The following is a 142902-nucleotide window of genomic DNA, read 5'->3' on the forward strand; positions in this document are numbered from 1 at the left end:
AACAAACACCATAGAATATCTCCAAATAATTTTACTTTCATCATATATATTTCTTAGAATTTTTCTCCAATTGTTCCTGTTTAAGAAACACTGTATTTATGCTCTACAGACAGAGAAATAATAGAAATTGTCTTACCCGAAGTTTATCTGTGTCTCAAAAATTCCAAAAATTTATGAGGAAGCCTCTGGAAGTTGAATCATCTCCATAGCCCACCGGAGCCACCGCCGGCACCACCGCGCACAGTGGCCGGCCGCCGGCGACATTTGCCGGATCTGATTATACCACCATGTTCCTCTCCTCTTCCTCAGTCCATAGGTGGTCTCGGATCGTCGATCCAACAGTCGGATCATCGTAGATCTGACGAAAAAGCTTGAAAAACTCGAAACTTTTCTCCTCCATATCTCACTCATCCGACGTCCATTTGCTACAAAATTGAAATCAAAAGAAAGCTCTCGGAACAAGCTTTCCAACGCCACCTGAATCGCCTCGATCGGACGTCGGATGAAGCCGGAATCGAGCCGGAAAGCCGCTGCCACTGTGCGCGCATTTTCTCTCTCTTCTCCCTCTCTTGCCGCCGTTTCTGGTGGTTCTGGCCGTCGCCGGAGGGTCGCTGGCCGGGTGGGGAGCCGCTTGGGAAGTCGTCGGCCGGTCACCGGAGAAAGAAAGAAGAAGAAGAGAGGGGAGGAGAGGAGAGAAGAGAAAATTGGGGGGAGGGTGGTTCCTCCTCCCGTTTTTGAATTTTTTTTTTTTTATTAAAAAGGCTGGCTGTGACAGTGGAAACCCACTGTCACACGCCAAAATCCCATCATTTTTTTTTTCCTGGATGTTACATTCTTCCCCCCTTAAGAAAAATTCGTCCTCGAATTTTCGAATAAACAAAGAAATAAGGAAAAGAAGATTATTAGAACAAGTGCAATCATTACTCCTCCAACTATGCAGAGATTGGTAAAACATTTATTCTTCAAACTCTTCGTATATTATATATGACATTCTACCGCTCTCTGATTCTACTATAGTGTCCTATTTGTCATCATCTCTTTCTAGAGGGCTTTTATCTTGTAACTATTCATTGACCATTTTTTCTGACATTTCAAGTATTCGCCATACCTCACTGTTCTTGACTTGATGTCTCATAACTTCAATCAACTTTGGTGCTTACCTCACTTTTATTGCGCCTAACATGTCTCTTGGTGACTTCAGTCATCATTCCTTTGTTTTAATAATCTCTGTTTCCCCAATGACTTAACTTATGTTCCTTATTCCATGGTATCCTATGAGTAGCTTTCCTGTAGCACCTAAACCAGGCATCTTGTTCGAGATCTTCACTCTTCTTATGACCTCAGTGGTCAATACCTATAAATCTTCTCACTCCTATGATACTTCAAATTTTTAATCTCTTTTGTGTCATTACTAAGGTACTTAGACCAACCTCTATCCATCTTATGTAACTAGTCAGGTAGAGTCTCCTCCAAGGGCCAAGTGTATCATTTATCAACATTGGAAAGTAAACTGGGTCTCTCCTTCTAGGTAACAAAAGTGTTTATATTCCCTGACAACTCAATCCATGCGACTTTATCAATTCTCACTCCTTCTCTGGAATGGAAATATCTAGACTTCTTCCTTTAGCTTCTTAGTATGTGGCCTACTTCTGACACATTAGCACTCAGATCGAGGCTCTACTACTCCTTTAATCTATCATCTCATAATAACTTGTTTTAAACATCTCTTAGTGTGTTCCTAGCATACCTATTCCTCCTTATCCTCATCATTATAACTAGCTCTATCGAGCTTTCTTCCTATCCTTTGGATCTTATCCACTTCCTTTTCCTATTTCTGCTATTGTTGATATCTTTTCGACCTGCTGCACTTATTCCTTAATCTTAATCCTATTTCACCCTTACACCTTTTTCCTTCAAGGATGTCCATCCCATCATCAACTTTAACTTTCATCTTATTTCTGAGTCTTATCTTGATTACTAGTTCTATTACTCCGGGAATTCTAACCTTACGATTTACTCCTACCAGCACATTCTTCACCTTATGTAACACTTGTAGTTAACCATAGAAAATTTTTCTTGTATCCCCTTTTTCCAACTTAACTATCAGAACATTATCATTCCCTACCCGCCTTAGTAGGAAATTGCTTATCCTGGATGGATATGAGCCCCAGAAACTATAAGTTCCATCTGAACTAACACGGCTGTGGAAAATGTGTGCCATGCCTTAATTCTAAACAAAATACTTCACATGTTCATTCTCCTTAATGTAATCACATATACTGCCCATAGCTTTCCAAACTTTAGTCTCCACTTTTCCCATTAGCAACAATTCTATTCACTGTAACTCATTAGCAATTAGCACTTCCTCCAGCTCATAATTTAAAATAGTCACAAGCCTTAGTAGCTAACTCAATTTGACTCCTGTTATTACTCTGATCGTCCTTTCATACTTAACACTAGGTATGCACTTACTGTCATTCTCATATCAGGAAATTGTGTATGAATTGGTGCCTACCAAACTCTCAAATAACTAGGTCTCCTTGATTCGATCTGTTCCTTAGATAACCCTCTAGAACCAAAAGCACAAGCTAAACTTGAAAAGAAAGAAAAATATCCTCTTATATTTAATTACGCCCGATTGTCCATATAACAACGTTTAACCTATGTTTCTTGGTCTTTCTCTCCAAATTTCATCATCTCCTAGCACAATTGTGCTATACCCATAATGCATCATCTGCATGAACCCTTTACCGTACCATTGTTCTTCCTGATATAATATTTTATAATTTATTAACTTTACTTATACTCGACCTATGATTCATATCTATCATCGTTTATATTGTGCCCTTAACTTTTGTTGATTCCTGAAAGATTTCTCTTACTAATAGATTCTTCCAACACTAATTCCACCCTTATCTATGGTCATTAATTTGATGCTTGAACTTTCTAGTGATTTATAACCACCCAGACTTGTCACTTCTCGTTCTACCACTACTGTTGTTCTGTCGTTATTGCTTCACTGCAAAGTGATTCTGTTGATCACACTAAAGACGTTTGCCTGACATTCATAACGAACCTCTAACTACCTTCTCACTATCTCAAAAGTCTAACCTAAAGCCTATGTGTCATTATCTATAATTCTTTCCACTCATCATACCTATTCGATCCCTTAGATTAACTTTTATTCAACTTACTACTTACTAACTTTTTTTTCTCTGCCTAATTAGATAGTCCGCAATATCATCGCACACCTTCTACTTTTTGCTCATTATTATTGTATTTCTCGCCTAATCTTCTTGATACTGTTAACAAGTTAAAAGAATCTTGCCCCATTACTATCCACTTCACTTTAGAAATAGGGAATAAATAAAGTATGATCCAATCATGTAACTCCAAGCTCTATATTTTAGCCCCTGTCACAATCTCAACTACATCATGCTATGAGTATCACATTCCTAGATTCCATACCTCCATCACTATTCTCACTAATATGGTCCCATTTCGGGTTCTCCATCCTTGTCATTTACCTTGCCAAGAATAACACTTAGCCTACCCTATATCTTAACTTTGTTCCTTTTATTATGCGCCCTTCAGGTTGTCCTTTCATTTATTTCCTTTGTCTTACCCAAAATAGAACTTAACTATTCTATCCCTGGTTCCATTCTTCTTCCTAACATGACAGCTGTACCTGCTAACTATATCTTTCAGAGTCTCTACCACGTTATCACATATCTGTGCTATTCAGATTTTGTCCATTGACCACCCTAGCTAGTACTTCTACTGGCATTTAGATTATATTGCATTTGGCACCAATTGTCTAAGCCTTCATTCTGCACTTTCTCTATCCATTGGCCTTCTACAATTTATCTTCGCTAATTTATTACTCGTAACACTATTATAATTAGATTATACTATTGTTTTGAACAATATGAAGTTAGAAAGGAACTCAGGAAATTGCAGTCATATCTTTATCGTATGATTTCTATTCTTATCTTTTAGCTTACATAATACCCTTACTACCTCGAGAACTGATTCTGCAGTAATTTTATTTATTATTATTATTATTATTATTATTATTTTCCATGTTTACTCAATTAGCCAAAACTTAAGATTTCGGGCACCCAAACCCGTCATCCAATTCAAAGGATTTACATTCATCGTGATCTGATTATATATGATTCCTATAATGAAACTTGTATCCTCTGTAGGATACCCGAGCCAACTACTCTCTACCACACCCTACAGTCCCATCTGGGGCACTATTTTGTTGGTCACCATTATTAGTAATAACTTTCGATCCCTTCTGAAAAGATAGGACTATACCCTAACTTGCTGCAACAAAGGTACTACATTTACCACCTTGCCCAAAACCATGTCAAATTAATGTCTCTTTTATCATATCATAGCTCTGTAAATCATCAATTCATAATTTCGACCTTCTCTAGGTAGTAGGGTTGTACTTTATTCCTTACTGATACACACAAGGTATACTATTCTCACTAAACTCTAAGCAAAACGTCTGTCGTACTACAAAAACGATCCAAAATTCCATACTGAAGACTAGATGATCTCACTCTATAAGTGTCACCTTTACTTTGCAACTAGTCCGAAACCTCTGGTCTGATGGCAACTCTTAATGCAACTCTAGCTCATGCTAGGGTAACTGAGTCACTGACTCTAGTTATCACCCAACTGTGACCTTTCAATATTCTAACTCTAGACCCCTAACCAGGAGTTCCCAACTCCTCTGCAGATATAAAACTCTGTTCTGGCATAACTGTACCAAAACAGAAGCCATCCGCAAACACCCTCATTATGGAGCACCACGGGGATGCACGCAGCTCTACACAATAATCTCATGTCGGTACTGTAATCTGCAGCTTACAGAGCAGACATCGAGAACATTGTATAGTTACTACGATACGTCCTGACAGACTAGGTCTCCTAATTTCTTATCTCTCCTGAATCTTCTATTATCACAAATTTATTTTGACTGGGCCATCTACTGATGACTGCCAGCAGTGGTATCCTCATCCTTATCTAGGGCAACTGTACTTTTAAGACTCACTTTTATGTACTCGTGCCTTACACGAAATGGGCACACCATTTAAACCCATATTGACAAAAATATAGCATTTCTTGGAGTACATATCCTCATGATAGACCTCACATGTCTACTAACTCTATTTCACATTTCTGTGTACTCCACGAAAATCAAGACACTAATTGAGGCACTTTTATATTTCCCGAGGTATAATGCAGAATCTAGAAACAAAGAATTACAGAAAAAGACGAAACAGAATCCTATACTCCGCATGTAACATCCTAACAAGACTCCTTTTACACTTCCAAGTATATTCTTTCCCATGAATCTAGAGCCTAAGCTCTGATACCAACTTTGTCACGACCCAACCTATGGGTCGGACCGGCACTAGGACCTGGGCCAGCTTAAAGCCCCCGAGGCCCGTAGTAAGCCTAACTATTCCTCAAATCCATAACCAGGCCCACAATTTAGGCCCAATATGCATATAAAATAATTTAAATTAAACTGTTATAATTATATTTTGAGCCAACTTAACCCAGAAATTTTCAGAAACTAAAATCAGGGGAGCCCAGCTCAACCCTGTTACCTCATTTACAAACTGTTTAAATACCATACAAATCTTCATTTATAAATTTCAAAAATTTAAATTAACACAATTTCTAACAAGGTCCACACTATTACTAACACATGCGGAGTTCTAGATTTTTAAATTTAGAAAAGATAGTAAAACAATTAAATAATCGACGTTAAACCTGCGAGGAAGAAAACAGGTTGCTCTGTAAAATAACTCCTCCTGTGGCCTGGAAAAATATTGAACAGGAGTGAGCGTTCGACTCAGAGAGTAAAATATCAATTTTAACCATAATCTCTATAACTATCTAAAACTAATGCATCCTGTGGAGTGAAATGCAACATCAGTAATAATTTCATATCAAAACATTAAAAAGATAATTTGGAGCACTCACACACCCAATAATATCAATCATAATATATATGGGAGCTGATCCCCTATACAGCTCTATTAAATCCAACCTGTGCCAGCGAAGAACTCAAGCCGGACTTTCGCTTAATATACCAAATCGGGGTCCCAGCGAAGAACTCAAGTCGTGACTACCCCGAAGGACCGGGTCCCAGCGAAGATCTCAAGCCGTGTCTACCCGTCCTATCCATAGTCCACACCACATCACACGCACGCCAACGCACGCACAATGCTCCAAATTACCACAACAACATACATGGCACTTTAACAGTTGTGAATGCACCATAAAACGTGCTTAGAGTTTAACTACATAAATATATACATATAAGTGATGCATGGGCATGCTTGAACATATAATAATAGTGAAATTACAATTAAAATTAATATTTTACTCACAGTACACCGATGACGATTGTGGCTGCTGGATGCAGAAAAATAGCTGACCTCGATCAATTAATAATTAAATTATAAATTTATTAGTACTAAGTTAAGATAAAACTCTAAAGAGGCAATAGACAGCCTAATTCATGCCGGAAATCCGGCAGAGTTTCCCCTATACCTGGGACCTACCCAACCAGTAAAAAGGCTCAAATAACACTTCTAAATTCTCAATTTCCACAATCACATCTCATCAATATCACATGGCCCCTCCTGGGCCCTCCAAATCAGACAATACTCAAAATCATAAAAATTATATTTTAGTCCCTATAATTGACATTTTTCAAAAATCCACTCAAACAAGCTCTAAAAATTCTAAAATTTTGCTCCGCGGTCCTTAATAATATTATAAGGCTATTGCAAAATGAATTGAAATTTTCTAATCACCCATGAATATTTTATTCAAGAATTTTACTCGATTCCATAAGTTTCCAACATCTAATATATTCTTAATTCAACCCAATTAAATATTCACATATTTAAACCTCCATCCTCAAGCTTCAACCAATTATATAAAATTTAATTATCTTAATTTCAAATAATCTTATATGCCCATATGCTAAAAATCTAACTAAAATCCATCTATATTTTTCAAAAATATTCTACAATCACTCAAAAATTCAACAAACACCATAGAATATCTCCAAATAATTTTACTTTCATCATATATATTTCTTAGAATTTTTCTCTAATTTTTCCTGTTTAAGAAACACTGTATTTATACTCCACAGACAGAGAAATAATAGAAATTGTCTTACCCGAAGTTTATCTGTGTCTAAAAAATTCCAAAAATTTATGAGGAAGCCTCTGGAAGTTGAATCATCTCCATAGCCCACCGGAGCCATCGCCGGAACCACCGCGCACGGTGGCTGGCCGCCGGTCATTGGTGACATTTGCCGGATCTGATCATACCACCATGTTCCTCTCCTCTTCCTCAGTCCATAGGTTGTCTCGGATCGTCGATCCAACGGTCGGATCGTCATAGATCTGACGAAAAAGCTTGAAAAACCCGAAATTTCTCTCCTCCATATCTCACTTATCTGACCTCCATTTGCTGCAAAATTGGTATCAAAAGAAAGCTCTCGGAACAAGCTTTCCAATGCCACCTGAATCTCCTCGATCGGACGTCAGATGAAGCCGGAATCACGCCGGAAAGCCGCTGCCCACTGTGCGCGCGTTTTCTCTCTCTTCTCCCTCTCTTGCCGCCGTTTCTGGTGGTTCTGGCCGTCGCCGGAGGGTCGCCAGCCGGGTGGGGAGCCGCTTGGGAAGTCGCCGGCGGATCACCGGAGAAAGAAAGAAGAAGAAGAGATGGGAGGAGAGGAGAGAAGAGAAAATTGAGGGGGGGGGGTTCCTCCTCCCGTTTTTTATTTTTATTAAAAAGGCTGGCTGTGACAGTGGAAACCCACTGTCACATGCCAAAATCCCATCATTCTTTTTTTTTTTTTTTCTGGATGTTACAATTAAATTAAAATTTTATTAATGTATTTTGTGACTTATAATTGCAGCTAACAACTTACAACTGAAAGTTTTTATTTTTTATTGCTGTGAAGTAATATTATTTATTTATTTATAAATGTCTATACTTTTTTTTTTTTAGATTTATAGATGGTAAGTGTAAAATTATTTAGATGTCTTCTATTATATCTCTCATCACTTATAATTTCCTTTTTTTTTATAGGATTAATTTTATTCCACCCTTAAGAAAATATTTAAACTAGGCCTAATTACTGTTATCAAACTCTAATCATATAATTATCCCAATAAAACATACACTATAATCTAGACAAAATCAGTTGAGGAATTAAAGTGTACTCGATCAACCCTAATCCTTCCGGGAATTTAATCTTCTCCTTAATTTATGTCATGTTTCCAGGTAACCAAACAAAAACCTTAACTATATTGGCATAAATGGAAAAGAGAAAGGAGAGAACAATGAGCATTCAACACCTATTCCAAATTTCTAGTTTTTCACATATGTTATTTATGATCATGGATATTTCTATAGAGGAGACGTTCATGACTTAAACTATATATAATTAATTAAGTCAACTCAACCATAGGCCACTTCCATGCGGATTAATATTCAAGTTATCAAATTTCGTTCCACTTGCAGGTCTCCTAGGGCTAATTATTAGATGTACCGAAAACACTAAAAAATAATATTTTTTTCTCTCACAAAAAAGTAGACCCTTCTTATAATAGAGAGACCGAATCTTACATAATTGTGAAAGATAATATATATACACCGGATATACCTAATAATTTCCCGTCTCTGAGACCCTAACAAAGAACCACCTAGTTTCATTGGTGGATGCATTGACAAGAAGAGAGGCCAATTGATTTTTTTTTTTAAATTTTGTTCTAGATATATTTCTCTTAAATTTAGACACTTCATGTAACATCTATAATTTTTAAATTAATTATTTTATGGGTAGCTATTAATATTTTATATTATTTAAATTTTGAGAAATTATTTGAAATTATTTGAATTTTTGAAATCAGGTTCGATTTTTTAAAAATATAAAACTTTAATGATTTTTAAAAATTTATTTAAAGACCACGTAGTAAAACTAAAAATATATTTAGACCCTACGAATTTTTCTGAGTTTTATAGAATTTTTTTGAAAATTTTTTGGTCTCGTTTTTTATCCCAAGGCAGCATAAAAAATTGAATTTTTAGTATTTTGAATCGAACCAAACCGAATCAGACCGATCGAATCGAACCTGTCCCTTCTTTTTTTTTTCTTCTCCATTCCTCTCTCCCTGACGCCATTTTCTTCCTCTCGTTTCTTTCTCCTCCCTCTACCTCCGCACTGGACAGTCAAGAGGCTTAGAACCAGAATTAAGTATCTAGAAAAGCCATAAACAAAAATTAATAGCAATTACATGAAGGTTAAATGTAAATCAAGAAAATAAGACATAATAGATTAAATGAGCCAGGGCCACAGCAATGGGTGACCAAAACGGAAAGTGACTGCGAGGTCAGTCGCTGTTCTATTGTCGAGTGGGACATTGTGACACCTCAGGCCTAAGCATTATTGCGAAGCTAAGAGTATTATGAAAATCATAGAAAAGAACCAAGAACCAGTTTAAAAAATTGAATCAGAGTTCCGGAAGCAATTAAATTTTACTGGAAAAAAAAAACGGATCAGACAGGTAAGGGGCAATTTGGTCAATTTACCCTTAGAAGTAACTTTTGGCCTAAATGTCGAATAAAATGTAGGAAATTAAAATATTGAAAATTTAATTCAAAGTTAAGAGGTGAGGGAAAGAAAAAGAAAAAGAAAAAAAGAAAAATGACATCATGCATGATACAAGCATGATGCCATAAATATTAATATTTAAAATTAAAAATTTTAGGGATAAATTCTACCAATTAAAAGAGAAAAGAAAAAGAAAAAAAAAAGTGGTCTTCACTTCATCTTCTTGCCATCCCAACCTCGTCTCTCTCCTCTCTCTCCCAAAACTCCATTAAAGCTCATTTTGAGCTTGAGCAACCCCCTAAATTAGCCATAAAACTCTTAGTTCCTCTTAATTAATACTTGTAATTGGACCTTGGTAAGAAGCTTGGAACAAGAAAGAAAGGGAGAAATTGAAAGAAATAGAAGATTATAAATTCAAGAAAAAGGTTAGTCATAATTCTTCAAATCTCTCTTTATATTTATGCTTAGGTACTTCAACTAAGTTAAAATTTGTGCAAAAGAAAATAAAAATGACATGTTATGGGAAGGGAAGAAATTTCGGCCAGCTTGAGGTTCATGGGATTTGATTGAATTTAATTGAATTAAAGATGTAAGCAAGTTTGATTTAATGTGTAGATAATGTTTATATACTTTGATTTCATGATTTGAAGCTATTGGAAATTAGGGTTCGTGACATTAGGGAAATTGAGGAAAAATTTAGGGAAAATGGTAAATTGATGCAATTTGACCTAATTGAGGCTTGAAATGGTCAATTGGCACAAAATGGAGTGTGTTTTAATGGTTAGAAGTGAAATGGGATGGTGAATGTGTAAGGGTCAATGCTGGCAGCTTGACCCTTGCCCATTCAAATGAGTATAACTGAAAATTGGTTGCTCCAATTGGTGTAAGGCCAATTGGAGATGAAAACTAAGACCCAAAGCTACAATTTTTATGCAGAAACCCAACCCTAAAACTGAACATAAATTGGTGAAAAGTTAGGTTAAATCCGAATTTAGGTACACTGCCCTGTATAAAACTGATCATATGAACAGTACTTATTTAAATGGTCATAACTTTGTGTAAAAAGATCCAAATGACTTGAATTTTATACCGATGAAAAGCTTAGACATAGCACTACAACTTTCATGAAGAACACAAACTCAAATTCTGATCATAACCCATTCGAAAAGTGAGCTGCAATCAAGGCACCAAAGCCGCTGAACCAAATTCTACCCAGAATTTCTGGGTTTGGAACCAATCCAGCCAGCCACCTTAGAGTTAACATAACTTAAGCTAAAAAACTCTAAATGGAGTGATTCAAAAAGGAAATTAAAGCTAAGACATCAACGAACAACTTTGATGAATGAAAGTTGATCAAATTTCCACTGTAGACAGGCCAATAGAACAGTACAAATAAGTGACCCGAAACTGAAATTTTGGGATTTAACCCTAATAAACTTTAAATTGAATTTGGCAATCAATGCCAATAAAAATATGACTCAAAATGTAGTGTGTGGGTGTAATTAAAATTAGTATATCTATTTAGTATAAAAAAGTCAATATTTTGACTTAAATAGTGAATGAATAGTAACCCCAATATGCCAAACATAAAGAACTCCATTTTAAGCAAATTTAAAAGTATGATCAAGTGTGTATGAATTCAATTATTGGATTACTTATGAGGTATGGTATTGAAACACTGTAAATTGTATGTTTCGGTAGAAGAGAATACCAGAAAGGATAAGAAAAAGTGAGTCAAGGCCTAGAGGCGACTCATACGAGATTTGGACACAATAAATTTTGATTGATTGTCTTCTACTTGAAAACCTATTTAGATGTGCATTGTGAACAATTTGTATTAAGTATGGTTTTGAGAAGTATTGTGTTGCCTACTTGTAAATTGAAATTCGAAATGAAAATTTGCTTAGTGTTTGGATGAAATGTTTGAATAACTTGATTTTGAATTGGTTTTGGATTCACACTTAGCATGACAGTATTATTATATTCCTCCTCCATTTATGGGGTTGAGATAGACTATTTTTCTCCCTCTCTAGCATGCCAGTTGAGGTTGAGATCGGATGAGTACTCATATAGCTAGCTAGCTAGCCATTTCCCTCATTGATTTTGATTAGTGGGGTTGATATTGCTTTGTCATGGTGTCCAACATGGCTTTGATCGAAAATTTTGTGTCATGACGTAAGTTGTGTATGGATTGGCAATACTGTAATTTATAAATTATTTTAACAAAATGGTATTATAAAAGTTGACTTCAATCTCATGAATTATGATTGTGAAATGGTTTAAATATGTACTTATTGATGTATGTTTTGATATTCAACATCTTTAAATTTTTATTGTGCACCACTAAGTAAAAGTTACTCAATGATAGATTTTATTTGCTATCGCAGATAGGGGAAAGGATAAAGCAGCAGAGTGAGTTGCTTTGGTGTCAGGAAGACATTTTGAGGATTTTTTTTTTCCGGGTATATTGTTTATACCCTTGTAATCTATTTTGATGTAAATATTTTGTTCATATGTATCTATTGTGTTAGTCAGGCAGTTGTATAGTAAATATTATAATGACGCTATTATTGGTTTTCTTTCCTTGTATTTAAGACTTTTGTATGTAAATCAGTTTAAAAAAAAAATAAAATTGATGTTATTTTAAAATGTGTTAAATTGAGAATGCTTGGATATTGAAAATGTATTGAGTTAGTGATGATTGAAATGAATTTGTGTTGAATTGAGACTTGGTGAAGTTGTGGTTGAGAAAAATACTTTGGAAGTGTTTTATTTGCAGGATTTGAGGAATTGTTTTCTTAAAATACAGCTAGCACTCTGCTAAAATTTTTATAAAATTTACAGAAAAAAAAATCGAATTAAACAAAATTTTCACTTATGACATAAACCCCACTTAAAGGCTTTTAATAATGTTTTAACATTAATTTTCAAATTGAATTTGTTTAAAATCTCTTGTAGTGTATTTAATAGATTATCGGTCGGCGAAGTTCGATAATTCATTAAGTATACTATGGGGATCATGTTATGCCTTACAGAGGGGTAAGGTGTGACACATAGGCTCCACCAAGATGTACCATAATGTGAAAGATAGCTACTGGTGAAATGGCAAAAAGAGAGACATAGCAGACTTTGTGTCTAAGTGCTTGACTTGTCAGAAAGTGAAGTTTGAACACCAAAGGCCGTCAGGGAAGCCGCAAGAGCTCTATCCGTTCGAGAAATAATGAGATTGCATGGAGTTTGCTTCCATAATATCTCGAGAGGGCCCCAGTTCACTTCTAGGTTTTGGAGAAAGCTGTAAGAGGCACTTGGCACGCAGTTAAACTTTAGTACTGCCTTCCACCCTCAGACAGATGGGCAGTTCAAAAGGATAATTCAAACACTAGAAGACATGATTCGTATGTGTGTTCTAGATTTTGGAGGTCAATGGGATGATGAGCTACCCTTGGTGGAGTTTGTCTATAATAACAGTTATCATTCCAGTATCGGGATGACACCCTATGAAGCGCTATATGGTAGAAAGTGTAGGTCTCCTCTGTGTTTGACGGAAATGGGAGAAGCAAAGGTGCATGATATAGACTTAGTGCAGTACACTTCAGATATGGTTCCTTTAATCAAGGAACGATTGAAAATAGCTTTCAGTAGGCAAAAGAGTTATGCAGATCCCAGACGGAGGGATGTAGAGTTTGCAATAGGCGATTACGTATTCCTGAAGGTTTCTCCGATGAAGGGAGTTATGAGATTTGGAAAGAAGGGCAAGTTGGCACCTCGGTATATTGGACCTTATGAGGTTACTGATAGAGTTGGAGCAGTTGCCTATCGATTGGAGTTACCACCCAACCTTTCTCATGTTCATCCTATATTTCACATCTTCATACTCAGGAAATACATACCAGATCCCTCTCATGTGCTACAACTGAATACAATAGAGCTGAAAGAAGACTTGACGTTTGAGGAGCAGCCAGTAGCCATAGTGGACTACCAAGTGAGGCAACTATGGTCGAAACAGATCCCTATTGTTAAAGTGTTGTGGAGGAGCCAATCAGTAGAAGAATGCACCTGGGAGTTAGAACGAGACATGCGTAGCAAGTACCCGTATTTGTTCAATATATAATTATGTTCTTTTATTCTGTCCTGTGTAAAAATTCGAGGACAAATTTTCTGTAAGGGGGGAAGAATGTAATACTCATAATTTTTAAATTAATTATTTTATGGGTAGCTATTAATATTTATATTATTTAAATTTTGAAAAATTGTTTTAAATTTTTTGAATTTTTGAAATTAGGTTCGATTTCTCGAAAATATAAAACTTTGATGATTTTTAAAAATTTATTTAAGGACCACGTGACAAAACTAAAAATATATTTAGACTTTATGAATTTTTCTGAGTTTTATAAAATTTTTTTGAGAATTTTTGGGCCTCGTTTTTGGTCCCAAGGCAGAGTAAAAAATTTAATTTCTGGTATTCTAAATCGAACCAGATGAATCGAACCGATCGAATCGAATCGGTCCCTTCTTTTTTTTTTTTCGTTCTCCTTTCTTCTCTCCCCGACTCCATTTTCTTCCTCCCGTTTCTCTCTCCTCCCTCTCCCTTCGCACTAGCCATCCCTCCCCCACCCCTCCCCATGCCGTCGCCGACCTCCCCTGCCCTTCCCCTACCTCCGGCAGGCCTCCAGGCCACTGAAAAATCACGCCAAACTCCTCTCCGCACACGCGCATTTCATTTCATCTTCCCGGTCAAAATTCGGCCGATCCGGCCATCAATCAGACCGGGTCTTATCCCAAAACACATTTATATCTTGAGAGCTTTCCATAGACACCAAGAATATAAAAATTCATCGAGCGGGTTGTCCAATTTTTGCTTGGAAAGTTTTAGCCCATTTTGACTTTTGGGCTAGATTTCTTGAAAACCGTAAACCCCACAAAAAATCCGAGAGTATCGGAGTCTCCACTCTTCGAGAGTTTCGCGGCAATACCCATTTTAAATTTTTTCGATACTATTTTTTGGCGGTGTTAGTAGTATGCCCTAGAGCATATCATTTAGTATGTATCTTGTACATAGTTTATTAATAAAAGACATTTTTACTTTTTCGTTTACATAATATATTTATGTGTAATAGAAAAGGTCCATTAATATTTTGTTAGAAATTCTATTCTTAAGTTGTTAAGAATATGAGTGATAGCATTTCTAGCACAAAGTATCATAAATAGGTTCACAATCGAGGATACTTCACAATAAGGACATGACTTATCCAGAAAGATTGTAATCATGTTTGTTCCCAAGTTATTCATATGAGATGTAAATAAAATGGAATGGTGAGTCTCATACTATATAACAAACATGATAGGCACTTATACATGATAAGTAGGCTGAACCAGTGACACTTATGACAAGCACATGGAGTTTACTCTTGTCAATGCATTGTCATAAATCATATTAGTGCATATAATCTTTAGACCTGAGATAACACAATTATCTTGTATATAGATGGTTTGAGTTTGATACTGCTTTCATACTTATACTGTGTATGGGTATATTTGGCATGTGTTGACTCCTACTAATTATATATGGAGATAGGTGTTGATCAAGATGGAATCTGTTCCTCTAAGTAAATAGAGATAAAATCTTATATTCATTTAATTGTTCTTGATGTTTCAAGTTCATGGCCAAGACAGATAGATTTAATCAGAAAAGAGTTTCTGATAAGAAAATCTTTTTAATCAATAACTGGAATTAAAAGATAATATAATATTAAGCAAATAGGGTTTGACATAAACCATGACTCCAGCTCGAATTGGGATTTTGTAACAACGAGATTCTAGTGCATGGTAACATATGATTATATGTTTATTTAAGATAAACCTTATTACTAATTGGGTGATCATGGCATGCTATGCTAGGTGTTAATCATGGCCTATGAGGTGCATAAAATGATTTAGAGAAATCATTTATGATAAGAAAGAATTCTTATAATATTAAGAGTTGATATCATGTCTCATTGCCAATTAGTGATAAGCCTAGTAAGTCACATATATACACAAGTAATCACCAAATTAAATATGATTTAATTAATTAATTAAAGAGTTTAATTGATTAATTAAATAAATTTAGTTTGCAATTAAATTGTAAAGTCCCTAGCATGACATGAAACCAAATCTAGATTATTGGATGTACAGTATAAATTAAATTTATATTTAAAGTGTTAAATATTAATTTAATTAATGAGAAATTAATTAATAGAGATTAATTAATTAATTTATATTTGATATAAATTGATTAGAAAAAGAGAAATAATAATTTTGGATTGAGAACTCAAAATTATGAGTGTTTTGGTTATTTCACAGGTGACATACTATATAAAAGTTAGATCTAGTTGGATTGTGGAAGCGGCGAATCAGAAGAGACGGTCCACTGGAAGAGCGACGGAAATGGATGGAAATGAAGTCATGGGAATTGAAGAGCAAGTACCAGGCTTTGGACACGGATTCAAATCGTTTAATGGATTTGATCGGAAGTCTTAAGAGGATGTCTTTGATGATATGACGACCAAGAGGAGAAGGAGGATCGGAATTGTTAGCCATGGATTCCGACGATAGTCGCTTACTCTTCATAGAGAGAATCACAGCGAGCTCTGAGAAATATAAGAGAAGGGATTTAATTTATACTTTTATTTCTTAGGGAAGGAGAGGTTTGTTAGGGTTCTGACTTCTGGGTACAAAATTACAAATTATTTCTGTTAATCACTGGAAAATTAAGGTTAAGGCCCAAATCATTCGGTGGCTTCTTTGGATTTTTTGGATAATTGTAAAATTTGTTAAAAAAGGGTTAATTAGGGCAAAATTTAAATTAAACTCTATTAAAAAATTATTGCAATTTAAACTCAGTTTTTTTAGTTATAATTTTTGTATTAAGGAAAACACGTGATTAATAGAGGGTCTGTTTATTATTATTATTGAAATTACTGTCGAGACAATTACCTTTAAATTATATTAGTCAAAAAGTATTAAAAAATAATTTAAAATTAAATTTGATAAGTTTTAGTTATAAGAATATTAAAATAATAAAATAATTTTTCTCAAACTGCTCCTTTTAATAATATGTAAAATGATGTTTTTATTCAAAAAAATAATTTAAACTCTTTATATTCATAAAACCAATTTGAGCTCTTTAAACGCAATGCTAAACAGGCACGAAGTTTTTACAATTGCAAGGCAACTAATCATTTAAGTGTGAATTACTAGTTATTATATTTTAATAATATAAATTAATATATATTTTTATAATTATATTATAAAATTATGTTAATAATTAAATTTTTAATTAATTATAATTTTATTTCAATTGATAATAATTTTTTTATTGTTTGAATTATAAATTTCAAAATTTTTAAAAGATATTGTAAAAAAGAAATTTAGATAATCTTTTTAATATGAGATAAGTTTTCGATAGTTGAAATTTAAAAAAATTTAAAAATTTATATTTAAATAAGATAAGATTTTTGATAGTTGAAATTTTAAAAACTTAAAAACTTGATGTTTAAATGAGATAAGATTTTGATAGTTGAAATTTAAAAAACTTAAAAACTTGATGTTTAATATAATAAGTTAATTTTTTATATAAAAAAATATAAAAATAAAAATAATAAAAAGATTGTTCTACATGTTAATTTTTTTAAGCAGTTTTAAGTCCTGTTTGGCATTTAGTTTCAGAGTCTGAAATTGTTTCTGAATAAAAGTACCATTTTAAATACTATTGATAAAAGCAGTTTGAAAAAAATTATTTTATTATTTTAGTGTTCTTATGACTAAAATTGATCAAATTTAATTTTTAATTATTTTTTAACACTCTCTAACTAGTATATTTAAAAAAAGTGATTCTTTCAACAATAGTTTCAACAGCAATGCTAAACAGGCCTTAGTAGTTTATATGACACACTCTTATAAACCAATTTTAAAGTTTCAAATTTAACATATATAAATATTTTTATATCATTTTTATGCTTTTAAGAGATGAGTTAATTAATTAACTTGAGAAAACAATTTCACCAAATTTTGTTATACTACCAATTTATCTTTAGAGTAAATCAAGTTTAATCTTATCTTCTTCTTTTTTTCTTAAAAAAAGTTTAACCTTGTCTTTATCTTTAAAAAAAATATAATCTTATCCTGGATATTATCTAATTTAATTCAATAACTTTTTTTACATAAAATTTTCAATTTTTAATATTGGATTCATAGGCTATTTATAGTATATTTTTTATTTAATTTTCGAGTACTTTAGAGAAATTTTTACATGCTAGTGTGTTTTGCATTAAGATATTTTCATTATATTTTTTTATTATTTCAGCAATAACATAATGATTTTTGTACATTGGAATGATAATGTAAGCACGATGGGAAAAGAAAGATGACAACAACCGGTGATTTTTCTTTTTTATTTTTTTCTAATGAAAATTTGTTGCCTTATCCATTACATTGAAAGCTCTTAAGAAATTTTGTTGCCACTTGCAAAAATGAAAATGATGTGTGTTTTTATATGTAAAGAGACCATAATTGAACTGCTGAGAATGCTTTCAGATTAGTTAATGAGATTGAGAAGTAAGTGAATTGGAGTTGAAGGGCTCTAATGTAGGAGCATGAATCATACATATTCTGCGAAATAAACTACAGCACATGTCCCAATGGTTGAGCTTGATTAGCTCAAGCTCATGCTCCACCTTGGTGGGAATTACTCTAGGAAGGAAAGTTGCTGAATCCTTCAATTGAATGTTTGATTTATACAGAAAGTAAAGAATTATTTTCAGAGGTTTCAACTAAACAGTGCATCAGATCTAGTATTAGTATTGCATGTTAAAAACTCCAATGCATTAGCTGAACTTGTGCTGTTCGCTTTGAAATTTTAAATTAGGATTCCACCACTGGTGAATTCCATGAGCTTGTTTAAAACTTGGAGATTCACTAAGATTAACAGTCAGATATGCTGAAGGAATTAGATGCGATGGTTCTGAATCCCTCCCTGGTGCACCTAAAAGCTTACTCCCAGCAGCCAATAGTCTCTCAAATTTTCCAGTTCTTTTGCACAAAATACCCAATATACTTTGAGCAAATAGGATCAGCTGGATTTACAAACAAGTAAGGAAGCCAGGTAGATAATGCAACAAATGGATCTTCTAGCTGAGACCGCTGGCGGTTACCCTTTAGAGCAACAGCAAGTCCTGCTTTTACCATGCTGCTTGTGAAGTGGATTCCATGCTTCAGCTTTTGATTCTTGATTCTTTCTATTGGGAAGAGAGGAGTGGTGGATTGAACAAGTAACTTTCAATAGGAATACCCATCGTGGCCATTTTCTTTCCTCCGAGTAACGCAATAGCCGACCCCGAAGAATGTCCAGCTAACCAAACATTTGTTGCTCCAGCTAAAGCAACGATATTCTGGAGAGCTTGCTCTGCAAGCTGGAAGCGGGAGCTTCGATGAAGTTCGTTGCATAGGCAAAGGAGATCCAGTTCAAAATCCCGTAAAATAGACCCTCGCTTTTTGATCGTGCCCCGAAAGGCAACAACAAATCTTGGGGCATTTTGGGCAGAATGAAAAGCGAAGTACTTGAATTCATATACGGCACCAAAGATGGAGCCATCAACATCTATAAGAAGATGATTCAATTGAAAATGGAAGAATTCCCACCAAGGCGGAGCAAGAGATTGAGGGCCTTGGGGATTCTGTTAGACGGTCATGTTCTAGAATGTATACTCCCTTGGCCAAGCTTGCAGCAATGGATGTTCGATGATGAAAATTATTCCTGAAAATTATTATGGTAGAGACATTAACAAACCAAATATACCAGTTCTAAGAGGTAAAAAATTAGCAGAGTAACTTGTGGAATTATCTTCTATGAAGGATGGTTGGAAACAGTACAAATGCCCATGAAAAAGGTCAAGCCAAAAATATCCTAATTTCTAAGAATCTCTTACAAAAAATGAGTCTTACCAGTCGACAGAAGCGAGATGCACAGGCCCCGAAAGACTGAAAATTTCTCTCTCGGAGGTAATTGGCTCCTCTTTTCCTATAATCCTTCTTCCATATATCCCCAAATCTGATACAGGGCAGAAGAAAGTCATATGATCAACATAAAAATAACAAATCCTGCGGGAAATTATTACATTACAGAGTGTCTCTTTTATCTTGCCCAAAACATTTTGTCCAAGCCAATATGGAAATTGATAGTCACAGCTCTAATCAACAGTGAAATTGTCCATTTTTGGGTTATGAACCAACTTTCCATAGGCTTATTATCTGTATGTGCTGCAGTTCATATCATAGAACGTGTATGAAATTACAGTTCAAAAAGAGCTAAAAACAAGGTCATGAAATTAATAAAAACAAAAGGCAAGCAATTGAACTGGCATAAAACTGGAGGCAGAAAAAGAACCCAATTGACAGCTAAAATTGGCAACATTCAACACATATGAACAGAAACAACAATAATGAAGAAAGAACTGAATCAAGACGTCCCTATACACAAAGAGAAAGTAAATTGTCGGCATCCAAACAGAAAGGGAGGATGCTTATCACTAGAGAGGCCCTTCCTCAATCTAGAAAGAGAGAGAGAGGTTTCGTGAATAGCACTAACAGTACGTTTACAAATGCAAGTTGTCCTAACACTTTCTTTTTCATTTTAATGTTCGACTTTCTTTCTTTTTTGTTTCTTTAACCAACTTTAACGTAAAAGTCAAATAATAAAATGTTTGAAATTTTTTCATTAATTATTTCTCATGGTTCTATCCAATCCAAATATATATATATATATATATATATATATATATATATAACTAATTTTATATTATAATAAATAAAATTTATACTACTCACATTTTCTTTGAAAAGTCTATTGCATAATTCTTTAAATATTATTTGTACAATTATGAATATGAAGAAAAAAAATTAAATTGATAAAACTTGTAAAATGAAATTACATGAAAATTTCCAAGTCCAATAATCAAACAAAGAAAAAAAAATAAATTATCCTATTTTGTAAAAAAGAAAAAAAAAAGAAAAGAAATTAAGATGGAATCTAGAGTCTCCATTCACATTTCTTCACACTTTTCCACAAAGCAATTCTTTATTCATACACAAAGAACTTTGAACAAGATGCATGCATCAATTAATTGAACGAGAATTCCTCAAATTCTCCTGAAACATCAGGACTCCACCATTGTTGAATTCCATGAGCTTCTCTGAAATCAGAATACCACTGCTGAACTGGACAAGGTTTTCTAGAACTCGAAGCTCCTCCATTAGAAAACCTGTTAACAAATAGCTTCGCTGAAGGAATTAGATGCAGTGGTTCCGATTCTTTCCGTGATGCAACTTTGATCAAACCTTTTAGGGAATTCATTGTTGCAGTCCTCTCAATTTTTTGTAATCCTATCTTCTCCATCATGATTCGAGATCTGAAATATTCAATGTATCCTGAACAAATATGATCCTTTTTGTTCACAAACAAAAGGGGTTTCCAATTAGATAACCTAGCAAATTGATCTTGTCGATCTTTGTGACCCTTTACAAGGACAGAAAGTCCTGCGGCAGCCACGCTGTGTACTACATGGAATGTATTCTTGAGTACATCATTCGTAAATCTTCCTTCAGAGAGAGATAAGAATGGTGGATTGAAGAGGAAAGTTTTGATATGGCGATCTCTTTTGGCCATGCTTTTCCCTACAAGCAATGCAAGAGCTGAACCTAGAGAATGGCCTGCTAACCACACATTTCCAACTCCAACTTCACCAACCGCAGAAACGACAGCATCTACTGCCAGCTGAAACCTTGGCGTAGTATGAAGTTCATAACAAAAGGTCTTGAGGTTCATCTTGAGATCCTGAAACATGATTCTTGATTTGAGTATTGTCCCTCGGAATGCTATAACAATTTTTGGGGCATTTCGTGTTGACCTGTGAGAGGACTTGAGTTCATAAATGCACCCAGAGACAGATTTATCAGTGTCCTCCAGCTTACGTCTTAGCTGAAAATGAAAAGAATCCCACCATTGACTGTCATGGGCCTCCTGCCTATTTTGCAGGCGATCATGCTCTAGATTGTACACTCCTTGAACCAAGCACGCTGAGATCATTCTTTGGTAATTTTTATCATCCCTGAACAAGTATCACAAGTTCGAAACAGATGAAGTAGATTTTCATAGAAAACAGACTAAGAGAAAGCTTTATGTTGATCGACCAAATGGCCTACATATACAAATACAAAAGTTGGGAATAATGTTCATACCAGGCAGCGGCAGAACAAGGTTGGGAAGGCCCTGAATCGTTGAAAATTTCTCTATTAAAAGACATTATCAATTGCACTACTCTTCTCTTTTCAGCAGAAGTCTTCAATGGAAATCTGCTGGGTAGGAAAAATGTTAAGAACTCTAATGGCATAATTATCCCAACAAAACATATAATATAATCTAGAGAAAATCAAATTAAGGCGCCTAATTAGTCCCTAATCCTTCAGGGGATTTTTTTCCCCTTAGTTTCTTTCATGTTTCTTGCCAACCAAACAAAAACTGTAAATATATTGACATTAAAAGAAAAAGGAGAAATGAGAGAAATGAAATCAAACCTTACTTACCTCTTAGAATTTTAAATCCGCAATGAATTGAATATCCAATGATCTCCGCGCGCGCGCACACACATATATATATATATAATATTAATTACTGTTCATTTTTGTTTAGATTTAATCATTATAAATTTAAGATGTAGAACTATCTATTTAATAAGTAAACCTATCATATATTTTAAATTTTGAATTCATAATCATATACATAGAAAAAGAAAGGATGACTTAGACTAATATAATTAACTAAGTCAATTCAACCATACACTTCCAGCTGATTATCAATTTCGTTCCACTTGCAGGCGAAGAACCATTTAATTAGTTGAGTTAATGACTGATGACTTGGCATATGATACCTACCTTGTGACTTTTTTTTTTTAATTTAAATTTAAGATTTTATGTTTCTGAAAATAATTTTACTGTTATTTCTGAAAATTTTTTAAATGTATTATAGGTCTTATCAATTATGATTTTGACATGTAAAATCTAAATAATTTCATATTTATCAATCATAAATGTATTATCTACTCGTAACATTACTCATAATTTATCATATAAAAATAATAAAATTATTAGATTTCTATTATTTTTCGTGATACTATGAATGACAACATAGCGATACCATTCCAAATTCCCTCCAATTATATATATATATATATATATATATATATATATATATATATATATATATATATATATATATATATTAATGCAATCTTTTTTTTTTTTTCAAAGCAATTAGGAAGACTCTGAGAATTTTGTCTCAAGTCAATGCGTGCCATTTTTGGGTATTGTCCCTCGGAATGCTATAACAATTTTTGGGGCATTTCGTGTTGACCTGTGAGAGGACTTGAGTTCATAAATGCACCCAAAGACAGATTTAGCAGTGTCCTCTAGCTTAACTGTTAGATGAAAATGAAAAGAATCCCACCATCGACTGGTATGGGCCTCCTGCCTATTTTGCAGGTGATCGTGTTCTAGATGGAATACTCCTTGAACCAAGCACGCTGAGATCATTCTTTGGTAATTTTTATCATCCCTAATATCACGATCCAACTTATGGGCCGGACCGGCACTAGGACCTGGGCCAGCATAAAGCCCCCGAGGCCCGTAGTAAGCCTAACTATTCATTAATTCAACTCTAAGGCCCATTTGGGCCCAATTTCAAGAATTCAATCGGACGGAGTCCGGCCATAAAGTGGACCTTTCAACGGGGAGTTTTTGACTCACCCGACCTGTAAACAAAATATATCATCACTTGGGGAGCTCAGCTCACCCTCCACATACTCAAATCAACATAAAGATAAATGGGAGCTCAGCTCCCTCATCCAGTCCATCAAACATGCATATAATAATTTTACAGGTCCACATAACAATTATATTACAGACCCGAATCATTTAAATATTTCTAACACATGCGGAAAATCTAGGAGTAAATAAAATTACACAAATATTGAATAACAACCTGCGAAGAAGAAAAGCAGGTTAACCACAATAAAATCCTCCTGTAGCCTGAAAAAAATATTGAACAGGAGTGAGCGTTCGACTCAGAGAGTAAAATATCAATTTTAACCATAATCTCTATAACTATCTAAAACTAATGCACCCTGTAGAGTGAAATGCAACATCAACAACATTTTCACATCATAACATCAAAAAGGTAATTTGGAGCACTCACACACCCTGTAATATCAATCATAATATATGGGAGCTGATCCCCTATACAGCTCTCTTAAATCCAACCTGGTGCCAGCGAAGAACTCAAGCCGGACTTTCGCTTAATAAACCAAATCGGGGGTCCCAGCGAAGAACTCAAGCCGTGACTACCCCCCGAAGGATCGGGTCCCAGCGAAGAACTCAAGCCGTGACTACCCGTCCTATCCATAGTCCACACCACATCACACGCACGCCAACGCACGCACACTGCTCCAAATTACCACAACAACATCCATGGCACGTTAACAGTTATGAATGCAACATAAATCGTGCCTAGAGTTTAACTACATAAATATATGCATATAAGTGATGCATGGGCATGCTTGAACATATAATAATATCGAAATTACAATTAAAATTAATATTTTACTCACAGACTTGATAACGGTCACTTTGGCGGCTGGGCGGAAGAAGAAGGTTGTCCCGGCTCACCTGACAATTACATCACAATTATTTAACACAATTGACTTAATGCAAATCATGAAAAGACCAAATACGTCCTAAGTCGTACCGAAAATCCGGCAGAGTCTCCCCTATACCTAGGACCTACCCAACCTGCAAAAGGGCTCAAAACACACTTCTATATTCGCAACTCATACATCCACAATTCAATCATATCACACAGCCCCTCCTGGGCCCATCAAATCAGTCATCCATCACAATATGTAAAATTTCAATTTAGTCCTTATAATTGATTATTTTTGCAAAAACTGCCCAAATAAGCTCTAAAAATTCTAAAACTTTGCCCCGCAGTCCTTAGCAATATTACTAGGCTATTGCAAAAAGAATCGTAATTTTCTGAGCTACCACGAATATTTTATGGATTTTTAATCCTATTTAAGCACTAGAAAATTAAGAAAAAGCAAGGTTCGGGTTTACCTTTGCCGATTCCGACCTCGGGAACGCGCTCGGGACGTCTGACAATGGGGGGGTAGCCAAAACCTCGGTCCAATTCGGAGACTTTTCAGGTAACGTGTCTGTCTGGCCCGAAATTTGCAAACTCGGTCAACTGTCGAATTTCCTCGAATTGAGGATACCTACACGAAGCCCACAATACGGGGGTTAGTATAAAATTTTTACGAAATTTTCTAAGCTCATTTAATGCTCGGAAAGACAATGCGAAGTTTCGTGGGACCCACCGAAAAACAATGTCGAAAAATTTTGAAATTATATCCCCGCAAAGCTCTCGACGAGTGGAGCGCTCTGGTACTCTCGGTTTTCTCGTGGAGTTTACGGTTTGTGAGAAATCTAGCCCGAAAGTCAAAATGGGCTAAAACTTCCCGGGTAAAAATTGGACAAACCGCTCTATGGATTTCGGTGTTCTTGGTGTCTATGGAAAGCTCTCGACGAGTAGATGATTTTAGATAAAAGACCCGGTCCAATTGGTAGCCGGATCGGCCGGATTTCGATCGAAAAGTCGAGGAGTCGTGCGCGCGCTGCTCGTCGCTTCTGGAGCCGTTTTCCGTTCGGCGACAATGGCCGTGGGGAGGAGGCGAGGCGCAGCCGGCGAGTGGGGCGAGGGAGGTGGCAGTGCGGCAAGGGGAGGAGGGAGGAAAGAGAAAAGAGAGAGAGAAGGGGAGGAGGTCGGACGCGCGCGGGGAAGGGAAGAAGAAAAAGAAAATGCCGGTCCGATTCGACTTGTCCGATCCGGTCCGGTTCGATTCAGTCGGTTCGATTTAAGATACAAAATTTTGAATTTTTACTCTGCCTCGGGACCGGAAACGAGGTCCAAAAATTCCGAAAAAATTCCAGAAAACTCAGAAAAATTCGTAGACTCCAAATATATTTTTACTTTTGCCACGTGGTCTTTAAATTAATTTTTAAAAATCATCAAAGTTTATATTTTCGGAAAATCAAACTCGATTTTTAAAATCCAAAAAATCTCAAAAAATTCCTAAAATTTAAATAAAATTAAAATACCAAAAATGCTCATAAAATAATAAAATTTAAAATTTTGGGGTGTTACATTCTTCCCCCCTTACAGAAAATTCGTCCTCGAATTTTACACAAGGCAGAATAAAGCACATGATTATACATTGAACAGATAAGGGTACTTGCTACGCATGTCCTGTTCTGACTCCCAGGTGCACTCTTCCACTGACTGGCTCCTCCACAAGACCTTAACCATAGAGATCTGTTTTGATCTTAGCTGTCTCACTTGGTAGTCCACTATGGCTACAGGTTGCTCCTCAAATGTCAAATTCTCCTTTAGCTCTATTACATCTGGCTGTAGTACATGAGAAGGATCTGGAATGTATTTCCTGAGCATGGAGATGTGAAATACGGGATGAACGTGAGAAAGGTTGGGTGGTAGCTCCAACCGGTAGGCAACTGCTCCAACTCTATCAGTAACCTCAAAAGGTCCAATATACCGAGGTGCCAACTTGCCCTTCTTTCCAAATCTCATGACTCCCTTCATCGGAGAAACCTTCAGGAATACATAGTCGCCTACTGCAAACTCCACATCCCTCCGTCTGGGGTCTGCATAACTCTTCTGCCTACTGAAAGCTGTTTTCAATCGTTCCCTGATTAAAGGAACTACCTCTGAAGTGTACTGCACTAGGTCTACATCATGCACCTTCGCTTCTCCCATTTCCGTCCAACACAGAGGAGACCTACACTTTCTTCCATATAGTGCCTCATAGGGTGCCATCCCTATGCTGGAATGGTAACTGTTGTTGTAGGCAAACTCCACCAAAGCTAGCTGATCATCCCATTGACCTCCAAAATCCAAAACATTCATGCGAAGCATGTCTTCCAGTGTTTGGATTGTCCTTTCTAATTGTCCGTCTGTCTGAGGGTGGAAGGTCGTACTGAAGTTCAACTGTGTGCCAAGTGCCTCCTGCAACTTCCTCCAAAACTGAGAAGTGAACTGGGGCCCTCTGTCAGATATTACGGAAGCCGGAACTCCATGCAATCTGACTATTTCTCTAATGTAGAGCCGAGCATACTGTGCCACAGAGTATGTAGTCTTCACAGGCAAGAAGTGAGCTGATTTGGTTAGACGGTCTACAATTACCCATATCGAGTCATATCCTCGCGTGGTACGAGGCAACCCAGTCACAAAATCCATAGTGATCATTTTCCACTTTCATTCTGGGATTGGGAGCTCTTGCAGCTTCCCTGACAGTCTCTGGTGTTCAAACTTCACCTTCTGACAAGTCAAGCACTTGGACACAAAATCTGCTATGTCTCTCTTCATGCCATTCCACCAGTAGCTATCTTTCACATCATAGTACATCTTGGTGGAGCCTGGGTGGACATTATACAGTGTGTAGTGTGCCTCTCGCATGATTTCATTCCTGAGGTTGTCCACATCGGGCACACATATCCTAGAACCTTGCACTAGGGTGCCATCATTGGCAAATCCAAACTCACCACCTTCACCTTGCTGTACTCTTTCTATGATTTTCATCAATTGTTGGTCTCTGTGCTGAGAAACTCTAACTCTGCCTCGCAAGTCTGGCCTCACTGAAAAGTGAGCCAATAATAACCCCTCATCTGAAAGATCTAGGATTAAACCTTTATCCATCAACTCATGTACTTCCTGAATCAACGGTCTCTTCTCTGCTGAAATGTGCGCCAAACTGCCAGAAGACTTCCTGCTCAAAGCATCTGCCACTACATTGGCCTTCCCAGGGTGGTACTGGATGGTGCAATCATAGTCTTTCAGAGGCTCCATCCATCTCCTCTGTCTCAAGTTTAAATCCCTCTGTTGGAAGATGTACTTCAAACTCTTGTGGTCGATGTATATCTCGCACACTTCACCATACAAGTAGTGTCTCCAGATTTTTAGTGCAAAGACTACAGCCGCCATTTCCAAATCATGGGTGGGGTAGTTCTGCATAAGCCACTACTTTTCCATTCTGCATCAAAACACACCCTAGGCCAACTCTGGAGGCGTCACAGTACACGGTGTATCCTTCACCACTCATAGGTAGTGTCAACACAGGGGTGGTGGTTAGACACTCCTTAAGCTTCTGGAAACTCCTATCACAGTCATCTGTCCAAATGAATGGAACATTCTTCCGAGTTAACTTAGTTAGGGGAGCCGCTATCCTGGAAAAATCTTGCACAAATTGCCTATAGTAGCCAGCCAGACCCAGAAAACTTCGTACCTCAGTGACTGTTGTAGGCCTAAGCCAATCAGTTACAGCTTCAATTTTCTTAGGATCCACTTGAATGCCATCACTAGAAACCACGTGTCCCAAGAATGAGATGCTTTCTAGCCAAAATTCACATTTTGAAAATTTGGCATATAGCTGGTGCTCCCTCAAAGTCTGCAACACCATTCTCAAGTGCCACACGTGTTCTTCCTCTGTCCGAGAGTATACCAAAATGTCATCTATGAATACGATGACAAAACGGTCCAAAAATGGCTTGAACACCCTGTTCATCAAGTCCATGAAGGCTGCTGGTGCATTAGTGAGTCCAAAAGACATCACCAAGAACTCATAATGACCATATCTTGTCCTGAATGCCGTTTTGGACACGTCCTCATTCCTGATTCTCAACTGATGGTAGCCTGATCGCAGGTCTATCTTGGAAAAGAATCTAGCCCCTTGGAGCTGATCAAACAGATCGTCGATCCGAGGAAGTGGATACGTGTTCTTCACAGTCACCTTGTTCAGCTGTCTATAGTCAATGCACAACCTCAATGACCCATCCTTCTTTCTCACAAATAGAACAGGAGCACCCCAGGGTGAAGTGCTCGGACCTATGAAACCTTTGTCCAATAGCTCCTGTAGTTGCTCCTTTAACTCTTTCAATTCTGCTGGGGCCATCCTGTAAGGTGGCATTGATATGGGGTTTGTACCCGGAACAACATCAATGCAGAACTCTATTCCCCTTTATGGTGGCAACCCTGGAAGCTCTTCAGGGAAGACATCCATGAATTCTCTGACAACAGGAACATTTTCTATGTTGACACCTTCTACAGATGTATCTCTCACCAATACCAAATACCCTTGGCATCCACGGCTCAACATTTTTCTAGCACTAATTGCTGACACCAAGTTATATGGAGCCACGCTTCTGTCACCATCAAAGCTAAACTCTTCCACACCAGGTATGTAGAAATACACCTTTTTGTTCCTGCAGTCTAAAGTGGCATAATGAGTTGCCAACCAATCCATCCCCAAAATTACATCAAAATCCATTACTGGTAAAGGAACCAAGTCTGCTGGGAGGATCTTTCCATCCACTACTACTGGGCTACCCGGAAAAACCATATCTACATCTATGTTGTCACTAAGTGAGATAGCTACCGACAAAGGACATTCTAAGGTTGTAGGGTTTCTACCCAACCTCATGGCAAACACAGGGGAGACAAATGAGTGCGTAGCACCTGGATTTATTAAAACACGAGCCTCATAGGAACAGACCAGAAGAATACCTGCCACAACTGCATTTGAAGCTTGAGCATCCTGGTGGGTCAGAGTGAAAACCCGAGCTTGACCCCTACCCTGAGTGGCAGAACCCTGATACTGACTTCTGCCTCCTGATCTGCCTCCAAATCTACGTCCCCCTTGTCCTCGGCCCTGTTGGCCACTAAACTGACTGCCTGCCATGCTGGAAGCACCCGGATACAACTGGCGAGGAACATTCGCAACAGAACCCTGTGACCCCATCTGTGGCTCGCTGAACACGGGGCATTCCCTAGCAAAGTGACCTGGTTGGCCACACCTGAAGCATACTCCTGAACCCATCAAACAAGGTCCTGAATGTCCTCTTCCACACTGTGCACAAGGTGCTAAGGAAGATCCTGAACTGGACCAATCGCTGTACTGAATCGTGACAAGCTCTTTGGATCCGTATCCAGGTTTTAACCCTCGAGGTTTGTGTCTAAAACCACTCTTCTTGTTCCTACTTTTTCCTCTGTAATTACTCTGGCCACCACTGTCTGGAGTACCCATTTGGAGAACACCGGTAGAACTCTCTGCTCTGTTTTTCTTTGCTCTTCCGCTGTCATCCACAGCATAGCTAATCTCAATCTGTCTGGCTCGATCAACCACCACATCAAAAGACTGATCAGACATCATGGCCAGGTTCGCATACCTCCTGTCAAGCCCCTTTAGAAATCTCTTCACCTTCATAGTTTCTGTAGCTACTGCTGTAGGGACATATCTGCTCAATTCTAGAAATTCTGTAGCATATTCATCTACAGACCTGCCATTCTGTCTTAAGGCCTCAAAGGCCCACTGCTTTTGATCCCTGAAGCTTTCTGGCACAAACCGATTGATGAACAGTTCCACAAACTGAGTCCACGACAAACCCTCCATCCGAGGTAATATGTAGTCATTCATCCACTGTCTAGGCATAGGCCCCATTACATGCTGCATACACTCTATAAGTCTTCTATCGTTGAATCGCACTGCTCTGCTCCTGCAGGAATCCAAAAACCAATATGCATCATCTGACACATCATAAGTACCAGGCACCAACTTCTTAAAATTGATTATCTGTTTGTAAGGTCCCCCTCTTGGTGCGATGGACTGCTGCTGCTGTGGAGGGTGGACCATATACTGCGCTATCATATCGATGGTCCTCTGCAAACCAGCTAGAGTAGCTGCCATGGGGTCCATGGGACCCTGTGCCATGAAAGACTGATCCTGAACTATTGGCAGCTGCTCTTCTACTTGAGCAGCTCTAGGCCTCCTACCCCGCCTCCTCGGGGCAGGCGCCTCATTCTGTGCTGACACCTCGTCAGGCACATCTGGTTCTGGTGCAGTGGCAGCTCTCCTGCTTCTACGCATTTTTCTGAAATTCAGCAGCATTAGCCCACAAAATTCAAAATTACTCATTACACAACTCTATTGACTCATATTTATACATAATTATATGAAGCAGAAACTAGAAGCAAAGATGACAATGCAAGACGAATGTGGACCCTATTTTTCCTCATGTGACTCCTAGTAAACTCTTCCCAATATTTTAAACAAACATTCCCTAAGAATCTGGAGCCTAAGCTCTGATACCACATTTGTCACGACCCAACCTATGGGTCGAACCGGCACTAGGACCTGGGCCAGCATAAAGCCCCCGAGGCCCGTAGTAAGCCTAACTATTCATTAATTCAACTCTAAGGCCCATTTGGGCCCAATTTCAAGAATTCAACCGGACAGAGTCCGACCATAAAGTGGACCTTTCAACGGGGAGTTTTTGACTCACCCGACCTATAAACAAAATATATCATCACTTGGGGAGCTCAGCTCACCCTCCACATACTCAAATCAACATAAAGATAAATGGGAGCTCAGCTCCCTCATCCAGTCCATCAAACATGCATATAATAATTTTACAGGTCCACATAACAATTATATTACAGACCCGAATCATTTAAATATTTCTAACACATGCGAAAAATCTAGGAGTAAATAAAATTACATAAATATTGAATAACAACCTGCGAAGAAGAAAAGCAGGTTAACCACAATAAAATCCTCCTGTAGCCTGAAAAAAATATTGAACAGGAGTGAGCGTTCGACTCAGAGAGTAAAATATCAATTTTAACCATAATCTCTATAACTATCTAAAACTAATGCACCATGTAGAGTGAAATGCAACATCAACAACATTTTCATATCATAACATCAAAAAGGTAATTTGGAGCACTCATACACCCTGTAATATCAATCATAATATATGGAAGCTGATCCCCTATACAGCTCTCTTAAATCCAACCTGGTGCCAGCGAAGAACTCAAGCCGGACTTTTGCTTAATAAACCAAATCGGGGGTCCTAGCGAAGAACTCAAGCCGTGACTACCCCCCGAAGGATCGGGTCCCAGCGAAGAACTCAAGCCGTGACTACCCGTCCTATCCATAGTCCACACCACATCACACGCACGCCAACGCACGCACACTGCTCCAAATTACCACAACAACATCCATGGCACGTTAACACTTATGAATGCAACATAAATCATGCCTAGAGTTTAACTACATAAATATATGCATATAAGTGATGTATGGGCATGCTTGAACATATAATAATATCGAAATTATAATTAAAATTAATATTTTACTCACAGACTTGACAACGGTCACTGTGGCGGCTGGGCGGAGGAAGAAGGCTGTCCCGGCTCACCTGACAATTACATTACAATTATTTAACACAATTGACTCAAGGCAAATCATGAAAAGACCAAATACGTCCTAAGTCGTGCCGAAAATCCGGCAGAGTCTCCCCTATACCTAGGACCTACCCAACCTGCAAAAGGGCTCAAAACACACTTCTATATTTGCAACTCATATATCCACAATTCAATCATATCACACAGCCCCTCCTGGGCCCATCAAATCAGTCATCCATCACAATATGTAAAATTTCAATTTAGTCCTTATAATTGATCATTTTTGCAAAAACTACCCAAATAAGCTCTAAAAATTCTAAAACTTTGCCCCGCGGTCCTTAGCAATATTACTAGGCTATTGCAAAAAGAATCGTAATTTTCTGAGCTACCACGAATATTTTATGAATTTTTAATCCTATTTAAGCACTAGAAAATTACGAAAAAGCAAGGTTCGGGTTTACCTTTGCCGATTCCGACCTCAGGAATGCGCTCGGGACGTCTGACAATGGGGGGGGTAGCCAAAACCTCGGTCTAATTCGAAGACTTTTCCGGTAACGGGTTTGTCTGGCCCGAAATTTGCAGACCCAGTCAACTGTCGAATTTCCGCGAATTGAGAATACTTACACGAAGCCCACAACACGGGAGTTAGTATAAAATTTTTACGAAATTTTCTAAGCTCATTTAATGCTCGGAAAGACACTGCGAAGTTCCGTGGGACCCACCGAAAAATAGTGTCGAAAAATTTTGAAATTTATATCCTCGTGAAGCTCTCGACGAGTGAAGCGCTCTGGTACTCTCGGTTTTCTCGTGGGGTTTACGGTTTGTGAGAAATCTAGCCCGAAAGTCAAAATGGGCTAAAACTTCCCGGGCAAAAATTGGACAAACCGCTCTATGGATTTCGGTGTTCTTGGTGTCTATGGAAAACTCTCGACGAGTAGATGATTTTAGACACAAGACCCAGTCCAATTGGTGACCGGATCGGCCGGATTTCGGCCGGATCGGAAGTCGGAAGTCCAGCGCCTTGCTCGTCGCTCGAGCTGTTTCCGGCGTTTGGGCGCGGCCGTGGGGAGGCGGCGCGCCGGCGAGGTGGGGAGGCATGGGAGGTGGCGGCGCGGCAAGGGGAGGAGGGAGGAGAGAGAAAAGAGAGAGAGAAGGGGAGGAGGTCGGACGCGCGCGGGGAAGGGAAGAAGAAAAAGAAAAGGCCGGTCCGATTCGATCGGTCCGATTCGGTCCGGTTCGATTCGGCCGGTTCGATTCAGGATACAAAATTTTAAATTTTTACTCTGCCTCGAGACCGGAAATTTCGAAAAAATTTCAGAAAACTCAGAAAAATTCGTAAACTCCAAATATATTTTTAGTTTTGCCACGTGGTCTTTAAATTAATTTTTAAAAATCATCAAAGTTTATATTTTCAAAAAATCGAACCCGATTTTTAAAATCCGAAAAATCTCAAAAAATTCCTAAAATTTAAATAAAATTAAAATACCAAAAATGCTCATAAAATAATAAAATTTAAAATTTTGGAGTGTTACACCTAACAAGTATCATAAGTTCAAAACAGAGGAAGTTGCTTTTCATAGAAATCAGAAAACAGAAAGCTTTACGTTGATCAACCAAATGGCCCACATATACAAATACAAAAACATCAATGATTCAATTGTGTTATTTAGGAAATTAGGATATAACTAAAAATCCCTGTAAGATTTAGAAAACCTTATCTTAATTTGAGTGTGAATATTCTTCAATTAAATATAAAATTATTTGTTATGTAAAGTTAATATTTTAATGTTATTTCTATTTGAAATATTGAAATCAAAATTGAAGAGACTACCATTATAAATAAAAATATAATGAGAGAAATTATGTGATTAAAAGAAAATACATAGAGTTAAAAAAATAGTTATTTTATCCGTACATTACGTAAGCCATTTATTATTTTATTTTAATAACATAATGTAATATATATTTTACTATATTTTATATTTTCATAATTATATTATAAAATTTAATTAGTTATAATTTTATTTCAAATTTAATAAATGAATAAGTTAATTAGTAGATTTTTTTTATTAATCTTTAAATTATTTGAAATACACCAATAAAAAGATAAATAGAATAGAAAGAAAATATATATGACACTTAGTGATTTTGAAAATATCATTATTAAAATTATTATATTTTAAATAAATAAGTACTGATTTATATAAGTAAATTAGTGATCAATTTTAATAATAAATTATTTAGTTGCTAAATTTTTTAAGAAATCAGGTAGGAATTTTTGAAGAAAAAATTTTGTAACTGATTTCAATTAGTTACAAATAAAAAAAATAAAAAATTAGGTGAGAAATTTCCCAATTGAGTCCTTATTGGTTGCAAAATTAATTATTAGCAATAACAACCGATTTCACTTTGTTATAAAAATCATTTATTATTAGCAATTGATTCGCAAATTGATTATAAATAAAAAAAAAATTATGAAAAAATTTTTAGGAGAAAATTTAATAATGGATTGTGAATCGATTACTAAATTTTAGAGCTATTTAATTTTAGAGTCAATTAAAATAACTCTTTAATTTAGCAATCGATTCCTTAAATTGATCGCTAATCATATATTTAAATATTAATTTAGTAATTAATTTAATAATCAATTATAAATCTGTTATTTACAGCATTTGATTTTTTAATCATAATTAATTATTTTATTATAAAAAAATAAAATCATAAACTAATTACAAAATCAATATTAATCGTTTGTAAAAATTAATTGTTTTTTTAATGATTCCTAAGGCACTTCTAATGAGTGTTGCACACTTTGAGACAAATTATCTATTTTATCAATTCATCAATTTTAAAATCAAATTAACTCAAGTTTTAAAGTTTAAATTTAATTACACTTTAATATCAAGATGAAGGGGAAATTGAACTGTCACTAATACCATTTCCTCCAAAGGTTTATTAATTTTGAAATTATTGGAATATCTTGGAGTTTAATAATAAATTTAGAATAATTTTCATACCAGGCAGTGGCAGAACAAAGTTGGGATTGGGAAGGCCCTGAATCGGTGAAAATTTCTCTCTTAAAAGACATTTATGAATTGCACTACTCTTCTCCTCGCCAGAAGTCTTCAATTGCTGTTGAGTAGGAAAAAATGAAACAACAAGAAATTAAGCACACCTTTATTCAAACATTTTCAATTGCACTGCCCTTCTCCTCACCAGGTTTCTTGCCAACCAAACAAAAACCTTAATTATATTGACATAAAAGAAAAAGGAGAAAATGAGAGAAATGAAATCAAACCTTATGCATCTTTTGGAATTTCAAATCCACAAACAATTAATTGTTTAATATTTATGGTTCTTCCTGTGAATCCTCTCTCTCTCCATGTATAATATTAATCCATGTGTATTGAGAGAGAGGAAGGAGACGTTCATGACTTAACATAATTAATCAACCATAGACTTCCAACTTTCAAGTTATTAATTTCATTCCACTGGCTATCTAACTAGAAGCATCTAATTGATAAGTTAATGAAGATATTATTAAATAAATCTAGTGCACATATATTCTCTTTTTTAGTGACATTAGTTTCACCTTAGGTTAATAAATAACTAGTTATTTTATCTGCGTATTGTGTGATTTATTTATTTTTTATTTAATATATAATTTAATATTTATTTTTTAAAATTTTATATTTCAAAATCATGCTATAAAATTTTGTTATTAGTTAATTATATTAAATATAATTAAAATATTTATTAAAATTTTAAATAATTATATTCCTACTAAAATTAAATTAAATTTTTATTTCTAAAATATTATCAATTATTTTCCTCAAAATATTCCTTCATAAAAATATAACAATATAATATTTTAAAGTAAAATTGCGTTTAAAAAAGACCATGTAGTTTTTCCATTATAATTATAATAATAAATGTGCTAAAAATAAAATCTTAAATATTATGGTAATATTCAAGAAATAATAATAATAATAATTTCTTAATTTATGATTTGTATTTTATTTTTCTCTCTTTTTTTTTTAAGTCTTAAGTTTGCTCTTTTAATTTTGAATTTTTAATACTTATCAGTAATTAATTGCAAATCTTCATCATTTAATTTTTTCATAAAATATTTTATATTTTTTTAAAACAACATTTTTTTTTTATATATATCACTGAAAAGCTATATGGTTAATGATATATATTTTTATTCTAATTTTTTGATTTTCAAACTTCATGTAATTTTATAAGAATATTTATTTTTTAAAGTATAGTCTATAATTTTAAATTTTAAAAAATGATTTATATTATATTTTAAATTAGTTCATGTATACCCATCAAAGAATAAAAAAAAGTAAAAATAACTTAAATTACCACATAATTTCAATCAAAATTACCACAAGACAATAGTTATCAATTATAATAAACTATGTCAATTATAAAACATGACATATGATAAATTTTTAAGTGTATTAATAAGTCAAATAACTTAATTTTATAATATCATTTTTGTACTTTAACTTTATTTTACATGTATATTTATTATTTAGTATATGGTACCTTGTGACTTCTTATTTTTTATTTCCGCTTCAAATTTAAATTCACCATCTTATATATTTTAAAAATAATGTTAATACTATTAAATTAAAATTTTATTAATGTATTTTGTGACTTATGGTTGCAGCTAACAACTTGCAACTGAAATTTTTTATTTTTTATTGCTGTGAAGTAATATTATTTATTTATTTATTTATAAATGTCTATACTTTTTTTTTTTTTAGATTTATATATAGATGGTAAGTGTAAAATTATTTAGATGTCTTATATTATATATCTCATCGCTTATAATTTTCCTTTTTTTATAGGATTACTTTTATTCCACCCTTAAGAAAATATTTAAACTAGGCCTAATTACTGTTATCAAACTCTAATCATATAATTATCCCAATAAAACATAAACTATAATCTAGACAAAATCAGTTGAGGAATTCAAGTGCACTCGATCAACCCTAATCCTTCCGGGAATTTAATCTTCTTCTTAATTTATGTCATGTTTCCAGGTAACCAAACAAAAACCTTAATTATATTGGCATAAATGAAAAAGAGAAAGGAGAGAACAATGAGTATTCAACACCTATTCCAAATTTTTATTTTTTCATATATGTTATTTATGATCATGGATATTTTCTTATTAACTTTCACATATTAAATTTTTTTTAAAATAATTATAAGATTTTAAGTTTAAAATTTTATTAGAATCAGCTGCATCATATACATACATATATAGAGAGATCAAAAGAGTGAGGATTTGAATGTAGTTTTGTCATATAAGTAATTTAAAAATTGAATTAAATTAAGTCAATTCATCCATCCACTAAAATATTTTAATTATTAAAAAGGATCTTTAAATATTAGAAAGAATAATTTAAATACGTATTATTCTAAATTTTATATGAAAATAAATATTTTGTTAAATTTAATCATAATTTGTGTAAATGTGCGACTTATCTTTAACAAAAAAAAATTCCCTCCAATTATGTTTTCATTATTTTTTTTTAAATAAAAAAACTACGAATTTTCTTAGAACTGAGGAGACGTTCACATAGGTTAAGATATTTCTTAGAACGAAGGAGACATTTCTTCCTGTCTCTGTAGAGGAGACGTTTATGACTTAGACTATATATAATTAACTAAGTCAACTCAAACCATAGGCCACTTCCACACGGAGTAATATTCAAGTTATCAATTTTCGTTCGACTTGCAGCTATCTGACAAAGAACCATCTAGTTTCATTGGCGGATGCATTCACAACAAGAGAGGCCAATTGATTTTTTTTTTTTTTTTTAATTTTGTTCTAGATATATTTCTCTTAAATTTAGACACTTGAATTCCCTTTTATTGTGGAATAACATATTTTTATAATGAAAAATTAATTAATCTTAATTTTATTAAAAAAATTTAATATTTATATTTATTTAAATTAATTCTTAATAAATATAAATATTTTTTAATAAAATTAAAATTAAATGTATATCATATCTTTTTTATTTTTCATCTCATACACCAATTTAATTTAATAGAAGAAATGAATGGATTCCAACTCAATCACTTTCTAATTAATATAGCTAATTAAATAATAAATAAAAAAATTAATGAAAAGTCAATTTTTACTCCATTTAAACTTATTTAACCAACTACTAATAAATCTTTTTTAACTATATACTCAAATTAGCATTAACAAATTTAATTTAATTTGCCTTGTGGTTTTTTTAATTTAATTTTGATTGAAATTTAAATTTAAAATTTTATATATTTTAAATTAATTTTAATATCATTAAATTAAATTTTATTCATATACTTTGCGACTTGCAGCTAACAATTTTTAATTGACACTTTTGTTATGGTTAAAATAATATAATATAATATATTTATTTATTTATAAATGTCTACATTTTTTTACGTAAATTTATAAATGATCACTATGAAATTATTTAGATGTCTCTGTATTATATATATTTTGATATCAATGACATGTAATATTTAAATAATTTCTTTTTTTTTTTTAATAGAGGATTGGAGATTGAATTTGGATCTATAAACGAATAATTTTTATCCTTTTCCTATTGAGGTGAAGAAATAGAGGATGAGAGATGAGAGTAGCTAAACGAGTTACATCTTTGAACAGTTCAGCAATTGAAATGGGGCTAGCGAAGGTGTAAATTCACCGGCTACATTCAAGAATTTGCATGTGGAAAGTGGAAACTATAAAGTCAACAAAAGCATACATTTGTGGACGCTTAGTTTGAAAATATTATCCAAATGGATTTTTCTTGTTAGATTCACAATTGATTTCACATGTTTTTTGAGTCAATATCGGATTGGTTCTATATAAGAATTTCATAAGCTATTGCTTCACAAGTTCACGTATTTGTTTCTCTATTTCAGCAGCAGTTGCCCATTTTCTACCGTGAATCCTTCCATATCTTTCATCCCAAAACCTCAAAAACATATTTTCACCATCATGAAGAGCTTCTCACTCATTTCATACGCCATTTTCTTGACCTGCATCTACTCTGCTCGATGTTCCAACCCAATCAGTATCACAGTGAATGAAACTGACGGATTAGCCTTGATCAGTTTCAAAGAAAAAGTATCTCAGGATCCGCTTGGAATATTAAATTCATGGAACAATTCACTTCAGTTTTGCCAGTGGCCAGGTATCCAATGCAGCAGGCGACATCAGAACAGAGTCACCGTATTAGATCTGCAGTCATATGGTCTAAAAGGCTTCCTTTCACCACATATAGGAAACCTTTCATTCCTTAGAAGAATAGACCTTCAAAACAACAGCTTCCATGGTGAAATACCACCTGAAATTGGTCGATTGTTTAGGCTGCGACTTCTTGACCTCAGCAACAATTCCTTCCATGGACAGCTTCCCACCAATCTGTCAGGTTGTGCGGATCTTAGACTCCTCAATCTTATTGATAATAAGATCGGGGGAAGAATCCCAGTGGAACTTGGCTCTCTCTCAAAGCTTACCGGTCTTGGTTTATCTATCAACTATTTTACCGGAAGCATCCCAGCTTGGCTTGGTAACATGTCATCTCTTACCAAGCTTTCTATCGGTAGCAACCTATTCCGAGGTAGCATTCCTGGCAGCCTTGGCCAAATTCAAAGGTTAGAATTTTTTCAGCTTTCTGAAAATAATCTGACAGGTATTATACCTCCTAGCATATTCAATCTCTCCGCTATTGATATTTTTTACATTTTCGGGAATAAATTAGAGGGAAGCCTACCTCAGAATATGGGCCTTGCTTTTCCCAGACTCACGAGGTTAGCATTAGCATCAAACAGATTCACAGGACTTCTATCACGACCCAACCTATGGGCCGGACCGGCACTAGGACCTGGGCCAGCTTAAAGCCCCCGAGGCCCGTAGTAAGCCTAACTATTCCTCAAATCCATAACCAGGCCCACAATTTAGACCCAATATGCATATAAGATAATTTAAATTAAACTGTTATAATTTCATTTTGGGCCAACTTAACTTTTCAGAAAACTAAAATCAGGGGAGCCCAGCTCAACCCTATTACCTCATTTATAACCATTTAAAACTCATAAAAATTTTTTCTTTTCATTTATTAATATGAAAACTTGAATTCATACAGTCTCTGATAGGCTTAATGCTACTACTAGCACATGCAGAGTCCTAAATTACAAATTTAGAGAATAATAATACAATTAAGTAATCTTTTCATAACCTGAGAGGAAAGGGACAGGTTATTCTGAAAAATGTCTCCTCCTGTAGCCTGGAAAAATATGGTGAACAGGAGTGAGCGTTCGACTCAGAGAGTAAAATATCAATTTTAACCATAATCTCTATAACTATCTAAAGCTAATGCACCCTGTATAGTGAAATGCAACATCAACAACAATTGTACATCATAACATCAAAAGGTAATTTGGAGCACTCACGCACCCTGTAGCATCAATCATAACATATGGGAGCTGATCCCCTATACAGCTCTCTTAAATCCAACACAGTGCGCCAAGAACTCAAGCCGGACTTTCGCTTAATAAACCAAATCGAGGGTCCCAGCGAAGAACTCAAGCCGTGACTACCCCTCGAAGGATCGGGTCCCAGCGAAGAACTCAAGCCGTGACTACCCGTCCTATCCATAGTCCACACCACATCACACGCACGCCAACGCACGCACACTGCTCCAAATTACCACAACAACATCATGCCACTTTAACAGTTATCAATGCATCATAAATCGTGCCTAGAGTTTAACTACATAAATATATGCATATAAGTGATGCATGGGCATGCTGAACATATAATAATATCGAAATTACAATTAAAATTAATATTTTACTCACAGTACACCGATGACTATTGTGGCTGCTGGACGCAGAAAAATAGCTGATCTCGATCACCTAATAATTAAATTATAAATTTATTAGTACTAAGTTAGAATAAAACTCTAAAGAGGCAATAGACAGCCTAATTAATGCCGGAAATCCGGCAGAGTTTCCCCTATACCTGGGACCTACCCAACCTGCAAAAAGGCTCAAATAACACTTCTAAATTCTCAATTTCCACAATCACATCTCATCAATATCACATGGCCCCTCCTGGGCCCTCCAAATCAGACAATACTCAAAATCTTAAAAATTACGTTTTAGTCCCTATAATTGACATTTTTCAAAAATCCAGTCAAACAAGCTCCAAAAATTCTAAAATTTTATCCCGCGGTCCTTAATAATATTATAAGGCTATTGCAAAATGAATTGTAATTTTCTAATCACCCATGAATATTTTATTCAAGAATTTTACTCGATTCCATAATTTTCCAACAGCTAACATATTCTTAATTCAACCCAATTAAATATTCACATATTTAAACCTCCATCCTCAAGCTTCAACCAATTATATAAAATTTAATTATCTTAATTTCAATTAATCTTATATGCCCACATGTTAAAAATATAACTAAAATCCATCCATATTTCTCAAAAATATTCTACGATCACCCAAAAATTCAACTAACACCATAGAATATCTCCAAATAATTTTACTTTCATCATATATTTTTCTTAGAATTTTTCTCCAATTTTTCTGTTAAGAAACACCGTATTTATGCTCCATGCATGAGAAATAATAAAAATTGTCTTACCCGAAGTTTATCGTGTCTCAAAATTCCAAAAATTTATGAGGAAGCCTCTGAAGTTGAACCATCTCCATAGCTCACTGGCCATCACGCACCATCACAAGACGGTGGCCGCCGGTCGCCGGCGACATTTGCCGAATCTGATCATACCACCATGTTCCTCTCCTCTTCCTCAGTCCATATGTGGTCTCGGATCGTCGATCCAACGGTCGGATCGTCGTAGATCTGACGAAAAAGCTTGAAAAACCCGAAACTTCTCTCCTCCATATCTCACTCATCCGACCTCCATTTGCTTCAAAATTGGTATCAAAAGAAAGCTCTCGGAACAAGCTTTCCAACGCCACCGGAATCGCCTCGATCGGACGTCGGACGAAGCCGGAATCGCGCCGGAAAGCCGCTGCCCCCGGTGCGCGCATTTTCTCTCTCCTCTTCCTCTCTTGCCGCTTCGTGGTCCCGACGTCGCCGGAGGGTCGCCGGCCGGTGGGGAGCTGCTTGGGACGTCGCCGGCCGGTCACCGGAGAAAGGAAGAAGAAGAAGAAAGGGAAGGAGAGGGAAAGAAGAGAAATGGGGGGGGGGGGGTTTTCCTCCTCCCGTTTTTGAAAATTTTTTTTTTTTTTTTTTTTTTAAAGGGTTGTTACATTCTTCCCCCCTTAAGAAAAATTCGTCCTCGAATTTTCGAATAAACCAGAGATATGGAAAAGAAGATTATCAGAACAAGTGCAATCATTACTCCTCCAGCTATGCAGAGATTGGTAAAACATTTATTCTTCAAACTCTTTGTACATTATATATGACATTCTATTACTCTCTTATTCTACTATGGTGTCCTATTTGTCTTCATCTCTATCTAGAGATGCTCTTATCTCTTGGCTATTCATTGACCATTCTTCTGACATTTCAAGTATTCGCTATATCTCACTGTTCTTGACTTGATGTCTCATAACTTCAATCAACTTTAGTGCTTACCTCACTTTTATTACGCCCCAACATGTCTCTTGGTGACTTCAGTCATCATTCCTTTGTATTAATAAACTCTGAATTCCCCAATGACATAACTTATGTTCCTTATTCCATGATATCCTATGAGTAGCTTTCCTGTAGCACCTAATCTAGGCATCTTGTTCGAGATCTTCACTCTTCTTATGACTTCAGTGGTTAATACCTATAAATCTTCTCACTCCCATTATACTTTAAATTTTTAATCTCTCTTGTGTCATTACTAAGGTACTTAGACCAACCTCTATCGATCTTATGTAACTAGTCAGGTAGAGTCTCCTCCAAGGGCCAAGTGTATCATTTATCAATATTGAAAAGTAAACTGGGTCTCCCCTTCTAGGTAACAAAAGTGTTTATATTCTCTGACAACTCAACCCATGCGACTTATCAATTCTCACTCCTTCTCTGGAATATAAATATCTAGACTTCTTCCTATAGCTTCTTAGTATGTGGCCTACTCGACACATTAGCACTCAGATCGAGGCTCTACTACTCCTTTAATCTATCATCTCATAATAACTTGTTTTAAACGTCTCTTAGTGTGTTCCTAGCATACCTATTCCTCCTTATCCTCATCATTATAACTGGCTCTATCGAGCTCTTTTTCTGTCCTTTGCATCTTATCCACTTTCCTTTTCCTATTTTTTGGTATTGTTGATATCTTTTCAACTCATTGTACTTATTCCTTAATTTTAGTCCTATTTCACCCTTACACCTTTTTCCTTCAAGGATGTCCATCCCATCATCAACTTTAACTTTCATTTTATTTCTTAGTTACTAGTTCTATTACTTCGGGAATTCTAACCTTAAGATTTTCTCTTACCAGCACATTCTTCACCTTTTGTAACACTTATAATTAATCATAGAAAATTCTTTTTGCATCCCCTTTTACCAACTTAACTATCAGAACATTATCATTCCCTACCTCTCTTAGTAGGAAATTGCACATCCTAGATGGATATGAGCCCTTGAAACTATAAGTTCCATCTAAACTAACATGGCTGTGAGAAATGTGTGCCATGCCTTAATCCTAAACAAAATACTTCACATGTTCATTCTCCTTAATAAAATCACATATACTGCCCATAGCTTTCCAAACTTCAGCTTCATCTTTTCCTATTAGCAACAATCTCATTCATCAGAACTCATTCACAATTAGTATTCTCTCCAGCTCATAATTTAAAATAGTCACAAGCCTTAGTAGCTAACTCAATTTGACTCCTGTTATTACTCTGATCGTCCTTTCATACTTAACACTAGGTATGCACTTACAGTCATTCTCATATCACGAAATTGTATATGAATTGGTGCCTACCAAACTCTCAAATAACTAGGTCTCCTTGACTCTGTCTCCGTTCCTTATATAACCCTCTAGAACCAATAGCACAAACTAAACTTGAAAAGAAAGAAAAATATCCTCTTATATTCAACTACGCCCGATTGTCCATATAATAACGTTTAATCTATGTTTCTTGGTCTTTCTCTTCAAATTTCATCATCTCTTAGCACAATTGTGCTCTACCTATAAGATATCATCTGCATGAACACTTTACCGTACCATTGTCCTTCCTGACATAATATTTTATAATTTATTAACTTTACTTATACTCGACCAATGATTCATATCTATCATCGTTTATATTGTGCCCTTAACTTTTGTTGATTCCTGAAAGATTTCTCTCACTAATAAATTATTCCAACACTAATTCCACCCTTATCTATGGTCATTAATTTGATCCTTGAACTTTTTAGTAATTTATTACCATCCATACTTGTCACTTTTCATTCTACCCCTACTGTTGTTCTGTCGTTATTACTTCACTGCAAAGTGATTCTGTTGATCACACTAAAAATGTTTGCCTGACATTCATAACGAACCTCTAACTACCTTCTCACTATCTCAAAAGTCTAACCTAAAACTTATGTGTCATTATCTATAATTCTTTCCACTCATCATACCTATTTGATCCCGTAGACTGACTTTTATTCAACTTACTATTTACTAACTTCTTTTTCTCTACCTAATTAGGTAGTCCGCAATACCATCGCACACCTTCTAGCATTTACTCATTATTATGTTATTCCATACCTCCATCACTATTCTCACTAATGTGGTCCCATTTTGGGTTTTCCATCCTTGTCATTCTCCTTGCCAAGAATAACACTTAGTCTACCCTATATCTTAACTTTATTCCGTTTATTACGCGCCCTTCAGATTGTCCTTTCATTCATTTCCTTTGTCTTACCCAAAATAGAACTTGACTATTCTATCCCTGGTTTCATTCTTCTTCCTAACATGACAGCTGTACTTGCTGACTATATCTTTCAGAGTCTCTACCGCGTTATCACATATCTGTGCTACTCAGATTTGGTCCTTTGACCACTCTAGCTGGTATTCCCACTGGCATTTAGATTATATTACATCTGCAATGAATTGTCCAAACTTTCGTTCTGTACTTTTTCTATCCATTGGCCTTCTATAATTTATCTTTGCTAATTTATTTCTCTTAACACTATTATAATTAGATTATACTATTATTTTGATCAATATGAAGTTAGAAAAGAACTCAGGAAATTGTGGTCATACCTTTATCGTATGATTTTTATTCTTATCCTTTAGCTTACATAATACCTTTACTACCTCGAGAACTGATTCTGCAGTAATTTTATTTATTTGTTATTATTATTATTATTATTATTATTATTATTATTATTATTATTATTATTTTCCATGTTTACTCAATTTGCCAAAACTTAAGATTCCGGGCACCCAAACCCGTCATCCAATTCAAAGGATTTACATCCATCGTGATCTGATTATATATGATTCATATAATGAAACTTGTATCCTCTGCGGGATACCCGAGCCAACTACTCTCTACCACACTCTACAGTCCCATCTCAGTACTATTTGGTTGGTCACCATCATTAGTAATAACTTTCGATCCCTTCCAAAAGATAGGACTACACCCTAACTTGTCAACAAAGGTACTACATTTACCACCTTGCCCAAACCATGTCAAATTAATGACTCTCCTATCATATCATATCTCTGTGAATCATCAATTCATAGTTTTGACCGTCCCTAGGTAGTAGGGTTGCACTTTACACCTTGCTAATACACACAAGGTATCCTATTCTCACTAAGTTCTAAGCAAAACGTCTGTCATTCTGCAAAAATCATCCAAAATTCCATACCGAAGACTAGATGGTCTCACTCTATAGGTGTCACTTTTACTTTGCAACTAGTCCAAACCTCCAGTCCGATGGCAACTCTTAATGCAACTCTAGCTCATGCTAGGGTAACCGAGTCATTGACTCTAGTTACCACCTAATCAGTAACCTTTCGATATTCTAGCTCTAGACTCTTAACCAGAGTTCCCAACTCCTCTGCAGATATAGAACTCGTTACGTATTGTGTACCAAAACAGAGGCCATCAAGAAACACCCTCATTATGGAGCACCACGGGGATGCACGCAGCTCTACACAATAATCTCATGCTGTGTCTGCAGCTACAGAGCGGACATTGAGAACATTGTATAGTTACTACGATACGTCCCGTGCACTAGGTCTCCTAATCTCTTATCTCTCTTGAATATTCTATTATCACAAACTTATTCTAACCGGGTCATCCACCGATGATCGCCAGATGGTATCCTCATCCTTATCTAGGGCAACTGTACTTTCAAGACTCACCTTTATGTACTCGTGCCTTGCACGAAATGGGCACACCATTTAAACCCATACTGACAAAAATATAACATTTCTTGGAGTACGTATCCTCATGATAGATTTCACATGTCTACTAACTCTATTTCACATTTCTGTGTACTCCACGAAAATCAAGACACTAACTGAGGCACTTTTATATTTCCCGAGGTATAACGCAGAATCTAGAAACAAAGAATTACAGAAAAGAGAAAGCAGAATCCTATACTCGCATGTAACATCCTAACAAGACTCCTTTTACACTCCCAAGTATATTATTTCCCATGAATCTAGAGCCTAAGCTCTGATACCAACTTTATCACGACCCAACCTATGGGTGACTGCACTAGGACTGGTCACTAGCCCCCTCGTAGTAAGCCTAACTATTCCTCAAATCCATAACCAGGCCCACAATTTAGACCCAATATGCATATAAGATAATTTAAATTAAACTGTTATAATTTCATTTTGGGCCAACTTAGCCCAGAACTTTTCAGAAAACTAAATTCGGGGGAGCCCAGCTCAACCCTATTACCTCATTTATAACCATTTAAAACTCATAAAAATTTTTTCTTTTCATTTATTAATATGAAAACTTGAATTCATACAGTCTCTGATAGGCTTAATGCTACTACTAGCACATGCGGAGTCCTAAATTACAAATTTAGAGAATAATAATACAATTAAGTAATCTTTTCATAACCTGAGAGGAAAGGGACAGGTTATTCTGAAAAATGTCTCCTCCTGTAGCCTGGAAAAATATGGTGAACAGGAGTGAGCGTTCACTGCAGAGTAAAATATCAATTTTAACCATAATCTCTATAACTATCTAAATCTAATGCACCCTGTATAGTGAAATGCAACATCAACAACAATTGTACATCATAACATCAAAAGGTAATTTGGAGCACTCACGCACCCTGTAGCATCAATCATAACATATGAGAGCTGATCCCCTATACAGCTCTCTTAAATCCAACCTGGTGCCAGCGAAGAACTCAAGCCGGACTTTCGCTTAATAAACCAAATCGAGGTCCCAAAGAAAGAACTCAAGCCGTGACTACCCCTCGAAGGATCGGGTCCCAATAAGAACTCAAGCCGTGACTACCCGCCCTATCCATAGTCCACACCACATCACACGCACGCCAACGCACGCTGCTGCTCCAAATTACCACAACAATATCATGCCACTTTAACGCTTATCAATGCATCATAAATCGTGCTAGAGTTTAACTACATAAATATATGCATATAAGTGATGCATGGGCATCTTTGAACATATAATAATATCGAAATTACAATTAAAATTAATATTTTACTCACAAGATAATCGATGACTATTGTCATTGACGCAGAAAAATAGTGATCTCAATCACCTAATAATTAAATTATAAATTTATTAGTACTAAGTTAGAATAAAACTCTAAAGAGGCAATAGACTAATTAATAATCCGTGAGTTTCTATACCTAACCCGCAAAAAGGCTCAAATAACACTTCTAAATTCTCAATTTCCACAATCACATCTCATCAATATCACATGGCCTCCCTGCCCTCCAAATCGACAATACTCAAAATCTTAAAAATTACGTTTTAGTCCCTATAATTGACATTTTTCAAAAATCGGTCAAACAAGCTCTAAAATTCTAAAATTTTATCCCGATCTTAATAATATTATAAGGCTATTGCAAAATGAATTGTAATTTTCTAATCACCCATGAATATTTTATTCAAGAATTTTACTCGATTCCATAATTTTCCAACAGCTAACATATTCTTAATTCAACCCAATTAAATATTCACATATTTAAACCTCCATCCTCAAGCTTCAACCAATTATATAAAATTTAATTATCTTAATTTCAATTAATCTTATATGCCCACATGCTAAAAATATAACTAAAATCCATCCATATTTCTCAAAAATATTCTACGATCACCCAAAAATTCAACTAACACCATAGAATATCTCCAAATAATTTTACTTTCATCATATATTTTTCTTAGAATTTTTCTCCAATTTTTCCTGTTTAAGAAACACTGTATTTATGCTCCATGCATGCAGAAATAATAAAAATTGTCTTACCCGAAGTTTATCTGTCTCAAAAATTCCAAAAATTTATGAGGAAGCCTCTGGAAGTTGAACCATCTCCATAGCTCACCGGAGCCACCGCCGGCACCACCGCGCACGGTGGCCGGCCGCCGGTCGCCGGCGACATTTGCCGAATCTGATCATACCACCATGTTCCTCTCCTCTTCCTCAGTCCATATGTGGTCTCGGATCGTCGATCCAACGGTCGGATCGTCGTAGATCTGACGAAAAAGCTTGAAAAACCCGAAACTTCTCTCCTCCATATCTCACTCATCCGACCTCCATTTGCTTCAAAATTGGTATCAAAAGAAAGCTCTCGGAACAAGCTTTCCAACGCCACCGGAATCGCCTCGATCGGACGTCGGATGAAGCCGGAATCGCGCCGGAAAGCCGCTGCCCACTGTGCGCGCATTTTCTCTCTCTTCTCCCTCTCTTGCCGCCGTTTCTGGTGGTCCTGGCCGTCGCCGGAGGGTCGCCGGCCGGTGGGGAGCTGCTTGGGACGTCGCCGGCCGGTCACCGGAGAAAGGAAGAAGAAGAAGAAAGGGAAGGAGAGGGAAAGAAGAGAAATGGGGGGTTTTCCTCCTCCCGTTTTTTAAAATTTTTTTTTTTTTTTTTTTTTTTTTTTTTTTTTTTTTTTTAAAGGGTTGTTACAACTTCTTCCCTCATCATTGTCCAATGCCTCAAAACTTGAAACAATCTTCCTTTCTAACAATGACTTCACAGGACCAGTTCCAAGGGATTTATCAAAGCTGCAAAATCTAAGAATAATAGATGGAAGCGAAAACAGATTGGGCACTGAAGAAGGTAATGACTTGGATTTTGTTAATTCTTTGACAAATTGCACTCATCTGCAAAGTATTTACTTCCCTTTCAATCTTCTCAGAGGTCCATTTGTTAGGAATGTAGCCAACCTTTCAACCCAAATTAAAGAAATAAATTTCAGGACAAACCAGATATATGGAAGCCTCCCATTAGGAATTGGAAACCTTGTCAATCTTGAAACTTTGAACATGGGATTAAATTATCTTACTGGTAGTCTTCCTGCTCACATTGGAAAGCTTCAAAGACTACGACGACTATACTTCAATGTGAATAAACTCTCAGGGAATATACCATCTTCGTTGGGGAACTTAACCTTATTGAACTACTTCAGTTTACGAGAAAACAACTTTTCTGGACAAATACCTCCAGAACTCTCAAGGTGTAAAGGCCTTGTATTTTTGTCTCTTTCTGATAATAACCTAAGTGGTCCAATTCCTGAAGAACTTACGGGACTGTTCTCCCTCTCAATAACCTTGAACTTGAGTCATAATTCTTTGACTGGTTCACTGCCTCAAGGAATTGGTAAGTTGATAAATCTTGAGGTTTTGGATGTTTCCAACAATAACTTGTCAAGCGACATTCCTAGTAGCATTGGTAATTGCGTAAAATTGGTATATCTTGACCTGAAAGGCAACTTCTTTAGTGGAGAGCTTTCCAGGTCCTTGGCAACTGTGCGAGGTCTAGAATATATTGATCTATCTCACAATAACATTTCAGGCCATATACCTGCCTTTCTTGGAGAGCTTTCTTCAGCAACCATCTTGAATCTTTCTTTCAATGAACTTTCTGGAGAAGTTCCAACTAATGGAATCTTCCAAAACGCAACTATAGTTTCACTTTCTGGAAATGATAACTTTGTGGAGGTATCCCAGAATTTGGTCTTCCAGAATGCGATAATGGAAAGGATCTTGCTGTCAAAGTCATAATACCAGTGATTGCTGCAATTCTGGGATTACTTGCATTAGTTGTCTTCACTATTGTCCTTTGCTCTAGGAGAAAATCACTCAAGGGTTTAGTTGCTTCACAATCCTTTGATAGTCAATTCCGAAGGGTTTCATACTCAGACCTTCAAAAGGCAACAGAAGGTTTCTCTGAATTGAATTTAATTGGTGTTGGAAGTTACGGCTCTGTCTACAAAGCAATTCTTGATCCAGAGGAAACTGTCGTTGCTGTAAAGGTGCTCAATCTTCATCAACAAGGAGCGTCAAAGAGTTTTATGTCAGAATGCATAGCATTGAAGAACATCCGACATAGGAATCTTGTGAAAGTTTTGAGTGCTTGCTCTGGTGTGGATTTTCAGGGCAATGATTTCAAGGCCTTAATTTTCGAATTCATGCCAAAGGGAAATCTAGACGAATGGATACATCCAGAAAATAATGTAGAAGATAGTGCAAAAGTTTTGAACTTTCTCCAGAGGTTGAACATCGCCATTGATGTGGCTTCAGCAATTGAATATCTCCACAGCCACTGCAGAGCAATCATCGTTCACAGTGATCTCAAACCAAGCAATATTCTTCTTGATGCAGAAATAACTGCGCATGTTGGTGATTTTGGGCTTGCAAGGATTATATCTCCTGTTCCTGGAACAGGAAATAATGAAATTAGCACTACATCAACCACTATGAAGGGATCCATAGGCTATATTGCACCAGGTAGTAATCTTTAAATTAATTCTCTTCTAGCATAGTTCTTAACAGAATAAATAAATAAATAGTAAGCGAATGTATATAATTTATGTGCAGAATATGGGGTGAGCGGCAATTTGTCTACGAAAGCAGATGTGTACAGCTTTGGGATCATTCTGCTAGAGATGTTCACAGGAAGAAGGCCGACAGAAGAAATTTTCACTGATGATCTAACTCTCCATAACTTTGTAAGCAGGTCCTTGCCAGAGAAAATCACACAAGTGATGGACCCAGTAGTACATTCAGAAGCAAATGAGAGTGGTAAAGCCGAGTGCTGCATCTCAGTGTTGAGAATTGGCATAAAATGTTCCATGGAATCAGCGAAAGATCGAGCGGCAATGGAAGAAGTCGTGAACGAGCTTTGTTCAATCAGGCAAGTTTTTCTTGACCAACGGGTCTGACCATGGAAAAGGACCAAAAGATTAGATAAGGCTTTGGAGATGCGATGGTGCTTTATTATTTTGTTTGCACGCCAATATATAATGTCGGTGGGTTTCCTGCACCCAACCGAGATATATATACATATATAATTTTATTAATAGATGTATTCTTTATCTTTAATATTTACATTATTATTTATGAACTTAAGAGTAAAAAATATACTTTGCCAAGTAAATCATAATATTATTATAATTGTGAGATTTCTATTGCATCAAGTAAAGAGTAGAATCTCTTATCGTTTTATCTAATATGACATCAACATCCGAGCATAGAAAAGATTTTGATGAGCTTACTTTTTGCTTATTCCCCTGAACCATACGATGGAAGGCTGGGCTGGGCTAGGCCGAAGATGGCTTTATCCAGGCCCACTAACAAATTTTTTTTTAAATAAAGAAAATTTTATAATTTAATTTCTGAGTTTTATTCTATTATCTAAATTTTAAAAAATTAATTATCTAATCTATAAATTTTAAACTATATCATACTTTAGTCTTTATATTTTAAGAAATTAATTATTTAATTTTTAAATTTTATATTATATCACATTTTATATTTTATATTTTTAACATATATAATAATTTAATCCTTTTATCAATGTTTAAATTGTTATAAATATTAAAATTATAGAGATTAAATTATTTTATACATTAAAAAAATTAAATAATTAATTTTTAAAATTTAAAATTAAAATATAATATAGTGTAAATTTAGATACTAAATAACTAATTTTTTAAAATTCAATAATTAAAGCAGCACAAAGCTTTAGACCAAATTTTAAATTTCTTTTAAAATAAAAAATTTTAATAATTATATCAACAATTTATAATGTTTTCCAATCAAATGTCACTTTTTTGCACTTTTTATATAATGAAATAAATTTTAAGATACTATTCAATCAATGCTTACAATTTTTCTTTTTTTAATTCGTAATCCGTTATATATTGGTCTAAACGATTTATCATGTTCAAATATCTGACCAATCAACAAAAAATAGATCATTATAATTTTATTATATAAAAATTAAGTATCGACTTTTTTAAAATATAAAAAATTAAAAAAATAAGTATCATTAATTGAAATTCCAGGAAGTAGATGTGAGCTTATCACTGTCCGTGACGCAGCTTATCATTAATTGACCTTTTTTTCTATATAATTCATGGAATTAGCATATAATAATAATAATAATAATTATTATTATTATTATTATTATTATTATTATTATTATATAAAATAGATTTTTTTTATTATTTTTTTATAAAATACATATTTCATATATAAATAAATAAATATTTTATTCCTACTTTACCGACCTAACTTAGGTTAAGAAGTCAGATGCGCCATTCTTGTGAACACATGAAGAAGGCAAAACAAGTAAAGGAGTAGAATATATAATCTTAGTTGTTATAAATTTTTATTTTTTATTTTTTACCTCCATAATCACCATTTTCACATACTTCATTGCAATTTATCGGTAATAGTTATTTCTAAGGTGTGTGGTACTATTTTATTTCAGGGTTTGCTTGAGAATTAAAACAAAATTTTAGTATAGATGTGGTAAGTCTTTTAGTTAGATAGGGTTTTTAATTCTTTAATTTCGTTTCGATTTGATATAATTTTAATTTTATTATTATTTTTTAAAATAATTTTATATAATTATTTTTATAAAAAGATGTATGTAAATTAATATTAAAATATGTTATTAATACATAATATATTATATAATATATTTTTTAATTATTGATAAAAAAATAATATATTTTTTAATTAATTCTAAATTATATAATTATATATATAATTTAAAATTAAATATATTATATAATATAATAATATAAATATATCTTATAATATATTTTTTTAACTATTTATTTATTATATAACATTTAATTATAAGATACAAATATAATTATAAATAAAATATATATATAGAATGACAACACACTTATAATTAAGAAATATAAAGTAATTTAATATATTTATTATTAAATTTATTTAAAAAAATAAAATAAAATATTATATTATATTTGGTACATAATTATTCATGCATAGATAAATATATATAATTATATTAAAAGTGTATAATATATTCAAAATATTATTAATATATATATATATATATATATATATTTTAGTTTTCAATTAGATAACAATTTAATTCTTAATAAAGAATCAAAATTAAATTTAATAAAATCAAAGCATTAAAATAAATTTAGTTATGATTTTTATTGGTCTAATCAATTTAATATGATTTTTATCGATTTGGCTCAGAACTCCAATAACAGTTCACAATATTATCGAAGGTGCCTTTGTTTATATATATATATATATATATATATATACCCACCATCAATACAAATTTCCTTTGAGATTCAAACCAAATGGCGAGCACCCTTGACTTACACATTTTCATTGTTTAACCTGCCTGAACTTAGACGTAGTCCAATGGAAAATTGAGGTTTCATACTGACAAAAATTGAGGAAAAGCCAAAGATAAGAAAGCTATGCTTATCTCAGAAATGAAGCTAGGAACAAACAGAAAATCAATAATCCAAATTGGTTTGCAATATCAATATACACTCGAGAAACTTATATTGCAAGGATGATTAATTTGCTAGTTAGCCACTTCCAACGGTAAAAAATCAAGCTACATGAAAAAGATTGTTCTCCAAGTTTCAGATTAATCATCATATAACATTGACAAAATTCATGCCTAGAAATCAAGGAGGTCCATTGGACTTCATCCAGAGACCAAACGTTGTGGAAAGCACAAGCCTTAACAAAGATCAGCACTAGAGTTTCAATTTTGATCAGAAGTAAAATGATATGAATAAAATATGTCAGGAGCAGATATGTGCATGAAGAGGCCTTCAAATCATTCTAAAAGTATAGATTTGCAGATGAACAAAACTCTTCCATAAAACTCTGAACACTTTGTGATGAATGTTTAGCTGTTACTTTCTACACCTCCATGCTGATACAGAAAAAAGAGGCCGATCTTGCCAGCAAATTACAACACACCCATTTTCTTCCTTAATTCTGTAACCATCACAACCATATCCTTGCAACAACCTCCTTGCCTGCAACATACCGTAGTAGCTCAAATGCACAAGTCCAAACCCAGCCAAATCAAGCCTCTGAATCCACTTCTCGAGTTTTTCATGTCTTTCCTTTCTCTCAGCTCCCTCACATGCTACAATGTTCTTTATTTCCTCCCCAAACAGCATCTTCTCCATCTTGAGTCTCTCCATGGATGTTCTTGATACAGTGGATTCCAAACAATCAAACAATGCTGCGTAAGAGTACAATGCCTCCAATAGCCTCTCCATGAGAGTCGACCCGTTATGATTAGAATCTTGCTCCATTACAACCATGAGCTTTGGTGACAAACTCCAAAGCATGTTGAGAAAGTAATCCATCTTCACTGAAGCAGTTGAAGATAGTGGCGATGATGAGGTAGAGTCAGGACTTGGGCTATATCCATTTACCATATCTTTCTCAAGCAACTCCCCAAATGTACCTTGGTTCATTTGGAGGACTCTTAGCAAGTGAATTCCATTTGAATTCTTCAACGGCACTGGAGATCTCTTCCTCAATTCATCATCCGAAGCCAGAAAAGGATGCAATTGGAGAACTGAGCAAATTGCTAGAGCCTCCCCAGTTTTAACACGCAACTTTTCAATATCAAGATTCTCTAATTTGCTAACAATGGGATTGAACTGAAATGGAATATCCAACCTTTCTGCTTCTTCAATCAGTTTATGAGCCATTTGATCCAGTACCTCTTTCTGTTGATGAATCCCTGTAATTCTCAAATGGGGAGGTCCCTCAGGCCTTGCACTTAAAGCTTGAAGAAGCGCAAGCCACTGTGCGGGTTCAGCTGCATCAAGATCAATTATATGAACCATCTTCTCCCCTTCCATGGCTTCAATTATAGCTTGGTTTGTAAGCACAAAAGCCACTTTCAAGAAAGGTAACATCTCGAAAAACAATTTGCGAACTAGAATTTCCTCAGAAACCAAAGTTATTTTAGTAGCATTAAGGGCCCTGTAGACACCAGGCAAAGATTTGATGACCCTATGAGCAAGTGCCTCGGTAAAATAAGCAGCAATACGCTGCATGGTATCACCATCTGCAGAGGCTAGTTGCGAGATCTGCCCAAGGGCAATCTCTGCATTTTCAAGGTTACCAGCAGCGACATGATTTGCACAAGTGAGCAATAAATGGATCAAATACAATCCCCTCTCCTCAGACTTTAACTCTCCAAGCCAGGGATAAGGTGACTCTATGCCTGTTGAGAGTGACATAATGGGGGAAAAATGGAAAGGTGATGATGTTACTGGTGATGATCCAATGGTGCACAATAGCTGTGGGAACAAAAAGGAACAAAGATTGAATATAATTTATGAGATCAGGAAAATTACTTCACGGAAGAATTTAGAATTCAGACAAAAACTTGATAGATCACAGATGCAGGAAGAAGGAGAAGAAGAGGTGAAATAAACAGAGTATGATAAAAGTAACAAGAAATACCCGATCTAGAAAAAACTGAACAGATACATAACCCCTCAAAAAGAAAAGGCTCAAGAGGTACCCAAATACAAGATCAATTCAGCCCCAATTTACAGAGGACGAATACAGTATTCAAAAACTAGCTAAGCAAACCAAGAACAAGAAATTCCTTACTGGGTTTTGTAATTGATCAAAAACCCACATGGAATCCGAAGACAGTTCCAAAGATTGCCGGTTCAATCCCTCTATGCATATAAAGACTTTTCTAGGTTTTCTGGGTCTTCTCTGGTTCAGTGACAGAGAGAAAGAAAGAAAGAAAATAGTCAATAGATTCAATTAAAAGCCAAGCTCTGAGTTATGAAAGAGCGTTCATGGCTACGTTGTCGTAACGTGGCGAGAGGAGGAGCTGCTTTTTGTTGTTTAGTGAATTGTTGTTGTTCTCTTCCTAAATGGAATATGGAATTTTATGAGAAGGTGAGCCTTTTTAGGGCAAAATAGTTCAGTTACCATCAGTTTTCTCTCTCTAAAAAACCTTTGTCTTTTTTACTTTCTCTCTCTACAACTGCCACACTTTTATGGTTTTTGTTAACATTAGGTGGCTAGAGAATCAAGGACTGCCCTATAAAGACTTTTTATAAATATATTCCCCAAGCTTGGAAAAGTCCAAACATGCCCATCCAAAGACAAACAACTCCCTCAGTTTTGTTTCTTAGTGGGGTAAGTGTGGGAATTGCAAATAGAAGAAAGAAAAATAAGGGTCTTGAAAATGCTTCCAAAACTTGGTTTTGTTTTCTAGTTCAAAGGCAATGACCTTACAATTGGTATTTTCTTCTTTATATTAAGACAATGAGACAGAGGTTATGGAAACATCCAAATCTTCTATAGTACATTCATTTATCTCTTCTTGTTTTCTAATCTCTCTCCTCTTGTTTTGGTTGGCGCTTGTTCAATCTCAAGAGCTACCAATTTAATTCCTCCCATTTCCAATTTTCAATGCTTAAATTATTGAAAATCTTTTCAGATTTTGTCATACTGAGCTCCTATTATCTTGAAATTAATAATATTATCAATAATGAAAAATGTAAGATTTTAAGATATTAAAAATATATTTCTTTATATTTAAATTTAATTATAAGGGCATATCAATTCCATATATATTACATTTAGTAAAAAAAAAATATTTCACGTACGATTGTGGCAATCTTTCCACCACAAGATATTTTTAGGGTAGCGTTAAATTTAATTTATTTTATCAATAAAAATTATAATTATTAAATATTTATTAATAAAATTTAAATATAAATTTAATATTTTTTAATTAAAAAAACTAAAAACTGAATTAGTAAAATCCTGATAAATTGATTAATACATAAGCAGTCCATCTATGAAGTCTAAAGTGGGCTTGTGCTTGTAACCCAGTTCTTGGCGGGCTGACTCCGTGGGAGATATACGGCCACAAAATCCAACTGCTTTTACCTCCCTCTCGTTTCCTGTGGACACGACCATTGCTTGCTTCCTGCTCATGCCTTCATGGCTTGCAAGCTCTTCTTCACTCCCATTCCTGACTTTCCCCTCGCACGTAGAAAATTTTCCAAGTTCCCGCAAAGAATTTCACTGAATATCTCTCCTGGGTATTGCTCTTTCAAGTTCCTTTCAAGCTCCAGAAGAGTATTTTCGTCTTCATTAGTTGTTCACGCTGCGAAAGAAGAAGTGATTCAATCACCAAATTCAGTTTCTACCCTTGATTCTAAAACTACCCTTCCTTCATCCTCCAAGCTCGTTCTTGTTGTTGGCGGTACTGGCGGTGTTGGTAAGCCAGCTCTCTTGCCCTCTTCTGTCTGACTGTCTCATGCACAAAATACTGTCTTTTTGCTGAAGAAGATTAGTGGGTTTACTTATTTGTTAAAAGGGAATATTTTGCAATCTGTTGCAGTGAGTGCGATGGTGGAAATGCTTGTGATATATGTTAATATGAAAAAAATTGAGAAATTCCTGTGGAATCAAAATTTTATATTTTTGTTTCTTGCGATTGTTTTGACCGTGGTGATGTTTGTGATGATCCTCAATGACGTAATAATCACCAATTTGTGAATATCATTGAAATTTGGTGAATCTAGAACTTGCTTTATCTTCCATGTTTGAAAAGGTGTAATGCTTTACTAGATTCCACGATACATTAAATAGAAAACTTAATTTACATAAGCAGATATGGCTAAGAGGCTTCATGAAATATATCCCACAGCTAGCTTCCATTTGGAGCCCGCTGATATACAAACTAAAGTGTTGTTAACCTGTTTGTGCAAAATAGCATCTTTGTAAAAATGACTTCTCAAGATTTCTACATTTGAAAATTTACCTTCTTGTTGGTCCTGCATCTTTTCTCTTGACAGAAAGAAAAAATTATTAATTTTAATGAAACGATGCTTTCATGAGCAATTTGACTTATGTAAAAGTATCCTCCAATGGCCTTCATAGTTCTTTTAAAGCTTTTAGAGAAAATGTATCTCTTGTGGCAATTCCCATTTTAGAATTTTAATGTACATTTTGACATGTCTGTAGGTTAATTTTTATTCTTAATTTTTTTTCCTTTTTATTCCTCTCTCTCTCTCTCTTGTTTTCCCTCTGCCTTGCTTTTTGGAAAAATTAGAATGTTTCTCCCTTTTCAGGGCAGTTGGTAGTGGCATCATTGCTTGACCGGAATATTAAGTCACGCTTATTACTACGAGATCCTGAAAAAGCAACTGCACTGTTTGGCAAACAAGATGAGGAGACATTGCAGGTGCCCTTTTATCTGCTTATGGCCTCTTGCATGATTCATAGTATCATATACCATTTTCCTAAAAAGAAAAATAGCATAAGCAAACTTCTAGCTTTTAGATTAATTTCTTTCCTTAAGATTTAAAACATAATCATAAAGAGCTGTTAACACTTGCTAGGTACTTAAAGGGGACACTCGGAATCCAGAGGATCTAGATCCATCAATATCTGAGGTTTCTATCTCGTCTTCACTCAGCTGTCCTTTAACTTATCTTTCTAAAGGATGACAAAAACACTTGACCATATTACTAGCCTAGTTACTTATGTAATCTAAAATTTCCCTGCAGGGAGTCACACATGTGATATGCTGCACTGGAACAACAGCCTTTCCTTCAAAGCGATGGGATGGAGATAATACACCAGAAAGAGTAGGTCAGAAGTTTTTACCTCATAATTAATGAAATTTTAGAATGAAATATAAGCATATTATATGTAGCCCTCTCTAATTTAGCTTATTACCAGAAAATGATCTCTGTACTGATGCTCAACATGAAGAACATTTCTGTATAAAGTTCAGACAGGTTAATCCATGGGCCTGCATAATTCTGAGAAAAAAGAAATAACAGCCCAACAAAACAAAGATCAGAAGCCATAAACAAGGATTTTTGTCATTTAATAGAATGGGCCAAAACACATTTATGACGTCATTGACCAAGGAATGACTTGGATGGTTACCATTTGCAAGTTTAGTTCATTTTAGAGACTGAGTCAGAGATAGTGATCACACTTCATGCAGATCAAATACTATAAACCCACACAATCAGTGCAAAGTAATGGTGGTAATAGCAAATCCCCTGTGAAACTAGCATTCTTCTTTTGAGATGAAAACAATAATATCTGTACACATCTTTGATGGCTCCTATCTGAGCTTTTTCAGTATTTGAGATTCAGAATCCCAAAGTTGAAGTACCTTTTCTTAGCATTCTAAGCATCTATTTACATTGAGATAAGCCTATATTCAAGCAGAGTGCAGACCTATCTAGCTTGGTTCCTTGATGATATAAGGTTGAGGACATGATTTCTGGTTGATCAATCCTGAATCTATTCTCAGGACAAACTGGAATTGATTGTGAATAACTCCATTGTTTGCGGTTCTGTGCACTCTACCTGAGTATATTTCATTTTAGCTAACATTGTTTAGCATATCTAAAAGTAGACTCTTCTTTTGCCTTCCTGTCATGAAAATATATGTAAGCCACAGAAAGGTAAGTATACACCTTTAATTCCATTGACTTTTTATTTTTTAATCTAAAGATTGGGAGGGTGTGAGAAATCTCGTTTCTGCATTGCCTTTGTCATTGAAGAGAATCATTCTTGTTTCATCAGTTGGTGTAACCAAGTTCAATGAATTGCCTTGGAGGTAAGACTTGCTTATTTGGTTTTGCAATGAACTTGTGGCTTAATTTTGGTTTGATGTCAATGTAAACATATACACTATAAGTAACTGCTTTAGATGGTGAGTATACCTATGCATAATTTCAGGAAAAGAAAATTAAAAAAGAAGGTTTTTCCAATTTTTAGGAGATGTTTGGTTTGTGTTCATGATATCTCTTTCTTGCTTAGTGATATGCACAGATATTATGCTCTTGCAGAAACTCATGAGATTTGATAATTCCATTACACTTATTTTGGAGGGATATAAAAATAGGGAAAATTAGTTTCAGTATGTTATGTTTGACGTGAATGATGTATGAAACGGCTGCAATGAAGTGATAATACTGTCGTTTTCCCCTTGATACTTGACAGTAAAAGCAAAAACAATGGAAAATTTGTTTTTGATGAAAAGCAACCTCCTTTTTTGTCCTTGAATGTTTTAGGAGGCAACATAACCTGGAACTTCGGTGGATAAGTGTATGACTGTACCCAGTATTCGGTTTTGAATTTGAACACGCATTTATGTTCTGGCATGGAATGTTTTCTGCTTATTAAAGAATTTGGTTATCAAGCTGTGCACCTTTTTTTATTCTATATTATGCTTCTAACTATTTTCCCTCTTTATCATATAATGAATTCTGTGGAATTGCTTCAACATGCTTCTGGAAGTGAATATCAACCACTTGAATTTCCCGTTAGAATATTGCAAATGAAATTATCTGCTATGGTTCTGTGTGCTTGGATTAAATTTATTTGTTTCAAATTTTTTCTTTGCAGCATTATGAATCTCTTTGGTGTTCTCAAGTATAAGAAGATGGGGGAGGATTTTGTTCGTCAGTCTGGTCTTCCATTCACCATCATTAGGTGTGATAATGGCTTACCGTTTGCTTGATTTTGGGATATTAGAAATTCATTGCAGCAACTTGTGGAGATACTTTAATTTTTCGATTTGCATCTGTATGCTGTTTCATATATGTTTACAGCACGTTTATGCCTGTCTCAGACCTGGTAGATTAACAGATGGACCTTACACATCATATGATCTAAATACCCTGCTCAAAGCTACTGCTGGGCAACGGCATGCAGTTCTTATTGATCAAGGTTTGCAATTTACAAACTTTTTCTATAGTGAAACATGTTATAAAATGCATTTTCTTATTTTTATTGGATGTTATTCATATAGCTCAAGTTTTTCACCAATTTAGTATTCATTTTCAATGCTAAACGGGAAGTAAGTTCAACAAAATATAATAATATCTATATTACAGTGTGAGACTTCATTTCAAAGAGTCAGTGTTGGTAGTTATGCTGTGGGCATTTAGATTCATCTCTTTATCATGTCCAATCTGTAAATGGGTTTTCTACTTTTCTTCTCAGGTGATAAACTTGTGGGAGAGGTAAGCAGACTTGTAGTCGCTGAAGCTTGCATTCAGGCATTGGACATAGAATTTACTGAAGGTCAAATTTATGAAATCAACTCAGTTGAGGTAAATTCATAAAGATGAGTGAATGATAGTTATTATTATGGAAATTGTTTGAATCCGTAAACTATTTTGATTTTTCATAATTGAATGCTGAAAGCCACTTTTTTTTGAGAAATGAAGTTGAACAGTAGTAGTGATTGCAAATGAGAGAATCTACATGATACTAATATTCCTTCTGGATCCTTTTTTGTTAGTCTAACTTATGCTTAATAAGTGAAACCTCTACTTTCCAATGGATGCACTCTTTCCACAGAAAGACTGGAATTTGATTCCTAGTTGCGCACCTGAATTTTAATCATGGGGCTAATATAAAGTTTCTTGAAAGCAAATGAGGTGTATGCAATTGAAGGTATGGAGGATGAAAGAAACTTATATTTAAGCTGGAGAAACCCCAAACTGTTAGGTTTCACAATCTTTGCCCCACACTTCTCTCACCAAGAGGGAAGCAAATGGAGGCTTGGCCTGTGTCCATGACATTGACAGGGATGCAAGAGACTGTCACCATGAATGATAATTTTATACAGTTACTGACAAATATGAGTTTCTGAGAAAGTGAGAATAATTAGAGAAAAGTGGTGATGCGTCCTTGCTGAAGTTGTAATTTTATATGAAGAAAAGAAAATTCTGTGTTAGATGCACCCTTCTCAACACACCTTCTATTAGTCAAATTCTTTAGTCTGCATTAGCTGTATCATCCATTTTGGCATTTTTCAAGTTAAATATCAAGCTTATAAATTATGAATACATTCTGAGATACTCATTTCAACTTAAATAAGCCTTAATTCCAATTTAGTTGAAATGGCTGTATGAATATTTTTCCTGCATTCATTTCATTTTAGGATATGCTTCTTCTAAATCATTTTCAGTACTACAAACTGAGTTATGCTAGGTCCAGCCATTGTCTTTTTCCCTTGGTTAATTTCAATAGCATGGATTTTTAACTTGTGTGCATAATTAACATAGGTGCTAGAGTATACATGGGTTGCACTCACCTAGGTGTCTTTCTTAATATAATTTTTCTTAGTACAAAAATAAAATTATATTAATTGCCTAGGGCTGAGCATTCGGTTGAAATCGAACCGAACCGAACCGAACCAATCATCAAAACCGCATTAATTGAATTATTATATTTTAGAAACCGAACCAAACTGAAATGAATGAAAAATCAAACCAAACCGAACCGCTTTATTTTAGTTTGGTTTGAATCGATCCGTTTTTTAGTTTTGATAGATTTTTTAATTTAGACTTAATTCTCAAGTTATTTAGTTTGATTTTGATCTTGGTTTGAACTTAATAACCATTAATCAATGATATTAAACAATTCATATATATAAAATTATATATAATTCATACATTCTCTATAAAAATAAATCAATTTAAAAATTAATAAAGTAATTTGGTTCGGTTCGGTTCAACCGTTTTCCTCTTCAAAACTGAATCAAATCAAAATAACTGAAATTCTTAAAATGCAAAATCGAACCGAACCAAATCGAATTACCTAATTAAAGCGGTTCGATACGGTTTATTCAATTCAAACCGAACAGTTCTCACCCTTATAGATGCCTGTAAAATTTTTTTTCCATTCAGAACAATGTAATCATCACATATATTTTTTTAATAAATTTTTTACTTCAGTAGTCAAACCCATGGTGGGTTTTCATCTATTTATTAAGTAGTGTACTGTGAAAAAAAAAAAAAAAAACTGCAACTCCGCAACAAGTGTAGAATGTGTTTTTGGGACTGAAACACCTAGGTTTTTAATGTCATCTATGACAGATGTAACAATTGGCTGGAGACGTGTAATTTTTGCCGTTTGCTGTGTGTGAGTTTTCCAGCAATTGATTTTTCCCCTGCCTGCATTAGTTCTATATATGTTCCATTTCAAGTTTTAAATAATTATCATGAAGTTCATCATTTGAAAACTGCCGCATTTTGCTGAACTAAGATTTGTACTTATGCAGGGTGATGGCCCTGGCAGTGATCCTCGGAAGTGGCGAGATCTATTCAAAGCTGCTGAAGCCCAAGATTGAGTATTATACTAAACAGAGAATAAACTTCATAAACTTTGAAGCAGTTATAATGGATTTTCCTTTCAGTGTTTAAGTCTTGTATGTATCGCGTATGTATATATATGAGTTTTAACAGCTTTCACATACTCTGGATCTCTCTGTATTTGTTTCAGTAAAGTTTGCAGGATAAGCATTACAAACCAATAGTTTTTGTTGTTGTTGTTTTTTTTTTTTCCTCATTCCACAAGTGCTCAGCAAATAATATCTATATTTGATCTCTAAAAGATTACATGAACTTCTTAATTGAATTCTTAATTTGTACAAACACTAAAAACTGAGTCTGCATTCCAGTTTTCACCTAGACAATGTGTATTCTAGATGTTGCTATTTTCTGATTTTGGACTGATTATGGTTTAAGTAATGCCACTACTAGTAACAACACAATTTTTTTTTCCAATTTTACATAGGCCATAATGAAGCATGACTGATCAAAAGAAATTTCAACATGACGAAATAATAATTTTATTATATCACTAGTTGAATGTTTCATGGACCACCATAAATATATATATATACCAGGTGAAGGGGAAAGGGAAAAAATTTCCAAGCATCAACTATGGAATCAATTGGGGCTATTTATTGATAGAAGTGAAGAACTAAAGAAGAATTACAGAAGCCTAAAAGAAGTCGAATAATAAATTTATGAAAAACCATCATTGTTGATTCTAAACTTGTGATCCTGATTTTTCACCCATTTCAACTTGATCTCCATTTCCAACTATTTTCTTCCAGAACCAATGGTTTTGAAAGAGAATGTATACCTCCTCTATTGGAACTTGCTTTGTTTCTGGCAAGAGGAAGAAGATGAAGCTGCTCATGATCAAAATCAAGCCAGCAAACAGCAAGAAAATCCCGTATCGAAGATGGCAGAGAGATACAAGGAAGCATTGTGCTATCAGAGCTGTGAAGATCATGTTCACACAGACCACTATACTTTGTCCGGCTGATCTTGTCTCCAAGGGAAACAGTTCACTTGGAACTAACCAACCCAAAGGACCCCAAGACCTTCCATATGCCAAGACAAACAAGCAAAGGATAATCACCAGGAACAAGCCAATTCCTTTTGGAAGGGTTACTCCTTGTCCAAACTTCAGGGCCAAAGTTATACCTGTTGCCACCTGCAGATCAAGCAAATACATACTCAAGCTCAAAAAGATCCTGCAAACTTGAATAAAGATTTCAAAGAACTGAGCTTTCAAGTGTACTTTACCATATAGCAGAACATTTCAAAGCCTGCTTCCAGGAAGAATGCTCTTCTGCCACATTTGTCTACTAAAAACATTGACACGATAGCACCAGCAACAAGTGCAGCACTTGTTATGACAGATGAGTATAAAGATGCTCCGGAGCCAAAACCCAGGCTTTGAAAAAATACAGGGGCATAGAACAGGATGGAATTATTTCCTGTGAGCTGTTGAAACATAGGGATTCCTATAGCTCCTATTACCAACTGGGGGCGATTCTTTCGTTTCAGAAGATTCCTGAAAGGATGCTTTATCGCACGAGCTTCATTACTAGCATCTACAAGATCAGCAAACTCAGCTTCAATGTTCTTGGTACCTCTAATTTTCTCCAATATTCTTTTCCCTTCTTCCAATTTCCCTTGCTCTACAAGGCTGTTAGGGGTCTCAGGAAGGAAAATGCCACCAATAAACATTAAAGTTGCAGGGATTGTAGCTAAGCCAAGAGACAATCTCCATCCCCATGGATGGATTTTTTCAGTTCCATAATTTATCAGGGTTGCTATCAGGATTCCTAAGCAGGTTGTAAGTTGAAACAGTTGGTTGATCGCTCCTCGGATTTTTGCCGGAGCCATTTCTGAGAGATACAAGGGAACTGCCTGCAGATCAGAAGAAAAGGGGGAGCAAGTAAAATTAACAGGCTTCCACGTTATAACATTTTTTTTTCCAGTTCAAGTGTACCTGGTTGCTGAAACCAATGCCTACACCAAGAAGTACTCGTCCTATAATTAGCATCCAAATATTCACAGCAGCTGCATTAAGAACTGCTCCTAAAAAGAAGCTTATCGATCCAACAATGATGCTGCCTTTCCGGCCTTTGTTTCTGGTTACATGGGATGCTCCAAAAGTGGAAACAAGGGCAGCAAAATACAAAGAAGATGTGAAAAGTGTAAGGATCTGGTTGTCATACTTGCAGTAATCTGTCTCATGAAGATGTTTTTGCTTTCTCCTATACACTTTCGGGAAGAAATCTTTCAAGAAATCATCCATGGAAGTCACTCCACCTGAAGCCAAAATTTCAAGTTCATCTCTCGTTAAGTATATAACTAGGCTCTCAGTTCCAAAAAACGTCACCAATATTGGATGTTTAAGCTGCTAAATAATCGAATATTTGTCTCTTAGTAAAGGAATGTTTCATGTATATATGTTATTGAATACGGTTTTGTTTTTTTCTGAATCCTTTAATCCAAACATAGATGATTAGTTTTCTCAATAACAAAATTATTGGATTGATTTCCAAATTCTTCCCTATTATATAAATTTAAAGAGAACTTGTGATCATCATAAGGAAAAGAATAAAAAAAGGCTTTAACGTGACAGCTAAAGATTATTAGATTAAGAAAGCTTAACGATGAAAAGAAAGAACTCACCTGATACACCAAGATCATACCCAAAAAGGGATCCTCCAAGAGCAGCAACAATGCAAGCAAAGATGAAATAACCTGTAATTCTATACTCATAAAGATGAGCTCTTTTCAGAGTTCCTCCATCTGTGAAACCTCCCCCAGCCATCTCTGTTGTCTCTCTATTCAAGTTTTTTTTTTCCTTCTCTCTCACTATATATATGTGTTGTGTAGTCAAACACAAGTAGACAAGAAGATGAAATCCAAAAGGAACAATGAGTTGTTTAGTCAAGAATATAAAATATAATAACGTAATAAGATGAGTGCTAAAAAGGTTAACCGTGACAAAAGATGAATTTATAGGATTTGAATGCAATACAAAGATGGTGGCATTGAGATGCGCATGACCAAATTCAATTTTTAACCATAATAAATATATAGAGATAAGGTGAGATCAAGAATTTGAATAAATCTCTTTTTCCCTTTTGGAGAAGGAAACGTTTCCTAAATCTTACTGGTTTCCTTATATCATGGTAATTAATATACTAAAAGGATATTGAAAGGATTATAAAAAATAAATATCTAATATTGTAAAAAAAAAAAAAACTTATCTAACATAAAAAAATAAAAAAATTATTGAATAAGATAAAGAAAAGGTAAGAAAGGATAAAGAAGGGAAGGATGAGGAGAAAGGATAAAGAAGGGAAGGATGAGGAGTGTTACAATAAAAAAATTTTATATTTAGAGAGATAATATATATTTTTTATATTTAAAAAGAAGTAAAAAAATGATAAATTTAAGATATGTATAAATAAAAATAATTATAAATTTTATTTCCTTTTTTTTTTTAACCTATTCTTATATCTCAAATAATAAGAAAAACTAAAATTTAAGGGATAAGATGGAATAAAAAACTTACCTTCTGTTAATACACCAATCTTCAAATAGAAATATATAATTAATTTATCCTCTTTTAATCTATATTTGCTCTCCTTAGTCTTCATCTAAACAGAAGAAACTTTTTTGGGCTTTATGACTTATATTATTTTTTTTATTATTTTTTGTTTAAATTTTTAATTAACAATTTAGACTTAGATGAAAATATCAAAAACATAAAATATATAATAAAAAATAATATTTTTTTAGAGAATAAAATATAATAGTATTAAATAATTATAAAATCTAATTAGGTTAATTTGATTATTTTAGTTTTAAAGATTAAAACGAATCTTTTTTTGATTTGGAAATCAAAACAAACCTAACTAATTAGAAAAGTAAAAGCAGATTAATTTTTATCTTGGTAATTGATTTAGATTAAATGCTGCTGATGCTGATCGTTCGGCGAAAGTTTCCACTTCAATGCATTCATCTTCTTCGTTAAGCTTTGGTTTATCACTAAAATCTCAGTTACTGATAACTTCTTTAATCACTAGCATTAAAGATAATTTCAGAAAGCAAGAGGATCAGACTTCATGCATTGCAAGTCTCTGGTTTCGGATTGAGATTATTAATTTGGTTTCCGATGCAGATATGACGCAGATCAGATCGTCCTTTCTCAACATAATTGTTACAAAATTGCCTTTAGACGTTTATTTAGACCATTTGCAATGAAAACTACAGCAGAAAATTAATAACAATCTATATAATATATAAATGTGTGAAAGAGGAGAAATATTTAAATTTTACAAATTAATTTTTCTTATTTTTATTATTTATAATTATATTTTTTATTATTTAATTATTTTAAACTTTATATACATTTAAATTTATTAATTTTATTTATATTTAAATTCTACATGATTAATTTTTTTATAATTCAATATATATATATATAAAACATAGCTTTGCTGAAAATACTATTCATAATTTATATTATTTAAAAAATAAGAAAGTATTTTATTTTCTATGAATAACTTTTTTATTAAAATCTAATAAATTTCTATCTCTATCTTATAATTATTTATATAAAAATATTTTAATATAATAATAAATATTTTATTTACTTTTCAATAATGATAATAATAATAATCATTTTAGTAATACCATATCTGAATTATTTCATATCCAACTCATTCTAATAATTATTAGCTAAGTCTTTTTATATGAAAATTTCGTTATTTTTCTATTAAATTAAAGTAGTATATATTTTATATGAATAACTTTTTTAATAAATTTTTATATCTATCTTAAAATTTTTCTTTATATCATAAGAAAATATGAAATTATACAATAAAAATTAATAATATTGATATTCATTGATATAGGTGTACATGGTTAATTCTATCAAATAAAACTAAAAATCGAATAAAAAATATCTAGAATTAAAAAAAATTAATATTATATAAAATTACATCAAATTAAATTTAATTTCATTATTATGTGTATAAACTTTTAAATAGTGTTGAAAAAGTTTAAATTGTTCATACTAATTATATATATATATATATATTTAAAAATTATAAAATATAAAAAACTAATTAGTCTTGATAAATTTAATATAAAATACTTATTATTATATAATTATATTATAATAATAAATTTTCATAATAAAAATCACCTCTTATCATATTTACTTACAATAATTTTTTATTTTCATTAATATATTTTCATTTTAATTAATTTAAATAAACATACACATCATGAAAATAAAAAAATTATTATATTATATTATAATAATAATATATTATAATAATACTATATTATATACAAAATATTAAAAAAAATTATATATAAATATATTAAATCACAAGTATATACAACGAGTGTAGAAAACGTACAACTTATGTTTGAGAAAAAAAAACTAATAGTAATAATATTCCAAGGTAAGTTTAAGCATTGCACAGTAACAACAATTTTTCAAGTAATTAAATTAAATTAATTAGCTTGGTAACAGTTGTGAGTTTTTTTCTTTTTCCTCATTAATCAAGGTTTAATTTCACTTGAAAGCATTCAATGATGAAATTAGAAATCCTGAATGCATCAATTCATACGGTAGAATCGTTAAGAGAGAATTTAATTTTAATGTATATAAATTATTTCAAGTATATCTCACACGGTAAAAAAAAAAATTTAATATAAATTTGAACTCATATAAAAATAATCTAATCACAATTAAATTAAATATTTATATCAATATATATATATAATTAATTAATATATATATATAATATAAATTTATATATAAATATTTAATTTAATAATTAATAAATTTATTTTTATATGAATTTAAGTTTTTCATAACTGAAAAAAAAAAAAAAAAGAGAAATCATGTTGGTTGCCTGGTGGGAATGATTGGGTCGGAAATACCCACTTTTTCAGATTGGGCCAAAAAGCCCAAGCCCCATATTAAGTGAGAAAAGTGCTGGGGTTTCTCCAAGAAGCTTTGAGGGTGAAGGCTGAAAAAAGAGGCCACATTCCTTCGATTCTTCCGATAGGTGAGCTTAAATTTCGTGTATTTCATAAAAATTCATCCTTGATTATTCCAAAAATGCCATAAATCTTGATATTTCTGCATCTGGTGAATTCTGCTTTGCTAATTTCCTTCAAATTTGTGTCTACGATTCCATTTTCGAATTGGAGAGAGCGATGGGGAACAAGACAAAGGAGGGGAATAGCCGTCCTCTGATACTAAACCTGATTGTAATAATTGGGTATGGGTTTCTCGCATACGTGATGTGGCCTGACATTAAAGAGCAGATTCATAACATGAAAAATTCTGGGGTGGAGGGATATGCTGTTGTTATTTCCTCTTTATTTGCGATTATTCTGCTCGTTGTAATGCTTTGTTTCATTGATGTACTCAAACGAATCATGAAATGAAAGGAACAGTGTTCTACACTGTACCATTTCTATGAATTCTGTGATTACCAATCTTGTTCTTTTTGCTTGCTATTATATGTGTGGAAGAGATTTGAGTACAATGATTGCTGGTTCAATAGAAACTGGGAAAAAAATCAAAGCTCTCAATGATTGCTAATGGTCTTCTCACATCACTGTATAGTTTTCTTGGTCTAGATAAAATGAGTGCGAAGATAACAGGAAAATTTAATCCTTGACCTCCCAGCTCTATCACCTGATTCATGGGATTCAGGTGGCTGCATGTCATACTAGACATAGGCTTATCAGGGGATTGTGAAAAGAACACTTGAGCAAAACACAGGCAGAGAATGCCATATTGGAAAATTTATATTCCCTTATTAGGACATATTTGTTGTTTACGATCTCTAGTTTATGTCAACTTTTATCGACTTCCCAATTTTGTTCTTGAGATATTATATATTTGGGTGTTCATTGTTAATCAATGTATGATTGAATGAGAACATTGTAGTTATCTATGGACGTATGGGATTTAACCGAACCTATTCTTAAGGCTCTGTTCTTATACCATTTTATATTTTTATCATGACATGAAAACAACTTTTAATATTAGAAGATAATTTCTCTAACAGGCCTGAATTGGCTGTTTGCTTGTCATTGCTTAATCACTCAATGTTTGAATTTCTTTTTGATTAATCACTCAATCTAAATGATTTTAACCATTTAGTATTTTTTTTGTCTAAAGAAAAAAAATATTTGATACTACTTTTTTAAATGTTGATAGTTCAACTTTTTAATTATAATTTAATTTGATTAATTGTATGTTGAATTATGTTTATAAATCTTTAATCTAATTGTAAGTTATTTGTAATTATTTTAAATTAATAATATTCAGTAACGAGTTCACATTAATAAAAGAGTTAATTAATTTCTTTTTATTAAAATGTTCCGTAAAAATATATATTTTTAAATTAATTTTTTATAAATTTAATTATTAAACTCTCTAATTTTTTTTAATGACTTGCTTAAATATAATAATTGACTCTTTTCTTTTCACATAAAAATATTAATCTTACTAAATTTTATCCTATTAAATTCTTAATATTTAAAAATTTATTTAAAAATTTTATTTTTAATATGCATTTTTTTAATGTATTGAATCGAGATTTTCTTTTTATTTGCAGTTGATAATATTTAATTAATATTTTTATGATCCATTAATTAAATAAGTGATCATTTGAAAAAAAAAAAATTAAATAAGTGATCCATCTAACGGGGTCATTCTGCCGGGTACCGTTCGGGCCGGTTTTAATAAGACTGCTCTTGCCTCACTCAGACCGACTTAGACACTTTCCTCATCCTCTTGCCCCTCTCGTCTCTGAGCTCTCTCCTCCTGCCCGCGAGTGTACCTCCCTCCCTCATAGTTGCCGTGCATCTCTGTCGACCTGACCTTCTTGGAATCGCTGATCTCAAAAACTCATCGCATCGCTCGCGTTCCGACGTGTCTCTCTGAGATTCTGCCTCCCTCCTTCGCCTCGTCTCTCCTGTCTGCGGCCCTCTTAATTTTTGAAGGTATCATAATTTCTGTTTATTGTATCTTATTAGGGTGACTGTTTATGTAGGTTGTAGCCTGCTACTTCATTTTTCCTCGTTTATTTAATTAAAAAAAAGTACAAGTGTTGTTGTTGAAGGAAAGGAGGGGGCTATGATCTGTTCATCTGTTTCCGTGAAAACAGCCAGTATAACCTTCTTTCTGAAAAGAATACCACGAGATGTGCAAGGGTACTGCAGATTTTGGTGCTTCCTTTGGGATTTTGGTCCATTCTTAAGAACTTGAAGAGGCAAATTAGCATAGATCCTAGGCCTATAGCAATATGAGTTATTCCTTTCCATATTATTGACACTTTTACTGATGCAACTCTAAAATCTATCCAAGAAAAGTTAAAGTCTGTGCCTGTGCTTTGAGAAGAGATCCCCAGCAAAAATTTTATTGTTTATTTCCATGTGAAGTAGCATCCTATCATTCTTCATGCGTTTCCTTTGTAGAAATTTAATCTAACTTCCTTTACCTAGGCAATTGAACTGTGATATGCCTTCAATTGGTGTTATTTTGGCTACATCAATTCGATGTTATTTTTTCCTCAAAACTCATTGTTTCATTTTCATATTAATTTAAGCGGAATTGAATTGAATTATGCATTGCATAGAATTTTGCTAAATAGGGTTGAGCATGACTTATCAAAATAACCTAATAATTGTGCTGTTGATTTTTTTTTAGTGAAATGCAAAAGTACGGTTTGCAGCTGAGGGTACAACCCCAGCAGGCCAAAAAGCCGCCAAGACCTCCTCTTCAGGCGCCTCTTGGGTTTCATGATGATGATGATGAGGATAATGTTGAAAAGGAGATTTCACGGCAGGCTACCAAGAACAAGTCTCTTAAGGATGTAAGTAAGCTTCTTTTGTATTTTTTTTTCTCTCAAAAAAATACTTTGTACTTCTGTTTCCTATGTTTTGTTTTTCACTGCTTTCTCCTTGTTCCTTTTTTGGTTTTAAGATTGAGGAGCAGCATAAGAAAGCATTGGAAGAAGACCCTTCAGTTTTCGATTATGATGGAGTTTATGATGAGATGAAACTAAAAATTGCTCAACCACGAGAACAAGATCGTGAAGAAAGAAAGGTATTGGTTGTACGTGAGACACTTACTTTGAAAAATTGACTGAGTTTTATCTAATTTCCTATGCTAGGTAGTAAGTAATTTCATATTAATAAAAAAAAATCCCTGGTCCGAACTGCCCTGAATTTTTAGGATAATAAAGAATGGAAATTTTATGTTATGGTACAATTATGGTGATTTAATTTTGAGAATCCCTGAAATTTGGGACAGTTCTGAAGATTTTCAAGTCCCCGGATAGGACTGAACCATGCTCAGGCCAATCAAATAATCTAGTACTAAGTATTATTACGACAACAACTGAGCCTTATTCCCAAAGTAGTTGGGGTCAGTTATTAAGTATTATTGAAGCTCTAATTTATTAGTTGTGCCAAATTATGTGGAATTAATTTTTAAAGCTTTGCTATGTTGTGAAGTAATTTGCAAGATTCTTATTGAGTCCTTGCGCTAGTTTAGTAAACTTTATTTTTCTATTTCGATGCTTACTTCACTTTTTTACTACCATAGGTTCTAGAATTGCAGGTAATCTATTTTCCCTTCGTTCCAGCCATGTAATATTGTTTTCTTTTAATTATTATTTTATTATTATTATTTTTTTTGAAAGAACATAAATTGAAGCTCTGTCATACATAGTGTTTAAAAGATGGGATCATGAAAGGTTGGTTTCTTGTTGCAGCCTAAATATATTCAAGCTTTGATCAAGAAAGCAGAACAACGACAGCGAGAACATGAGATCATATATGAGAAAAAACTTGCTAAAGAAAGAAGCAAAGATGATCACTTATATGCAGACAAGGACAAATTTGTCACAAGTGCTTACAAGAAAAAACTTGCAGAGCAGGCAAAATGGATGGAGGAAGAGCGCATGCGTCAACTTCAAGAGGAGAAAGAGGATGTATGTATAACTTTTCCTTGTACTTCTCCTCTTGCTTCTTCTATGTTGAACTTACCCCTAACTTGGTCCCCATGTAATAGGATTTTATTTCATAGTTGAGTTGTTACTGTCTGGTTTACACTGCTGCTCTGTTGCTGCCTCTTGGTCTATAGATGCATTGATGCTGCTAGCAGTGGCATATCTATTTGTCTGTATGGACTTTTCATTTGGACAATGGTATTCATATTTTGACCTTTTTTTCATGCTATTTGACATACTAATTTTTCTATGCCTTGAACAACCATCTTTTTATTGTATTATCTGATATCATGCTTTGCATTGTATAAATTTGATCATTGCCACTGCATGGGGTGAATTGAGCTTATGTATTCAGACATATGTATCAATATTGCATTCATATAATAAGCACTATATTGGTTTCGAATATTTTGTAGTTTTTCTTCCACCATAATGTTAAGATACGTTGTTAATGGATAACACAGTTTTTGTAGAGCTTTTCAAGGCCTTTTTATTTTAAAAAATGAATCTCCTTTTATCCTTTTTTTTTCCTGTACCTTTTTTAAAAAAATAAAATTCTTTTAACATATGTAATGAAAGTATGATAAGATGTATCAAGTGGTATTGCTATAAACTATTTTTATGATTCACTGATTCTAATATTTCAACTTGGTCATTTTATTTTTTTATTGTCATTTATTTTTTCTATGTGTATGTTTCTGAAAATCGTTTGTTAAATTTTCATGGATTTTCTTTTGGCTTAAGCAGTTTATCATCGTATATTTGACTTAGTTTAATATCCAAAAGTTGAGCTACATGTTCAATTCAGTCTACTTGATCACCTATTATCCCTAAATTTTCATTTATAAAATGTGCAGGTAAAGTTTTAGCTTTGTGTTCTTCCTAAATTCGTGATCTTGACCCAAACATTGTGAAGATCTGTGAAGTCTTGTACGAGTAGCACTTCCCCTTGTCCTTTAGGTTCCTATTGAAATGGAAGCAACTTCTCAATGAACATATGTAGGTCACAGTTAATTATTTTAGTTTATTAATGAAAAAGTTGGGTCTTCTAAGTTCTAACACCCTCACCCTTGATCGTGAAACAACTTTAGGTTATTAAATTTTGGTCAATATACTAGCAAGTTTGAGCTTAGTAATTGAGAAAAGGATGTGAGCAAATCATAGCATTGTAGAATTTAGTTGGCCAGCAAATCATTTCTTAAGTTTCCTCTCTGTACTTCACCTTGATGTGCTTTAAATTTAATCAAATGAAATGCATGTATAGATAATGATTTTCTGCTGACCATATTATTCAAAACTTGTTTTGATAGAGCATGTCTTTAAAATCAATCAAATGAAAGGTATTTGTAGATAATGATTTTCTGCTAACCATATTGTTCGGAACTTGTCTGATAGAGCATGTGTTTGTCTTTGTTGATAAGAAAAATTAGGTGCACAGTTAGTAATGTTATATTTCTGTTATTTTGTTGAAAAGGTTACTAAAAAAAGTGATTTGAGCGAGTTCTACTTCAATCTTGGAAAAAATGTTGCATATGGTGCGAAAGACAGAGAGTCAAGGAAGCAAGAGAAACAGACTGACCTCAGGAAGCCAGAGAAATTAGATGATAAGGTGTCAGCTGGTACATCTGAAAGAGTTCATCCTTCACAAGACTCAAAGTCAGTTATGGATATGGAGTCTTCTAGCTCCACGGTGAAAGAGAGGCATCCTTCTGTTCCTCCTAGGAGAAATTCCGAGTCCTTAGATCTTAAACCAGTTCCTGATGAACAAGTTTCGGACACATTGGTACAAGAAAAATCTTCATCTGAACAACCATCGGCTAATCAACCAAAGCAAGACCATCATAAACGAAATGAGGATGCACTTGCTGCAGCTAAAGAACGTTTTTTGGCACGGAAGAAGGCAAAGCAGCAACTGTGAATGTTTCTTTCTCTCTGCATGTGATGTAATTGAAATTCCAAAGGAATTACTATTATATTTGTCGCTTATCTCACTTTGTCCGGTTTTTTACTTGTTGCCTGTTCTCTCGAAAGGGTTAATAGATATTTTGATTTCTTAGATCCTCGTATTACCATTGTTGTGCTTGATCTTTTGATGCTTGCCAAGTTGCCATTATGAAATTGTTGAGCAATGAAAGAGGGTACTTTGTATGGTAGTTGGAATTAGACCTTTTCATTGGGCATGGTGGCCTGGGTTCATGCCTTGCCAAGTTCGGCCGGCTTGAAAGGCTCTGCCTTCCATAGGGATGGCAATTGTTTTGGCCCTGGACCTACTCTCTCTGGTTTCGTCTTGTTCAGACATTGCGGTGGGATTAGGATTTTTAAAATAAAGAATAAACAAACAATAGATAAATCCAAACAACTTTTTTAAGCATCATCTCGAATTTTAAAATTTATTTTGATAATAATATATTTTTATTATTTTTAAAAAATATTAATTTATTTATATGTATTTAAATATTATAATTTTAATAAAAATATATAAATATATTATTAAATTTATATTTCAAATTTATTTTTTCTATTTTATAAAATAAATTTAAAATGTACAATGATAAATTAAAATAAAAAGAAAATTTTCACGACAAAATTGGCCTTGCTCTGCGGAAAATTTTCTGCTCCAATTTCAAATTTCTTTGTGGGGGTGGAGACAGAAGAAGCGATCCATATATATATATATATATATATATATATATATATATATATATATATATATATATAAGTGACTTCCCTAATAAATGGAGTAGAATTCTTACCAACCCACAAAAATGAAGAGTAGTTGGCCTGCAATCTGATTCAGACCTACCACAGCACGCTCTATACCAAACGGTCTTCCCCCTTCCACACAACACAAGGACAAAACTTTATAATCCCGAATTATTGTCTCCCTCTATCAACAAAACTATCAAATAATATCTTATTATTTATTCAATTCCTTCACATTCGTCTTTATATATAGCCATTATTTGTAAGAGAGATAGATATTTGATTATTGAACAACTAGTTTAATGGCTTCAGTAAATATATTTCATTTTACCCTGTTGATTGATGGGAATTCTAATTCTAAAGTCAATTTAGGAAAGGAATTTCTATATTCTTAGTGAATTATTTCATCCTAATATTGATAATATACCTTTTTCAACCAATTTTTTGAGAAAATTACTCTATATAATATCATTATTATAATAAACAAATATTTTTCATGCCAAATTATAATATATGTATTTCTTAATTTGAAAATTTTAAATTTACTTAATAAATAATAAACTTTCAAGAAGTGGAGAATTTGAACCAAACAAGTTCTTAGTAGAAAGTTGTACTCTCTTAGATGAACTCATTAATGGATTGAAAATATAGAAATTAACTCATAATATTGAAATAGATAAAATTATAATTTAACTAAATAAAAATCTAATTTTCATATGAAATTTGTAGTCACTGCCCCACCAGTTATGGAATCAGTTAGATAGGACCCATGAGAAGGATGCAATAAAGTCCTGAAACAAAAGTTACAAATTTTTAACTTCAAAAAAGAAGTTATTATTATTTGACAAAAATAACCATTGTTAGATTTAGCTAATCTTCTAGCAGTCTAACATTTCAAGTAGTGAATGGTAGTTAAGCAAAAGCTTCAAGGCAAAGGTCTTCTTTTGATCTCATAATCACTATATAGAATCTGCTTTCAAGGCCATATAAATATCAACTGAAAACCCCAGTTCTTCTCTTAACTAAATAATTATGGGGTCAAAAGAGCCAGAGTACCAGTCCTTGCTTCCCACACTTGATTCACATTCAAGAATTCCAGACTTGTCATCTCAGGCAATTGAGGAGTTCTTGGAACAAAGGACAGTGCCAATTAGATGGTGGCCTCGTCTTATTGCATGGGAATCAAGGCTCTTATGGTTATTGTCTTGGGCTTCTATAATTGTTTCCATATTCAATTTCATGCTTAGCTTTGTCACCCAAATGTTCTGTGGACATTTGGGTGCTGTAGAGCTTGCTGGTGCTTCCATTGCCAATGTTGGAATTCAGGGTCTCGCTTATGGGATTATGGTATGTCTGTTCTTTACTAGTTTATTCTTTTCATCACTTCTATTTATTTTATTCAAATAAAGTATGGTACTGAAATTTAGTGATGAATTGAATTGCTAAGAGTGAAAATTTGACCCATAATATGAATACAGCTGGGCATGGCTAGTGCTGTGCAAACAGTGTGCGGCCAAGCCTATGGAGCTAAGCAGTACTCAGCAATGGGCATCATATGCCAGAGAGCAATTGTGCTGCACTTGGGAGCAGCTGTGCTCCTCACATTCCTCTACTGGTTCTCAGGCTCAGTCCTCGCAGCTATGGGGCAATCAGAGGCCATCGCCGAGCAAGGACAAATTTTTGCCCGAGGTTTGATCCCTCAGATATATGCATTTGCCATAAGCTGCCCTATGCAGAGGTTTCTTCAAGCTCAGAACATTGTGAACCCTCTTGCATACATGTCTGTTGGGGTGTTCTTTGTTCACATCCTTCTCTCGTGGCTTGTTATTTATAAATTGGACTACGGGCTTCTAGGAGCAGCCTTAACACTGAGTTTGTCTTGGTGGCTTCTTGTCATCTTGAATGGTCTTTACATTGTTCTTAGTCCAAATTGCAAGGAAACTTGGACTGGCTTATCAATAAGTGCTTTCAAAGGAATTTGGCCTTATTTCAAGCTCACAGCTGCTTCTGCTATCATGCTTTGGTATGAAAAGAAAAGAAAAGAAACTAAATTATTCAATACACTCCTTGCATCGCACTTTCTATTCCATTAATACAGAATCGCAGTGCATCAAATAATTTGGATTAATACACAAGATGTTATTTGAAATGCAGCTTGGAGATATGGTACAGTCAAGGAATGGTACTGATATCAGGTCTCCTCCCAAACCCAACTATCTCACTAGACGCTATTTCCGTTTGGTAAGTAAAAAAACCCATTTCCATTTTCCCCAAGCTATCCATTATTTTATTGTCCTTGCAAGTTCTAATGTTGAAGTATACTATCTCCAGCATGAATTACTTGAACTGGGACATGCAATTTATGCTGGGCCTAGCAGCAGCCACCAGGTTGGTGATGAGATGCCTAATTAAAACAAATCAGGTTTGAAATTTGATATTTGAACGTTTGTCCAAGTTGATGGCATAAAATTTCTGGTTAAATGCAGTGTTCGAGTGAGCAATGAACTAGGGGCTGGCCATCCAAAGGTTGCAAAATTTTCAGTGTTTGTAGTGAATGGGACTAGCATTATTATCAGTATAATTTTTAGTGCTATTGTGCTGAGTTTTCGAGTTGGATTGAGCAAACTCTTTTCAAATGACTCTGAGGTTATAGAAGCAATTTCCGATCTTACTCCTCTGCTTGCCATCTCTGTTTTCCTCAATGGTGTTCAACCTATACTCTCAGGTAACAATCATTTCTGTACACATTAAGTATATGATGGTAAGCAGTCCAATCTCGATTATTTTTTTTCTTTTGACATATTAGAATTTTTTTTTTTTATTCATGAGATGGATTTGTGCAATGTTGCTATACATTAGGATCATAATTATGTTCTTTTCGTGTGGCAGGTGTGGCTATTGGCAGTGGATGGCAAGCTGTGGTAGCTTATGTTAACCTTGTCACTTACTATATTATTGGTCTCCCCATTGGCTGTGTGCTTGGGTTCAAAACCAGTTTAGGAGTAGCAGTAAGCTTCTGCTCTTCTCTCTGGCATCAATACAAAAAATTTCTTGTCGGTGAATTAAAACAAAATTTCCCAATTTTTGTTTCAGGGAATTTGGTGGGGGATCATTATTGGAGTTGTTTTCCAGACAATAACTTTAATTATTCTGACTTCAAGAACAAATTGGAATGCTGAGGTGAATTATCTTGCTATGTGAATTTAATTTACCATATTCAAGTTGGATATTACATTTATAGGTATTTGATTATACCATTGTGAATTCTTTTTTAGGTTGAAAAAACTGCTAGACGGTTGAATGAGTCTGCAAGAGAGGCCTTGGAATCATTGCCCAATCCTTAACTCACCCCATAGGCTTCTCTTTACCATTTTCTTTCTTTTCTCTGATGGATAAAAGTTGTTCTTTCAATGTACTGAAGATTGGAATGAAAGAATCCAACCTTTCATCCTCATCAGCCAGGAATTTGAAATTTGTATCCAAGGGGGCTGGTGGTGCATCTGACTGTTCAGATTTGAAGTTCAAGGCATGTAAGAGTTGTGATGGAGTTTTTTTTTTCTCTAAGATAAAAGATCTTTCCCTTCTATGCAGTACAAAACTTTTAATGGATTTCCTAATTTAAAATAACAAAGAGTTCAAATTTATAGTACAAGGCAGAGAAAAAAAATAAACTAACTAAAGTAAAATTATGCCGAGGATGGGCAACCCCAGAAGAGTCATGGAGCAGCCATTTGGCTTTTCCCTTTTTAATGATAATGAACATTTCAAACCAACCAGTCAATGAAAATGAATAGTAGTTTTCGACGACAGAAAGAAAAAAAGTCAATGGAATAACTCACGCTCTCTGCAAATGTTGTGGTTCAGTGAATATGAAAAATAACTAGCTTATATGAGATGGATAAACACCGAGTAGCACAAAGATAAAATGCAACTACTAAACTTTCATTAATTACACCATTCAAATTACGGTTAAAAGAGGTTAACAGCTAACCCCTTAATTATTAATTTTATTTAATCTCAACCTAAACACACTCTAAAACATATATATATATATATATATATATTGTATGTTAATTAATCTAACAGAAAAAATGTATCACTACAAGAAAATAAGACTTCTAGAGACAAAACAATCTATAGGTCTAAATTTATCGCCAAAAGTAGTAGGAACTGACACTACAAGAAAAATAAGACCTTTAGCGACGAAACGATCCATGACCATTTTGATTGAAACTCATGAACAAATTCATAAAACAACTCATTAGATTTTCTAATCGGGTACCAAAAACCAATTAAATGTAGTCGCTTGGTATTATTACTGCACTACTTCAAGGTGCTTTTTTGCAGCATTTTAACCGTAACTCCTCAACTGCGAGCTTTTTTCCTGAAGCAAGTGACTCCTGCCTTCAACTGTATGGCAAGCTAACATGATAAGTTTCGGTCTTTGATTGATTCATTACTGTCAACAGCTCCAACAAACCCCAATGTATCTTGCCACTTAAAACTCTGCCAAGAAACTGCAGCTTTACGTTTCATCCTATGTGCCCAGATGCTGCTCCGGCTGTTCCACTTTCGGACCTCACTGAGAGAGAATGTGCTTTTTCCTCCATCTTTGTCCCGCATTTGAGGTGCAAAAAAGGCGGGTCTTGCCCCAGCCACTGCTATCCTTGGAAAATTAAGAGAACCACTGAGGGATAAGGATGCAGTCTCCGCCCTTGGAGTCGAAAAAGTAGACAAGAAGACATCCCTCGCACTAGTTTTTTTGCTTTCTGCACCCTTTGCAGCAGATAGACTCTTCAACCCAGGAGACATTCCAGTTTGATGGCCAACCACTGCACAAGCAGCAGCTGGTCCAGGCGAGGAGTATACTACCTTTCTTTGATCACCTTCCCTAGATAGGGAGGAGAGTGAAAATAGGCCACGCATAGTGGTTGTGGTGGGTTCAAGAATCTTCTGTGGTGGAACAAATTCTTCTACTGCCCTGAATTTCTTCCGGAAGTGAAGGGGTCCACCCTCAACCCATCGTACAAGAGCTATCCGAGAGGAGCGATTAGGGTCATACTCTATCCTTTCCACAACGCCCATAGATAATGTGCTTCTTTTCAGATCAATTCTTCTATGCAAACGCTTTGCTCCACCTCCTCGGTGAAAAATTGTAATACGCCCTGCAGAATTCCTACCACCAGTCTTTCCGACATTTAAAGTCAATTGTCTAGGGGCTTTATTTGCTTCTTTAACTATAGAAGTATTCTCCCTGTAAAAAAATAATAAATAAATAAATCAGCAAAGATCAATAAGCACAATTGCAGAACTTTGGAGAAGTATAATCGTAATGGTGTATAAGAGAATGCATCTAAAGTAGTTCATGTTAGCATCACTGTAACTGCTATCGTCATGAAATTTGCATATACAAGTAAAATTGACTTGGCAATATTACAAAGCAAAATTAAATTGAGTTGGCCCTTGTGGACAAGGCTATTTACTCTAGATCTACAATTGAATGAGCACCCTCTGTCAAATAGGAGTGTAGATTAAAGGAACTTGAGCTCAAATGCTCAAGCCAATTGAATTCAGTTATGAGACACAACTGCTTACGGACATCATCAGACACAACTTGAGCTCAAACATTTCCATGATAAGCAAGCAATTACAATGGAATGACATCAAATATACATCTCAAACTCAAAGCGAAAGAAATCAACAGTACCTGATCCCAATCGCTGTTCCCTTCCCAGCTGTTGGTGATCTTGTCTTGAATGCCTGCCATGCCTGGACGCCGTATTTGCCAGCATGAGAGGCAGCAGCCACTGCATTTGCCGCCATTAATAGTGCAACCTTTTTAAAAAAAAATTAAACTATTTAATTAGGAAAAACTGTTGCAAATCATATATGAACATTAATCACTAGAAAAGGAAAAAATTTGAAGTGCCAGTCTGAAATACTAGGGATCAGCATGAAACTTAGATAATAAAAAAAAAGTCATGATAAATTCAAGACGCAATCAACTACCCTATTTAACAGGAAAATCTCCGTTTTTACTAACCGAAGTAATTTAGCACAAGTGCAATTTTAAGCCTATCCACTGAAAAATGAAGAGTGAAGCAATTCCAAGGAAGTTAGAATAGATCTTACCCAGTGAGATCGGGAGAGACCCTTCCTGTTGAGTTAGTGCAGTTCAGTGGCAGAATCGATAGGGATATTCTCCGTCGCATGCAGAAGAAGTGGAAAAATGTGATGATAGAAAGAGAAATAGACAGAGATTGGGAAAGCAGTCAATGTTGACGGTGAGGAACGTAATAATGGTGACGGCCGCGGCTATCGGAGAAGGGAATTTTATGTAGCGTAGCAGTTGTGGAGGGTTAAAATGGATATGGCGGTGCCTGCGGATAGCCGTTGAGTTGCCGTTGGCCGTGTAGGGCGGGTTTAGAGGGAGCGGGGCTAGAGAGCGAGAGAGAGAGAGAGAGAGAGAGAGAGGGTGAGAAATGCATTAGGGTTCAGATGAAAGAAAATGAATTTAAGTGATTGCTTGGGATAGCTGAGATTCGTTGATACCGAATGGTGTTAAGAGTTAAACGACGTAGTCTTACTTTCAGCATGGGAGAAAATTTTATTAGAAAATGAGTTATTTTTAATGTTTTAAAATCTCAAGTTTGTGCTGTAGAATCTGTTAATTTTTTAAAATAAAATTTTAAAAAGTTTATTTTTTTATCCATCAAATATAAAAAAATTTCTTTAAATGTTTAAATATTTAAAAAAAAGTTCTCATATTTTTGTTAAAATTACGTGTCCCTCATATATTCTTAATCAATTAAAAAATATTTAAAAAATTATTCTTTGAATGATAAAAAATAGGGGTGAGCAATCGGTTCGAATCGAACCGAATTAAATTATAAAAATTGAATTGTCAATTTTAGAAATTGAATCGAACTAAAATTGATGAAAAATCGAATCGAACTGAATCGGTTCGGTTCGATTTAAACCGATTGGTTTGATTTTTTATTATTTTTTAATGTAGACTTAATTTTCAAGTTATTTGGTCTAATTTTAGCTTTGGTTTGAATCTAATAACCATTAATCAATGAAATTAAACAATTAATATATATATAATTAAATATAATTCATAAATTTTCATAAAAATAAATTAATTCAAAAATCGATTTGGTTCGATTTGACTATATAAATCACTATTCAGTTCTATTCGGTTTAACCTATTTTTTCTCTTTAAAATCGAACCGAAATAACCGAAATTTTTATAAATTAAAACCTAACCGAACCGATTAAATTTTAAAACCGAACCGATTGAACCGAATTGACTAGGTTTGGTTCGATTTTTCGGTTTGAACCGAATTCTGCTCAGCCCTAATAAAAAATTATAAAGAAAATGTAACTTTTACTTTAAAAATATATATATATTTTGAAAATTTTACTTTTTTTCTATAAATTTGGAAAGTTTATTAAAAAATTGGCATAAATTTAAAAAATATATTTCTATGTTCATTTCTATAATCACTTTATTTGAAGTAAAATAAAATATTTTTTACAAATATAAAGTGATTTTTTTATAAAGTAATTATTTTTTATTGCCATTCTTATTTTTATTTGCTATTTGAACTTCGAAATAAATTAATTAAAATAAAATTGAATTCAAATATTTTATGAAAAAATAATAATAAACATTTATTCTCCCATAACAAACCATATAAATTTGTGACGTTTTTGAGATATTATAGACTATTACCTAATAAATCGAGTATAACGTTAGTACTTCATCGCTGTCCAATGCTGCATATATTTTTTATTGGGTTAAGTAAAGGAATCATAACTGAAATACTAAAATATTGATTAGTTAATTTGTATTATCAAATCAACACATTGATAAGGTAAGCTGCTCTAGTTTCATTATACAAGGGAAGTGGCATTTGCTTATGAGAGATTTGGGTCCTCTTTATTATTTTTTTATTTATATTATTTATTGGTATTAATATTTATTTGAAATGATAATGAGTCAAGTATTTGTGGACAACTCACTCGACTAAATCCTAATGAAATATATTTAAATAGTATATAATCATGTTTAAGAATAATTTGAGATTAAAAAATGATACTCGTGACAAATTTGAGTTAAATTCGAGTTTTGAATTTTAAATGTCTATTAATTTTCATATAATTATTGAATTTTAAAATATTAATTATTAATAAAAAAAATTATATATGCTATTAATTAAAATATATAAATTTAAACAAATTTAATTATTTTCTAAATAATAATAATAGATTTGGGATGGTTTGAGTAGTTAATAATAAATTTAACCGGATTTGAAATGAGTTTAGATATTAAGAAAATTAAATAAGTTAAAAAATAGTATTTTTGCGATACCCTATTAGTTGTCATTCATAATATTTATATTAGTATTTAGATAAAAATAATACTATTATTTTTTTTAATTTAATAAACAATCTAACAACTTATTTACTGAATATTTATACTTTAAACTACTACAAAAATAATTAATCACTATCAATTAATATCTATAATTAATCAAATAATTAATAACTATTAAAATAAGTAAATGTTACTAAAAAAGTTATCATTACCAAATGGGCTATTGATAAGTTGTACTGTCCTAATTAAGTATAATGTTATTTATAAATTTATTATTTAATTTATTATATTTTAAATTATATTAGACTCATTGTTATTTTTTATAACTATGGAATACATTATTTTATGGGAACTTAATTTATACATAAATATATTTATATTATATACCAAACGTACAATGAAATTGGATCATGTGGTGCAACAGTTAATTCTGGAATGCTAGTAGCAATTCTTCCACATACTACCTACATTATATTTTTTTAATCCCACATTTGCATTTGGATTGACAAATTGTTACAATACTTAAGCCTCTGTTCAAAATTTTTAATTACTTAAAAAAGTTTTTCATCCTTTTAAATAATAAAAAATTATAAAAATTGAAAACCTTCTAAAAAATTTTATTTTTAAGAAAAATTATTTTAATCTACCACCTGTCAAATAGAGTAGTAATTATCCTATCAATTTTTTACAATGTAGCATTCAATCTAACGCAATATTTAGATACACACTTAAATTGACAACTGGCTCGTACGACATTACATAATTACGTTAACCACGTATTTAACATTGTGTTTGGTTGGAAGGAAGAAAAATAATAGAAGAAAATTAAAAAAGATATTAACGATGAGAGAAAAAATATATGAGAAAAATATTAAAATGAATGTTATTTTATAATTCTTAAGTTAAGAAATAAAAATTTATAAAATATAAAAATATATTTATAATTTTTCATATTTTTCTTTATTTTACAGAGAATATAAAAATTGATAAAAAAATTATTTTCTTCCTAAATTTTCTTTCTTTGTTATTTTTTTTTATCAATTTAAATATAAAATAATAAAAAATAATATTATTTTCCTCTCAAATTTATTATTTTTATTTTTTCTTTATCTAAATACTGTGTAAAAGTTAATAGCTGAATATTAGTAAAATAGCTACTGAGTAAGTGCCTATTTGGCATTAATTTTAGAGAGTTAAAATTACTTTTCTAAATAAAAGTACAATTTTAAATGTTATAAAAAAACGGTTTGGAAAAAACTATTTTGTTATTTTACTGCTTGTTTGGTATTGTGTTTGAAGGTCCAAAACTATTTTTTTAGATAAAAGCATCATTTTAGATATTGTTGAAAAAATCAGTTTATGAAAAAATATTTTATTATTTTAGTATTTTTATGACTAAAATTTATCAAATTTAATTGTAAATTATTTTTTAATGCTCTCTAACTAGTATATCTAAAAAAATAATTTTCTCAACTGCAGTTCAACAATAATGCCAAACAGACCCTTTGTCACAACCCAAATTTTGAGCCGGACCAACAATAGGATTTGGATTAGCATAAGGTTTTTAAAACTCGTAGTAAGCTTAACTATTCGTAACTTAACTATTCGGCCCACAATTATAGTCAAATTTTAAGAAAATAAACGAATAGAGTCAGACTATAAATTGGACTATCCAACAGGAAATTATTAGCTCACTTGATCTTTAAGCATAATATATCTAAATATGGGGAGCTCAGCTCACCCTCACAATCCTCAAACAAATAAATATAATCTAATGGGAGCTCAGCTCCCCCATACTAGCACAATTACATAATAAAATTTACAACACCTAGTTGAATAAGTCATTAAAATTTGAGAGAAGTCTAATATACTACTAGTACATGCAAAGTTTTAAAATATTAAATAAGGAAATAAAAATGCAATAAAATTGTTTTTTGTAAACATGCGAGAAAAAAAATAGATCAATTTCAATGAGTACTATTGTCAAATAGGGAAAAATAGTTGAACCAGAGTGAGTGTTCAATTCATAGAGTAAGATATTGATTTTAAATACAATTTCTATAACTATTTAAGCTTAATACATTGCTATGTATGAAAATGCAATATACACACATATTATCAAATAAGTCAAATAATATTCGCACAAAATATAATTTAGAGCACTCATATATTTATGTTTCACGTCAATATTATTATATATATATATATATATGAGAGCTGATTCCCTATACAATTTTTTTAATTTCAACATTTACCAATGAGATTAACTCGAGCCAAACTTTTTGTTAATAATTTAAATGCGAAGGTCAGCGAGATCAACTCAAAACCGTACTCATATCGACTTATTCACAAAAATGATTGGGTCTCAATGAGTCAAACTCCAACCACGACTACTCGTCCTACCCATATCCATAAGCGCACTGCATACACGCCGACACACGCACGCAGCTCCAAACTACCTCAAGGTGACATCTACAGTAATATCATCAATTAAATATGCAATATAAGACGTGCTTAGTATTTAGCTACATAAATATATTTATAAGTGAATGCACAAGTATGTTTTGAATATATAATAGTATTAAAATTATAAAAAAAATCAATATCTACTCACAATGTACCAGATATCACTGCGGCGGTTGGGTAAAAGAAAAAGGCTGATTCTGATCACCTAAACAATTATATTATACATTTATTGGTATTGACACAAAATAAAGATTTAAAGAGCCAAAAGGCATCATAATTTATGCCAAAATTTTGATAAATTTTTTTTCTGTACCTAAGACCTATCCAACCTGTAAAGTAGATCAAATAACACTTCTATAATCAAAGGCTTCAAGCGTACATCTCAACAGCATCACACAGCCCCTCCTAGGTCTGCTAAACCAGACAAAACTTAAGCAATCAAACAATTTAGCTATAAGATTTAAAACTAATATTTTTCAAAAATCATCCAAACCAACTTCAAAAAGTCTATAAACGTGCCCCTCAGTCCTTAACGATGCTATTAAGCTATTCCAAAATGAATCATAATTTTTTTGCCACTCATTAATATTTTACAAATTTCATTTTAAACCCGATATTAGGCAAAATAAAGCAATTTAGAGTTCGGATTTACTTACGCCAATTTTGACACCTGGAACGCGTCAAGAGCATCTGAAAATACTATGATCAAATGTAATATTGATTGTGTTTTGGGACGAGTTGACGGGCAGTCAGATCAGGCTAAAAACTCAGTATCGGGCGCTGGTGAACTAACATCAATTCGATCGCACTTAAACGAAATCCAAAAATTATTAATAATTATATTTAATTTTCAGCATAAAAAAATAAATCTCACAAAGCAATCTGGACCGTCCGATGATCGTCTTTTTCAAATGGTATCCGATTGGAGTGGAGTCCGACCCATCTCTAAAGTTTCGCTGCTCTGAGTTTATCGGTGGTCTCAAAATTTTCATCAAACGGTCGGATCGTCTAAAATATGATAAAAAAAACTTGAAAAAGACCCATTTTCTTCTCATCTATTTGCATGAATCTTGCAACTATAGGAGCTGCCACTAATCGAAAACTCATCCATGGGCCGAGAGGTGTCGATCTGGACTGGTGGAGTGGCCAGAGAATGGCCGGAACGGCTAAAAAATGGCATGAAGGTTTGGTTCTCTTTTCTCTCTCTCTCTTCGCTTCCTTGCTTGCGGGCTACTGTTCCTTGTTGTCCTGTAGTGCGCTGCCATCGTTTGGCCAGGGAGGAGATGCAGGAAGCCTTACTGGCAGTGGTGGTTGATGGGTTGCCAGAAAAAAATGGAGGAGGGAGAGAGAGAGAGAGAGAGAGAGAGAGAGAGAGAGAGATGAGAAGGACAGAGGGGGTGGCTGTCTGCGATTTGATCTCTTTTTTGTTTTTTAACTTTTAATTATTCTATCTGTCCCTAAGCTTTTTTAGATATATACAGTTAGGTCCAAAGTTCTTCTATTGTATTTAAATTAAATAAAACTTTAATAATAATAATAATAATACTCTAAAAAAATTTAATAAGATTTAATCTTAAATAACTTTAGTTGATTTTCGATAATCACAGTATTACAAATAAATAATTTAAAATAACAATAGTAATAATAATATACGTAAAAATAACATTCATAAAGTAAATATATCATTATTTTGAAAATATTAATTTAATATCATGAATAAAATAATAATAAAATAATAATTTAATTTTTAAATACTTTATATGTATATATAAAAAAAATTAAGTTGTTACGATGTTAGTGTTCTTACATTTAAAATTTATTAAATTTAATTTTAAATTATTTTTTAATATTTTTTAACTAATATATTAAAAAAAATTTGTCTCAATAATAAATTTAATAACAATGCCTAACAAGCCCTAAGTCTTATGTACAGATGAGATAAAAACTTTCTTTACACTCGGTGTTTCATAATCAAACCTATAGAAATAAAACCATATAATCAATTGCACAAATAATAATAATAATAATAATAATAATAATAAAATCCAATACAATTCATGCAAAAGGATCCTCTTGGCAACATAGCTAAAAATGGGAACACGCTTTCGCCTTCTCTACCATGCTCGTTCTTAGGACCTCCCACTTCGTGATCCCATGTTCTCCTTTTGTCCCTGCGCGTGTTTCTCGAGTAAAAGTTGAAGACCGAAGATTTTTTTAGTTGGAAATAAGAATTAGCTCATTTACTAGTAGAAAATAATTTTTTATTTTTTAAAAAATTAAATTTATTTTTATATAAAAATAAAAAATATATCCATGTATAAATAATAAAAAGTAATTTTTTTAATTTTAATAAATAAAAAACATTTATATGCTTAACAAATAAAAAATTCATTATAAAATATATTTAAGAATTTATTTATTTTTACATTTTTTAATATGTGTTATTTATCTATCTTACAATAATATGATTTTTGTTATAATTATAAATACTTATTTTTACATAATTATCAAAATTTAAATTATAAAAAATTATATTATAATTTTGATTATAAAAAATATTATTGTTGTCTATTTTAGGGAAAAAACTTCTGTTATAAAGGAAAATAATAAAAAATAAATAAAAGTTGTTTTTTAAATTTTAGTTAGTTTAAAAAAATTGACACATGTAAATATGAAATTTTATTTTATTAATTTTTTTTAAATTTTTATAAAAAAATTAACACAATTTTCTACAAGTAAACAAACTAAAGATTTGTTAAAAAATATATATATATAAAAATATATTGTTTCCATTATCAAACCAACTTCTCATGAGTTAGGCCATTATACTTTCTTTGTGTAAGATAAGTATTTTTTCCAAACTTGTGTAAGATAAGTAACTTAGGTAATACTTTGTAAGTAACATCTCTCTAGTTAAGTGTATTACAATTTATTAATTTAATATTTAATTTATTATACTTTAAATTATGGATATTATTATCTTTTATAGTTTATAAGGAAATTACTTTGTGAAAAGTTAATTTGTATGATTTTCTTTATTTCACATAAAATAATTTATGTGTGAAACATATTTTTTATGAAAATTATTTTATAAGACATAAAAATATTTGTTATTATTTTAATTATAATGTTAAATTAATAATATATATTTGTTATATATGTATAAATATTTTTACATTTTAATAAGATTATTAAATATAAAAAATAAAATTTTTAAATAAATTATTTTTCTAAAAATAACTTAATTTTTTATTTTATCAATAAAATATTTTTTTATTGACTCATTTTAAAATATCTTAAATATTAAAAAATATAAAAAAATATTTTCTAAAAAATAACTAGATTAATACACTTATATCTTACTTTTCAAAGGTAAGTTTATTAGAAGTGTACTGTGTACTTTCTAAAAAACACATTTCCTAAAAATGAACATTTTAAAATAAACAAGGCTTAAAATAAATTATAACAAGGTCATTTTAGTCCTTTCCAGTATTTACCCCTCAACATAGCATAGCCACCCCATTTTGCTGCAAAAGCTCACTTCATTCTTACCGTCCGATTAATCGCAAACCCACAACAGCATCGCCACGTGGGCTCATTCTATTGGGTACTTCTTAGAAAAAACAAATTAACATTATTATTATTTACTTTTCTCTAATATTTTATTTATTTTTTAAGAGATAAATAGATTGATGAAATGAAACTACAAGCACGTTTTCTTCATGGGAAATAAAATTAAGGATAAATTACTATGAAGTATTTATATTTTAGTTAAATTAATTATTTGATATTATATTTTTAAAAGATATATTATTTAATTTTTATATTATTAAATTATTTAATTTTTTTATAAATTAATAGTAACTAAATTATTATTTAACTTATTTATTTTAATAAAATTAATTAATTTATATATTTTAAAAAATATATTAATTAATTTATGTTGTAAGACTCTATTAACTATTTAGTTTTATAATTATTTTTTATATTTAAATTAATATAATTTTTTCTCTCTTATTTATCTATTATCCACTCTTATTTTTCTCTTTTTATATTTATTCTCTTTTACACCGATAATATTTTTTTTCTCATTTTCTCTTTACTTTCACTTATTGATAAAATTGATACAAATTGTCTATATAAAAAAAATTATTCAACATTGCTGAACTTCTAAATAATCTATAAAAATTATTTTTTAATAAAAAAATATAAAAATAATATCTAAGCATTGAAAATTAGAAAAAAATGAGAATTTAAATTTAATATTGACATAGTAAAATTTTTATTTTTATTAAGTATATTTTTTAAAATATATAAATTAATTAATTTTATTAGAATAAAAAAAATTAAATACTAATATTTTTTAAAATTTAAATATTAACTAATTAATTTCTTTAAAATAAGAGAATAAATAATATCATAAATAAAATAAAAAATAAAAAATTTTAAAAATATATTAAAAAATTAAAAAAAACTAAATAATATGCTTTTAAAATATAAAAATTATATAATTATTTTAATTAAGATATAAAAAATAAATAATAGTTTTCCCGAAAATTAAAACCCGAAATTTTCCTTCTATAAACATATATCTCTAGAAGACAAACGCTTATTTTTTATTTTTTTTATTTTTATCCCCTTAAAAATAGAACTTTGTGTCCGTGTCTCTCTCTATCTCTCCTCTCACGGGTACCAATCGACGATTAATCCAAAATCGCCTCGTCGTCTTCCGCTCAAATCGGAACGACGGCAACCTCGCCGTCCGGCGCATCTTAGCTACCCCGGCCGCCGACACACGAACTCATAGCCCAAACCCAATTCCTTTGCGAAACCGAAACCCGGACCACGAAACGACCTTTTCTTTTTTAAAAAAATTTTTAGCCGCCGGCGATTGACTTACCGGCGATTGGAAAGGTGCGCACGATTATCAACCTGCGCACTTCCTCTATTTTTTTAATAAAGTTCGACATAAATTAACCATGCTTGAATCACTCTATTTTCTCTATTTTTGGTTACGTACAAAGGTTAGCTCCCTGTTTGAATAATCGGCTTGCATTTTTGCCATCGATTTTCCTATTTCAGTGTGTATTAACGCGAATTCGGTGTTCACGATTTCAGATATCGGGTGCTTTTTGTGCTTTAGGGTTTTTAAATTGGACTTTTTAGAGCAGCAAGTGATTATTTCATTGGATTTTGCTTACTGGCTCATGGATCTATAGTTTGCTTTGTTTGATTTGTTTTTATCGTCTGGTTTGTGTTTTGAGGTTTTTTTCGATTATTAGGATCGGATTTCCTCCAGTTTCTGGCTGTTTTCGCGTGTGAATTCAGTTTACGGTGTGTGAACAGAGTCTGATATTGTGCGTATTTTATTTTTGGTTTCATTTGAACTCTTGTAGCTGCTTGTTTGTGGTTTGGTTTAGTCTTTCATTATTGGTTTTGATCTCGAGAACTGGGTAGCAAGTGGAGTTTTCTATATGCGTCGAATTTGAAGTTTCATCTGGGTATTTCGTTCCTTTCAGTTCAAGTTATGATCAGAGTCCTCCTCTAACGTTAATTTTGTTCCTCGAATGTATCTAGTTAACGAATGTGTCACAGAATTATTGAAGCTTGGTGTTAAATGCTTCAATGTTTTTTAACTGGTACCTGAAAATAAAGGATTGCCTTTACTAAGTGTAGTTTACTACCCCCCTCTCTCTCCCACTTCTCTGAGAAGTGACAACGACATTTTCTTTCTTTTTTTCTGGTTTGCTTGAGAACCTTCTGAAGTGTCAATATTGAGAGCTAATTGTTTGTGTTTCTGTTTCCTTCCAGTGTTTTTTGGTTATCGGTGGTGTTGTGGTTCATTTGTTGAACCCTTACAATGATGATTTCTGCTGATTCTTATGTTTGCTTCCTATTATCATAGGACTTCTGGAGAGGTTACAGGAGACTGAGAAGAAGAAGCTTAATGCTGCATTGTGTCCACAACATACATATCTGATAGTAACAGGTGGAAAGTGATATTTTTGCAGAAATTCCACGTGAGAGTATGGCTTTTTTTAGGAGCTATTCAAATCAAACAGTTTCACATAGTGTACTGGAAGAAAAAGGCCAGGAACAGCGAATTGGTAGAATGGGGGGGAATGATGATATAGATGTTATTTCAAGTGAACGGGAATTTGATATCAACATGGATGCACAATATGAGAGTGAAGGGGAAAATGCTGGTAGGATGCAGGGTGATGCAGCTCCTGACAATGGAGTTGGGGTGAGTAATTCACATGTTCTTCAGTCTTCAGGGAGAAGAAATGCAGCTGGAAAGTGGGGTTCAACTTTTTGGAAGGACTGCCAACCTCTGGGTGCTCAAGTAGCTTCTGATTCTGGGCATGATTCAAAATCAGACTATAAAAATGTAGAAGGGTCAGAGGATAATATATCAGATGGAAGGGATGATAGATTAGAGTCAGAAGACGAAGATGGACAAAAAGAAGTTGGTAAGGGGCCAAAGGGCCACTCAGATGTCCCTGCAGATGAAATGTTGTCTGATGAATACTATGAGCAGGATGGGGAAGATCAAAGTGATTCTATGCATTATAGAGGGTTTACCCACTCAACTGAGTTGTTTTCTAGGGCTCATTCAAAACCTGTACCTGTTAATAAAAAAATCTCTAGGAGTTCAAGAGCTTTATGCGACAATGAAGATGGCGATGACGACGACAATAATGATGATGGTGATGCTGATTATGAAGAGGAGGATGAGGAAGATGGTAACTTATTTGCTATTGCTGTACTTTCTAGGAGGTCATCGGTATCCTCTTTAAAATGGGATTTGAGATCTGCTCATATCATAAGTTGTTGGTAATTAATCTTTACTCTTCAAGGATGGGACTAAATTCTTCGTCTTATTGCTTGCAGAAGATGATCCTGATGATGCAGACTTTGACCCTGATTATGGTGTTGCTAGTAGTCATGTAGGGAACAAGGTTAATATCATTGCATTGTTACGAGTTTATTTCTGTTCTATTTATTTATATATTTTTTTACTGCCTTTATCACCAAGGCAACTAATTGACAAGCCATGTCCAGTTCTGGTTCTGTCGGCTATGTTTTGATGCCATATTTTATTGTGTTGCATGATTAGGTGATATTCCCATAACTTTCAAAACTTATAGGGTTCTTGCTACTGTGTTTTCGTATCATTGTACGGAAAGCAGATGTTGGTTAGGTTCTATAGTTTGGTGTAGACAAATCTTGAGAACCGTTTAAGGTGTTGCAAAGGACAATCTTAAATAGTTTACCACTTGCAGTCATGTTGATATTATGCTAGTAAAATGAAGTCCTCTAAAAACTTTTAGTGCTCTTTAATTTGTTTTCATGCCTTTCTGCAGAGTAGGGTAAGGCTGCGCATATAAAACCTCTCCATAGCCCACAAGTGTGGATGCTTTGTGCACTTGGTCACCTTTTTGTTTAATTTGTTTTTATGTCCTAGTTGAAAATCTGTGTAGCTTGGTTTATGATGACTGAAATGCTCACTAGAATTTGAAAAGTGCTTAGAATAGGGTTGAGAATGATCCTAGAAATTTGGTTTGTGATTGCAAAAGGTGATGAGGATGGTGTCTTTTATTGGCACCCCAACAACAGTGATTCAGGCTGATTTTTGATTCACATGGTTAGTTTTTGGATGATGTAGAATCTGGATATCAAAATAATAACAAATAATTTGGAATTTCAATTAAAGGGTCGTAAGGTTTTAAATCTGGTATTAGGATGTGATTGGGGGATAACTTGAGAATAGGTTATTATGGAGTACTTGGAGCAAGGTATGCTCTTTTTCCATTCTCATCGGCCACTAAAGATAATGTGCACAGAACTTGGACGCACAGTAAAGAATTTAAAGCTAATACTATGAGAATTAATGAAGGAGAAGAGAGAACGTGGTGATGGGTTTTTTAGTCTTATACAAATTTGTTATTAGGATTCTTCTTGACTCATTTCTAATAATGTGCAGGGAGCATATTTGTGTGTTTTTAACTTTTAATATAAATTGTCAAATAAGATTTTAATTTGAATTTACCATTATACCATATTATAGCCTGCATCAGATGTCTTAGAATGTGGGTTTAGGCTACTAAGTTTTAAATATTGGACCAAATAACATAGAGAAAAAAAAAAAAAACCACTATGTTTGAGACTATGTTCATGCGTAAATGTCTAGGGAATCATGAAACCACCAACATGTTCAGATTTATCACTGAATTCTTCAAAAGAAGGGAATAATCACTGAAAACTGTTTCAATTCTAATTAGAGGAAAGATTTATCTTCAAAGGAGATGCTCAAGTGCATGAAGATGCTGGAAGTTGTTAACTGATGCAAATTAAAGTAAAAAGTTCTCTTGAAAAGACATATATAATATGGGCTGTCAGATTTGAGGCCCGTATTTATATCTTCACGTTCATCCAAGTTTTCTGAGCATGAATGGTTCATGGCTTGTTTATAGTTTTTTCAATCCTTTTGGGGACTTTGCTTTTTTTTTTTTTTTTTTTGAGAGAGGGGGGGGGGGGGGGGGGAGGGAGGAGGGAGGAAAGGGGAAGAGGAGAAGAGGGATAGAGCCATTGATTGGTTAGCCACCTCTTTCTCTCCCTTTGCTACTGCAATCTTGTAGGGCTTTTGTTCCTTCGTTGTTCTCACCTTTTCGGAATCTGCTTGCTCTTGATTTTTGGGTCCCACATTTGTTGCCCTTTGTACAAGCCTACGAGGGCTGCATGTATTTTCTGAGAGTATCATTGAGAGTTATACTTTTGAATTTGATTGAAGGTGCTACGTGCATTGATTCCCTATAAAAAAATGGGTGATCAAAAAGATGTGGGAATAATGGGTTTAAATTGTTGAGTAATTTTGTAGAAAGGGACGTCCTGTCTGATCATGGTGACCAGGTTGCTTTAAGGCTTGGATAATAGTGAGTTGACTTTGGCTTGGCTGGCTTTTTATATTGGTAGAGGTATGATTTTGGCCTTTTAAGATAGGAGCTAAGATTGAAGGATTATATGTTGTAAATTGGGCTAGGATTGTTCAGTAATTACGGGGCTAGAATAGTTATGCAGAAATTGTAGGGATGAATTGGCATTGAGATATCAATTTTTATTTATATTGTGTGGAAATGATGTCCTTGATGTTATAACTATTATCCTAACTGCACTTGCTATATCTGTTCTGTGTTCTCTTTGGTATATTACCCAGTTCGTGAATGTTGGCCGAGTGGTAAGCACGTAAATTAAAATAAAAGGTTAAATTGAGCATTTTGGAGGTTGTCAATAGTAAATCAAGGACTGTTGCGTGCTATCTCTCTATAATAATGAACTTCTGAATAAATTTCCGGGGCATGGAGATGGTATAACTGAAGAGTGCTTGGCACAGCTTAAAAGGTGTTCCTCTAAGGATGTTCTAACGAACCCTGAATTGTGATGTTGGGATCTAAGTTAACTTTTTGATAAGCTAACTGAACTAAATGTCTAATAGGTTAGCTTGAAAAATCAAATAATGGCTGGGCTAGATTTGATTGGTTCATGGAGTGAATTTGCCAACACAACAGTCTTTCTGCATGTTATTTGGATGATACAGAAATATGGGTTAGACTTTTGGTGGATGAGAAACCAGTACTTTGTTTATTTAATGGCAATGTTGCTTTTTGTCTTGTGGAGTCACCTGCAGAATGGACTACGGATTAGAAAAGCTGTGAAAACTGTTGCTGGATTCAAGCCAAATTGCTTTTACAAAACATGGAAATATTCCTCTTTGTTTGTGTGGAAGGTTGCACCCCCCTTCCCCCCCTTCTTTAAGTGTGGCATGGGATAGCCCTACAAAAGATGGTATTGGAGCTCTGCACTAGTCAGCATAATTCAAGTCTTGATAGGTGTAGTGAAAACTGTATTTTTCTTGTATTATAATAAGTGGTGGTTGACAGTCGAAACCCCAAATAGATCAATGGAAACTCTAAATTCATTTTGTGATGAAGGAAACCAAAAAGATTTACAGGGATGACTATGGCAAAATTATTTGGATTCTATTTATTAGTTATGAGATTATGCATTGAAGATAATAGTGACATGTAAGATAATGGCAGCATGAAAAAAAGTTTAAGAAACTTGAAAATGTTATCATATTATTTTCTTCTTGCTCCAGGTGTTTAAAATATGATTTATTTTTTGTTTGTGATAATTTTTGATTATGTATTCGGTATTCCTTATGAAATATATGGTTTATGTTTATTATCTACCCAATGTTCCTATGGACTTAATGTAGTGTTTTGTAGTATCAATATTTTGGTACCCTGATGCAATGCTTTTTCAATAATACAAGGATAAAGACTGGGATGGTGAGGATTCAGATGAAGATGACGATATTGATGATGATATTGATGTCTCAGATGAAGATGATTCATACTACGTGAAAAAGTCCAAGGGTAGGCAACAAGGTAAAGGCATATGTAATATAAAATCTACTAGAGAAAGCAAGTCATTACATGCTTCAAGTCGACAAAAGAGAGGAAAAACATCATTTGAAGAGGATGAGTATACAGCAGAGGACTCTGACAGTGACAGTGATGGAGACATTAAGAAAATGACAAGGAGAGTGCATAACCACAAATCTAATGCTAGATCGGCTATGTCGATGGCTATCAGTGGCCGAAATAATGAGGTTCGAACATCTAGTAGGTCAGTTCGAAAGGTATCATATGTTGAAAGTGAAGAAAGTGAAGAAATTGATGAAGGGAAAAAGAAAAAGCCCCAGAAGGTGAGTATTCACTATACTTTTGTGCAAGTACATGCATAAATGATAAAAAGGGAGTGCCATGTGATTTATGAGTTTTAAGAACTTACACATCTCTGACGAGAGGCCTTCTATATATGAGACTTTGGCTTGGTTGAGTCCTGTTCTTTTCTTTCTTAGATTTTCCTTTTTTCCCTATTCTTTTGGGTTGTTGCAACAAGTTAAAAAGAAGATGTACAAGTTTTTATGCATGTTGTCAATAATGGGTAGGGGTGAAACTAGATGTATTTTATCCGATATATTTTATCCAATGCAATCAGGACTGGACATACGTTTGGTTCTTGCTATCTTTTCCTTATCCTATCTCTCCTTTTCTTATTCTTTTACTTGTAGTCTTCCTTTTAATATCAGAACTCTTCTCCATTCCAGCATAGTGGCTAAGGTTAGTTTTTCTGATTTCCTTGTATGCTTGTGCATGTGATTTTTATGCTGGACAAACCATGAAAGCTGTTTAGGAATAATTTGGACATTTTCTGTTTAGTGCCGATGAGATGTTAACTGATTTAATCGATAAGTGGGGTATGATTTGGATAGATGATTATGTTGGCTGTCAAGGTATAACTTTTTAGAAGTGATGTAGCACTGAGTGGAAGTAGGTCTTGGTGGAAATTCCTGACACGCTAATTGTTGTTTTAGATTTATAAGTCTCTGTTTTTGAGCTTTTCCCTAGTCCTGGTTTGCGAATGTCTTCTTGCCTTGGATTGCAGTAGTCTAGCTTGATACTGGGGCTAAATTTGCCGGTTGACACAGGAATATGTAATTACATGAAGAAGTTTGGTTCTAATATTATTTCTCATGCCTGCGGTTTTCTTTTTTTTCTCCAAATTACTTTCTTAGGAAGAAATTGAAGAGGAAGATGGTGACTCCATTGAAAGAGTGTTGTGGCATCAGCCTAGGGGCATGTCTGAAGATGCTCTAAGGAACAATCAATCAACAGAGCCCGTTCTGTTAAGCCACTTGTTTGATTCTGAACTAGATTGGAATGAAATGGAGTTTCTAATCAAATGGAAAGGCCAGTCACATTTGCACTGTCAGTGGAAATCTTTTGCAGAATTACAAAATGTATGATTGACATTCTTTATGGTGTTCTTGCATATATTTTAAGGTGCAATGGGTTGCATGCAGCCATACACCTTTATATGTATGGTTCAGATCGGAAAGTTTTGTAGGATTCCATGTCTTCTATCTGCTGTTTAAATGCCCTGTCTGTATACTTGCAGCTGAGTGGTTTTAAGAAGGTACTGAACTACACGAAAAAAGTGAATGAAGATGTGAAGTATCGGAGAAGGCTTACACGTGAGGAGGTAATGCCTCTTTCCATCATAAGTTAACAGTTACTATGGTTATCTTTTCTTAAATATATGATAAGCACGGTGGTGTCATTGTGTGAATGGATAGATGACAAATCCATTTGTAAAAAACAATAACAACAGGAAGAAAGTGAATGTATATTAATAGATATCTTTTCCAAGAAAGTTGAAGTGGAAAATAACTATGTGGCTATGGAATTCTAAATATATATGCGTGTGTGTGTTTTCTGTGAACTTCTTGGATCTTAATATTCTGATAATGCTTGTTATGTTTTGTTGATAGAGTTAATTGTCTGCGTAATTACATGTTGAACTAATGAATGTACCATTGCAACTTTTATTCGAGATGCAACTGCTATTTCTTGATTGCTTTCTTTTTTTTTTTTTAATTTATTTTTAAGCTGGGCTTTTTTTACAGATCTTTGGAAATTTTCATGCGGCAGAAAGGTAGAATTTGCTTTTAATATACAGAACCAAAATTTGAAGGATGGAAAATAAGCAAACAATAATGCTATAAAAACATTGTGAAAAAGTGCAATGATGCTAATATGTTAACAATGTACACACAATCCAAACTTACAAAAATGAGGATAAACAAAAACAAAGAGAGAGGAACTAGACTCTTGGGATTTTTGTAGGGTTCAGCAGTATGCCTATGTTATATTCACAGAGCAAGTTCTATTTTTTGCTATAAATGGGAAAAAGTACAGCTGTGAGTACAATGCTCAAGGATAAATCCTTATGCCCCTCTGCATGTTCTTTTTGCTCCTTTATGCACCTCTGCATGAAACCCTTCATATTGTATAGAATACCATCTTGAATATGAGACATAATCTCAACATTGTTTGTGATATTATTTTATTGGGACTTTTCCTAAATGCTTATGTTGAATACTGCCATATTGACTGCAGGTAAGTACATGTGGCACCTTGTCTAAGTTAGAAAGCTGCTTTTTCATATTTGATGATAGTCCATACACCAGACACAAGCTCTATCTGTCAATCAATTATGCGATCTGACGTATTTATAACTATCTTACTGTCAGATTGAGGTCAATGATGTGAGTAAAGAAATGGATTTGGATCTAATCAAGCAAAATAGTCAGGTTTGTTTTTGCGGCTTTATTTTTTTTGGATCTTCTGTCTTTCTGTTATTTTTCTGGATTTTGGTTATAGTTGTCTTTTTGTTACTTTCATCTACTGTGTAATTGCTAAACAATTTCATTTATAGGTGGAGAGAATTATTTCTGATCGAATCAGTAAAGATAGCTCTGGGAGTATTGTGCCAGAATACTTAGTCAAGTGGCAAGGACTATCTTATGCTGAAGCAACCTGGTATTCCCTGACTATACTAATTTTATAATCTTTGATTGCTGCTACTGATTTTTTTCTTTTTTATGTTTTTTCCATTTTAAATTATTCTATTTCCTTTTATTTGCCTGAGATATAAAATTGATTATCATTTGTGGTAAGTTAATCTTTAGATCCTTGAATGTTGAGTGCAAGTTTTCTAATAATTGCATGAGTTGCTGTCATAGTTGTAGTTAATATTCTGTGGTACAGGGAAAAGGATATAGATATAGAATTTGCACAAGATGCAATTGATGAATACAAGGTATGTCATCAGTCTGATCTTGTTTTTGGCCTGGCATAATGAGGCCTTTCTTGAAAAATATTGCCTGACATATAGGGCCATGCTTTATATAATTTTTTTTTTCATTATGTGGAAGGCACGTGAGGCTGCAATGGCTGTACAAGGGAAAATGGTGGATCTACAGCGCAAGAAAGGCAAAGGTCTCCATTGCTTGGAATCTGCTATGTTATTATTATTATTAATAATTTTTTTTAATTTTCAAAACTACCATAATAATAAACCATTGGATGAGTTCCATTGTGAATGTGAACTAGATAATGGTTTTTATTCTATGTTATGACCCAAAGTTGTTTAGTGCTTGCAACTTTGGTTTAATTTTTACTTGATTAGGATGTTACTCTGTAGTAGCTTGTGTTATCACGTTTGTAATAGTATTATAGATGTTATATTGTTCCTTTGAGTGAGATTTGTGTGGATATATTCTTGCTAAATAGGTCTATTTCCTATTATTCTAATTGTCATTTTTTTGGTCATTTGTCAACACAGCATCTTTCTCAAATTAAACTTCTGAATTTTGCTTACCTTCATTGTCCTTTCATTTGCCCATTTGTTCTGATATATATATATACACACTTGCTACATCATAAATTCAGTAGTTCTATCCTTCACTATGTATTAAATTCTATCTTTTGCTACGTGTTCAATTTTGTACATGGTATTTTCATTGAATTATATAATTTAATGCATGAGCATTTGCTTTTTTTTTTTTAGCAAGTTTAAGGAAGCTTGATGAACAGCCAGAATGGTTGAGAGGAGGAAAGCTTCGTGATTATCAGCTAGAGGGTTTGAATTTTCTTGTTAATAGGTACGTGTCTATTTTGCTTGACAAAAAAATGGTGCTTCAAAGGTTTCTTGGTTCATTACTTTTTGTAATTAGTTTATTATTCTTACAGCTGGAGAAATGATACAAATGTCATTTTAGCTGATGAGATGGGTCTTGGAAAAACAGTTCAGTCAGTTTCCATGCTTGGTTTTTTACAGGTAAGAACTTTCTTTTGTATTTGTATAACATATAATTTCCATATTTATTGGATAAACATGGAAAAACAGTGTGTTCCATGCTTGGTTTTTTACAGGTAAGCCCTTTCTGTTGTATTCTTTTAACATATAATTTTTTCATATTTATTGAATACACATAATCTATGCTGTTCTTCTGCAGAATGCACAGCAAATCCCTGGGCCATTTCTTGTTGTTGTACCATTATCCACTTTGTCCAACTGGGCTAAGGAATTTAGGAAGTGGCTTCCTGATATGAATGTTATTGTATATGTTGGTACACGTGCCAGCAGAGAGGTGAGGCATATTTTACAATTGTTTAGGGTAAACACACACAACTTGATTCCCTTGGCCACTATCTCAGTAATCTAAGATTGTCAAGATTTGCTGCTTTAAATTGGTGATTGGCATTCAAAATAAAGTTGTTGAATTGGATAGTGTGATGATTAAGATTCTACAAGTGTTATTCACTAGTATTGTTGATAAGAAGTGCTTGGTAATAGACTATGCAGCTGTAACAATATCAAATTTCAAAAACTAGAAGTTATTTTTTTTTCAGTGCTTATCATATGGATAATATTTACATATTAAAGCTTGATAAGTGCTTGTGTGTTTGTGTTTTCTTTTTTCCTTTACGCTTCATTTGGATGGAGGGATTTGGAACTTAGAAGGATGAGAGATGTCCCATGTTCTAGAGTTCAATAAGGTTGTGAAAGAAAGGATAACAGGGATTAGTTATCACTTCAAACCAAAATTCGTTTTCCCATCAAAATTGAGGGGCTAAGAATTATACCCTCTGTCAATGTCAAAAATATTTTTTAAATAAGACTTTTAATCTAAATAATTTAAATCCTTTCCTATCCCTTGAAATTTCCAAACATGAAAAATCATTTAACCTTTCTTTTCATTTCTTTTTTTTTTCCTTTTTTTTTTTTTAAATCTCATGGACTAAAGACTATCCTTGCCCTTTCTATTCAACTAAAACTTCCAAACATAGTATTAAAAGTATTTTCTTAGTTCTGGTGTTCGACAATCTTTCGTCAGGGAAAGCGGTTCATAGTCCTAAAAGCTCCCATGTTTTTAGATGATTATTCTTGGGGCAGAAGTATTGACCAATCCTACTATTGTATGGGCATGCTCTTAGCGTCTCTTTCTCATAAGGAGTGTTGTTATTCACTTTTCAGTCAGTGCAAAGAAAAAATACTGTAGTTTTTTTTCTTGTGTCTTAATGGAAAGTAAGTGAGACCAGCATGCATGTTTTCTTGAGCTGGTTCCCTCCTGCCCTGATGCTTGCGAAGGCATCCATGACTACTGATGATCCATGAGTAGTGTGCTGGTTACTGAAAAACTCTTCCCCTTTATACTCCCCAGTGTTTTACTGGTAGCAATTTCTTCTCTTTGCTAAAATGTGCAATACTGATTTGATTTAACTTGTATACGTAAGTTTTCTTTCAAATTATTTATGTATTGTTGTCTTGCAGGTTTGTCAGCAATATGAATTCTATAATGATAAGAAAGTTGGGCGTCCTATAAAATTTAATGCGCTGTTGACTACGTATGAAGTTGTTCTAAAGGACAAGGCAGTGCTATCCAAGATCAGGTGGAATTATCTCATGGTTGATGAAGCTCATAGGTTAAAAAATAGTGAGGCACAGTTGTACACTACCCTATCGGTAATGCTAAATCTTTAAATTATTGAATTGTTCTGCTTGCATATTTGCTGTGGTCAGCTGATCTGGTTATCATTGGATGGTGGATTTATTTCTTCAGGAATTTAGCACCAAGAACAAATTGTTAATTACTGGAACTCCATTACAGAACAGTGTGGAAGAGCTATGGTAATAATTTCTTTCTTTATGATTGTTGCTGGTCTTGCAAAATTCTGAAGGAATTTTTTTTGTTGAATTTGCTCCCTTACATGATGGCCAACTGGATTGTGAAAAATTTAAGAAAACTGTTTTTCTTCCCTTGTCTCCTTTTAGTTAATTTTGTATATATCTACGGTATCTTGTTAATCTTGTTTTGCTTCCCTTGGCATTGTGATAATTTTGTTTCTTGCAGACTGAATAGTTTCTTATTAGAGATTTTGATGAATTTGCCGTTAATTGTTTTTGTCTCCTTTATTGCAATATTTTATTCTAACTAAAAGTGGATTATGTACTCTTTTTGTTTGCAACGTTAAGGATAGTGGTAGTAACATACACAGTGTCTTTTTTTTTTTTTTAATTATCATTTATTCTGGTAAATTGGTGGTCATAAGTTTCAGGTTCCCTTCTGCTTTGTAACTTGAAAATTGTCTGGATTATACTTTGCTTTATTGCAAAAAGATACAAATATTGATTTTATTGTTATTTTTCTTTGTATGTTTTCCTTTGATGATCTGTTACCCGTTCACTGTTGCCACAAATCATGCTTGTTTCCTCAGCTGATATGATATTCTGTTCTTCTTGACTTTAACAGGGCTCTGCTTCACTTCCTTGATTGTGATAAGTTCAAGAGCAAGGATGATTTTGTTCAAAATTACCGGAACCTGAGCTCATTCAATGAAATTGAGGTATGATATGGAGGTGCTTTTGTTGTGTAATCTTTTCTATGCTTTGTTTTGTATCCAAATATTCATCATCCTCACTATGAACTGTGGTCTATATTTATTTTGTCTTGTAGCTTGCCAATCTACATATGGAATTGAGGCCTCACATTCTCAGAAGAGTTATCAAGGATGTAGAGAAATCCTTGCCACCAAAGATTGAGCGTATTCTGAGGGTTGAGATGTCCCCACTCCAGAAACAGTGTGTATTGTTTCATTTTCTGATAAGTGTGGAATATTTTTTGATTCCATCTGTTGATTGACTTTTGGTACAACCTCCTGCTGCTGCTGCTGCTTCTTGCATTTGTATAGGTACTATAAATGGATTTTGGAACGCAATTTTCATGACCTGAACAAAGGAGTTCGTGGGAATCAGGTTAGATGTTATTTGGAAAAATTTGGCTTGAAAAATTATGCTAGAGCTTTTTCCTGACTTTTTTTTTCTTGATCTTTGTTGTAATTTATTACCGAGTTACTGTAATATCATTGTAAAATAATAATCTAATAAAAAATGTTAGAGTTTCTGTTTCTCATCCTTTTTATCACTTTCTATTTTCAAACATTCATGGTAAATGGCTAGCTTTTGGCTTTGACAAAATCAAGAATGGTTCTTTTTGAGTGTCTTAAGCCCTGATTGGTAGCATGATTTAAAAGTTTATGGAGTCCAAAGCCCAAAATGTTCTTGGGATAGGCAGCAAAATTCTTTGTTTTCCCTGAAGCTGCGGCAATGAAAATGTGAATTAACTGCCTGGATTCTGAATGGGCCCTTTGGTCTGTTGAGGTTGCAGCCAGTTTTTGTCATCGACTCTGTGGCCATTTTGTTGTTGTTGTTGTTGTGCTTCTATTTCTTCTTTTGTTATTATTATTAATATTATTATTATTATTAATGTGTGAAAACTGATACATATCTGGGCCTTTCACATTTGCAGGTTTCACTTTTAAATATCGTAGTGGAATTGAAAAAATGCTGCAATCATCCTTTCCTATTTGAAAGTGCAGATCATGGTTATGGTGGGGATTCTGGCATTAATGATAGCAGCAAGTTGGAAAGAATTATCTTGAGCAGTGGAAAGCTGGTTATACTTGACAAGTTACTTGTCAGGTTGCGTGCCACAAAACATCGTGTTCTGATTTTTTCCCAGGTTTGTCTGGGAAGCATTTTAGCAGATATGGGAATAGCGTGCCTTAAGCTATAAAGAATATAAGCTTTCTTTTTTCCATGTCAGCTCTTCTTTGTTACAAATAGATAAGCTAAGTATATTCATAATACTCCTGTAGTAGAACAATAGTTTGAACTGCACACTCCAATTTGGCATGTGTGATTTATTCTTGATTTAGTCAAATTCCAGTAACGAATTATGGACGGCAACATGATAGATAAGTTCTCACTGGAGTCACTGCCAGGTAGCTGACCAGATTGCTTTCTGCAACTGAAGTTTCTTGAGTGGTGTACAGCCATGATGAGATCAGCTTATGTTAAATTTCTGTGCTGCATCTTCTTTTTCATTTTCTAGTATATCTGTATCTTTGTATACCAAAATTTTTGCACAAGTGCTAAAAGCTAGCCTTCATCTCTAACTTTTTAAAAACTTAATGAATGAGCAATGATGTGATTTAGCACACGTTTTATGATTTTTGTGTGATTGTTGTTTATCTCTTGGATCTTTCTGTTAGTATACAAGTAGATCCATCTTGTTGTATTAAGTGGTTAATTAAATGCTATGTTGGTAAATTGTTGTAGATGGTTCGAATGTTGGATATATTGGCAGAATATATGTCACTTAGGGGTTTCCAATTTCAAAGGCTTGATGGTAGTACAAAGGCTGAGTTGCGTCAGCAGGCTATGGATCACTTCAATGCACCTGGCAGTGATGATTTCTGCTTCCTTCTTTCAACTCGAGCTGGTGGCCTAGGCATCAATCTTGCTACAGCGGACACAGTTATAATATTTGATTCGGACTGGAATCCCCAAAATGACTTACAGGTTCTGAACATGATGATATAGTTTCCACCTTTTCTCTTGCCTCCCATTTCATAGTTGGCCCTTAATGTTTTCTGATTGAATTATGTAAAGGAAACACCTGTTGTTTATTTATTTATTTTTTTCGATTGTGTAATTGTGCATCAGGCAATGAGTAGAGCGCATAGGATTGGGCAACAAGAAGTAGTTAACATATATAGATTTGTCACTAGCAAAAGTGTTGAGGAGGATATCCTGGAGCGAGCTAAGAAAAAGATGGTAGTTTGCTACAATATATCTTAAACATTCTTGAATTATTTGCATTTTTAAGCATAAATGTGTGTATTTTGTGTGTAAGCATATCCTTTGTATTCCTTAATAGCATTTTGTAAGCTAATTATTTTATGCCACTTACTGTTTTGTATTTTTATAGGTTCTTGACCATTTGGTGATCCAAAAATTAAATGCAGAGGGTAGATTGGAAAAGAAAGAAGCAAAAAAGGGAAGTTATTTTGACAAAGTAAGGGGATGTTGAGAACATTGTTCTGCTTTTCACTTTTTTCTGTAGTTGTATAAAATAAGCTTCTAGGCTATTTATTTCATCTATCAGCTGTAGTTTTAAATCTTTGTAATCTGATCTCATGTAGTATTTGCATTACCTTTTATTTACCGTGTTACTGTGTATAGTCTTTTAGCATCAGTTCTCATACAAAATTTCATACTATAATTGCAGAATGAGCTGTCTGCAATTTTAAGGTTTGGTGCAGAGGAACTTTTTAAAGAGGATAGAAATGAAGAAGAAAGCAAGAAGAGACTATTAAGTATGGATATTGATGAAATTCTTGAAAGAGCAGAGAAGGTTGAAGAGAAGGAAGCTGGAGGAGAGGAAGGGCATGAATTGTTGAGTGCTTTTAAGGTAAGCAAATGATTATAATGCTGATGGTTTAATCATGCTGCTTTTCTATATTTCCTTGCTACTATATCCAAGTTGTTACTGCATTTGCAATTGATGATGCAAAGCATAGAAGGGGTGCCATGTGTACAATTTACATTGCAGATTAACTTTGTTCTCTGATATATGTATATAGGTTGCCAATTTCTGTAGTGCTGAAGATGATGGGAGTTTTTGGAGTCGTTGGATAAAACCTGAAGCAATATCCCAAGCTGAAGTATGAACTTGTTATGTTAAATTTTATTCAACACATTGTCAATTTTGGAGTTTTAATTGTTATAAATATTTATTCTTTCCCTTTTAGCAAGCATTGGCCCCTCGTGCTGCAAGGATCAACAAGAGTTATGCTGAGGCCAACCAATCTGAGAGAAGTAACAAAAGGAAAAAGAAAAATTCTGAGCTTCTGGAACCACAAGAGCGAGTGCATAAACGTCGCAAAGCAGATTATTCTGCCCCTTCAGTCCCTATGATTGATGGAGCATCCGCCCAAGTGAGGGAATGGTCTCAAGGGAATCTGTCTAAGAGAGATGCATTACGTTTTTCTCGTGCGGTAATGTTCCAACAAATATTTTGAAGTTTTATTATTGTCCAAAGAAGAATAATAAAAATTTTTGTTTTTAGGCAACATCAAAGCAGTATTTGTTGTTATTGTTTCTTTCATATATATATATGTGTGTGTGTATGTATGTATGTATGTATGTATGTATAAATTATGTTAACGGAATTTATATGTTTTTATATTTTATTAAACACTTGCATCTTTCAAATTGAATTAACATGACTAAATGATTGATGCTTTCATCATTTTCTGAAAATTTCACTACTTAAAATTTTGGTTTGGGAATGATTTTGATTGTTATGTTTTGTTAATAATTTAAGTCTCTTTGTAACTTAGACTTCTAGTCATCTTTGATTCAGCCTATTTCTGACTAAATTTCAAGAATATTTGTATGCTGTAGTTTGAATATGTTGATTGAATATCAGTTTTTCTCCAACTTTGTTTGATTTTCCTTGCCATATATTAATTTCAATTCAATTGTCATGATTCACAATATTTCTGTCATGATAAAATGGGTGCTTGCGGAAATATGGGCCATACCCAAAAAATTTTGCAATGGCTTTCTCTAGTCTCTGCTCGCTTGGAATATGATAAAGCCTTTGTGTTAGTCCTAGTTATAGATTAGGCTTAGTTGAGTTTAATTGTGTTTGTGTCCTATTCATATGACATAATTATAGCAAGGTTAGAGGTTTTATGGTGAGTCCATGGAATTGTGGCTGCTGGATTCTACCTCTTCTTGGTATCATGCTCCAGAAGACTAGAAACAGTTCATGCAAGAGGTGTAACTGATCCAAAAAATTGAAAGCACTTCTCTCACAAATTTTAGGATCTAAAGCATTTCTCTCAGTGCTTTGGACTTTTATAATCCATCTCCCATTTTTTAAAGATGGCAGCACAATGATATTTCTTGTTTCTCATGGGACTTTTAGCTGCATTCAGTTAAGTGCATGTATATTTTTGTGGGAGAAAGAATTGTGTTTAAAATTCAAAGTGATTGTTGAATAAATTTTACAATATTGGACCTGATATTTATTGTTCCTCTACTTGATTGAAGTTCCTGCATCATTTGGCCATGAATTCTGGTGCATGCATGTCCATGGTTGGAGTCTAGCATAGAATGCTTATAGTGTGGTAACTTCAATTCAGGTAACATTGTTGTCTTATATCTTGGATTTCCTTATTCATTTTTTGTTTGTTTCCCTGGAATAGGTTATGAAATTTGGGAATGCAAACCAAATAGACTTAATAGTTGCAGAGGTTGGTGGATCAGTGGCAGCAGCTTCTCCTGATGCACAGATTGAGCTTTTTGATGCTCTGATAGATGGTTGCAAGGAGGCAGTTGATGGAGGAAATCTAGACCCAAAGGTATCATTTCCTTAAAAGTACTTTTGCTGCTATATTTGCCCAGTCTACTGTTGATCACTCCTAAGTTTTTCATAATTTAAAATGGTATCCCAAGCTTTTCTAAATAATTTCTAATGGTGATTGCCTATAGGGTCCTTTGTTGGACTTTTTTGGTGTGCCTGTGAAGGCTAACGATCTGCTGAACCGTGTTCAACAACTTCAGCTACTAGCAAAGCGAATTAGTCGATATGAGAACCCCATTGCACAATTTCGAGTTCTAATGTATCTCAAACCTTCAAACTGGTCTAAGGGTTGTGGCTGGAACCAGAGTATGTGTTTTCCTTTTATTGCACTCTCTCTCTCTCTTCTTTTTTTCTTTCTTTCCTGTTTAATAGTATTAACTGGATTTTTCTTTTCGTTGGTTGACTTGTTACATTATTTTTTTTAGTTGATGATTCAAGATTGCTTTTGGGAATACACTATCATGGATTTGGCAATTGGGAAAAGATAAGGTTAGATGAAAGGCTTGGCCTTTCAAAGAAGATTGCTCCAGTGGAACTGCAACACCATGAGACCTTCCTGCCACGTGCTCCAAATTTGAGGGACCGTGCTAATGCACTTCTGGAAATGGTAATGATCTACAGCCAATTAAAAGGGAAAATTAGCTTCATTTAAGGTGATCCAGCCAACCACCAAGGCCCTGTTTGGGGTTGGGGTTGAGGTTGGGAGGCCATAAAATGATTTTGGGAAAAGCACTATTTTAGAAGATGAAAAAAGCTTTTAGTTGTTTTTGAGTTCTTATGACTAAAAGATGTCCAATTTAACTTTAAATCAATTTGTAATACCCTCTAATTAACAAAATTAAGGATGTGTTGGGTGCTTTTCTCAGTTGTAGCTCCAACAACAATGCCAAATAAACCAGGAGTATGAGAAAGTTGGTTTTGCTGTGCCTTCTCTCATTCTATATGCCATTAGGCTTACCTTTTTTCTTTTTGCCATTATGCTTGTAGGCTTTGTATATCTATATGTTGTTCACCTTTCTCATAGTGTCTTATCGATTGAATGGTGACAATCGTCACAGTATGTGAAAGTCGACAACTTGATTCCTATTTTTGCAGACTGACTGTTTGATGTTTCAGATTGGTATTTCATTGATTATTATAAGGTTTTATCTAATGGCAGTAATGTCATTAGTGCATTGTGTTTGATGTTGATAATATTATATTAACAATGTTGCTTTGTGAATTGTATGACAACTTGGATTGTATGGACTGATGTACTTGTTTTGTTAAGGAACTTGCTGCTGTTGGTGGAAAGAATGCCAATGCTAAGGTGGGTCGTAAGGCCTCCAAGAAGCAGAAGGAAAACGTTCTCAACATCTCTGTATCTCACAGCAGGCTCAAGAAAGGAAAACCTAGTTCTTCAATGGTCGGTGTCCATGTCCATGCTAGCAAGAATAGACCTCAAAAACCTCAGAGAGCTGAGCAGTTGGTGAAAGAGGAGGGTGAAATGTCAGACAATGAGGAATTATGTGAGCAGTTTAAGGAAGTGAAATGGATGGAATGGTGTGAAGATGTCATGGTTGATGAGATTAAAACCCTTAGACGCCTCCAAAGGCTTCAGACTACCAGTGCAGACCTTCCAAAGGAAAAGGTATGTGTGTCGTAGCTTTGATTCCATAATATCTAGTTTATTTTTATGTATTCTAGAATTGTGTTGAACCTTTCTCCAGGTGCTTTTGAAGATTCGGAATTACCTACAGCTTATTGGGCGGAGGATAGATCAAATTGTTTTAGAATATGAGGAAGAGTTTTATCGACAAGACAGTATGTGCTATTTCCTAGTTATTCCTTTATTTATTATTATTATTATCTGAATTGGCTTTGTTCTTCAATTCACTTTTGTCATCTTGTCTCTTATTTCTTGTTTAATTTATAATGTTTTTTCAGGGATGACCACGCGATTATGGAATTATGTCTCTACTTTTTCAAATTTATCAGGGGAGAGACTTCATCAGATCTATTCTAAACTTAAGCAGGAGCAGGAAGAGGAAGCAGGTGTTGGACCCATCCACATGAATGGTTCTGCATCTGGTCCAGTGGACAGAGATGGTGATGCCAATTATTTTCCTCTGACACGCCATGTTGAGAGGCACAGAGGGTACAAAAATGTGAATTCCTATCAAATGTCAGAATCAATTGAAAAGGGTCATGATAATGGGAAATTTGAAGCTTGGAAACGGCGGAGAAGAGCTGAAGCTGATACTCATCCCCCACTTCAACCGCCCTTTCAAAGACCAATGAGTAATGGTAACCGTTTAAGAGATCCTAATTCGTTGGGGATTCTTGGGGCGGCACCATCTGATAGCAGGCTATTTAATAACGAGAGACCTTTCCGGATGCGTCAAACTGGTTTTCCTGCAAGACAAAATTTCTCATCAGGGATAAAGTAGTTGAAGCATTTGATGGAAGAAGAGCAGCTGATTGAAAACTGATTTCTTTGGCTTTCCTCTGTTCGTATCATTTCATCAGCCATTGTCCATACTGTGGAATTCTTTTTCTACATCAAAATAAAAACTTATAGAATCCTCTTTGTTTTTATGTGGCTTATCACAAGCTTTTCGTCAGATGGGCAATTTTCATCAGTGAAAGGCGGCTGAGAAGGGGGCCAAACTCAATTAACATGAGCAAGATTCATGCTTGTAACATTTTTTTGTCCGTTAGGAAATGAGTCCAGTAATTTGTTTACGTATATAATGTAGAAGCAGTGGAAAGAAACATTAGCATCTAATACAATTAGAAATATACATACATGAGCTGGACAATTTACATGTATTTTACCATGCGAAAAGTGTACATTATCAGTTTTGCGTAGTTTTAAACCCATGTTTCTCCTTTGCTTCCAATTCTGAAAGAATGTTCAGATTTGGATCATGTCTCGTTTATTATGAGATGTATATTTTTCACTGGACTACCAAAACTATTTATTTCAAGTCTCAAACCGTATACCCATTGGGGATAACTTTCTGTAGAATGAATTAAGAATTTTTGTATTTGCTTAGATTACAGTAAAATTGTACTGTTGCTTCCTTTTGACAGGTGATCGGCTGGGCGGCGATAATGAGAGTACTTGGTCAAAAGGGGATCATGGCGTTAACTGTTAATGTTTTATATCTAGTTTATACAAGTAGTAATTAATGTGCTTCCAGCTAATTCGAACTTGTGGTTAGCACTGGTTGAAAGATGTCAAAATAATACTTCTAACCTAAGGCAAAGCCGATAAGGGCATAAAAAAAGTCCAAACTCAGAATTCTGGAACTCCACACTGCCTCAAACTGGAGATAAAAACAAAACATTAGGAAAAAATAAACTCTATTCAGGTCATAAAAAAGCAGAAGAAGATGAAAGTGTTGTGTGGTCTCAATTATTGCCATAAGAGAGGATGTGGTGGAAAGTCCTTTATCGCATTATCCTTCACATTGCTTTCTCAACCTCATACTTACCACTTCCAAAAACACCATGTATGCTTTGACAAAATAAGGTCAATTACTTTTATTATTTTCGCTTTCAAATAAATCCTTCATTTCTTTACTTATATTTTCCCGTATTTTCATTTTTGCCTACCAGTTGAGAAAAAAGTAGACCTCTACATCTCATATTTTTCATAAAGGTTAAAAGACTAATCGAATCACTTGTTATAATTTTTATCATTATAGTGAAGGAAGCAAAAACTTTAGATTTAATCTAATATTTCAGTAATTCTCTCACTTGGATTTCATGAAGTTAGGAAATAGATAGGGTAATATTCAAGTTTACCAAAAAGCAAGGATGCAAATATGGAAAATAAATAAATAATAATATAAGTAACAATATTATATTGCAAGCTGATGTCGACCAGAAATTTTTCCACGTCATTGAATCTTGGCCGCAAGATTCCGATTTGTTCACTCTTATCTGCCACGTGCCCATGGAATACTGATCAACTCTCCCGCGCTCTTATAAAAAACCGAACTCCCTGTTTGGCTTCTCCTACACACAAAGGAAAAAGAGGCAGAGAGCCACTTCTATGCTATCTTTGGAAACCCACCAAAATCACTGGTAAATCTTCACCACTTGTAACACTCTCTCTTCTCTTCATATCTACAAAAGAATTATGCTCTTTTTTTGATTGTTTGCCACTTTCTTAATAATATCTACAAAAGAATTACAATTGTCATCAAAATGCTTCAATTCCTTACTAAGATAATTTATTGCTTGAACATGAATATGTTGACCTTTTCTTTCATATTTTTACTATAGTTATGTGGTTCTTGATTACCAATTGATATGCTACCATTTTTGCTTGCTATTTTCTTGCTGTGAAAAAAAATATTATTTTATTATGAGCTTGATGTTTCAAATTTACAGTGTATATGCTTTTATAGATCCAAAAACAACAAAATGAAAATCCACTTACTTTTTGATTAAGGGTTTGATAATGAAATTGGCTGCCCTTTTGTTCATGATTACTTTTTAATAAATGAAGAAGTGATGAATGAAATTGAGCTCGATTTGCTAAGCAGTTACTGTTTTTGCATACTGATGTAGTTATGCAAATGAGATTTTCCTAATTTTTTTACTATAATCAGATGTTTTTAATGTATATACGACTAAAAGTTCAGAGGATTAAGACTGATTCCCTGCTGGAATTTTCTAGTGAAGGTGTTTTGACGTTGCAAAGCATCAGCAATCCATTGGGAATCAGCTTGTTGGTCAATTTTTTTGAAGGGAAAGATGGACTATGTCTATGGACCAGGAAGGAACCATCTGTTTGTTCCGGGGCCTGTTAATATTCCGGAACCAGTTATTCGAGCAATGAATAGGAACAATGAGGATTACCGTTCTCCAGCTGTTCCTGCTTTGACAAAGACTCTTCTTGAGGATGTCAAAGAGATTTTCAAGACTACTACAGGAACTCCATTTCTTATCCCAACGACAGGTGTTGTATTCATTTATAGAAAGGTTGAACTCATCTGAAACAAAGCATTAAGCTATTGAAACTTTTAATGGATTCTTCTGCTGCGTGATTTTGATCATAATTTCATATATGTTGGCGATCTAAATGTGGAAAGTCTCAGCTATTTTGACTACATCAATTTAATATGTTAGTTGATATTTTTGTTTTGGTTCAGGTACTGGTGCATGGGAGAGTGCACTTACCAACACATTGTCTCCTGGAGATCGGATTGTATCTTTCCTGATTGGACAATTCAGTTTGCTCTGGATCGATCAGCAACAGCGACTTGGCTTCAACGTTGATGTCGTTGAAAGTGAGTGGGGTCAAGGTGCCAACCTTGACATTCTGGCATCGAAACTGGCAGCAGACACTGCACACACTATTAAGGCTGTTTGCGTTGTTCACAATGAGACAGCAACTGGAGTTACCAACAATTTGGCAAAAGTGAGAAGTATACTTGGTAAGTATATGTTCAAATGATTTTCAGTTGATGTTCCTCATCATATGAAACCACAGATATGTTAATTGTCCTTGCATTATGAAAACTATATAGCTTGCTCAGATAATTCTTACGCATCTGAGGCCAGATTAACTGTATATCATTTTGCACTTATCATCTCTCATAGTCATTTTCAGGTTATTCGGTTGGTTTTTATGCGTAAGTTCACAATGTATGTAGACTTACCTAAATCTTCTGTTTCATTTTGTAACTTTTGAGGTATGCTAGTTTCATTTTTTTTTTTCAATTAACAACCCTGTTGTTCTCAGTTCCAATGCCTCATTTAACTTGGGTTTGGATAGTAGACAATAGGTGATCTCATGTTTATTTTAATGATTCTCAGATGACTACAGGCATCCAGCTCTCTTTCTTGTTGATGGAGTGTCCTCCATATGCGCTCTTGACTTCCGTATGGATGAATGGGGGGTAGATGTCGCTTTAACTGGCTCTCAGAAGGCACTTTCCCTTCCCACTGGTATAGGAATTGTGTGTGCAGGTCCCAAAGCTCTTGAAGCAACTAAAACTGCAAAATCAGTTCGGGTGTTCTTTGACTGGAATGACTACCTGAAGTTTTACAAACTTGGAACATTTTGGCCATACACCCCATCCATCCAATTGCTTTATGGACTTAGAGCAGGTCTGGATCTCATTTTTGAGGAAGGACTTGACAATGTGATTGCAAGGCATGCTCGTCTGGGCAAAGCAACAAGGTGAGTCCTTTTTCCTTCTAGCATTGATAAGTTCATCTAAATGATACAAATAAACCTTTTCCCTTTTCTTTATTGAGTAAATGGATTATGGATTGATGCAAATGACATGTCTCAAACCTTATAATGTAGACTTGCTGTGGAGGCATGGGGCTTGAAGAACTGCACCCAAAAGGAGGAATGGTTTAGCGACACAGTGACCGCTGTCCTTGTTCCTCCATACATTGATAGTTCAGAAATTGTTAGGAGAGGATGGAAAAGATACAATTTAAGCTTAGGTTTGGGTCTCAACAAAGTTGCAGGGAAGGTATTCAGAATAGGGCATCTTGGCAACCTGAATGAGGTAATCTTCATTTCTCATATACTTTAATTGGTTATTTACATATTGCAATTCAGTATTTAGAATGTGACTTTTTTTTTTTCATTTATCTTAGAATTCTGGAGAAGCATTTACTTTGATATTATGCATTATGGTTTCATAGTCTGGACTCTGGTCCTCAATCTAACATCAACACGTAAGAAAGAAAACATAATCAGAGTCGAAGCATTTAATTTTTTGATATGTTAAGGAACGTGCACTGCTGAATGTTCTATTGATAGTAGTTAAATAGGTCAAAAAAAAAAAAGTTTGCATTTAATGAAATTAAAAAACTATAATATATTCCTTAGTGTTGTATGACAAAACTAGGGCTCAATTGTGATCCGAGGTCTTAAAAACCCTATGTTCAAACTGTATAATGCTCCTGCACGTACGTATGAATTGCCTAATCATACTATTGTGCTTTCCTGAGTATCTTCTAACATCTGATCATTACTGTATTGAGCCAGCTTTAGCTTCTATCAGATTTGGTCAATTACTGCAACTTTCAGCTTTTGTAATATAATGATTGCTAATTTGGTAAAGATAAGAATTTCAATCCCTGACACCTTCTTTCCTTTAGAAATTCCTGATGTAGTCACAGAAACTTGTTAGAAATTAGTGTGAGACCGAGTTATGTTCTTCCTATTAGATCCTGAATCATAACCAGATATTTTGTTGAGGTTATGCACTATGGTTTGTTAGCGTTCAGTAATATTTTCTCCTGAAGGACTTTCGTTTCAAGTATAAAAGCATTGAAATTACAAAACTCTAGGAGCAAATTGTTTCAAGGGTTGCAATTTCTGACTTCGATTTGTGCTTGTATTTTCAGTTACAACTTTTGGGTTGTCTGGCTGGAGTGGAGATGATACTCAAGGACGTGGGTTACCCAGTTCAGCTGGGAAGTGGAGTAGCAGCAGCCTGTGCTTACTTGCAGAACAACACCCCTCTAATCCCTTCCAGGATTTAATTCATCTACCATCCATCCATATAGTTATTCTTCTTTTTTTTCCTCCGCTATACGCTGCAGGGAACTCTGTAAAAAATATGCATGGTTTCTTCTTCTTGTTGTACTCTTTCTAGGTTCAAATCATCTCCTACCTAAATCATTGCTTTCCAGTTGTCCTGTATCTTAAATACTTTCAAGCACAATCTAATTTCTTCCTTCTTTTTAACTTACGCATTCTCTGAATATTTAATATGATAGATTACACTGTCTGGGTTAGGGAAGGTATCTTTGATGATGATGATCTACTGCACTTTGATGCTATATTTTGATGATTATAAGAGCTGTACAGTTTACCAAATCACAGATGAGTCTGTTTTTTTTTTCACGCACTAACAGTAGTGCATGTTATTAGCTGTTTCATCTCTAGCGTCTTAATATTTTGAATTATACTTCCAAAATTAAGAACTACTGTTGTTTTTTTAGGGGTTTCAAAATTATAATTTTGGATAAACTACAGTTTAGCTCCTGAGATTTAACAAAACTAAAACTTAATCTCTATATTTTCAAAAATAAGTAATTTAGTCTCTGAGATTTGATAAAATCTACAAATTAGTTCCTACCATTAAAGTTTTAATTAAGTTACTGTTAGTTCAAGCAAAATGATCAAAATACCCTTAATTCTATTTCAATATGAAAATAATTTAGTCACTGAAATTTTATTTTATTGGCAATTTAATATCTTAGATTTTGTTAAATTTACAAATTAGTCTCTGTAATTTTAAATTTAATTCTTGATATTTTAATAAATCTATAAGTTAGTCACTGCCGTTAAAATCACAATCAATCCACCGTTAAATTTAGTAAAATATCAAAATGTTTTTAATTTTATTTTTAATTTGAAAATAATTTAGTTTTTTAAGTGTTATTTTAATACCAATTTGCATTCATATTTATTTTTTTTCCTTTTTTATATATAACAATGTAATATAATTTATGAAAATATTATAAATTGATATATATATATATATATATATATATATATAATTGATTATACATGATTAAAATAATAGTGACATAAGTAGAATTTTACAAAATTATAAAGGCTTATTTGTAAAAGTTATAATATTTAAGAATTAATTTGTAAAATATATAGATGATTTTGTAATTAGTCAAAATTTTTGAGGTTCTTAAAGTAATTAATCAATGTTTTAATAATTTAAATTTAAAATTTTTAATTTAATGGACCTACAATTTAAAAATGAAAGGACTAAATTATTAATAAAATAAAATTTTAAAAATTAAATTATTAAAAAAATAAAATCTTAAGAATTAAGTTGTGTTCATATTAAAAATAAAAATAAGAATATTTTGATATTTTTAATAGAATTCTAACCGTATAAATTAAATTATAGATTTTTATTTTAAGAAAAAAACATAAATTTTTTATATTTTATTGTTATATATATATTTATAAAATAATATTAAATATAATTTATTTATTAAAATTAAAATATTTAAATTAAATATTATTAGTAGACTAGCTTTGAAAAAAAGGAATGAGAGAAATGTTAACTTACAAGGAGTGCAAAGATATCATGTAAAAACATTTAATGAGAGGAAAATTTTATATTTGATGGTTTTTAAAACTTAAGTAGAGTTACTCGTTAAATATTTGATATGAGTGATTTAATATTTTTACCTCTTTAAATGATGCCGAATGAATTCACTTATTTAAATTTCATAAATTATATTCATATTCGCTTTTCAAGTGAATCCAATTATATAGAATTAAAGCAAAATTAGTAATTTAGGAATCAAATTTATTAGATTAAATTACAAAATTTGCAACGTCATTAGCTCTTATTAGATTTGTTAATTAAAATTAAAATTTATTTATAGGTTTATTGGGCCTGAATGGGCCTCCATTTGAATTAATCAGGGCCTAAATGTTGGTTCAGAATCCATATATGTATCCTTCTCAACCTTACTGGTTAGGGGTGTTTTAAACAAACCACCCTCCTCGCTGCGAACCACCGCGGTGACTACCCTGTAGCCGACGCCGCTAATCGCTTACTGGCCCGACCATCTTTCCTGCTTTCTCTAGCCATAATAATGACCACTCGAATTGCTCCTGGTGTGGGAGCGAATTTGCTGGGCCAACACTCGGCTGAGAGGAATCAAGACGCCACCGCTTACGTCGGCAATCTTGATCCTCAGGTGACTGAAGAATTGCTCTGGGAGTTATTTGTTCAAGCAGGCCCTGTTGGTATGGGTTTTTTCCCATTTTTTATTTGTCTTTTTTTTTTTTTAATTTGATTTTTTTTCCTCAGTTAACCTCTCTATAATCTGTGTTCATATCGTAGTTAACGTGTACGTTCCAAAGGATAGAGTAACCAATCTTCATCAAGGATATGGATTTGTGGAATTCCGTAGCGAAGAAGATGCTGACTATGTAAATCTAAAGTCTCTACTCAGTGGGCACTTGCTTTACTCTTTTTTTTTTTTAATTTTTAATTTGTTTTCTGTTAATGGGTATGGTTCAATTGTATGTTTTAGATTGTTGCTGCATTTTTTAGTTCTTTCCTCTTAATTGCCTTTTGCTTCCTTTGATGTCTGTGCAGGCAATTAAGGTTTTGAATATGATTAAGCTTTATGGGAAGCCAATACGTGTAAATAAGGTCCAAAAGTTTTAGATTTTCACATAGGATTTTATGATTTCTCTATTGGTTATATTGGTTCCCTTAACTATGCTAGGGTACTCTGGTTTTCATTTTCTTTACTTTTTGGCCTTCAGGCATCGCAAGATAAGAAGAGCTTGGATGTAGGAGCGAACCTTTTCATCGGAAACCTTGACCCTGTAAGTTTTTTTTTTTTTTTGGGGTCAAAAAATGGGCATGTTTTCTGTCTGCATATGTTTATTACTGTTGATTTTGGATCTAATATTTTTTATCTTTTGCAGGATGTTGATGAGAAACTTCTGCATGATACTTTCAGTGCTTTTGGAGTTATAGTTACAAATCCCAAGGTCATTCGTCTGAACTTTCTGTCAGTTGAATCTGATGTTGTGTTACATCAGTACTTATAGGCACCTGCCAAAAATGAGAATGTTACTATGGTCCATAGGAATCTTTTGGCTGTTGGATAGTTAAAGCGGAGACATTAATTAGCTGGTTTGTATCAATCAAACTTCACAAAATGGATTCAAGTTAGCAGTTAGCACCTATCTAATCTTTATCCTGAATGAGCCATTATTTTCTCCTAGTATAGTATTCTCTGTTGCTAGGTTCACAATCCCATGTTCTACATATGCTTGTTTTATGAATAACAATGTGAGAAAGTTTTCTGATTCTTAAATTACATGATAATGCCTTAAGCTTTGATGCATCTTTCTACTCCTTTTGAGGCAGATGGAGAACTGTTCTTTTTAAAAAATTTTTAAATTGGTTCTTATGTTTAATTTTTTTTTCATGTCACTAGAATGCAAAAAGTGTAATTATTGTGATTTAATGGACTGTTAGGAGAACCTATGTGTGATGATAGTACTGAGTATGGATTTTACCCATGTAATGAGGAATCTTCTATTTTCAAGCTTATCTTGTGAGTAGCATAAGTTGCAGGTCCAAACATCTAAATAATTTGTCTTTTTTAAAAAAAAAAAAATTTATCCACAAATCATCAAGTGTTGTTTCCTTAATGTACGCTTGTTGTTGATAACAACTTTATTTCTGATTATTATTATTTTCAATTTTGTGAAAATGTTGATGCTTATTTGCTTTTGTATTCTGATAATTAGTACTTAATGTATTTTCAGATAATGAGAGATCCTGATACTGGAAATTCTCGTGGATTTGGTTTCATCAGCTATGATTCTTTTGAGGCATCTGATGCAGCAATTGAGGTAACCTGAGAAATATTATAAGTGGGTTAAAGAATCTAGAAAAATGGTTTGCTGCATTATTTGGTTAGTTTTATAAAATAAAAGTATTTTTTCTTAGAAAAAGGCTACTAATTGTTTCCTCTTCTATTCTTTTCTCCTTATGGACTGAACTAAAACAAACCTCCATAAATTTTTTTTGATTATGTTTGGCTTGTGGAGATATCACCATTAAATTCAATATTAAATTTGGGGAAATTGAAAGACTTTGTTAGGTCTAAAATATCTTTAGTGTACTGACTGAAATGGTCAGATAGTCAATACCTTTGCAAATCCTAGTACATTGTGTGAGCACTGTGGCTTAATTTACTTATTTTAAAGTGTGTGTAACTTTCTGGAAACAGGCAATGAATGGTCAATATCTTTGCAACCGTCAGATAACAGTTTCATATGCGTATAAGAAAGACACTAAAGGAGAGCGCCATGGTACCCCAGCAGGTGAGGCTTTCTGTATGGTGACTTACTCCTCCAATATATTCTTTTTAAGTGTGTTATTGCCTCTTTCCATGATGAGGCCCTTTTCCAGTAGACTACAATAGTTTATGATGGACTGATCCTTTTGTAATAGAAGTGGTTTAATTACTGCTATTATATGCAGAGAGAGTTCTGGCTGCAAGCAATCCAAGTTCCCAAAAGAGCAGGCCCCACACTTTGTTTGCCAGTGGGCCTCCAAGCATGCCTCAGGCCAATGGTGCAGTTGGTGCACCTCCACGCCCATTTGCAAATGGCGTTGTTGCTCCAGCCCCAATTTCAGCACTCCGACCACCACCCCCACCAAATGCAGCTTTCCCACCAATGCAGGTAGCTGGAGGACAACCAGCTTGGCAGGGTCAGCCCCCGCAGCCAGGTCAAACAATGTCGCTGCCAGTTATGCCTCCACCTCCAATGCAGTTCAGGCCACCACCTCCAAACATGCCACCACCCCCAATCCAGGCAGCTCCAGTCCTCCCAAGGCCTCCCCCACAGCAAATGGGAATGGGAGTCCAACCACAGTTGTGGCGGCAGCCACCACCTCCACAGCAGTTGGCTGGCGGACCCCCAATGCAACAAATGATGATGCAACCACCTCCCCCACCCAGTGCACCCCCACCACCACCTCCATTATCAAATTGAAGATTAGAGCAGTTATTCTTAAAGCTGTCCACAACACCAGCTGTTAATCTTAGATGTCTCTTGTCTCATCTGTCGCTTGTCAAGTAGGACAGTTGAGATGCTACAGTAATCCTTAAATGAGCTGATATGATGGGATGCTTTGGTTTTTTTGTACAAGAAACTTTACATGTATCAACTTTATATCTTGCAAAATGCACTGGTAGTTTTATACGTGTTGCAGATGCCTTCTTCTTCTTCTTCCTCCTTTCTCCTAAAATTCACTCTTTGAGAGATTCATTTGTGGCTCATTGTTTCCAAGGTTGAAGCCCAAATGGACATATTTTCGACCCACTTCTGCTTCTTATATTCAACAAGCCAAAAGATGCTAAATCTGTTGATGCCTTTCAGTTCGCTTTGCTTCTCGTCTTCCAAGCTGGCACTGCCTTCCTTACATCTCTCCTTGCAAGCCCAACAAAAAATTAAGCCAAGGACTACCCATAAGCCTTTCAAAGATAATTTCTTTAAGCTCATTGCCAAACCTCTCAAATTCAATGTAACACTCCTATATAACACTCCTATATGCATAGTCTTATACATTTTACTGTTTTGGTTACTGGTGTCGGTCCAGACAAATCAAAGGCGTAGAATCATAATTAAGTCATTTAGAAAAACAAAGGATAAAGGATTAAATGAGCCAAGATTACAGCGATGAGTGACCTAATCGGAAAGTGACTGCGAGGTCAGTCAAAACTCTAATTTCGCATGAAACCTTGTGACACCGCAGGCCTAGGAATTATTGTGAAATTAAGGATATTATAAAAACCCCAGAAAAGAATCAAAAACCAGATCAAAAAATTGAATCAAGGTTCCGGGAGCAATCTAGTGCTACTGGTAAAACGAATCAGACCGGCAAGGGGCAATTCAGTCAATTCACCCTTAGAGGTGACTCATGGCCTAAATGTCCATTAATATATTGAAAATTAAATTTATGAAAATTAGATTTAAAGTGAAGAGGTTATGGAAAGAAAAGAAAAAGAAAATAAAAGAAAATTGAAATAAAAGTTTTATGACATCATCATGCTTACTTAAGCATGATACAATTAATAATTTTAATTTCTAATTTCTTTAATTATGGGATAATTGTCGCAAGGACTTTGCGATCGCCGGATGATTCTCACCGAAGTGAAAAAAGTGAGGAGTCGCCACTTTAATTTTAAGGGAAATTAAAGGAAACCATTACTAAAAAACAAAAATCACTTCCGAAACAGAGATTCTAGGTTCAGAGTTCGTTCACGGGTGGAGAAGTTGTTAGGCACCCCACCTCATCTCTTAACGAGGGTCAGCAAATTTAACGATATGCTCTTAATTACTTACAATTAATAATTTGGGGGTTTTGGAGTCACGATGTTGGTCCTTTTATTGACAAAAAGAGCATTCAATATCTCACCATTTTGGGTTTTCCAAGAATACGGGTACATGGGATGTCCCCACGTTGAATTGGTGTTTTGTTTATTTGATTTGTTACATATTTTATCTAATTTTTCAGCTTTGAATTTGGGATTCTAATTTTAAAGAGATGTTATTTGAATCCCTAAAGATCCGTAGCGAATGAGAAAGGTTCTCGACTCACATGTTAGGTGTCTCGGTATTTAAATATTAAAATTTTGATTGAAAAGATTTTGGAAAAGGAATCTCTCCCAATTTCTTAAAATATTCTTATTAGAATTTTAGCTAAAAGAATTCGGGTAAGGACTTTCTCTCAATCTCTTAAAATGTGTATATTAGAATTTTGTTGAGAGGATTCAGGTAAGGACTTTCTCTCAATCTCTTAAAATGTATATATTAGAATTTTGTTAAAAAGATTCGAGTAAAGACTCTCTCCCGATCTCTTAAAATGTGTATATTAGAATTTTGTTAAGAGAACTCGGATAAGAACTCTCTCCCGATCTTTTAAAATGTGTATATTGGAATTTTTGTTAAGAGAACTCGGGTAAGGACTCTCTCTCGATCCCTTTTAATTTGTCAAAAATGAATTTTAAGAAGCCACGGTCCTGAGACGGAACTCGTTTGACCCCATTAGATATGAGAGCGTTGCTCATATCACCTCCCGCTTTTCATATTATCCCAGATTCTTGTTTTCGATCTCATGATTTATTTACCAAACTTTCCTCAACTTATTACGACTCCTCATTTTGAATCTTCTAGACATCTCATTTAGGAGGTTCCCTGTCCGAACTTGATTCTGAATCTTGATCTCATTTATGTTTTTTAGAGGTAGATTGAGTAACTAACCTTCCAATTCATCCGTACTGTTCCTAATCATTTTTACCATGATCGGGAATCTCCACTTTGTTTTCTCCCATCCGTACTCCTTATGGGACTTTCAGAATATCAGTATCCTGAATTATCCCTTTTTTTTTTTACATGAAATAACGTAAAGAGATTAAAGCCAACGTAAAAAAAAGAGGTAAAACTCGTGGACGTCACAAAAGTGAAATAAGTCCAGTTTCGACGTAAACTTATTCTGAAGATTTGTTGCGACAAACTATGCCATGAACACTTGAGAATGATAAGTCAAGCACTTACCTGTAGAAAAGGCTGAAACAATGAGTAAGCTGGTACCGATGTCTTCGTGTATCCGACGCTACTAACACTGAGACAGTAAGATGATTTTGAGGAGTTGTAAACAATTGAAGTGAGATTTTCTTGAGAAACGGTGATTGAGTTCCCAAGACTCTGCGAGGTTATCCGAGGTATGGATTGCAAGCTCTATAGTTTCCACGGTAAGATCCTTCAGAAAACTTGTTTCTAAAGTCTCTAGGAACCTTGAGAGTTTTTGATTGAAAATAAAGCTACAGCAAAATTCCAGGGCTTTTCCTTAATAATCACTGCTACCTCCATAGCATTGCATGCAGGTATTTATAGGAAATGAGTACTCAAAACAGAGGGCCAGGATTCTAGCGAGAGGAGACGGAAGGCCTAGATTTAAAAGGACATAATTCGATGTCTTGGAATTAAAGAGAATCAAAATTGAGGGTTGGGATTCCGTTCGGAATTTTTGTCCTTTCGCCCCTTAATCCAACGGTCAAGGGTCTTGCCTTACAAAATGGATCCAAGGGCTGGGAACAAAAAAGCGCCAAATCTGTCATTTATTTTTGATCTGAAGGCCTCAAATCAATCTTTACAATTATAATCAATGGTGTAAATCGAGATGTACTGGGTTGCTTTAACCGTTTGGAATCTGACGGCTAGGAGTGCGTCCTTACAAATGAGATGTGTGGTGAAGATTGGATCATGCCTGCAATGCTTTAACTGACTCGGATCTGATGGTGGAGGGAGCTAGTTTTTTATGAATTAAAGGTCATGATTAAAAGCTATCCAACTCCTTAAGTTCTTCGATCTCTATAGGTCGTCCTTCCCTTCTTCAATCTTCTCATTGTGACTGACCGATCTTAGGATTATTATTTCGATCTCTATTTTCTTTTGCATCTGGTCCTTTTTACTTCCCGATCTCTTTCTGTTCTCCGACTCCCTTCTCATCCCTTCTCTGTGTTGGTCAAAGCAATAAATTTTTCAATTACTGATGAGTCGCTTCGAGTTCTGCATACAATAAATGCCAAGGCCTTATATATATGTTGACGAATTTTGTCCTTCGCATACTCACAACTTTCCTTCTCTAGTGAATCTTCAATATTTTATTTTCCCCTTATTGGCTTTTCCGGCAAGAATTCTTCTCACGACAATCACTTTAATCTTTTTCCAAATGATTTCTTTGTTCATCTCCTGAAAATGAGTAATTTCAGTAATCAGAGGTTTATGAGGGCGTCGTCTGATGACAGTGAGGAAACTGGACTAATTGACTGATCAAGGTCGAAACTAACTACCGCGCTGATCTTGGATCGGCTCATCGGTATGACTTGCAGACCGATCTCTAGCAAGAGGATCGCTAATTTCAATCTTAATATCGGTGACCACCTCTTGAAGTTCATTTGGCTCCTCACCATCTCGGGGGTCCCGATCGCAATTCGGTTCTGGTCGATGACATCGATAATGACACCGCTCAATATCATGAGAGTCATAGTCATCCCATCTGAGCTATACATCAGTCCAATATTTATTGCTGGCTTTCTGATCAAACACATCTTTTGATCCAGCCACAAGACTAGGCTTTGACACAAGCCTATTGTGCGACACTTTGGGTTCAGGAGTAGTCCAAATTAGGTAAAATGTAGTGTAAGGACATTTGTAATTGCTAATCTTGAGAGATCGCCCAAATGATGTAATCTGACCTTTTGAAAATGAAATGAAATCTATTATTGAAATTTGGATATGCTTATTCTGTTTTTATTATTGCATTGGTTATTATTCTGATCTCTGATAAATGTGCCCGATCTGATCCCTAGACGAATCGCCATTGGGCCGATTTGTCAGTTTGGAACCCTGTTCCATCTGATGATCTTCGTTAACCGATCTTATTTGTCTGACCTTTTACTATGTTTCTGGAATCTTCTTTCGATGTGTTATTGAAACGGCCTGGTCCCGCTAACCGATGCGTCCCTTGGGGCTTTGTGAGCATTTAATGCTCAGGCGGGTATAAATAGGGAGAGGGTTAGCCATTTGCTCCCTTATGTCATTTTCAGACTTCCTTTTAGTGACTTCGACATTCTCCCTTATTTTCTAGAGTTTTCCGGCACTGATTTATACTCCGATAAGAGCTTTAATCTTTTTAAGATGAATTTCATTTTATTCTCTAAAAATGAGTGATATCGATGGTCAGAGAGCTGCCAGTCCTCCTTCTGTTCACATCTCGTGGACATCGGATGAAGGTGAAGTGACCATATTGAGTGAGCAACTTGAACCTTCTACAACCACTGTCCCGGCCCATGGTCGATCTAAGTCAAAACAAGCATCGTCTTCAAGGAAAGAGAACTTACCCGTGGACGAATTGCCATCGATTCTCAAGGAGACCGATCTCTAGTCTATGCCAAGAGTACAACCTTCCGACTGACTCCTTCGAACTTGTCAGATGTCATGGCGATCTCCAAGTTGATCATTTCTTTAAAGAAACCGACCTGATCATAGTATATGAGGAACAATTGAAAGCCGGGCTTTGGTTTCCCCTGAATGAATTCTATAGAGCCGTTCTGAAGTTCCATCATGTCTGTGCAGCCTAAGTGCATCCGAACTCCTGGCGGACTCTGGTGGCTTTCAGAGGTTTATGCCGAGCTAAAAAGCTCGAGCCTATGGCGAAGGTTTTTGCCGAGTTGCATAGGCTCACTCGGCAGAAGGACGATGAATATTGGTTTTTCTAAGCCAAGCCGAACTGCGGGATCTTCACTGATCTCCCTTCTTCGTTGAAGAACTGGAAAGATTGGTTTTTCATTTTGAGGACTAAGGACCCGAATGGCTTTGAGGGCATTCCGCGTAGTTGGCAGTATTTAGTTCCTTCAGTTCCAAAGAAGATTGCCCTAAGTAAAGATGAGGACGCCATGGTGAACGAGATGAAGGTTCAGGCAGCCACTCACAAGTACTCATGTCTAGATGCAGTTATGGCTGAAATGAAATGGTGGTTAATGCAAGTGATCGCCCGTGAGGACTATGAGCTGGAACTTTGTAACATCCCTATATGCATAGCCTGGTATATTTCACTGTTCCGGTGACCAGTGTCGGTTCAGATAATTAAGGGGATTAAAATCACATCTAAGACACCTAGATAAGCCCTGAATGCAAATAATTAGTGATTTCCAAATAGTTAAGTATAAATAAGAAAAACAGAATATAAAAGGTTAAATGAGCTGGGAGTCACAGCGATGAGTGACCTTCCCGAGAAGTGACTGCGAAGGCCATCATAACTCGAATTTTGAACCGAAAAATATGACGCCGCAGTTCTAAGGACTATTGCGAACACAGTGAAAAAGAAAAAAATCACAGAAAAGAATTGTTAAGCAGGTGAAATAATTACGTCAGGGATCCGAAAGAAATATCGAATAACTTACAAACCGGATCAGACTAGTGAGGGGCAATTTGGTCAATTCACTCCTAGAGGTGACTCATGACCTAAATGTCCAATAAAATGTGAGAAATTAAAATTATAAAAGATGGATTTAAATTGAAGAGGTTATGGAAAGAAAAGAAAAGAAAAAATATATATATAAGAATTATGATGTCATGGATGATGCAATAAAGTCAAATTATTAAAATTAGAAAAAAAAATAAGATAATTATTAATAGAAAAAAAAAGAAATTTAAAAAGTGGTCTTCTTTCTTGGCCGTCCCACACACCTCTCTTATCTCTCTTATCTCTTTCCTCTCTCACTCCCAAACTCCATTAAAGCTCAATCTTGAGCTTGAGCAACCCCCTAAACTAGCCCTAAAACCTTTAGTTCTCCTAATTAAAACTTGAAATTTGACCTTGGTAAGAGGATTGGTGAAGGAAGAATTTAAAAAGGGAAGTAGAAAAATGAAGATTTGAAAAGCTACAAGAGGTTAGTAAGAATTCTTTCACTCTTTCTCATGATCATGCTTAGGCACTTCCCTTAAGTTAGAATTGTATAAAATAAAAGAAATCAAATATGGAGGACCAATTGTGAATTTCAGCCAGCCCTTAAGGGAGTAGAGATTGCATGATTTTGATGAATTAAAAAGCATAATTGAGTTGAAATATATGGGTATATGTTGAATAATGACTTTAATTGCATTAGATTTCAAAATTAAAGAATTAGGGTTCTTAACCCTCTTGAAATTTTGGGAAAAATTGAGGAAATGGTCAAATAATACAAATGACCTTAATAAAGGTTGGAAATGGTCAATTGGGACCATTTTTGGTATGTTTGAATTGGTAGAAACTAAGTGTAATTCGGATTCGTTAGGGTCACTATTTTGGCAGCTTGACCTAGGTCTCTTTCAAGGACTAAAATTGAAAATTTACTAACCTAATTGGTGTGAGGCTAATTGAGAATGAAAATAGACACATAATAGCACATTTTTTATTTAGGAACCATGACCAGAAAATGACATTAGGATAGTGAACAATTAGGTCAAACCCGAGTGTAGTGCACTGCCACTGTACCAAAATGACCAAATGAACAGTATTTGTTTATTTGGCCATAACTTGGGCTATACATGTACAAATGACCTGATTTTTGTGGCATTGGAAAGGTATGACATAGCACTACAACTTTCATGAAGAACACCAACCCAAATTCTGCCCATAACCCAGTCATTTTACCACTCAAATTTAGAGATTCAAAACTGCCAAAACCAATTAGGTGCCCAGAAAATCTGGGTTAAACCAATTTAGCCAGCCATGTTCAAATGGCCATAACTTGGGCTACAAAACTCCAAATGGAGTGATTCAAAAAGGGAATTAAAGATAAGACGATAAAGAACAACTTTTATGAAGAACACTTAAATAGTGTAGCACTCCTATTTGCATAGCCTGGTATATTTCACTGTTCTGATGATCGATGCCGATCCGAATAATTAAGGGGATTAGAATCACATCTAAGACACCTAGATAAGCTCTGAATACAAATAATTAGTAATTACTAAATAGTTAAGTATAAATAAGAAAAACAGAACATAAAAGGTTAAATGAACCGGGAGTCACAGCGATGGGTGATCTTCCCTGGAAGTGACTGCGAAGGCCATCGTAACCCTAATTCTAAATCGGAAAATGTGACGCCGCGGTCCTTAGGACTATTGCAAATACAATGGAAAAGAGAAAATCATAGAAAAAAATTGTTAAGCAGGTTAAATAATTAGGTCAGGGATCCAGAAGAAATATTGAATAACTAACAAACCGAATCAGACCGGCGAGGGGCAAATTGGTCAATTCACCCTTAGAGCTTACTCCTACCCTAACTGTCTAATAAAATCGAAAAAATGAAAATTTTGGAATCGAGAATTAAATTAAAGAACTATTGAAAAATTAAGAAAAAAAAAGAAAGGAAAATTGGCTTTATTAAATCATCACCTTACCTCACATGTGACATCATAATTCAATTTTAATTTTCTCAATTTTTGACTCAGTCAAATACAATTAATAAACACATAAAAACATAAAAAAATTAAAAGAATTTCATTTCTTCTTCTCCCATCCCATATGCCGTCCACCTCCCATCTCTCTTTCCTCACTCTAAAACCTCCATTAAAGCTCAATTTTGAGCTTGAGTAATCCAAAAATTAACCCATAAATCCCTAAATTTCTTAGTTAAAATCTCTAATCAAGCTTTGGCAAGAGGAGTGGAGGAAGAAAAATTCAAAAAGAAAATGGAAATTGAAAGAGTGAAAGAGCTACCAAGAGGTTAGTTTAATTTCTCTTTTTCTATCTTTAAACTCATAATTAGGTACTTTGATTTAGTAGTTAATTGTGGAAATTGGAACAAAAATACCATGTTAAAAACCCTCACCAATTTTGATCAAGTTAGGATCCCTAGGGTTTGGTATGCTCAAGTTAAATTAGGCATGAAATTAAGCTTAATTAAGGTGGATTAAGTGATTTATGTAGTGAATTTGAGGTGAATTGAACAAATTCAAAAATTAGGTTTCTTAACCCTCTTGAAATTTTGGGAAAAATTGAGGAAATGGTCAAATGATGCAAATAACCTTAATTGAGGTTAAAAATGGTCAATTTGGACCATTTGTTATGTGTATGAATTGATAAAATGAAATTGCAATTCAGATTGGTTAGGAACACTATTCTGACAGCTTGATCTAAGTCTCTTTCAGGGACTAAAAATAAAAATTTACCAATCCAATTGGTGTGAGGCCAATTGAGAATGAAAATAGACACATAATGGCACATTTTTCATTCAGGAACCATACCCTGAAAATGACATTAGGATAGTGAACAATTAGGACAAACCCGGGTGTAGTGCACTGTCACTGTACCAAAATGACTAAATAAACAGTATTTGTTCATTGAACCATAACTTGGACTATACAGGTCCAAATGACCTGATTTTTGTGGCATTGGAAAGGTATGACATAGCACTATAACTTTCATGAAGAACACCAACCCAAATTCCGCCCATAACTAAGTTATTTTTTCACCCAAAATTAGAGACCCAAAACTGCCAGAATCAAAGTAGGTGCCCAGAAATCTGAGTTAGGCTAATCCGGCCAGCCATGTTCAAATGGCCATATCTTGGGCTATAAAACTTCAAATGGAGTGATTCAAAAAGAGAATTAAAGATAAGACAATAAGGAACAATTTTTATGAAGAACACTTTGTCAAATTTCTACAGCAACTTGATCAATGGAATAGTGCAATACAAGACACCAAATCTGAAAATTTGAAAATGCAATTAGGAGACCTAAAAATTGAAAGGGCAACTAAAACTAGCAAATTTGGTAACCAAAATGTGGTATGTGGGTGTAATTAAAATTTTCATACCTATTAAGCATAAGAAAGTCAACAATTTGACTTGAATAGTATAGTGAATAGTAACCTCGAAATGCAAAATTAAAAGAACGTTAAATCAAGCATATTAGAGCTAGACATAAGTAATTGTGAATTTATGATTGAATTTATTATACATTATGATACTGAAATACTTTAAAATTGTGTGTTTCAGTTAAAAAAAATACCAAGAAAGAACCCGAGACATCGAGTCAAGGCCTAGAGGCGACTCGCACAAGGTTTGTGCACAACATTAAAATTTTTCTATAAATTCTCTTGACAATTTGTTTTGATGAATAAATTGTGATTTATTTTTATTGCAAATTTGTGAATGAAATGAATATTATGCTTTTGACTTAAACTGTTGAAAATTTAATTGTATGTGTTTGAATTTTCAATAAATGTTTAGTAAAATATTAAGATAGTTTTGAAACCACAATGTCATGACCATATATCTGAATGTCTCACTAGCATGCCTAATGGGAGGAATTAGTTTTGAATTTTAAATTCCCTCTCTGGCTGAAGTGTTGAGGTGTATGCCAGTGGAGGAAGAAATTGAATGGGTACCCATAGTTTGAGCTAGCTAGCCTTGAGATTCCTTATAAGCCTCCGGCTATTAAGATGAACATTATACTGATGGCACGATATAACTGTATATTTTTATGAAATTTGTTTTGAGACTTCCGAAATGAGACTGTTTTGACTAAAATTATAAATTGTGTTTTGTATTTGTTTTCATTTTCAGTACCATATTAGAATAAATGTGATTTGATTTATGCATAAGATTTTATTTTAGTATGTTGTGCACCACTGAGTCATAGTACTCAGTGATGGCTGTTTATTGCTATCGCAAATAGAGAGACTAGTAGAGTAGCGGAGTGAGCTACTGAGGATTTCAGAGCTTCTTCTGGACCTTTTGTCGGGTATAATTTTATACTCTGATTGTATATGTTTATTTTAATGTAATTGACTGTATGTACATTTGTAAATTAGTCATGAACAGTTGTACAGATTTGTAATAATGTTATTTTGGATTTTCTGATGTAATTTAGACTAATGAATGTAAATTAATGTTTCTTGAATGGAATGTGAATAAAAACTATTTAGTATTATTTCTGAAATATTTAAGTTGAAAATTGATTTAAATTGTGGAGATTGGAAAAAATTATATTGACTTGAGTTTTAATGGTGGTTGTGATTTGATGAAGTGTTATATTGGAAGTGTTGTCTACAGGTAAAATTTTTTGTTTTTCTCAATTACAGCCGGCATTCTGTCGAAATTTTTCCAAAATTTGCGGAAAAATAAAAATGAACAAAAATTTTACAAAACTTTTAAACTTCAATTAAATGTTTTTAATGCCTGCTAGAAATGCTCACCACTTTCTAATAGGTTATCGGTAGGTGAAGTTCGGTAATTTATTAAATATACTACGGGATCATATTATGCCTTACAGAGAGATAAGGTGTGACAAATAGTGCTATGAATAGTAACCCTGAACTGCGAATTTTTAAGAACGTCAATTTAAGCATCTTAGGGTTAGAAATAAGTAATTGTTAAATTATTGTTGAATTTATTATACGTTATGATACTGAAACACTGTAAAATTGTGTGTTTAAGTTGAAAAGAATACCGGAAAAGAACCCGAGACAACGAGTCAAAGCCTAGAGGCGACTCGCACAAGGTTTGTGCACAACATAAAATTTTTCTGTAAATTCTCTTTGACAATTTGTTTTGATGAATAAATTATGATTTATCTTTATTGCAAATTTGTGACTGAAATGAATATTATGCTTTTGACCTAAATTGTTAGAAATTCAATTGTATGTGTTTGAATTGTTAATAAATATTTAGTAAAATGTTAAGATAGTTTTGAAACCACAGTATCATGACCATATATCTGAATGCCTCACTAGCATGACTAGTGAGAGGAATTAGTTTTAAATTTTGATTCCCTCTTTGGCTGAAGTACTGAGGTGTGTGCTAGTAGAGGAAGAAATTGAATTGGTACCCATAGTTTGAGCTAGCTAGCCTTGAGATTCCTCATAAGCCTCTGGCTATTGAGATAAACATTGTAGTGATGGCATGATATAACTGTGTGTTTTTATGAAATTATTTTGTGACTTCTGAAATGAGAATGTTTGACTAAAAGTATAAAATTATGTTTTGTATATGCTTTTCCTTTTTAGTACCATAATTGAATAAATGTGATTTGATTTACACATAAAATTGTATTTTAGTTATGTTGTGCACTACTGAGTCATTGTACTCAGTGATAGCTTTTCATTGCTGTCGCAGATAGAGAGACTAGTAGACCAGTGGAGTGAGCTACTAAGGATTTCAGAGCTACTTTTGAATCTTTTGTCGGGTATAATCTTATACCCTGATTGTACATGTTTATTTTGATGTAATTAACTATATGTACATTTGTAAATTGGTCGTGAGTAGTTGTATAGATTTTGTAATAAAATTATTTTGGATTTTCTGATGTAAATTTTGGACTGATAAATGTAAATTAATTTTTCTTTAATGCAATATGTATGAAACTAATTATCTCTATTTTCGAAAATATTTGAATTGAAATTCTTAAGTTGTGAAATTTTGATTTGAATTATGGGAGTTGAGCTAATTTGTGTTGATTTGAGTTGAAATGGTGGTTGTGATTTGATGAAGTGTTATATTGGAAGTATTTTCTACAGATTAAAATTTTCAGTTTTCTCAAATACAGCCAGCACTCTGCCGAAATTTTTTCAAAATTTACGAAAAAATAAAAATGGATAAAAATTTTATTAAATCTTTAAACTTCAAGTAAATATTTTTAATACCTACTAGAAAAGCTCACCACTTTCAAAAAGTAAGAAAATTATTTTAAAATCCATTGTAGTGTATTTAATGGGTTATTGGTAGACAGAGTCGGTAATTCATTAAGTATACTACGAGATCATGTTATGCCTTACAGAGGGATAAGGTGTGACAAACTTTTTGACCTCAGCCTCGGGATCAGTACAATCTAAATCTTCAGTCTTCTAACTTTGGTGATCTCACTAACTTGTTCTCTGTGCAGGTATAGTGGGAGGTAAGAGTGCAAAGGAGAGCCGCAAGCGAAAGAGGGAGCTTACTCAGAAAGTGCAGGAGATGAAGGTTGCTGCTGCCGCTACTGCCGCTCAAACACCGAGGCAGGACTCGGCAGAAGTACCGAGCTCTCCGTTCCAACCTTCAGAGTAGCCAGTCTCAGAGGTAGAAGTGGTTCTTTCTCCACCTCAACAGGCCGAACCTCCACCTCCACTGGCCTCTTCAAGTGTAGAAGGGGAGCCTTCCCAACTGGCAGTAAAGACTCTTTTTTGAGGTTCTCAGGTCCTTATCGATTCTCTGGAAAGGAACCGTTCTGTTCAGGGTAATCCTGACCTAGCCAAGGTCTTGGGCTCCACCATCTATTTTCAAGAAGATCGGAATAAATTGGCCCAGGATAGCATCGATGAACTCCTGGCTCAGACGATGAGCCTAGGTTTGGAGGCTATTTCAAACCAACATTTGATTAGAGAAAAGGCTTATCTCTTGAGACAGGAGATTTTGAAGGCAGTCTAGGATGCATCTTCCACCAAGGTCCAACTCTCTACTGCTGAGGACTACATCGCCAAGATAGAAGGTCGGGCGAAATCTTATGAGGAAAGGATAGCTGAACTAGAGCGGGAACTTGAAAATGCTCGGGCCTGCCGATTTGCTGATGTCGCTCGACTTATCGGAGAGATCAAGGCAAAAGAAGAAGAGGCTCTGGCCAGAGAGGCTCTGGCCAGAGAGGCTAGTGATTATGTGAATGCACATGGCAATCTTCTGGCCAAGCTCGTGAAGTGCCATCCTGAGGAAGACTTCTCATGGATGATGGATCTCATCCTAAGAGCTAAAGAAGATAGCGAGGAGGAGCCTGAGAGAGAGAGAGAGAGAGAGAATGACGAAACTGAAAATGTATCTGAAGAGCAAGTTAGGGGAGACCCTCCTGCCGAATAACTTGTATATTTTTTTTATATTTTGAAATGAATTTAAGTCTTTTCATGCTCAATTTTCTTGATGAGATCGGAAAACATCCAAATCAAATTGCCTGAGTACTTAGTCAATTGAATACAGTTAGACATTAAATCTGAGATCGGTTATTAATCATAACACATCAAACCACTTCCAGAGATCAAAAAACCATTACACGTGAACATGAGATCGGATAGTGCTGTGATCAAATATCGATTGTAAACTTGAAACATTTGAAGAGTGATTTGGTAAAATTGTAAAGATTTCAAAATGACTTGACCTTATTAGGGTTGGGATCATCATTTAGAGATCGAATAAAACCTTAGCTTTGTTTGAGGAATGTTTGAACAATTCGAGCGAGATGTTTGATCACAACACTATATGCAGATTTAGAATTTTGAGGTATTTGAACATAGAGAAATCAAAAAATAATATCATGTAAGATTGAATGGTCTAGAGATCCAATATCGATTTGAACACATCGGATAAAGGCGAAGAGATCGGAAGACAATCTAACTTGAACATGAGATCGAGTTATTCCGAAGACAAGCCATTGCTGAGTTCGAAAAAATGACCTGTGATCAGGTCATCGGTTGAGAATGGATAACATAATGAGATTTCAATTTTAAAAGAATATTGCATTTGAGGGTCGATCAAAATATGGTGTTTACAATAATAACAAATAAAAGAGATAAAATTTAAAAGAAAAAAAAATTGGCTTCCTTCAACATTGTTGCTGTCCCCTCTCTCTCCACTTCTCTCTCACTTTTATTTCTTTCCTCCATTAAAGCATTTTGAAGCTTTTCTAACCTTAAAATTCAACCATAAATTTAGTAGTTTTCTTGGTTAAACTTTGTGTTTGGATATTGGTAAGAAGATTGGAGCAAGAAAGGAAGGAAAAACTTGAAGAAAGAAGAAGTTGGAAAATTTTCAATTTAAGGTAAGTTAGTTTTAAGCTCTCTTTCTCTACATATTCTTGAAATTTTAGTTAAAGAGGTAGAATAACTTAGGAAATTATAAAAATTTTTCATGAAATACAAGTAGTGAATTTCAGTCACCTTGAGCATGACTAGGGTTTTATGGGACTTGTTGATGTTAAAGGTGTTAACAAGCTTGATTTAGTAAATAGATGTTATAGGTATGTTTAAATTGGCATGAATTAAGCAATTGCATGAATTAGGGTTCTTGACCAATGAGAAATTTGGGGAAAAATTTGGAGGTTTGGTAAATTGCTACCAATTGACCTAATTGAGGTTTAAATTGATCAATTGATGTGCTTTGGGGTGTGATTGAATGCATAGATTGGATTAAAGTGTGAAGGCGGTGCTACCCTAATATGGACAGTTTGACCTTAGTCCACTTAGGTGGCCATAAATTGAATTATGTTGCTCCAACTGGTGTGACGTTAATTGGAGATGAAAATTAAGACATAATGTAACAATTTTCATGTAGAAACCCTGCCCTAAAACTGACCACAAGTGGAGGAAAAATTAGGTTAAATTCAGATTAGGTACCTTGCCCCTGTACAGAATTGATCATATAAACAGTACTTATTCAAATGGTCATAACTTAGTATAGAAAGGTCCAAATGACCTGATTTTTGTGGCATTGGAAAGCTATGACATAGTAATACAACTTTAATGAAGAACACAAACCTAAATTCTGCCCATAACCAAGTCAAATTGTCAACCAAAGTTGGTTGCTTAAAACTGCCAGAACCAAAATGGTACCTAGAATTCTGGGTTTGAACCAATCCAGCCAGCCACCTTAGAAATAGCATAACTTGAGCTACAAAACTCCAAATGGAGTGATTCAAAAAAATGGATTAAAGTTAAGACATTAAGGAATAACTTTGATGAAGAAAAGTTCGCCAAATTCCCACTGTAGAAAGACTAATGGAACAGTACAAGCAAGTGACCCAAAACTAAATTTTTAAAGTTTCACTTAGGGAGATTAGAAATTCAATTGGTAATCAATGCAAACATAATTGTGACCCAAAATGTGATATGTGGGTGCAATTAGAGTTAATAAACCTATTTAGTATGAACAAGTCAATATTTTGACCAATTGATCAAATGAATAGTAACCATCAACATACCACATACAAAGAGCTCAAAACATAGGAAAAAATTATAAGAGAAATTTAGTGTCCATATAATTAGTGTTGAATTAATTGTGGGAAATGGTTTAGATGAGTATTGAGACGTTTCTAATTTTGTGTTTCAGTAGAAGAAGAGAACAGAAAGGATAAGGGAAAAGTGAGTTAAGGCCTAGAGGCGACTCATATGAGGTTTGTGTATAATAAATTTTGATTTATTGTTTTTTACTTAAAAACTTGTTAGATGTGCATTTGAACTATTTGTATTAACTATGGGTTTCGATAAATGTTGTGTTGCCTAATTGTGAATTGAAATTCGAAATGAAAATTTGCTTAATGTTTGAATGAAATGTTTGAATAACTTGATTTTGAATTGGTTTTGGATTCACATTTAGCATGACAGTATCATTGTATTCCTCCTCCATTTATGAGGTTGAGATAGACTATTTTCCTCCCTCTTTGGCCTGCCAGTTGAGGTTGAGATCGGATGAGTACTCATACAGCTAGCTAGCCACCTCTCTCATTGATTTCGATTAGTGGGGTTGAGATTACTTTGTCGTGGTGTACAACACGACATTGATCGAAAATTTTGTGTCATGACCTAAGTTGTGTATGGATTGGCAACACTGTGATTTATAAATTATTTTGACAAAATGGTATTATAAAAGCTGACTTCAATCTCATGAATTATAATTGTGAAATGGTTTAAATATGTGCTTATTGATATATGTTTTGATATTCAACATCTTTAAATTTTTATTGTACACTACTGAGTAAAAGTTACTCAGCGATAGCTTTTATTTGCTGTTGCAGATAAGGAAAAAGACAGAGAAGCAGAGTGAGCTGCGTTAGTGACTGGAGAACACTATTTTTGAGGTTCTTTTTACAGGTATAATATTTTATACCCTTATAATTTCTGTTGATGTAAATTATGTTCATATGTATTTATGGAATAAATTGAGCAGTTGTACTGAAAAGCTTATAATAATATTATTTGTGATTTTCTTTTTGTAAATTGAGACTTGTATATGTAAATTAAATTAAATGCCATGATGGTGAGTTTTATTGAACTGTGTTGAGATTGTGTTGAAATGAGAAATGTTAGAGTTAGGTTTGAGAAAAATACATTGGAAGTACTTTCTTTTCAGGTTTTGAAGAACTGTTTTTTCAAATTACAGTCGGCATTCTGCTGAAATTTTTATGAAATTTGCGGAAAATCATAATTACCAAAATATTTTTTTATGACATAAACTCCAACTAAAGGCTTTTAAATAATTCTTTAACATTACTTTACAATTTTAAAATGAATTGAATTTATTTAAAATCTCTTGTAGTGTATTTAATGAGTTATCAGTAGGTGAAGTTCGATAATTCATTAGGTATACTACAGGATCATGTTGCGCCTTACGGAGGGGTAAGGTGTGACATGTTTTAGTGGTATCAGAGTTATGTTTTGAATGAGTTTTGAACTATTTATTTGAATTATTTACTTGATTAGTATAACTGCTCAATGTCATTTATTGATACATATGATGCATTCACATCATGAATATGAACTAATGGAGATAATCCTCCTTGTGTTTGTTGTCAGGGAATAGATAATCTCTTTGAATTGAAATGGAAGAAAGGGACCATTTGGTTGAACAGTCTGTTGAGGCTGTGGCACAGGAAGAAGCCCCAGTTCTCCAGAATGTGTGTGGGTCAGCCACTCCAGCTCCTTTAATGCCGCAGTTTTATGCTCAATTTGCTCAACAAATGGCTGCATTGTTTCAGCAAATGGCTGAAAATATGCCCGCCCAAGCCCCAATTCAAACCTTAATGGTACAAACACAGCCTCCAGCCAAGCAGTATGACAAACTAATGAAATTTGGGGCGATAGAATTTAAGGATACTATGGATCCACTAGAGGCAGAGCAATAGATTGAAAGAATAGAATGGGTATTCAAGAAGTTACATTGCACAGAAGAATTGAAATTTGAGTGTTCAATTTCTTTACTGCAAGGGGATGCTTATGAATGGTGGAAAACCATCCCCCACAGCTTAGTTGAGCCTCTAGTCCTCACATGGTCAGATTTTCTAAGGGAGTTTCGGCAAAAATGGGTCCCCAAAACTTATGTGGACATGAAACTGTAGGAGTTTTTGGGGTTGAAACAAGGAGATAGATCTGTAGCTGAGTATGAAAGAGATTTCTCCAGACTAAGCCACTATACTGGAAGCCTGCTCGCTACTACCAGAGATCAATGTAAACACTTTGAGGCCAGGTTGAGGCCCAGTCTGAGAATGCAAGTAGTGGCGTTCTGACACCAGAATTTCTCTGAGTTAATCTCATAAGCCCTGGAATTAGAGAGGATTGAAAAGGAAGGAACAGTTAAAAAGGGTACCGAAGAGAAGGAGAAAAGTGGAAAGGTTACTGGTCAAGCTCTTGATAGTGGATCGGGAAAAAGGAAATATTTTGGGGGATCTAGTTCACGAAAGTAGGGTAGAGGCAGATCTTCTGGACAGAGACCACCCTGATCCAGTCAGCAGACCCAGCAGACACCCAAAGGTGCACTATTGGTCCGTCTATGTGAGACATGTGGCAGAACACACAGTGAAGTATGCTATAGAGCCACAGGAGCATGTTTTAACTGTGGAGGGATCAGTCATTTTGCTAAGGATTGTATAAGTGCACGCCGTTCTAGACCATCTGCTATATCAGAGCGATTAGCCTAAGTTTCTACCTTGAGGAGTTCACCATCAGTTAGTAGAGGCAGAAGCAGAGGTAGGGGTAGTACACCTGGAAGACAAAGTACTGTGAATCAGCCATAATAAGGTAGTACTTCAGCTAGAGTGTACACAATGAAATAGAGAGAAGAGGCTGAGACTTCTGACATTGTTGCTGGTACTTTCTGAATCTTTAATCAAGATGTATATGTCTTGTTTGACCTAGGGTCTACACATTCATATGTTAGTGCCAGCATTGCTTGTCTTACTGTTGTTCTATGCATGAAAATGGATTTTGAGGTGCTAGTAACTAGTCTGTAAGGACAAGAGGTTAGGGTTAACAAAATGTACAAGGATTGTCCTTTGGTGATCCAAGGACATACTTTTCTGTCTGATTGGATAGAAATGCCTTTCAGAGATTATGATATTATCTTGGGCATGGATTGGTTAGCCAGGCATCACGCCATGATTGACTGTAGACTGAAAACAATCACTTTTAGTCTCCCTTAGTATGATGATATGGTAATACATGGGGAGAGGCATTTGTTGCTATCAAACCTTATTTTTGCTGCACTTGCTAGAAAAATGATCAGAAGGGGTGTGAAGCTTACTTAGCTCATGTGATAGACACCCAAGTAGAGAGTCCTGCAATGAGAGATATTCCTACAGTATGCGACTTTCCGGATGTATTTTCTGAAGAATTGCCAGGGTTACCTCCGGAAAGGGAAGTACAGTTTGAAATAGAGGTTATGCATGGTGTGGACCCAATCTCCATTACTCCATACAGAATGGCACCTGTTGAACTAAAGTAGTTGAAGGTGCAGTTGTAAAAATTGCTTGATAAGGGCTTCATACGCCCTAGTGTGTCACCATGGGGAGTGTCAGTATTGTTTGTTAAAAAGAAAGATGGTACTCTCCATTTGTGTATTGACTACTGACAGTTGAATAAGGTGACTAAAGGAACGGAAGCGTGAAAAACACAAGTTTATACCATCGAATTCAAAAATTTTCACCTAGGGTCACATGCATCATGCAAGATTTATTTTTATCTATTTGATTTCAATGATAAACAACATATTAAAACTCTTTTAATATGTTTTTGGATATGTATTTGCCATTTAAGATTTTAAAATTAATCAGATTAATTTTAGAACCCTAGATTAAATCAAGAACGATTACACTAACCTCTTGATGCGACACCGATGTTGTCCCTCTAGCTTGTCCACACCAAGAACACCTATGGCAGCCCTTGAATAGCTTCTAAAGCTTTTTCTATTAATTAGAAAATCAAGTTCTGCCTTTTAAGAGATTAAAGATGTAAACAGGACACTAGAAACAATTTCTAGTGTTCTTAATTCAAGAGATTGATGGCTAATCTCTTTGAATTGATAAGAGATGAAGAAGAAGAGATGAAAACCCTCAAAGTGGAGTGACAAAAGAGTGTGGCTGCTGGTTGTATTTTGTTTTCTCATAACAACACTTAAATAGCTAGGTTAACACATTAAACCCTTGCCACATGTAACCCTTTGATTAGCTCTAGGTTTAAGTGACCCAATCACATTGTGCCAAGTGTCAAACCTATATTTAATCTTGATTTTAATCATCTTACATGATTAAAAACATATGTCAAGCTTATGTGTTATGCCATGTGTCACCATCTCATGGTGCCACGTGTCAAATGACCAAAATGCCCCTGTGTCTTAATTTTGAGTTCTTAACCCAAAATAATTATTTTCTTCTTCTAATTAATTTATATCAAATATAAATTAATTAATTAATTAATCTCTATTAATTAATTTCTCATTAATTAAATTCATATTTAAACACTTTAAATATAAATTTAACTTATATTATACATTCAATAATCTAGATTTGGTTTCAAGTCATGCTAGGGACTTTGCAATCTAATTGCAAACCAAACCTACTTAATTAATCAATTAAACTCTTTAATTAATTAATTAAATCATATTTAAATAGGTGATAACTTGTGTATGTGTGTGACTTACTAGGCTCATCACTAATTGGCAATGAGACATGATATCAACTCTTAATATCATCAGAACTCTTTCTTACCATAAATGATTTCTCTAAATCATTTTATGAACCTCATAGACCATAGTTAACACCTAGCATAGCATGCCATAGCCACCCAATTAGTAATAAGGTTTACCTTAAATGAACCTATAATCATATGTTACCATGCACTAGAATTTCTAAATCCCAACTCAAGTGAGTCATGGTTTATGTCAAACTCCATTTGCTATGAATATTATGTTCTCTTTTAATTCCAGTTCTTGATTAAAAAGATTTTCTCATCGAAACTCTTTTTGAATAAATCTATCGAACTTGAAACGTCAAGAACAATTAAATGAACATAGGATTTTATCTCTATTTACTTAGAGGAACAGATTCCATCTTGATCAACACCTACCTCCATATATAACTAGTAGGAGCCAACACATGCCCATATACCCATACACGATACAAGTATGAAAGCAGATCAAACTCAAACTACCTATATACAAGATAAATCTCAGTCTAAATATTATATGCATTATATGATTTATGACAAAACATTGACAAGAGTAAACTCCATGTGCTTGTCATAAGTGTCACCGAGCCTACTTATCATTTATAAGTGCCTATCATGTTTGTTATATGGCATGAGACTCACCATTCCATCTTATTTATATCTCATATAAATAACTTGGGAA

General features: G+C 34.0%; 13 protein-coding genes, 2 long non-coding RNA genes and 1 pseudogene across 19 annotated transcripts in view; 9 read left to right on the plus strand and 7 right to left on the minus strand.

Annotated features, from left to right (window-relative positions):
- The window catches only part of LOC131182806 (uncharacterized), a 3647-nt gene extending 1327 nt beyond the window's left edge, over window positions 1-2320 (minus strand). The window contains exons 1-2 of the mRNA XM_058152116.1: window positions 2281-2320; window positions 137-722 (exon numbers count right to left, since the gene is read on the minus strand). Coding sequence (XP_058008099.1) covers window positions 172-722; window positions 2281-2320 — 591 coding nt within the window. The 3' untranslated portion in view covers window positions 137-171. The remainder of the gene's footprint in view (window positions 1-136; window positions 723-2280) is intronic.
- A 16075-nt stretch (window positions 2321-18395) lies between these two features.
- LOC110638593 (GDSL esterase/lipase At4g10955-like) lies at window positions 18396-20324 on the minus strand (annotated as a pseudogene).
- Window positions 20325-20758: 434 nt separating this feature from the next.
- LOC110638621 (GDSL esterase/lipase At4g10955) lies at window positions 20759-22328 on the minus strand. Of its 2 annotated transcripts, XM_058152889.1 has the most exons (3): window positions 22283-22328; window positions 21938-22051; window positions 20759-21807 (listed from the first exon to the last, which is right to left on the minus strand). In XM_058152889.1, the coding sequence occupies exons 2-3, from the start codon at window positions 22000-22002 to the stop codon at window positions 20820-20822; spliced, it is 1053 nt and encodes a 350-aa protein (XP_058008872.1). In that variant the 5' UTR covers window positions 22003-22051; window positions 22283-22328; the 3' UTR covers window positions 20759-20819. The 2 variants fall into 2 exon arrangements, with proteins under 2 accessions (XP_058008872.1, XP_021644928.1); XM_021789236.2 differs by lacking the exon at window positions 22283-22328 and having other exon boundaries at window positions 21938-22211.
- Window positions 22329-38980: 16652 nt separating this feature from the next.
- On the plus strand, window positions 38981-50277 carry LOC131183061 (putative receptor-like protein kinase At3g47110). The gene is made up of 2 exons (XM_058152887.1): window positions 38981-39737; window positions 49253-50277. Exons 1-2 carry the CDS (start codon window positions 39413-39415, stop codon window positions 50275-50277), a joined length of 1350 nt encoding a protein of 449 aa, XP_058008870.1. The 5' UTR covers window positions 38981-39412.
- Window positions 40168-41057, minus strand: LOC131183064 (uncharacterized). The gene is made up of 2 exons (XR_009151226.1): window positions 40944-41057; window positions 40168-40369 (listed from the first exon to the last, which is right to left on the minus strand). It is a non-coding gene; the product is annotated as an uncharacterized LOC131183064 (long non-coding RNA).
- Window positions 49141-51619, plus strand: LOC110638585 (probable LRR receptor-like serine/threonine-protein kinase At3g47570). The gene is made up of 2 exons (XM_058152893.1): window positions 49141-51003; window positions 51094-51619. Exons 1-2 carry the CDS (start codon window positions 50568-50570, stop codon window positions 51435-51437), a joined length of 780 nt encoding a protein of 259 aa, XP_058008876.1. The 5' UTR covers window positions 49141-50567; the 3' UTR covers window positions 51438-51619.
- A 2378-nt stretch (window positions 51620-53997) lies between these two features.
- On the minus strand, window positions 53998-56542 carry LOC110638590 (scarecrow-like protein 3). 2 transcript variants are annotated; one of them, XM_021789185.2, is made up of 2 exons: window positions 56158-56542; window positions 53998-55838 (listed from the first exon to the last, which is right to left on the minus strand). In XM_021789185.2, the coding sequence occupies exons 1-2, from the start codon at window positions 56185-56187 to the stop codon at window positions 54426-54428; spliced, it is 1443 nt and encodes a 480-aa protein (XP_021644877.2). In that variant the 5' UTR covers window positions 56188-56542; the 3' UTR covers window positions 53998-54425. The 2 variants fall into 2 exon arrangements, with proteins under 2 accessions (XP_021644877.2, XP_021644878.2); XM_021789186.2 differs by having other exon boundaries at window positions 56005-56541.
- An 859-nt stretch (window positions 56543-57401) lies between these two features.
- On the plus strand, window positions 57402-63871 carry LOC110638591 (uncharacterized protein At2g34460, chloroplastic). Its single transcript, XM_021789187.2, has 9 exons — window positions 57402-57793; window positions 58650-58762; window positions 58920-58973; window positions 59088-59172; window positions 60055-60160; window positions 60952-61038; window positions 61178-61275; window positions 61552-61661; window positions 63620-63871. The coding sequence occupies exons 1-9, from the start codon at window positions 57514-57516 to the stop codon at window positions 63686-63688; spliced, it is 1002 nt and encodes a 333-aa protein (XP_021644879.2). The 5' UTR covers window positions 57402-57513; the 3' UTR covers window positions 63689-63871.
- A 360-nt stretch (window positions 63872-64231) lies between these two features.
- LOC110638589 (sugar transport protein 14) lies at window positions 64232-66719 on the minus strand. Its single transcript, XM_021789184.2, has 4 exons — window positions 66339-66719; window positions 65650-65972; window positions 64938-65567; window positions 64232-64845 (listed from the first exon to the last, which is right to left on the minus strand). The coding sequence occupies exons 1-4, from the start codon at window positions 66478-66480 to the stop codon at window positions 64393-64395; spliced, it is 1548 nt and encodes a 515-aa protein (XP_021644876.1). The 5' UTR covers window positions 66481-66719; the 3' UTR covers window positions 64232-64392.
- Window positions 66720-69574: 2855 nt separating this feature from the next.
- On the plus strand, window positions 69575-70166 carry LOC131183362 (uncharacterized). Its single transcript, XR_009151477.1, has 2 exons — window positions 69575-69745; window positions 69891-70166. It is a non-coding gene; the product is annotated as an uncharacterized LOC131183362 (long non-coding RNA).
- Window positions 70167-71404: 1238 nt separating this feature from the next.
- Window positions 71405-75767, plus strand: LOC110638618 (uncharacterized). The gene is made up of 5 exons (XM_021789234.2): window positions 71405-71699; window positions 72406-72571; window positions 72682-72804; window positions 73475-73693; window positions 75186-75767. The coding sequence occupies exons 2-5, from the start codon at window positions 72410-72412 to the stop codon at window positions 75627-75629; spliced, it is 948 nt and encodes a 315-aa protein (XP_021644926.2). The 5' UTR covers window positions 71405-71699; window positions 72406-72409; the 3' UTR covers window positions 75630-75767.
- A 1618-nt stretch (window positions 75768-77385) lies between these two features.
- LOC110638602 (protein DETOXIFICATION 41) lies at window positions 77386-79998 on the plus strand. The gene is made up of 8 exons (XM_021789202.2): window positions 77386-77761; window positions 77893-78437; window positions 78569-78655; window positions 78746-78802; window positions 78901-79139; window positions 79304-79422; window positions 79508-79594; window positions 79690-79998. The coding sequence occupies exons 1-8, from the start codon at window positions 77447-77449 to the stop codon at window positions 79756-79758; spliced, it is 1518 nt and encodes a 505-aa protein (XP_021644894.1). The 5' UTR covers window positions 77386-77446; the 3' UTR covers window positions 79759-79998.
- A 532-nt stretch (window positions 79999-80530) lies between these two features.
- On the minus strand, window positions 80531-82929 carry LOC110638603 (60S ribosomal protein L2, mitochondrial). The gene is made up of 3 exons (XM_021789204.2): window positions 82547-82929; window positions 82122-82249; window positions 80531-81668 (listed from the first exon to the last, which is right to left on the minus strand). The coding sequence occupies exons 2-3, from the start codon at window positions 82235-82237 to the stop codon at window positions 80837-80839; spliced, it is 948 nt and encodes a 315-aa protein (XP_021644896.1). The 5' UTR covers window positions 82238-82249; window positions 82547-82929; the 3' UTR covers window positions 80531-80836.
- An 8960-nt stretch (window positions 82930-91889) lies between these two features.
- LOC110638615 (protein CHROMATIN REMODELING 5) lies at window positions 91890-112313 on the plus strand. 2 transcript variants are annotated; one of them, XM_021789230.2, is made up of 31 exons: window positions 91890-92287; window positions 93169-94009; window positions 94158-94225; window positions 97600-98034; window positions 98908-99132; window positions 99291-99374; window positions 100426-100485; window positions 100611-100714; window positions 100943-100994; window positions 101110-101173; window positions 101745-101838; window positions 101927-102014; window positions 102193-102327; window positions 103512-103703; window positions 103801-103868; window positions 104491-104584; window positions 104695-104819; window positions 104930-104993; window positions 105547-105759; window positions 106359-106601; window positions 106746-106856; window positions 107011-107097; window positions 107311-107493; window positions 107666-107746; window positions 107834-108079; window positions 109298-109453; window positions 109584-109761; window positions 109881-110062; window positions 110726-111085; window positions 111165-111258; window positions 111382-112313. In XM_021789230.2, the coding sequence occupies exons 2-31, from the start codon at window positions 93292-93294 to the stop codon at window positions 111882-111884; spliced, it is 5307 nt and encodes a 1768-aa protein (XP_021644922.2). In that variant the 5' UTR covers window positions 91890-92287; window positions 93169-93291; the 3' UTR covers window positions 111885-112313. The 2 variants fall into 2 exon arrangements, with proteins under 2 accessions (XP_021644922.2, XP_021644920.2); XM_021789228.2 differs by having other exon boundaries at window positions 91890-92177.
- A 1089-nt stretch (window positions 112314-113402) lies between these two features.
- Window positions 113403-117166, plus strand: LOC110638614 (serine--glyoxylate aminotransferase). 2 transcript variants are annotated; one of them, XM_058152895.1, is made up of 6 exons: window positions 113403-113529; window positions 114133-114409; window positions 114603-114887; window positions 115270-115636; window positions 115766-115976; window positions 116824-117166. In XM_058152895.1, exons 2-6 carry the CDS (start codon window positions 114205-114207, stop codon window positions 116959-116961), a joined length of 1206 nt encoding a protein of 401 aa, XP_058008878.1. In that variant the 5' UTR covers window positions 113403-113529; window positions 114133-114204; the 3' UTR covers window positions 116962-117166. The 2 variants fall into 2 exon arrangements, with proteins under 2 accessions (XP_058008878.1, XP_021644919.2); XM_021789227.2 differs by having other exon boundaries at window positions 113408-113529; window positions 114128-114409.
- A 1758-nt stretch (window positions 117167-118924) lies between these two features.
- Window positions 118925-122197, plus strand: LOC110638622 (uncharacterized). The gene is made up of 8 exons (XM_021789237.2): window positions 118925-119206; window positions 119304-119392; window positions 119562-119618; window positions 119735-119797; window positions 119900-119965; window positions 120752-120838; window positions 121219-121312; window positions 121473-122197. The coding sequence occupies exons 1-8, from the start codon at window positions 119053-119055 to the stop codon at window positions 121985-121987; spliced, it is 1125 nt and encodes a 374-aa protein (XP_021644929.1). The 5' UTR covers window positions 118925-119052; the 3' UTR covers window positions 121988-122197.
- Window positions 122198-142902: the final 20705 nt, after the last annotated feature.

This window comes from Hevea brasiliensis, chromosome 9, assembly GCF_030052815.1.
Source record: "Hevea brasiliensis isolate MT/VB/25A 57/8 chromosome 9, ASM3005281v1, whole genome shotgun sequence".
In the NCBI taxonomy this organism is placed as follows: domain Eukaryota; kingdom Viridiplantae; phylum Streptophyta; class Magnoliopsida; order Malpighiales; family Euphorbiaceae; genus Hevea; species Hevea brasiliensis.

Excerpts from the sequence above, each read along its gene's own strand:
- LOC110638621 (XM_021789236.2), bottom strand. The coding sequence starts at position 22,089 with ATGCCATTAGAGTTCTTAACATTTTTCCTACCCAGCAGATTTCCATTG. Across the intron at positions 21,808-21,937 it reads CCTTGTTCTGCCGCTGCCTG|GGATGATAAAAATTACCAAA; the intron begins GTATGAACATTA and ends ATACTTGTTCAG.
- LOC131183061 (XM_058152887.1), top strand. The coding sequence starts at position 39,413 with ATGGTGAAATACCACCTGAAATTGGTCGATTGTTTAGGCTGCGACTTC. Across the intron at positions 39,738-49,252 it reads AGCCTTGGCCAAATTCAAAG|GACCAGTTCCAAGGGATTTA; the intron begins GTTAGAATTTTT and ends ATGACTTCACAG.
- LOC110638585 (XM_058152893.1), top strand. The coding sequence starts at position 50,568 with ATGTCAGAATGCATAGCATTGAAGAACATCCGACATAGGAATCTTGTG. Across the intron at positions 51,004-51,093 it reads CATAGGCTATATTGCACCAG|AATATGGGGTGAGCGGCAAT; the intron begins GTAGTAATCTTT and ends ATTTATGTGCAG.
- LOC110638590 (XM_021789185.2), bottom strand. The coding sequence starts at position 56,187 with ATGTGGGTTTTTGATCAATTACAAAACCCA. Across the intron at positions 55,839-56,157 it reads TTGATCAATTACAAAACCCA|CTATTGTGCACCATTGGATC; the intron begins GTAAGGAATTTC and ends TTGTTCCCACAG.
- LOC110638591 (XM_021789187.2), top strand. The coding sequence starts at position 57,514 with ATGGCTTGCAAGCTCTTCTTCACTCCCATTCCTGACTTTCCCCTCGCA. Across the intron at positions 60,161-60,951 it reads TTCAATGAATTGCCTTGGAG|CATTATGAATCTCTTTGGTG; the intron begins GTAAGACTTGCT and ends TTTTCTTTGCAG. Across the intron at positions 61,662-63,619 it reads ATGAAATCAACTCAGTTGAG|GGTGATGGCCCTGGCAGTGA; the intron begins GTAAATTCATAA and ends GTACTTATGCAG.
- LOC110638589 (XM_021789184.2), bottom strand. The coding sequence starts at position 66,480 with ATGGCTGGGGGAGGTTTCACAGATGGAGGAACTCTGAAAAGAGCTCAT. Across the intron at positions 65,568-65,649 it reads GCATTGGTTTCAGCAACCAG|GCAGTTCCCTTGTATCTCTC; the intron begins GTACACTTGAAC and ends TCTGATCTGCAG. Across the intron at positions 64,846-64,937 it reads TTGAAATGTTCTGCTATATG|GTGGCAACAGGTATAACTTT; the intron begins GTAAAGTACACT and ends CTTGATCTGCAG.
- LOC110638618 (XM_021789234.2), top strand. The coding sequence starts at position 72,410 with ATGCAAAAGTACGGTTTGCAGCTGAGGGTACAACCCCAGCAGGCCAAA. Across the intron at positions 72,572-72,681 it reads AGAACAAGTCTCTTAAGGAT|ATTGAGGAGCAGCATAAGAA; the intron begins GTAAGTAAGCTT and ends TTTGGTTTTAAG. Across the intron at positions 73,694-75,185 it reads TTCAAGAGGAGAAAGAGGAT|GTTACTAAAAAAAGTGATTT; the intron begins GTATGTATAACT and ends TTTGTTGAAAAG.
- LOC110638602 (XM_021789202.2), top strand. The coding sequence starts at position 77,447 with ATGGGGTCAAAAGAGCCAGAGTACCAGTCCTTGCTTCCCACACTTGAT. Across the intron at positions 78,438-78,568 it reads GCTTCTGCTATCATGCTTTG|CTTGGAGATATGGTACAGTC; the intron begins GTATGAAAAGAA and ends TTTGAAATGCAG. Across the intron at positions 79,140-79,303 it reads TGTTCAACCTATACTCTCAG|GTGTGGCTATTGGCAGTGGA; the intron begins GTAACAATCATT and ends TTCGTGTGGCAG.
- LOC110638603 (XM_021789204.2), bottom strand. The coding sequence starts at position 82,237 with ATGGCGGCAAATGCAGTGGCTGCTGCCTCTCATGCTGGCAAATACGGC. Across the intron at positions 81,669-82,121 it reads GGAACAGCGATTGGGATCAG|GGAGAATACTTCTATAGTTA; the intron begins GTACTGTTGATT and ends ATTTTTTTACAG.
- LOC110638615 (XM_021789230.2), top strand. The coding sequence starts at position 93,292 with ATGGCTTTTTTTAGGAGCTATTCAAATCAAACAGTTTCACATAGTGTA. Across the intron at positions 94,226-97,599 it reads GTAGTCATGTAGGGAACAAG|GATAAAGACTGGGATGGTGA; the intron begins GTTAATATCATT and ends CAATAATACAAG. Across the intron at positions 102,015-102,192 it reads CCATGCTTGGTTTTTTACAG|AATGCACAGCAAATCCCTGG; the intron begins GTAAGAACTTTC and ends GTTCTTCTGCAG.
- LOC110638614 (XM_058152895.1), top strand. The coding sequence starts at position 114,205 with ATGGACTATGTCTATGGACCAGGAAGGAACCATCTGTTTGTTCCGGGG. Across the intron at positions 115,637-115,765 it reads CGTCTGGGCAAAGCAACAAG|ACTTGCTGTGGAGGCATGGG; the intron begins GTGAGTCCTTTT and ends CTTATAATGTAG. Across the intron at positions 115,977-116,823 it reads ATCTTGGCAACCTGAATGAG|TTACAACTTTTGGGTTGTCT; the intron begins GTAATCTTCATT and ends TTGTATTTTCAG.
- LOC110638622 (XM_021789237.2), top strand. The coding sequence starts at position 119,053 with ATGACCACTCGAATTGCTCCTGGTGTGGGAGCGAATTTGCTGGGCCAA. Across the intron at positions 119,393-119,561 it reads GCGAAGAAGATGCTGACTAT|GCAATTAAGGTTTTGAATAT; the intron begins GTAAATCTAAAG and ends ATGTCTGTGCAG. Across the intron at positions 120,839-121,218 it reads CATCTGATGCAGCAATTGAG|GCAATGAATGGTCAATATCT; the intron begins GTAACCTGAGAA and ends TTCTGGAAACAG.